The 119,283-nt window shown below is 40.2% G+C and overlaps 9 protein-coding genes across 11 annotated transcripts in view; 2 read left to right on the top strand and 7 right to left on the bottom strand.

Moving 5' to 3' along the window:
- The window catches only part of LOC103356234 (deleted in malignant brain tumors 1 protein-like), a 10,925-nt gene extending 8,747 nt beyond the window's left edge, over positions 1 to 2,178 (bottom strand). The window contains exon 1 of the mRNA XM_008280316.1: positions 2,115 to 2,178. Coding sequence (XP_008278538.1) covers positions 2,115 to 2,178 — 64 coding nt within the window. The remainder of the gene's footprint in view (positions 1 to 2,114) is intronic.
- A 10,959-nt stretch (positions 2,179 to 13,137) lies between these two features.
- On the bottom strand, positions 13,138 to 24,885 carry slc26a11 (solute carrier family 26 member 11). Of its 2 annotated transcripts, XM_008280289.1 has the most exons (15): positions 24,799 to 24,885; positions 23,840 to 24,036; positions 23,513 to 23,740; positions 22,651 to 22,843; positions 22,109 to 22,194; positions 20,857 to 21,082; positions 20,565 to 20,743; positions 20,350 to 20,422; positions 18,249 to 18,360; positions 18,105 to 18,160; positions 16,550 to 16,690; positions 16,339 to 16,466; positions 14,097 to 14,196; positions 13,882 to 14,015; positions 13,138 to 13,785 (listed from the first exon to the last, which is right to left on the bottom strand). In XM_008280289.1, the coding sequence occupies exons 3-15, from the start codon at positions 23,714 to 23,716 to the stop codon at positions 13,678 to 13,680; spliced, it is 1,740 nt and encodes a 579-aa protein (XP_008278511.1). In that variant the 5' UTR covers positions 23,717 to 23,740; positions 23,840 to 24,036; positions 24,799 to 24,885; the 3' UTR covers positions 13,138 to 13,677. The 2 variants fall into 2 exon arrangements, with proteins under 2 accessions (XP_008278511.1, XP_008278510.1); XM_008280288.1 differs by lacking the exon at positions 24,799 to 24,885 and having other exon boundaries at positions 23,840 to 24,676.
- Positions 24,886 to 25,012: 127 nt separating this feature from the next.
- On the top strand, positions 25,013 to 32,312 carry sgsh (N-sulfoglucosamine sulfohydrolase (sulfamidase)). The gene is made up of 9 exons (XM_008280287.1): positions 25,013 to 25,252; positions 27,083 to 27,243; positions 27,323 to 27,428; positions 27,519 to 27,886; positions 28,516 to 28,597; positions 28,684 to 28,887; positions 29,818 to 29,984; positions 30,074 to 30,291; positions 31,973 to 32,312. Exons 1-9 carry the CDS (start codon positions 25,171 to 25,173, stop codon positions 32,154 to 32,156), a joined length of 1,572 nt encoding a protein of 523 aa, XP_008278509.1. The 5' UTR covers positions 25,013 to 25,170; the 3' UTR covers positions 32,157 to 32,312.
- Positions 32,313 to 32,471: 159 nt separating this feature from the next.
- npb (neuropeptide B) lies at positions 32,472 to 35,216 on the top strand. Of its 2 annotated transcripts, none has more exons than XM_008280284.1 (2): positions 32,472 to 33,984; positions 34,628 to 35,216. In XM_008280284.1, exons 1-2 carry the CDS (start codon positions 33,721 to 33,723, stop codon positions 34,754 to 34,756), a joined length of 393 nt encoding a protein of 130 aa, XP_008278506.1. In that variant the 5' UTR covers positions 32,472 to 33,720; the 3' UTR covers positions 34,757 to 35,216. The 2 variants fall into 2 exon arrangements, with proteins under 2 accessions (XP_008278506.1, XP_008278505.1); XM_008280283.1 differs by having other exon boundaries at positions 34,607 to 35,216.
- Positions 35,165 to 74,734, bottom strand: gnav1 (guanine nucleotide binding protein (G protein) alpha v1). Its single transcript, XM_008280285.1, has 9 exons — positions 72,408 to 74,734; positions 72,106 to 72,197; positions 59,862 to 59,954; positions 59,206 to 59,366; positions 56,550 to 56,678; positions 44,494 to 44,623; positions 44,234 to 44,305; positions 40,676 to 40,763; positions 35,165 to 36,702 (listed from the first exon to the last, which is right to left on the bottom strand). Exons 1-9 carry the CDS (start codon positions 72,535 to 72,537, stop codon positions 36,512 to 36,514), a joined length of 1,086 nt encoding a protein of 361 aa, XP_008278507.1. The 5' UTR covers positions 72,538 to 74,734; the 3' UTR covers positions 35,165 to 36,511.
- A 98-nt stretch (positions 74,735 to 74,832) lies between these two features.
- On the bottom strand, positions 74,833 to 83,273 carry pcyt2 (phosphate cytidylyltransferase 2, ethanolamine). Its single transcript, XM_008280286.1, has 12 exons — positions 82,978 to 83,273; positions 80,734 to 80,822; positions 80,156 to 80,317; positions 79,889 to 80,040; positions 79,760 to 79,801; positions 79,484 to 79,622; positions 79,309 to 79,391; positions 78,949 to 79,026; positions 78,457 to 78,522; positions 76,961 to 77,026; positions 76,186 to 76,274; positions 74,833 to 76,108 (listed from the first exon to the last, which is right to left on the bottom strand). Exons 1-12 carry the CDS (start codon positions 83,103 to 83,105, stop codon positions 75,991 to 75,993), a joined length of 1,212 nt encoding a protein of 403 aa, XP_008278508.1. The 5' UTR covers positions 83,106 to 83,273; the 3' UTR covers positions 74,833 to 75,990.
- Positions 83,274 to 85,240: 1,967 nt separating this feature from the next.
- sirt7 (sirtuin 7) lies at positions 85,241 to 93,092 on the bottom strand. Its single transcript, XM_008280282.1, has 10 exons — positions 92,988 to 93,092; positions 92,723 to 92,860; positions 90,628 to 90,732; positions 90,484 to 90,554; positions 90,311 to 90,383; positions 90,124 to 90,222; positions 88,759 to 88,995; positions 88,277 to 88,357; positions 87,896 to 88,002; positions 85,241 to 86,964 (listed from the first exon to the last, which is right to left on the bottom strand). Exons 1-10 carry the CDS (start codon positions 93,090 to 93,092, stop codon positions 86,757 to 86,759), a joined length of 1,224 nt encoding a protein of 407 aa, XP_008278504.1. The 3' UTR covers positions 85,241 to 86,756.
- A 173-nt stretch (positions 93,093 to 93,265) lies between these two features.
- cp110 (centriolar coiled-coil protein 110) lies at positions 93,266 to 107,380 on the bottom strand. The gene is made up of 10 exons (XM_008280280.1): positions 106,942 to 107,380; positions 104,638 to 104,763; positions 101,788 to 104,395; positions 101,336 to 101,463; positions 97,555 to 97,650; positions 96,932 to 97,048; positions 96,711 to 96,812; positions 96,430 to 96,546; positions 95,692 to 95,774; positions 93,266 to 95,465 (listed from the first exon to the last, which is right to left on the bottom strand). The coding sequence occupies exons 1-10, from the start codon at positions 107,077 to 107,079 to the stop codon at positions 95,306 to 95,308; spliced, it is 3,675 nt and encodes a 1,224-aa protein (XP_008278502.1). The 5' UTR covers positions 107,080 to 107,380; the 3' UTR covers positions 93,266 to 95,305.
- A 1,181-nt stretch (positions 107,381 to 108,561) lies between these two features.
- Positions 108,562 to 114,438, bottom strand: mafgb (v-maf avian musculoaponeurotic fibrosarcoma oncogene homolog Gb). Its single transcript, XM_008280279.1, has 3 exons — positions 114,354 to 114,438; positions 114,174 to 114,239; positions 108,562 to 114,087 (listed from the first exon to the last, which is right to left on the bottom strand). Exons 1-3 carry the CDS (start codon positions 114,417 to 114,419, stop codon positions 113,602 to 113,604), a joined length of 618 nt encoding a protein of 205 aa, XP_008278501.1. The 5' UTR covers positions 114,420 to 114,438; the 3' UTR covers positions 108,562 to 113,601.
- Between the last annotated feature and the right edge of the window lie 4,845 nt (positions 114,439 to 119,283).

Genomic DNA, 119,283 nt, shown 5'->3' with positions numbered 1-119,283 from the left:
TCTTTACCTTCACAAACAACACCAGCGTCTTCATTGTGCCCACAGTTGTGAGATCCTAACCCTTGGTGGCGACACTCAGAGAGCCTTGACTCACTGCCTCTGCACATGACATCATCCATCCAGATGGGCCCTGTGCCCTTTCCAAATTGTGCATTTATTGGTGCTGAGAGCGCCCTGCCACAGCCCAGCTGTCTGCACACCACCTGAGCATCAAACAGGTCCCAAAGATCATCACACACCGTCCCCCACCGTCCACTGTGGAAGATCTCCACTCTGCCAGAGCAGGAGCTGTTTCCTCCATTGGCCAGGCGGATCTCCCCTTCAACTGCTGTGCTGATACCTGGTGTAGTTGTGGTAGTTTTGGTGGTGGAGGTCTTTGGTATTTGTGTGGTTGTCCTTGGATAAGTAGTGGTTGAAGAAACTCCGGGGCTTCCTGCGTATGTCTCTGTTTACAATTAGAAAAAAACAAAAAACAAAAAAAAAACAGAATTGCACTCATGCTGAAGCAATTGCAATTTTTTTTGCAAATAAACTGCTGAATTTGAGAGAAAAACTACAATAACAGTAGCTTTACTGACATGAATGCATTAAGTGAAAAACTTTCATTTGCTCTGGAAGCGTAAGATCTTTAAAATGAAACAATACCTGCACAGTATGCCAGGTAGCATGTGGATGGCACCTGAAGTTTGTAGACGTAGTAGTTTCCATGGCAGAGTTTGACCTGGATGCTGTGCGAACTAAATTGGCAGCAATTACTTCGAAAGGAATTACACACAGTGCGATTTACAATTTCTCCAGTCTGTGTGGGATGAGGTTGTGTCAACCATAGAGGAGCATGGGTGCCACATGTGTTTTCACGGACACACCAGTCTGGAATACGAGCACTGCTTTTACCCAGGAACATGCGATACCAGCCTTGCCAGTTAATATTTTGATCACAGTGTAAATTCTCCAACGATGTGTTATTTGTTGAACGCCAGTCATCATTTATTATAGTGTAGTGCACACAGGGATCAGCACATCGGGCAGTCCCATTGGCACTGATGCAGTCCATACCCGTAGGGCAAACTCCACAGCTGACCTTTACAGATTGGTCTTCCACACAGCCCCTGTCTGGTGACCAGTGGTAACCTTGGCGACAGCAAGAGGAATCACTGCAGAGTTTGGTATCGTAGCAGGTAAGACCATCGCCTACCAAGCCTTCTTTGCAGACACAAGAGATGGCCCTGCTGGAGAAAGTGTCGCCTCTTTCTTTTGACTCCAAGCAGGTGGCTTCTTCATGACATGAAGCACAGCTGGTAACATGCGTCCCTATGAAAAGTACAGAAATAGTCTGACAGGTGCTGTTGCAGAATTGTAGTAGTTATGACATACAGGTGATATTAAATTAACATTACTTTTTGGATATAGGATAATGTGTGTTTAGGTAGTTAAGAGTAAATTTACACAGAAAACTGATCAGTACAAAGTGATACCTGTAGAATATTTATATATCTTACAATAAGACCTCAATAAACTTCTGTAATCAGAACTCTTGTACAAAATGTAAAATATTTTCATTCACATCATCCTATCCACGAACTACTGGTTGTTGACCAGTCCTCTTGACAGAATTTATACAGTTAACCTAAAATTGTTGGCATTTACAATTCTGTCATAGAAAATTTTGAGTTACAAGAGTCATTGAAAACTCAAGGCTGTGATGATACACATGGTGTTCACAAGTGTATGTAAACCGTACAGATGTTGTAACAAAAAATTACGAATTTGCCTAAATATATTTTGTCGTATAATTCAACAGAGGAATTTGACGAAATCAAACAGAGCTCATATTTGAGATACTTAGTTAAAATATATATCAAATCAAATACAGTAAATATTTTTTTCATTTACATGGAGAAATATGAAGAAATCTTTTGGAAGATTCAAAGTGCGCAAATTCATATTTGTGAGGGTATCATCTGCATATTAATCCTGGTGAACATTTATTTAGTCTTTGATTTAAAGCCCTTCCATATGTGGCAAATAGAAGAAAGCCATGTAATTTACATTACAGTACAGTTACACAGTGAATCCACATCCAAACAAAGATGAAAAAATGCCAGATGGTTTACCTGAACTGCTTCCTGTAAATATATGCAAAAGTATGAGCAAAAACAACCGCCCAGGAACTCCCATTGTGGACCACTTGCTGGAGAAGAAAAAGGAAATTATTTAAAACCATATATTTTTTAAATGATGCTGTCTTATGCTACAAAATGTTCGTGACTTACCCTGAAGACAGTGTTGGAGAATCCGACAATTATTGAAAAAACTCCGTAAGTGAAAGCATGTTAATTTATAGGGCTGTTTCTGGGCCAGAGGGACAATCCTAGGTGATCATTGATAAAAAAATACATAAATAGGTCAATGAAAGCATTGACTTAAATCACATTAAGAGTTACTTATTAACTGAGGCGGAATGATCCGTGGTCACGTGCATGAAGATGTTTTTCTGACCTTTCACAGTTTTTATAAACAGTGTGACTCAGGTTAAGCAAATCCTGCTGGCATCCAAACTGTTGTAAACAAATGTCCAAGAATAAAAATTTCATCCCCTTATAAATTGATTTCAGCCAAGAGTGTATTCCCCTCATGTTAATTGACATCAGTTTGCAATCAACACACATCAATCACCAATTGAATCTTAGCATTGGTCATCATGCATGAATTAAACTAGCACTGGACATCTTATGTGATTCATTTCACTGCATCGCATGTGCTTGTTGGATCCTGTCTTATGTTTTTAAATTACAGTATGTATTTCTTTGTGGCTTTGTTTGAAAGCAGAAGCCGTTGCATTGAGCAAACATGGAAAACAAGAAGAGAACAGATGACCTTTCTCTTTTTTACCATCCTGATTTATCGGATTTTTATTACATTGGCATGCCATTTCTTATCATTTATTTCCTGGAATCATTTAACCATTACAGTAAATTTCAGTTCCTTTTCGTATTGCAAGATGAATGATTAACTAGGGGCCTTCTTCCATTACAAGAAGAATGCGTTAAGATTTTTAGAACACTTTTTGCTGGTAACTACTTGAACTTTTGAAAGACCATATTAAATGCCACTCTGGCGATACCTGGGACTGTTAAAGAAATCACACAAAAACTAAATTCACAAAGAACAAGTGTCCACTGTCTTGCAGTAAATAATCCTGCAGGACTTATGCCCTTCAAAGACAAGAGGCCAAAGGTATAAAGTCACGGTTCATCTTACAGGACAATACTTCTTGCAGCAGAGGGAGAAGGTGGGGTTGAGCACGTGTTGTTGTTGTTTTTTTTTTTTTAAACTAATCATGGTGCACCAAGGCTTTCACAGAAGTAATTTTGTGGACCTTTAAGAGATAAGATAAGGTTTCCAGTGTACTCCAAGGTCTCAAGATCAAACTTGCCTCCCTAGTATAAACAAGAATAAACAAAAGTCAACCGGTCATACAAGAGAGCACACAGCTCTTGTATTAAATATGTATAAGAATAACATACCTCAAACCAGGCTCAGAGAGGGCAGTCATCTGCCTCGATTGGTTGGGGTGAGGGTAAAGGGGCAACAACATATCAAAGAGCAATAAACAGGGTGGAGGTCAGTCAGGACAGTAGCCGCAATTCACAAACACAGTTTTGCAACCTGCAGAGAGGACAACACGCAGACTACAGAAGAGAAACGACACAAAGTTCCTGACATGCAAAGGGAGCATGTAATTGTATGGAGAGAAAAGAGGAGAGTAGAGGAGGAAGCAGAATTCTAGCTGTAAGAGTCATTCTGCCTCAGTTCACAGAATGCCCCATGCCTGACCATCTTCAAATTTGCTGGTATTTGTTTGAAGTGATGAATATTGATTGAGTTGACCATGTGTAAAATCTGAGGTCACAGGTTACATTCGTTCTTGAGTTTAAAAGAGAGGTGTGGTCATATCGATTTTTCTGTCAATTTTTTCGTCCCAATCTCTGGAGCAATGTTTGAAGTGCCATAGCTTCATAAAAAGTGTAGCTAGAGTGCTGAAATTTTGTAGGCTTATTGATGTCTTCACATGGTCTTCAATGGTACAACCCTGCTTTGATAGAATAATACAAATCACCAAAAGGAACTTTAAAAATTGCTATGTATTGTTTAACATATGGTTAACATTAAGGTTTCAAAGAAAAGGGGCATTTCAGCGTGTTGTTTTGGGTTTTCGTTTGATTTCGATCCGAGAATCTTACCTTACAAATTAAGACGGCTTTGTCTTATTAAAATACTATAGTGTGTGGTTTTGTTTCTGAGCTGATCCTGTGCGCTGCTCTCTTTTTCTCTTTTACTTTGAGTGTGACGAGAACTGTGTGTGGTAGATAGAAAAAATATATAAAAATTAAATGATAAAGTGCGTTTATTCATTTGTGACATAAAACCAAATTATTAGTAAAGTCAAGAGGAGAGTTTGGATCACAAATAGTCTGTATCAGTCCATCTTTATTTAATTTGAGGTGTTTACCTCAGTTTATATTTCATGACTTGTGATTTGCTTCTAAATCTGGACTTAATTGTACCTATGTTGACTATGTTTGACGGTTCTTGTCATATTTGTTTTATCCATTATTGTATGAATAAACTTTTTCCACTTTGATATGAGCCCTTAAGCTTTGTAGACTTTTGATAAGATATTTTTTTGTTGAATTATAGACGTATTGATTTAGACTTTTGATCTTATTGTGCAAAGAAAATAAGTGGCTATAGTGTCAGACAGAGCTCTTTTATTGATGAATAAAAGTAAGTTAATTTTGTTTGTTCATGTTTGTTTAGTGTAAGTGTTAAGTTAGTTGATTAGTGAGACGTATGTGTTTATGTGTTTTTGTAAAAGTCTAAGAGGAAGAAGAGTAGGTGATAGATATGAACAGAAAGGTGAAGGAATGAAATGAAGCTACACTTAGGGAGGGACAGTTTGAATGTAAATGCTGGGTATTGTGTGGGTTTATATGATCTATTTTTGTTTGGAAACACGTGATCATATCAGTTGTTCATTTTATCTCAACTTGTTCCTCCCCTCAGAGGGCGGGCGGGCACACACACACACACACACACACACACACACACACACAGTTAGATGGCATCAAAAAATAAAATGGATCAATGCTGACAAAAAAAATAATAAAATAAAAAACAATAAAATAAAAATATAATAAAAATGCTAAAACAAAATAAATCAAATAAAACACCACAATATAAAATTAACAACTACAAGATTATTAAAAGTGACTTTTGTTACTGTGAGCTCATCTCCAACTCAGTAGAGGATTAGAATGACATGCTAATGTGGCCGACACCTGTAAGTTACATATTAACTGAAGTCAACCTTCTTGTGCATTTATCAGCAGCATATCCACCTACCACTTTCTAGTTAACATTTTTCCTCCTTCTTCTTCTTTTTCTGGAAACCTGACAAGTGTCGCATCACTGTGCTGAAAGTTCACTTTGTTTATCAGGCAACCAGATGGATCAGTAAGCGTCAGCTGGAGGTGGGCCCCACTAGGTAGAGTTGTGGGACACCACTTTCAATGTACTGTATAGGGGCCTGCATAGGTTTAAGGGGGTTCATGGTCGTCACTGCAAAATGTATCAAAGTATAGCTGCTTGGGGGCCCCCTTTGCCAACGGAGTCCCAGGCAGTTGCCTGGTTTGCCTGTCCTGACAGTGTGCCTCTGTTGGTGACCCTTCGCCTGATGGGGTCAGTGATAGACCAGGCGACCTCTTCAACACATCTGCCCAGTAATCGGAGAATTCCCGACCATCAAATTGGAAATTTTGGTCCCCTAAATCAGTGGAAGAAGAATGGTCTAAAAAGGTTGGACCAAAATGATAGGGACTAGGAATGAGTCAGTGTCCAACCATGGCCCACAACAGCTTGATATCAGATCAAAATGGCATCTAGTCACTGAAGAAGAAATGGATAATCAGGATGACGTTAGGGAAGTATTGAAACAGATTCACCAGATCTGCTCATTTAATGTGGAACCGTGGCAACACGGACAACAGGGTCATACAGCAAATGTTATGTCACAGTTTATGTCTCGTCACTGACGAATCGGGTTCTACAACACACCTGTGTGAAAAAAAAAATTGCTGTGTCATTCTTGCTTCATAGGAAACCCTTCAGGAAAAGTTTGATGTCTGTAGTCTACTTCAAAAAATACATTTTAATTAACAGAAAGGCTGGAATTGACTTTTTCTCTGTGTTTGCATGTGATTTTAAGGAATTTGACAAGGATTTAAGGCCCAAGATTTTACTTAGTACTTGATGAGCAGGAAGTCAATCAGCCCATTGATAATGTGACATTTTCATGCTCATGATAAAGAGGAACAAAAAGCATATCATCTTGGTATCAAATTATCAAGTTATATGGTGATCAATCTCACAATGCTTGGGATACAGTTTTTAATGGTGAAGCACAAATGTCAACCTCTTGGTGGCGCCAGAGGAAAAGTCAGCAACTCACTAAGATTGTTAGGATTCAATCTTCATTAATCGTGGACATCTGGTCACCTGTACCACATTACAAACTACAGACACTGGCCCAGAGTTCCTTGATGTCTACACCAAAATTCAATGTCAATTCATGAAATGGTTGTTTATTATCTACTTCACATTCCACCATCAAGGTATAGTGTTTAATTGTATGTTTTATAAATATGGTGCAGACATGTCAGTTGCACAGTTTTACAAAGTAACAGGAAAAAAATCTGTGGTTAGATCTAAAAAGAAATCAATGAAAGCAGAAAATGCATTGTACACTGTTACAAAATAATATGGTTATCCATAATCACACACTAAAAATCAGTGTAAGGAAAGAAAGCAGTGGTACCTTACTTTTTGCGACAACTTCAATATTTTATTTTTGATTGGTATTTGCAAGAGAAGTACAATTGAAGAATGATACAAAGTCCGATGAGATTTAAGCGCACAATGTAGCCAATTTTTTAAACATAGTTTAATAAAACCATTTTAATATTTCATTTCAATAAACACAATTTACTACCAAAGTATGGAGTGACTTCATATTATTCATATTATTAGTACAATTGAAGAAAGAGACAAAGTCTGGTAAGAATTAAATGTACAACTTAATCCAAATTTGATTATTTCATGGAATGTGAATAAGATCAACTTAATATCAAAAATAAGGAATGGATTTATATTATCATTTTAGGTTACCAAGTCACTGAGCTGGTTTGTCCACTGAAGATAAAGGAGAAAAAAAAAAAACACTCGCAGGAGTGTCATCATTTTTACAACTGAATATGGTAAGCGATTTTGCTTATATTTAATAAACGGGTCCTTAAGGCAGGAATAGCCTAATACTCAGTCATATACAGTGAGTTGTTGGTGTCCAGAGGATAAGCGCAGGAGAAGGGAAGAGTCACAGGAATGGTGATGCGTTGATCATATGGGTAGATAAACAAAGCATTGGAGTAGACGGCATGCGTCCTGTTTGTCTGCAAGACAGAGGATTACATTATCAGTCAGTTCAATGACTAAGATAGAATAAGTTAGAATAGATACTAAGATAAGATAGCATTAAGATAACATAAGCCTTATTAATCCCATAGTAGGGAAATTTGCAGTGTTACAGCAGCAAAGGGGATAAATGCATTGATGTTACAATAGGGTGAAGTATAATTGTTATTCTATGTGTGGTCTACTAGGAGCAGTTGTAAATGCTTGTCAGCCTAAAATAAAAAGTTTTGGTTGAACATGATAAATCAAACAAATATAGCATAATTTACATGTAAGTTGAAGCTGTTTCCTTATTTTCTGTCTGCACCTGTCAGTGGGCCATCATTGTACAAGCAAGCACAATAATATCTTAATTCAACTATAGGAAAAAGCCTGATGTTCTCTAGAATGAGGTGGAAAAATTATTTGCATATATCAACACTAAAATCAGGCAAAATTAGTTGGAATACATTAATGCATTGAATATTGGGATTGCATTATGTGTGTATGGCAGTGCAGTTTGTGTATAAGGTCTACAAAAATCAAAAAAANTTTTTTTTTTTTCATTGTGGTCCTATATTATTGAGAAGAAAATGAATTTACTAGAAGCTAAAGAACAATAATTGTGTACATACAACAATGCTAATATTTGGTTGAATGTCCCCTGACCATTTGACCTCAAGGAGGCACATTCGGTGGTCATTCAAAAGCTTCCGGTTGTATCTGTGATCACTCTTGACAGAATTAATACAATTAAACTAAATTTGTTGGCTTTTAAATTTCCATCATAGAAAGTTCAGAGTTATAGAAACCATGGGAAACTCAAGGCTGCCATGATATACATGGTCATTACAAGTGTATGTAAATCGTTGTTCACGATTGTCTGAACAACAGTTGTGCACATAGGTTTATAATTTTTACCTGAAATATATTTGGATTGTTCGTTCAGAATTCAATGTAGGAATTTAAGGAAATTAAAACCTATTCATATTTGAGATATATATTTAAAATATATATCAAATCAAATATAATTTATTTTTCATTTACATAGAGAAATATGAAGAAATCATCCCAAAGATTTAACATGAGCAAATTCATATTTGTGAGGGTGTCATCTGCATATTAATCCTGGTGAACATTTTCATCTGTCTGTTTAATCTGTGGGATGAACATTTATTTAGTCTCAGATTTAGAGCCCCTCCAAATGTGACATAAAGAAGAAGAAAAATAAAACAGTAAAACAGCACAATTACATGGTTAATACATGTCCAAACAAACATGACAAAATGCCAGAGACTTTACCTGAACTGATTCCTGTAAATATATGTAAAAGAATGAGCAAAAACAACTGCCCAGGACCTCCCATCATAGACCACATCCACGACACAAACTTGCTGGAAAAGACAAAGGAGATGATTTGAAATCATAGTTTGAAAAATGATGCTGTCTGAGGCTGCAAAAGTTCATGACTTACCCTGAAGAGAGCGTTTGAGAATCCAGCAGTAAATGAAATGCAAAAAAACTCAGAGTGAATGAGAGCGTGGTAATTTATAGGCTTGTTTCTGGTCACATTAGGTCACATTAAAACAGTTAATTATCAATCACAACTGGACAAAACCATAAAACTGTGACAGAACTGGCACTTAAACAAAGGTTGGGGTCAATATATTTTACGGTCCCATCAAGGACAGGTCAGTGTCGAAACATGTTCAGAAATAACTTGCTTGCTTCAGCATTGATTAAGTTTCTAATGAGTAGCCATTTACAACCAGCTGAGAGAACATATGTGCTGAAGATGCATTCCCGACAATGGAAAAGGACATTTGACCTATTTCAACATTTTTCGTCTCATCTCACAGTTTTTATTAACAGTGTGACTGAGGTTGAGAAAATCCTGCTGGTATCCAAACTACCTATTGTCTTAGAAATGGATTTTTATTGATTTTTAAATTATCCCCTTTATGTCAAACGGCATCAGTTAAATGTCAGCATTGGTCCTCATGCATGAATTAAACTGGCACTGGACATCCCATGTGATTAATTATAATTGTATCATGTTGGCCTCAGTCTAATGTGTAAATTATGTATTTATTTGTTACTTTCTTCGAAAGCAGGACCCGCTGACTGTAAATGTGCACTGCATGGAAAACAGGAAGAGAGCGGCTGACCTTTCCCTCTCTTTTTTTTTTTTTTTAAATCAATTTGATTTATTGGGTTTTTATTAGATTGTTCCACTTGGTATTGCATGATAAATGATTGACTCAGTGTTTTGTTCCATTACAACAGCATTGCGTTTGTTAAGACTTTGACTGCACTTTTTGCCAGTAACTACCTGCATAAAATAGAGCACACACACAACATATTGTCGTGCCACTCTGGAGGTACCTGTGCTGAGACAAATAAATTGTCCTAATAAGGTAGGCTGCAGTAGGCAGTGTTTTTTTTGTTTTTTTTTGGTTTGTTTGTTTTAACTAACACAGCACAACAGGGGTTCCAAAAAATTAATTTGTGAGGACCTTCAAGGGATTAGATAAGGCCTCTGGTATACTCCAAACCCTCAGAATCAAGCTGACCTCATTACAAACAAGGACAGATGAGAGACAAACCTTCATACAACACAGACACAGTTAATATATGACATATGTGGTCTTATATAACAAAACGAAAAACAAAAAATTCAGACATGAGTTGATTGTTACGTGATTCAGTAGCCGCACAGTAATGAATTACATCATAATGTTACACAACTTCTCCCAACTGTATGAGATAAGAAGCACTTTGATTGACCTGTTACCTTTGTTTTCACAGGAGGTTTTCTAGTTCCAGCCAAGTGCCCTTACAAGTGTTACAAAAGAAACCTTGAGCAAAGGGCTAACATCGACTTCTTGGCTAACTTGAGAAAAATTCCAGCAGAAACTCTTGCCATGTTGAAAGCTGTGTACGGGGGAGCAGACGATGTCCCGTACACGTGAACTTGAGTGGTACAAGAGGTTCAGCATGGGGATGAGATGATGTGGAGGACGTCCCAAGAACTGATGCAAACCATCGCAGACTGATGATCAGAATGATATAGGGAGTCGGTAAGGACCATCACATTGGAAGATTTGGGCATTTGGGCTTTCTGTGGTCTGGGTGACACCGGCATCTTCCACTGGAGGCTCTGCTGCTTGGTGTTGGAGTCATACTGGAAAAGCCGGGTGTCATTCCTAGCGATGATATTGTCCAAAAACTCTGGACTGCCGTCTAGCTGCCCCGAAACATCTACACAGAGGATCTTTTGGTACTCAAGGATTCAAGGATTCAAGCCTTTATTGGTCACAAACACAGTTGCACATGGCACGCGCAGTGATTAAAAAAAAAAAAAAGCAAAAAGAAATAATTCAAGTTTTCAAACAGTGCAAAAGGAGATAAAATAAATAAATAAAATAATAATATTATACACATGTATATATACAAGGTGGAAAGTGAATGGCTAGATTGTTATTGAGTCTATTGTTTCAGGTTCGGCAGGCGGACAGCCTGAGGGAAGAAGCTCCTCCTCATCCTCTCTGTGTTTGCCTTCAGGCAGCAGTAACGCCGCCCTGATGGCAGCAGAGAGAACAGTCTGTGGCTGGGGTAGGTGGGCTCACTCACAATCTTCCTGGTCTTCAACCTGCATCGTTTGTGGTAAATGTCCTGCAGGTTGCGGAGGGTGGTTCTGATGGTGCGCTCAGCCGAGCTGACCACCCTCCTCAGAGCGAAGAAGTCCTGCTGGGTGCTGCTGCCCATCCAGGTGGTAATACTCCCACCCAATACACTCTCAATGGTGCAGGTGTAAAAGTTCCTGAGCACCATGACAAGGAGCTTAAAGTCCCAGGTATTTGAAGCTCTCCACTCGCTCCACTTCTGTCCCGCTGATCCTGAGTGGGTGGTATACTCTGAGAACAGTTTGGGCACCAACTTCATGTAGATCTTCTGCATGCCCAAAGCATCCAATAAGAAGGTCCTGATCGATACACTATTCAATCCCATTTGCTCAGCCATCAGTCTGATCATCAGTCTGTGATCACTCCTCACAATTTCCTTCACCTTCTGGATGTTGGTATCAGTTCTTGAGGGATGTCCTGGTTTTAGGTTATCCTCCACATTGCTCCACCTAATTCTGAACTACTGATATTCAGATATACAAGACATTGTTTCCTGTACACATCCTTCGCATGGCAGTGGTTTCTGCTGGAATTTTTCCCAAGTTAGCCAAGAACTCGATGTTAGTCCTTTGCTCAAGGTTCATTCTGTGACAGAGGGCACTTGACTGGAGCTAGAAACCCACCTGTGAAAGGAAGGTTAATGGGTAAATTGAAGTGTTCCTTTCTCATACTGTGTTGAGATGCTGGGGCAACACTATGATTTGCTTCATTACTGTGTGGCTGTTGAAGCATTTGATCAGCAACCTTGATTTTTTTTTTTTTTGTCACACCTCGTATGCATAAGAATAACATACCTAGAATCAGGCTCTGAGAGGGCGGCCATCTGCCTCCACCAGTTGGGATGAGGGTAAAGGGGAGACAGAAAAGGAGAGTTGACAGAAAACAGAAAACATATAAGAGAACGATAAACACTGGGGAGGTTGGGGAGGTCAGTAACTGCAGATCAGAAGTATGTAGCTCCGTAATCTGCAGAGGACAAAACACAAACTACAGAGAGCAAAGACAAAAAGTTAGTCACGTGCAACAATGGCATATAACAGTATGGAGAAATAGGAGCGTAAAAGGGAAAAGTAGTCCCTTGCGATGGACATGAGCCAGCTTTAACCATAAACTTTATCAAACAGAAAAATTTCACGCCTGATCTTAAAAGCAGAGTGGATGTCTGCCTCCTGAATGCAAACTAGAAGCTGCTTCTGCCTCTTATTTTGCTTTTGGAAACTCTTGGAACCACAACAGAGCCTGCACTCTGAGAGCAAAGTGCTCCACTGGGATAATAATGTGCTTTAAGATCTTGAAGTTATTCTTTGTCTTCTGACTTTTTAATTAAACTTTATGTTTGGGATTTTTCTGGTGAAATTGTTTTCCCACAGAAAATCATAGGTTACTGCAAAAACAGAGCACAGTCAATAACCTTGCAATCTGAAAACCCTAATGACAAATTACAAACCATTAATTTACAACAGAGGGTCAATGTGTGACACTGGAGAGTGGAGCTCGACCAACTCTCATCCCCCAAACTGCATTGCAAGTTGCGTAAAGCTACCTTTTGCCAAATGCACATCTCAAAATGAAGTTGTTGATTGTATTTAAATATGTCAAATGCATTCAAGTCACTTTTTCTTCACAGTAACTCAAAACACACACACACACACACACACACACACACACACACACACACTCTCTCTCTCTGCACTTCATCATAAACCCTGTGAGCGGAATCCAAGACTGGACGAGGCAAAGTTCTGTCAAAACAGGTGGAAATTCGTTAGATGAACATACACGGTTTGTACTGGAAAGTTCTGCTTGCAAGGAAATGAATGTGTTTTGACATTTTGTTGCCTGATATATTGATGATATGTTAACGGAAAACGGCGGTGAGCTGTATGACAGTTGCAGTATTGTTGCACGGTCATCCCGGCCTGCATACATAAACACACACGCATTCAAATAAGAACATAAATGTTTTATTCACTAAAAACCTTGTTGGGTTATTTGGGTTATGAATATAATTAACTAAGAATCACATATATGTACAAAATTAGTAAAAATAAAAAAACATTGTCCAAATTTTTTTTTACCTGTGCAGCACTTCTTTGCCAACATAAAAAAAAATTCTATTGTCCTTCACCGGTAATTTCATATACTGTATATTTATATGACATTATTTATATATTATACTGCACATACAAAGCAGTACTTCACCTGTGGTCCGATGGTGTTGTGCAATGGTTTAGTAGTGTTGTCATCTCTTGGAATTCACAATGATTTCCAGAGTCAAGGTTTAGCAGATACAACGTTAAGTGCAACTCTCTGCTTCAATAGGAAAAGGGGGACTTGCCTCAGCCACTGACACATTGGAGGTAGTTTGTAATTTCATAACACCCTAATAATCCCAGATAAAAGACGTCACTGATCAGTGTTGTTGATCCACACTCCTTCTGCCCAGGCTCAAACGCCTCTCTGTGATTGGACAGTTTTGGTGTCAGTCATCGATGAGGTTTCTCGACTCCATCTGTGTCGCTTCCTCCACGCTGTCTCTATACCTAAAGCCCTGCAGATCAGCGGCTAGGAGAACCTTCAGAACCGAGGGCTGAAAAGAAAGAGGAAGAAACAGCCTGAGCAGAAGAGTAATCGCTATAAATACCATCAGTATTCAATAAAAGTCTGTAAGGACTGAAAGGCGTACCCGCAATCCAGAAAAGACCAGTTGCACTTGTCGTAACTTGAACTGCCTCAGCAGGTCGCTAAGCTCGTTGATTACTGTGTAATCTATGATGCTCACATGATGGCAGTCCAGGACCACAGACCGCGGAGGAGACACTAGGGGAGAGACGGGTGAATAAATAACAAATGAATAAGAATAGGTCCCCCCATTAGACAGGCTACCAATCGAATTCTCACCCTGCAGAGCCTGAGTGTGTATGATGTGGCTGAGGTACTCTGTGGCGGGAAAACTGAGGCCACTGCTCAACTCCATCACCAGGACGTTGTGATCAGACACCTGCACACACAGACACACATTGGTAACACAAAAAACAACTTCAGTTATTTGAGATGTGATGGATCTATAATGTTCAACACGTCCCAGCAGGCCTTTGGTCATTTGCATGAAATCCTCACTCATTGTATTCCATGTCAGAAAGTGAACTCCTGGATTTCACAGTGGAAAAGTAAAGTGGAGTATGAAATTGTACCAAGGTGCATCCCTTTAGTCTATTGAAGCTGTTATTGGAGACAATGGTTGAATTCATGCTTTCCATGTCTGAATGCTTTCCGTGTCTGAGTACGCAAACTAATGCCCACACTGAAAGTGGACAGCATATGTGCACACACATCTATTCATACCACGCCCTCAAGTCAAATACACAAGCTTCTTGTGGATGTTTCTGAAAAGCAGTAACTTTATACAAGGTGTAGCAGCTGACTAAAGATTGGCCGGTAGCACCGTGTGAGTTTGATTATTCCTTGGGTGTGTTAAACAGAGAGGACAGACACTGCATACGATATCTGGAGAATTTTGAATTTTCCACTGTGTTTTGAGAACATAGAAATCAAGACACCTCTATTGTTTAACAGTAACTACTTCAAGTACAACTCTTTTATTTATGAATTATAAAGAATTAGAATGAAAACTAGAATAAAACTTTATTAATCCCTTCGGTACAAGACCTCAGGGAACTTGCTAAAAGGTATGGATCTCTTCATATGGTTTCTCTTGTTTCAGCTTCATTTGTTTTCTTGGTGCATATGCAGTTGGCATGTTTGTAGTGTGGAAATTCTGTGTGGTTACTTATTGTAGACTGATCTGGATGGATGACAAATATTCTCGTCACACACATCCTTGCCAGAAAGGACAAATCGGTCTTAAAACTGTATCACCCAGTTTATATGCAGTACTTCCGCAGCAGCTTTTATCTGGGTCAGATGTCATAAAAAAATATTTCTTTTGCAATCATCCTTCTCCCTCTGCATTAATTCAGCTGCCGTGTGCACTGGATTATAAGTAATACAGTTCTTTTTACTAACTGAAATAGCTTTAAATGTCCGTGATTACCACCCCCACATTGTGACTGAGATGTTATTATCGCATCAAAATGACTTGATTTCATTAATGATGGTTACATTTTAAAGATTATAGCCCATAGGATGACTGTGAAAGAGATCATTTGTTTGTTGTATATGTCAAACCTAATCATAAATCATGTTCTTATTTCCAAGTATAACCAAGGATATTAAACACACCAAACGCATACACAGACAAACAATACAATAGCATCGTCTATGATCGTAAATTTTCTCCCTGATTCTGCAATAACCACAAACATTTCTTCAGTAACAATTATGCAATTACAAGACATGTTTAAATTTCCCAGAGACAAATCTTGTGAGGTTTGATACTCTGTAATGCTCTGTAATAATACTGTAATGAATCTAAAAACAAAAACCCCATGTACAAGGCACTAAAGTCTCATAATTAACGTTGATCTTGTAGATACAGGATTGTCCTTCTTTGAATGGGGCTTTGAAGCACCGGCAATATCTCCAAGTCACCATCAAGTAAAAGTGGAAAATATGGCCAAAACATTACATCATGATTTTAGTTAATCCAGTGAAATAAATCATTGAAAAAAAAAAATCCCTCAGGAATTCAGGTAAACATTTACACACATCTAGCACTAACCGATATTAAAGGGACACACACATCTGTATAAAACCGTATGAAGAAAAGCTCTCCTAGGGTTGAAAAATTGCTGCTGTTTGATGGTAAATATGTTTCTATAGCCCTACTCTTCAGTCCATTGATACAGTGGCTGCATTGTCATTTTTTAAAAGAGCATTCTGGCCTCTAAGAATCAGGATTGAGCATAACAAGTTTAGGTTTTAGTTCAAGAAGCAGTTTGTGAAAGTTTGGCTGCTGGGAGCAGGGCCTATCATCACACTCTGGTCTTTGTTTTGGATAATAACAAGAGGACGCAGCATAATATCATGAGTTTAACTCCTTGTTGGATTCTGTTGAGGCTGAACCAGCTGCAATTTGGTGACTAAAACATGAAAATGTATCACAAGAAAACTGCTATTGTGTCTTTACAGAAAAGTTTCAAACACTTGGTTGCTCACAGTCCTGTAAAGAATATCAAAGTACCTTAATCTGTGGTCTGGCCGTGTTGTACAGCAGCAGGGCTCCAGAAACAGCTATGCCTCCTATGATGCCGTACTGCACCTGCCAGAAGCTCATCAGGAACGTCACAACGAAAGGCAGCAGGTCCCACTCTTTGGACAACAGAAACCACATTAGTTAAACAGACACACACATGTGAGACAGATGTAAATAAAAATACTGAGCAGACACCTACTGCGTATCTTCCACATCTTAGCCACAACGTGGAAATCCACCATCGGAGCTACCGCACAGATGATGACAGCAGCGAGGGAAGCTTTGGGGATGTAGTAGAAGGCCGGCATGAGGAAAGCCAAGGAAAGCAGCACTATCACACCTGCAAAAAGACACACACAAAAGTTGTAAACATTCACAACCAAGCAGGACAACAATGTTTGAAAAGTTGTACTAAGGTGAGACACTACAGGCAAAAACTCTGCTTTTTCATGCATTTTTTACTTTTTTGCTTCCATAACAAGTCTTCTTTGATAATAGTGGAAAGAACATGTCCAAATTACACAGTTAGGTGTTCATGTTACAACTCTTTGTCTATGGGGAATACTGGTCATGCAAAACTATATCTTATCTTTTCTCAGTGCAACTTTGCATTCAGAAAACTTGCAATACAAAAAGTTATTGTCTTAAAAAAGTAGTCAGCTGGGAAGGTTTCATGGTGATATCTTTTAGTTGAAATGTACCCAGAAATAATGGTTTCCAATAAAAACGTATCCAACTTTACAAAACATATCTTCTATAATATTTTTTTCCTCATACTCTATTCCAGAAATCTCCTCTTAAGTAGCACTTGCATGCGCCAGACTTTTACAGATTTATTCCCTTTATATTCTGAAAATTGCTACAGAGGGGTTTAGCCTGGTTTATAGAACAGTTTATTCTAAAAACATGGACAAAAATAGATTTTATTCTAGCTTTCGACAGAATTTTCGGATTCACAGAGTGATAAAAGGAGCTATCTAAAATAATTATTGAAAAAAACCTCTGACTCAGGTCAACAAGATGAAACAGGAATTTTGAACTTAACTTTATGAAACGTTCCGATATCTGTTCTGGAAATGTATTTAAATGAGCACATATCTAATTACATAAAATGTTCCTTGCGTATTTAAATTTCAGAAACAAACTTGTAAAACAAAAAACAATTCTCTTAAGTGTAAGTAATCAACTGAGGAAGTTTCATAGACGTTAGTTCTAATTTTTACTCTATTTATCTTAGCAAAATCCCAAAATAAATAAAAAAGCCAGTGTCCTTGTGTGTTACTAGCAATAGATGATTGGTGTTTTAGTTAAAAACCTATTGAAGCTGTTTTGCTTGTGTGATGTTGAACTGAACCAGAAAAGTAAGAATACGAGTGATTTCTACACAGTTTAAACCAAAAAGACGCTTTTTTTTAAACGTTTTTTTCTAAAATCAGTTGCATGGAGACAGGTTGACAGTGAAAAAGGCCAAATTTACAATATGTGTATTTTGTTTTTGAACTAAAAAGTTCATACACTGAACTGTCTTTGATTAAAATTAATGTTTTTGTTGCTTTGTTACTTGTCATAAAGTCTATTCTTGACGTTTCCTGTGACACTTCTTTCATGATCTGCTTTCATGAGAACACTTTCCATCTCAGCAGTGGAGACAGTGAGGGGGAAAAAAGGAACGGGAGGCAGGACGATACGCTGCATGATAACACAGATCACCACAAGAGGGCGGAAGAGGAAAAGTTAAAAGTGTCTCGACTCACTGGTGACGATCCCTCCAGCTGGAGTGCAAACGCCTGTCTGAGAGTTCACTGCTGTCCTGTGTGTGAAGAGGAAACATGACAAGATAAACATCTGACAGCTCAGCTTTCTGTTTCTCTTTCTCTCACGCACTCTTAGACACAAACCTCCCGAAGCTGCCAGTAACAGGGTAAGCCGACACAAAGGAGCCCATGATGTTGGTCACACCAATTGCCAGCAGCTCCTGGTTGGCATCGATCCTGTAGTTGTTCTGACTGGCTGAAGACAAACAAGAGGATAAAATCAGCCAACACACTGTGGAAACACTAGTTTTTAGCTCTGCTCATGACCTAATGCATATACAAAGTGTAGAAAAGTGCTTTTGCGTGCACGTTTTGCAGGTTCACAATGTTAGGTAGACATGTTAACAGTTGCAGTTTATTCTAACACACTCAACACCATCAAACTTGCAAATATACATTTATCAGTGCAACGTTTAAGTGCTAGACATTCATCAGGAAAACAGTGTATCTGTAGTCGTAGTATTTTTGCAAGTTAAACTGTTGTAATCTTTTGGATACACTTGTCTCCTTCCTACACACCTGCCTCATGAAATAGTTGTGTGAATAGTTCCTTTGGTTTAAAATGTGCAAATTAGCAATAAACAAAAACAGCTCAGAATCATAGGAATGTCATTATTTTGCAGGTATGTCTCCAAAAAGTCATGAGGTTTTTTTTTGTTGTTTGTTTATCTGGACAGAAACATTAATATCAGCAGTCAAAGACTCCTGCAGAGCTGCTGAAGTGGACCGTCAGTGGCTCCGGATGCAGAAAAAGGACTCCACCAGGGCTCCACAGTGAATGACTGGTATCAAGGAGGTGAGCAAAAGATGCCAGAATTCACTCTGGAGACGTCGTAGGCCTATCAGTAAATAATTCAGCAAAGAGGACGTCCACTTGATAAGTAAGAAGATGTCGCTACTCACTTGGTCATCCTGCATCTGGTATGGAATTAACAGACACAAATAGCTATCAACAATTACTTCTCTATTGGTGAGGCAAAGGCATAAGAAAGATGTTTTTGATTTTGGTACACAAGCTGCATCTTTGGCACTAACTGTGATGTTTTTTGAAGACCAATATCAGTAGTGAAATGTGTAAAAAGCCTTCCCTAAACCGCTTCTTGAAGTACGTAGTAACCTTGGGCGTACCTGTCCTTAATACAACGCATGTAATATGATTGCATTTGTGACTTCCAAAGAAAAGTCCCCAGGATCTTTATTTAGAAATCTTCATTTTGATGCCAGCACATTCAGATGCCGTTAAGATTAACCGAGAGGAGTGCAGATTTGAAAGAGGCTCATGCTAACTTGTCTACAATGGGTAGACTGTTAAGTTCAATAACCCCAGCTATGTACCCTTCACATTCAGCACACTCCAGCTCCTGAGTCAAGGAGTGTAATTAAGGGATATTAACAGCTAGTCCTTCATTAAAGACCAACTTCAAACCTTGACTCATTCACTTCTTTTGACTGCGATGTGGGGCAAATGGGCAAAGTGAATGAGAAAGACAATTTTTGATTTTGACAAGCAAACTGTGTCTTTAATGTTTTTGCACAAATATTGATGCAAAAATTATTTTAAAAAACAAAAAAAACACTACACACTCAAATAGCAGCGTAATCTAGTGCATTTCTGTCTGTTAAAGTAACTGTATGCAGTTCAGACTTGTGCCGACTCGTTGAGCATGATGCGGAAATGTTACTCGACAAAGCAAGATTACCAGGGAGACTTTTATGAAAAGGTGACCAGGGTGTTCATTCAGACGTGAAGTCGACACATTTAGATGCCATCAAGATTAGTGGAAAAGAATGCGTGTCTGAAATGGGCTTAAGATAATTTGTCTGATGTCAAGGGAGGTAAGTCCAGGGAAGAAACCTTCACATTTAGCAGACTCCACCACTCACTTGGGTATCCTGCAGAGTGTCTCAAGAGGGGAATTATGGAAGATTAACAGGTTGCCCACATACCAGACATGTACCAAATTTCACATGAATCCATCCAATAGTTGTAATGAAATCTCACCTAAAAACAAAAATGTCAACCATGTGGAGGAAAAGTAGGATTCCTCTTCTGGAGACCAAGAATGTCGAGTACAAACTGTCAGTACAGTTACTCCAACAGTTGTGGAGATATTTCCTTTATTTCAAACTAACCTTTAGATGATCGTGCCATAATCAGGGCACTAGCATGAGTTAAACTACTTACCAAAAGCTTTGGCGATAGCAATACTCTCTATCAAGCCCATGAAGGGGATCACAGCGAGCCCTCCTCCAAAGTCCTTTGATAAACACAGAGAGGAAGACCGGTTAGTCAGCAGCTCAGAGTTGGAGAGATTTTGTGAAGTGGAAGTTGAAACTCAGACAATCAGCAAAACATTCAGGCTCTTCGTCCAGTAACCGGCTCCTCTTTCTTCTCCTTACCTTTACAATCTCTCCAAAGGGGACAACAGTGCCGTTGGCTGTGGTGTCTGACGTGGGTGGAGGTCGGAATGGGGGGAGTCCTTTGCTAGTTTGCCCAGTGATTGTGAACACTTTATGACCGTAAGCATCCCAGGAAAATGCTATGAGGGATGCAGCCACAACCACCAGGGCGTTACGCACTGAAACGACAAAGAAAGAGAAAAAATGTTTTTTAAAAAACTGAGTAATCAGGTGTTATGTTATTGTTTGCCAAAGAGAGCAGACACGCAGTCACAACCACACAGGTACTGACTGGTAGCAACAGTCCACACTAGTTTCCTGGCGACTCTGGAGGAGGTGGAGGCATCGTCTGCATCGTTGGACTCGAGACTCGCCTTCATGAACACCAACATGATCAGCAGAAAGAGACAAAGCAGCCCCAGGACCACGTCACCTATTCTGGCCTCTGGGATCTTGTAGAAGGTGTAGTAAACCTCCAGGAAAAACTCCTGAGGAATGCCCCGCAGTCCCAGAATATTCTAGAAAAAGGAACGACAGATAAAATCATTGACCTTACAAACACTTGAGTTTCAGACCCAAATCAATCAAAGTTCTCTTTTAACTACATTTCAGCCTCTGTGTTAGGAACTGTGAGCCTGTAGCAGGATGTTTGTAACTGAAAAATGGTGGATTAAGAAAACCCCAAAATATGTTATTTTTACTGTTTGGTACAAATCATGCACTAGACTGGCTTGTAGTTAAAGACAGAAGTGCTGATCCTACATCAGAAAGTTACAAATGCAAACTTGCAAATATATTTAAGGGCCACAAATAATCATCACAATAAAAATAAATATCGTTATACTTCCCTAAAGCTAAAGGTAGTCCCTTCAAATTTCTTGTTTTGTTTAGAAAATAAAGATATAAAGTTTATAATCATACTGGAAAAGGTGCCAATTTTCACATGTCACAACCTTGAACCTGAAACATTTTAGTAGTGTTGCTTTAATCAGTTATCAGAATACTTTGCAAGATTAAAGTTTTCTGTCCATTTACTAATCAACTCATTGTTTCAGCTCTTATATTTTTTTGGACCAAGAAACTGTCACTGAGCAGAACGTTTTCTAGTTGAAAAATAAAATTAAGTGGCTCTGTGATGGACAAGTTCTGTAATTTTTATCTTAAATCTATAGCATTTCTGCTGTGCTTCTGCTTTTTACTTAGTTACCAGTAAGCTAATATTGGTGCTAAAATACAGACTTTAGACTTAAGACCCTAAGTTTGTTAAAATATCCGCTTATTCCACTGATTTTCTTTTGCTTGTTTTTGTATGTGCACAATTGCTTTCTTGTGTACAATTGAATTTACTTTTGCTTTCTTTTCTATCCGTTTTTACTGTTGAATTATAAAGTTTATTGGATGGAAAGTATATTGGATGTACCGAGACAACATTGTGTTCAAAAAGGGATATTTTGGAAATGCACATATGTTCCTGTTTCTGTGTGTGTGTGTGTGTGTGTGTGTGTGTGTGTGTGTGTGTGTTTGTGCGTGTGTTTAACGCTCACTTTGACCTGGCCAAAGCCAATGGTGACTGCAGCAGCACAAGTGAAACCTTTTATTACAGGGTAAGAGATGAAGTCCAGGAGGAAGCCTGCAGAAGACGAGCAAAACAGCAAATGATTTACAGAGAAAAGACACTTAACCAGAAATAGTCAGCTGAGATCCAGAGATTTCACAAAAACTGAGTTTCTGAGAATTGGATGAAGCTCTGGAGTGACAAACTAAAAAAAATGTTTGGTATTCTGCAGCTCTGTTCCTATACCATTATCTTGACAATCTGTTTCTGTCTAAGAGTTGGTTTTAATGTGGAATTGCCAGTATTTGGGATTTTTGATACAGAGCAGAGGAGGTGATGCTAAACTGTCAGCGTCATCAGGCCTAAATTGTGTCTCAGTATAAACGAAATCCTAATTTGCTAAAAAAAAAAAAAAAAAAATCCTAATTTGCTAAAAAAAAAAAAAAAAGTCATCTACTTGGTTCACAAGCTTAGTCTAAATTTAGAAAGCCAAAACTTTGTGTCACAAGGTTTCCACATGACTTCCCTCACCTAATCTCAGTAATGCCATCACAGCCTGGATGAGTCCACAGAGGAGGCTGAGCAGCACGGCTCGCTGAGGCTGCCCCCCCACCACAGAGGAGCACAGGAGGGACATGATGGCCGTCGGACCCAGTGTCACGTCCTTAGAGGTCCCCAGTAGCATGTAGATGAAGCCCCCCATGAAAGCAGAGTAGAGTCCGTACTGGAAACAGAAAAGCTTTTTAATTAAAGACTGAACAGAGAATTTTACACATTTTCATGAATGTGCAAACCCCACCCCTCTGTTTTTATTTAGATGGTTGAAGTTTACTTCACTGTAATCTCTCAATTTTTGAGAGGAAGTAGATGATGCTTTCAGAATCTTTAATACAGCAACTTCTTAAATGTCTGAAAACTTTTCCAGAAACTTCTTAAATCTTGCTTGTTTTTTTTTTTTATTTGCCCTAACAATTTCCCACAATCCAAGGCGACATCTTTAAATGTCAATCAAAAGTTTAAACCCCAAAGGTATTCAAATAATAAAGACACAAAATAGTAAAAATGAGTAAGAATAACAACAACAACAAAAATTCCTCATTTATAATTATGGGAATAGTTGCAGGATAATATTCTGTTGATTAATTAATCATTTTAGCTCTAATAATTTTTAAAAAATGACAATATTTATGCAAAAAAATTCAAATTTGACAGGATTATGTTATTAATGAGCAAAATCAACTTGCATCTCATGTTTTACATCATCACTCAGCATAACAGATAGTTGTAGTTTGATAAACCTGCTGAGAAATCTGGAGATGGTTGAACCTAAATAAAAGTTGAATAACTTGAGAATCTTGAAATCCAACAGATGATAATCGGAGGTACTACCTACCTGCACAGGAAGCCCAGCTACTTCTGCATAAGCCAGCGCCTGCGGTACGGTTGTGAGCCCAACAGTGAGGCCTGCGAGGACGTCCATCTGCAGCCATTTCAGCTTGTACTTTGGTAGCCAGGACAGGATGGGCAGCCAGGCCTTCAGGGTGCCGTATGAACAGCAGCCCCTCGACGACTCCCCTCTCAGCAAGGGCCGATCCATCACACACTTAGAGAAGAAGGCAACCTGAAGGGGATGAAGAGACAAGTGCACAAAGATGAAATTATATTGCACGTATTCAAATGTGTGCACAAGGAGCATAACTACAGGAAAGACAATACTTACACAAAGTGATTAAATTTCCACCTTTACTTCATCAGCTTAGAAGTGCTGCTTGGTTTCTCGTGCTGTGGTTTGCCTCCTGAGATGTCCAGCATTCAGGAAACTACAACAACGATGCACTGTGTCCCTGCATGTGTCATCTCGCTCATTTGTATTTCTTGAAACCAAGTGAAACCATATCTTTAGGGGCATGCTGCCACCTGCGTGTAATGGAAATTTAAAAAAAAAATTAAAAAACAGTAAAAGTCAACTACAAGCAAGTAAGCAACCAGTTCACACAGAGAATAACCACTTATTACACATCTGTTCACAAGGTCAAGTCAGTATTTTCAGGTCCTCAGTGGAGAGATATGCGTTTGTGTGACCCATGACCTAAGTTATCTTTCCAATCATATGATGATCATAAGACAGGTTGATTCCTTGTATACCTGTATCTGAACAGCATGAACATTTCTCCACTAGCCACAAAAGTCCCTTAACAAGGAAATAGTCTTAGAAATACTCCCCAGTGTAATGTAAGCTGCCAGCGGTCTGATCTTGCATTGCGAGATTTTTCTTAACTCTCACTGTGTTTGATAAAGTGTTAGCCTCTCAAGTCATCCCAGTCATAATAAGAGATTTAGTACAAAGCAACTGGACTTCTCTTTTTGGTTCTTGAAGACCTTTCACCTCTAATCCAAAAGGCTTCTTCAGTTATAACTTTTTACTAGCTTTTTACTGAAACTTTTGCAATTCTCCTTGCTGCATAGGTAGCTTCTGAATATCACAGAACAATAAGATTTTACAAAAACAGTAAGATGTGCAGAATAGTCCAGAATAGAAACATAAAATAATACAGCAGAACATAAAAGAACAGAATGAAATCAAAAATAGAATAGGATGTAATATAATAGCATAGAATAAAGATGTAATAGAATATAATTTAATAGTACAGAAAAGACAGTAAATAAAAATATTCTTGCCAAATCTGATGTCTTCCTCCTGCACATAATTCCGTGGTCCAGCTGTGATTTTTAAACCCGCTATTGCTGCTTCAGTGAAAAACCACTTCTCAAAATTATGACATTTCGCTGATGAAGCGGCGAACAGGAGTTCCTGTTTTGTCTCGTCATGTGACTTCCGTCATGTGACCGCAGGGGGCGGGGCTTATGTTGTTTAAGGAAGACGTTTAAAATGTACTTGTGTTAGTCGTGGAAGGGATGAAACTGTTACATTTCTCAACTTATGTGCTTATTTTAACCACCGAATCTGTTTTCTTTTATTCAGTTTAATAGTTGTGACTCACTTTAGAAGTTTTACGAGGTTTTGAGTCGTCTAGGCGAGATTCTGGCGTCATGCTGCCTGAGTTGCTCGTTCTCATGTTAGCTTCCTGCTGCATCGGCGAGTCAAAGAGGAGAAATGTGCTTCTAATCATTGGTGAGTGAACATTGCTGTCCAGTAACGCCGTCAGAGACTTTAAATCCCTCTTGAACTCATCAAAATGTTGAAATAAACGCTCAGTTGCCAGCTTATTAGGTACACTTAGCAAAACTAACAGGTTTTTACAGAGGTCTTCAGTGAAGTGGCTGACCATCTTAAAGGCTTTGGTGCTGTTGTGTTCTTTTTTTTTTTTCATTGTTCATTTCCATCAGTGAGGGTAGACTCAGTAGCAGAATCACCTCACTGTATGAAACAATACAGCTCAACAGCAACACAACTTAAATTAAAAATAAAGATTAATTAAGCTTTTAGCAAGATGTGCTTAATAAACTGATTGTAAGTGTCTAAAATGCACAACATCTTCGAGTGTGGTACTTCCTGTGATGTTGTATCGCAGCATGAATAGAGATTATACTCAAGAAAGTAGTGTATTACACAATACTCTCTACTTTTTTAAAAACCATATGTAATAAAAATGCAATGCAATGTATTTATTTACTCCCTGTAGAAAACAATTCATTGTTGTACTTGTTGAATTACTTTAGCATCACTTCACAACATCTTCTATGATGCATTTTCACCCAACTGACGTCCATCCATCCATTATCTATACACCGCTTACCCCTCACTAGGGTCTAGGGGGGCTGGAGCTTATCCCAGCCGACTCAGGGCGAAGGCAGGGAACACCCTGGACAGGTCGCCAGTCTATCACAGGGCTACACTTCGAGACAGACAACCAAGCACACTCACATTCACACCTGTGGGCAATTTAGAATCACTAATTAACCTCAACATGTTTTGGGACTGTGAGAGGAAGCCGGAGAACCCGGAGAGAATGTGCAAACTCTACGCAGAAAGATCCCAGGTGTTCTAACCGGGACATGAACTGGGGAACTTCTAGCTGTTTGTCTGTCTATCTATCTATCTATCTATCTATCTATCTATCTATCTATCTATCTATCTATCTATCTATCTATCTATCTATCTATCTATCTCGAGGCCCAACTACCCAACTCACCTTAGTATAGCACAGCATGTGTTAAACAGTCAATTACAGATGTGTTAAAATGGTCAGAAGAATTTCTGAGAGGAGTCAGGCAAAGCTTTTATGTTCTTTATAAGAGACAGATCCTTATGAGGGCAAATGTTTTAAATAACTAGTTTTCAAATCAAATACTAGGTGCATCATAATTCTGTGTAATTGTTTAACATTCTTGTTTGGCCCCCAAATCCACATTCCAAACTAACTTTCAGTAGGTTTTTGTTAAGGATTAAGTTTGCTGTCAGTGGACAAGTGACAGAATGATTTAGAGTGTGTTGTGTTGTTGTTTTCCTAAAATACAATACAAAAATGAAACTTCTTCTCAAGACGGGTTTTGCAAACTAGCTTTTGCAATAAATGATACTTGCATTGAATAGCTGTTTTTACTGTATCTGTGCATGTGCCAGAGCTGTCAGAATCATTCACTGTATAGGGGGTTGAAGCTGTTGCCCCCAGATCAAGGAGATCCAAAAGACTTCATGTCTCTTTTATCCCTAGTTCTGTTGGTATGCTTAATGAAAATCAGCAGTGTGGCTTCCTCTTTGCTCTACTTTGGGACATCTGCACACATGCACATTTATATTTGGTATGTGGTGGTATATTGTTGTTGTCACTTTAGCAGCAGAACAATTTTCCCCAAGTGAGACAGTGAAGGTTGCCTCAAACCTCAGATGTTTGAACACTGTTTGCCGTGCAGCGTAAGAGCTAAGAATTGTAAGTGGATTGATTTGGATGCAGACACCTCACACACATCATGTTGAATTTCTGTCTTTTCCCTCTTCCAGCCGATGATGCAGGTTTTGAGACGGAGGTTTATAACAACTCAGTGGTCCATACGCCCCACCTGCGCTCTCTGGCCCAGCGCAGCGTGGTGTTTAACAACGCCTTCACATCTGTCAGCAGCTGCTCTCCGAGCCGCTCCGCCATCCTGACTGGCCTGCCACAGGTAAGACACACAAATATATGTGCAGCTCTCATTTGTGTTTGACTGCAAAATATTGATTTGTGTTTGTTCTGTGTTTCAGCATCAGAATGGCATGTACGGACTTCACCAAGGGGTTCATCACTTCAACTCTTTTGATGAAGTTCAAAGTCTTCCACTGCTGCTCAAACAGGCCAACGTGCACACAGGTGAACCAGTTTATCTCATGTATACCCTCTTCAATACTCTTGTTTTTAATAACTTTTTCTCACATCTTTTCTCCCATTTTGTTCTCACAGGTATAATTGGAAAGAAGCACGTCGGCCCTGGATCTGTTTACCCTTTTGACTTCGCCTACACAGAAGAAAACAACTCTGTCCTCCAGGTGGGGAGGAACATCACCCGCATCAAACTCCTGGTCCGCAAGTTTTTCCAGACCCATAAAGAAGAAGCCTTCGAACGAAGGCAAGAGAAACAAGGAAACGGAAATGATATCAAAGACGAAGAGAGGCCGTTTTTCCTTTATGTCGCCTTCCACGACACCCACCGATGTGGACATTCACAGCCCCAGTATGGAGCTTTCTGTGAGAAGTTTGGAAATGGTGAAATGGGGATGGGGAGAATTCCTGACTGGACGCCAGAATATTACAAACCAGAGCAAGTAAAGGTCGGTGATTAAAGGTTTAATGTTTTATTATGTAGAAAGAAATCCCAAATAATTATAATAGAAGAGGACTTATTATAAGGAATAAGGTTTATTAGCTTTAAAACATCGAGATAATTTATGTTAAATGACTTTTTTACCTCTGTATCCTGTAATTGTTTGAACAAATAAATTCATATTTTAAGATATTTTTACATAGTTTTTTTTTTTTACATATCTTTGTCGGTGTTGTGCTGTTGCCAGAACAACAATTTCCCTGAGGTACCCTACCAAACGGATCAATAAAGTTCTATCTACATATTTCTTTTATCATAGTACTTAATAACATATTTTGTGTTAATTTTTTTATGTTTATGTATTACAAAACAGAGATATGGACATTTCGGCAATAGAAACTAATATAAGCTTCAGAGCATCTTGTTGTCTCTATTTCAACAATCAGTGTCATCTAATGAGTTATGATTCTCATATATTACATATTTTTCTGTTTAATTCTTGGTGACACTTCCACCAATGCAAATCACAAACCCAAATATTTTATCTTATTGTATGAAAATAAATCTGAAAGGCATACTTACTGAAATAAAGCACAGAGCTCCTGATACATGTTCATCTGGTCTTGTGTACTTCAGGTACCTCCTTTTGTGCCGGACACACCGACAGCAAGAGCCGACTTGTCTGCTCAGTACACCACAGTGAGCAGACTGGATCAGGGTGAGTAACCTGCACACACAAACAAAAAAAGACTGGAGCTGCTGTTGCAGAACATTAAACTGTAATGGTGCGAATTTCCTCTACAGGTATTGGATTAGTTCTTCAGGAGCTCAGAGAAGCCGGTTATGAGAACGACACTCTGATCATCTACAGCTCAGATAACGGGATCCCCTTCCCCAATGGTAGAACCAACCTGTATCAGTCCGGGACGGCAGAGCCCATGCTGGTGTCGTCTCCAGAGCACAGGCAGCGCTGGGGAGACACCAGCCAGTCCTACGTCAGCCTGCTGGGTAAGAAATGGAGGGAGAAACTGAGAGCTCCTGGTGGAGAAGTTCACTTTTTAAAATTAAAAACAGTCTAGCAGCCTCTTACTGTGAGCACAGTGTCAGCTACAGGTTCTAGTTTAATACTTACACCAGCTGTTCCAAAATTATTTTCATTTGTGAATAACAATTATTTCCTTGTTTAAAAACCGTTTAACTAAATATCAATGAAGGAAGGGTTTCAGTGTGTTTATCTGGTGTGCTAAAGTGGCCACAAGAGGGAGACTTAACAATAATGAATCAGCAGCAGACCTCAGAAAAAAAGAGGATACACATGAAACTGAATAGGTGTATATATGGCTGGATTACTCCAATATTACAATTTTCTATTATGGAGCACAGAGTACTTTTACAGTGTTTGAGCAGAGTTGCTTATGTACTCAAGTGGCAGCGGGTGAGAAGAGGTAGATGGACTCCTTAGATCAGCAAATTCTTGAAGAAACAGCAGTGTAGCGTTACATCTAAGCCAGTTTAAGGTAGGAAGGGATTATTTTCATGGGAAAAAAACAAAACAAAAACGTCTAAATACATAAGTCTAATATACAAAGATATTTTTCTAAGGGATCAATCAATGACTACAGAGGGACTTTAAATTGTTGTTTTTTTTTGTTGTGAATTAAGAATTTTCTCAGCCATTAAAAAACATGTAACCCTTGTATTCATCTGAAATATTAAAAATATTAAAAAATACATGGAGATACAGTACTTTAATTGGACAGTGATGTTTAGAAAAGATGTCTCTCTATGAAACAACAGAAGCACTACACTAATTCTAAGTATGTGTACAGTATTTAGCTTTTTTATTGCAACAATAAAGTAAATATAAAAATTACTTTTCACGTGTTACCTCAGATGAGATGCTGGCTGTCTTAATATTTAGTTGTATTTTTTTTGCAGATATCACTCCCACCATTCTGGACTGGTTCTCTGTTTCCTACCCATCCTACATCCTCCCCAGCAGCCCGGCCTCCCCGGTGCACCTCACTGGTCGCTCCTTACTTCCAGCTCTGGTGGCTGAGCCCAGCAGCTGGCACACCGTCTACTCCAGCCAGTCGCTGCACGAGGTCAAGACGCCACCAGCACCCAGATATACCGTCTCATGAAGGAACCCAACACCAGGTCCTTGACTGCTCTACTGTCGTTTTGATTCCAGGTAACCATGTACTACCCAACTCGCTCTGTCCAGCAGGGGCCCTACCACCTTCTCCACAACCTACACTACCGAATGCCCTTCCCCATCGATCAGGATCTGTACGTGTCGCCCACCTTTCAGGACCTGCTGAACCGCACCAGGCTGAGTCAGCCAACGCACTGGTTTAAAAGCCTGGAGCAGTATTACTACAGAGAGCGCTGGGAGCTGTTCGACACCAGGTCTGTTACAGCCGCTAACGCTTACTTTGTTCAGAGTTCAGTCTGATTTTAGCTTCGGGGAGCAAAATCCTCCATGCGATGATTCACAAGTACATATCAGTCAATTAAAAAGACATTTGGTAAATGAGTTAGTAGATCCTCACAGGACAGGTAAGATACAACTCGACCTCAATTGATGGATGACACAAGACACAGTGACTCAAATTAGATAAACCTGCAGCAGTAAAAAGTTTAAGTGAAGGAACTGGTCAGAAAATGTACTAAATCAGAATCACATTTTAATATTCTTGAGAGGAAACAGCTCTTGCTCAAAAAGTGTAGAAATCAATCCCTACAAAGTCTATGATTTCCAAGACCACAGCAGTACTGAGGTCAAAAACATTTAAAAAAATTAATGTGTTACATTTATTTTACTTACTATCAATAGGCAGACAGGTTTTAATATGGTCAGTCCAGATTTATTACTGTCAGAATTTTAAATCCGAAACACTATCATGATTGATTTATGATTTCTATCTTTGTTACTTTATTTTTTCTTGAAGCATAGTAACGAGTTGAAAAGTGAGAAAGCTGCTGGTAATGATTGTTTTCCCCTACAGAACCGATGAGTCTGGTTTTGTCATGACTTAAATTAACTGTCAGTAGAAAGATTGTGAACTAGTCGGGTCAGACATATCAGCAGACCTTTAGCTCCAGTCCTGACGTGTCTCTTTACACTGCCAAATGAATAAAAAGGAAAGCTCAGACTAAACAGAGAGTTCACATTTTATAAACCAAACTAGGAACGGATTCATGAAAAAATACGACAGATTAATTAATAATATAAATGACAATGAAACTTAATCAGATTTGCTTTTTTTCTCTGTAATCGAAACAAAGATGCTAATAGAGGATAGAAACTGATCGCAGATGTTGTATTTAAAGCATAAATTAGCTTAAAGCTTGTAGTTCAACCTGAATTTCAACAACCAGTTATCACGATCACAATCTGGATTTACGATCTGTAATTTAAAAGCATCTGATAAATTACTTTAATAACTATAATGCAGGTTTATACAGTTAAGGAGATTTTTAAGTGATTATTATTGTACACATACACTCGAAAGATGTTTTATAAAAATGTGCAGATATGTTATTATATATATTATCAGGATGCTTCGTATTATTACACCTGTATTTTACTTTATTGTCATTCATTATCTGTTTATAAGCAGCGCTCACTCCTTCCAAAAGGAGGTATTAGAACTTTAAAAATAATAAACATTGAGAAATACTTTATCAGTGCTTACTGCTACATTACACAGTATGTTATGTAGAGATTTTAAAAGCTAAACAAATGAATTAAAGTAAAATGCTGCTGAGTTGGGTATATTTCTGTTTTAGAATTTAGTATTTTTAAACTCAGTATATTCAAGCTTGACTGTTTTCAGACCAACAAATTTTAAAAATGAACATCAGTTACACATCATGTTGGGAAATAAAATGGTAATACTTTATGCTACAAACATAAAGACAAAAGTCTAACAAATTTACCAGAAAAAAATGGTAGAAACAGAAAAATCCAGCTGTCTTAGTTAATTAAACTTATAAATCCTTCTTTTTTCTGCTGTGGTTTGGATACTTCAGTGTCTCTAAAATCTGTTCATATGTATAAGTATTAACAAATGCTTCCTCACCACAGGACAGACCCTCTGGAAACGAAGAACCTGGCGTCGGACCCGTCCTTCGGCTCCGTGCTGGAGAGCCTGAGGCAGCGTCTGCTGAAGTGGCAGTGGGAGACCGGAGACCCCTGGGTCTGCGGACCAGACTACGTCCTGGAGGACAAGCTAGAGCCTCACTGCAGACCTCTCTACAATGGACTGTGATGGACTCTAATGGTACTTTCACTCATCTTGATTGACATGATGTCTGCTTGCATGAGTGCATTTACCTTTAAAAATACATGACATTTGTTTGTAATTTATATTTTTGTACATCAGTGCTGCTTTTAAAGCTCAAGAATAAACACAATTTGAGTTGGATTAGTTTGTGAAATCGTTTTAAGTAAAACATTCTTCTTCCTTATTCTATTGGATAATTTCATCTTTCAAGTCTGTCTTATCTTTTTAGGCATTTTGGGTGCATTTTCCCATCATCCAGACCCCCACGCAACCCTGTATGATAGAAGAGCAACATAATAGACACCATTTAACTGTTTTTGATTATTATTCAGTTGAACAGACGGAGGCTGATCTGCTGATTACACAATCGGTGGACTTGAACAGGGTTTGTATTGACGGAGGCCCGTTTTCCCTCAGAGCTCCTCACTCAAGTACGACTGATTCACTTTAACACCCATTTTAGAAAGCTGTTGAAACTTAACACAATTTGCATCAGTCGATCGCTCACCGTGCTTATTGATCTGCTCATCAGTTCACTCCTAATCTGTCCATTTTGGCTCAGGTTGAAGTCTTTAGAAGCCTTGTGTGCTGAACCTGCTTTGTGTAAGCATCAATGGCTTGTACACCGATTTAGCCACAACATTACAACCACCACCAGATTTTGTGTAAGTCCTATTTTTGTTGCAAAACCAGCTCTGACCAATCGGGGGATGGACTCTGGGGGGGTCCTGTGGCGTTTGTTACCAGGATGTTGGCAGTGGACCCTTCCTGTCCTGTGCTGTTGTGGAATGGAGCCTCAGTGGATCTGGTTTGTTCCAGTGAATCTCATGGATGGGATTTGGAAAGTTTAGAGGTCGGAGCAGCACCTTTGTTGTGTTCCTTGAGCTGTTCCTGTGTAGTTTTTGGGCTGTGTCGGGGTGCACTGTACTGATGGAGGAAGCTGCTGCCAGGTTTCCAGCAGAACATTGTAACAAGATGATCAATGTCATTCACTCCACCTGTCAGTGGTTTTAATGTGTTAGCTGATCAGAGTTACTCTGGAAACAAACCAATCTGCCTGATTTACTTCCAGAAGATACACTGAGACATTCAGAAAATGTTGGATCAATTAGTTTGTCCAATTAGTGAAACACACACAACCTCCCTCCACACTTATTAACTACCAGGACATCTTTGAGTTACGACCTCCTGCGTCAGTGTATGCCCTGATGTTCATCTATTTCACTTTAACCCCTGCAAGCGTCAGAGGCTGGCTGACGTCCCTACGCCTCTCCAGCCCCCTCATACCACACACACGCCTCCCCTGGCGCCACCAAACCATCAAAATCTGATCAATTCCGATTGTTTTTTCTTCTCTCTGAAGACGGATCATCATCAGCCCACCTCAGCTCTGATTTGACGAACCTCCTGGGTCACGACAACGTCACCCATTCAGCCTATATAAGCAGCAGAAACTTTTCGAAACACCCAGCAAAAACAAACGGACCAAGAACAGACGAGAAAAGCGCCGTTTTCCTTTTGCGTAAAAAGTGACAAGACGGTTCCAGACATGGAGAGGTCAGTGCGGTTTGCCGTGGTGTGCGTCGGAGTGTCTCTACTCATCTCCTGCCATCCAGTCGAAGCCTGGTACAAGCAGTCAACCGGGCCCAGTTACTACTCGGTGGGTCGCGCCTCCGGTTTGCTGTCCGGTATCAGGAGGTCACCGTACGTCCGGAGGTCCGAGTCTGAAGAGACGCTGCCAGACAGCGGGGAGACAGCAGGTAACAACGTGATCACAGAGACTAACAGGCAGATCTCCATCCTAAAAAGCATGGTAAGTGCACCTAAGATGCTACAAACTCTATTACTGTCTGAGGAGGCTTTGTGTGTGTGTGTGTGTGTGTGTGTGTGTGTGTGTGTGTGTGTGTGTGAGTGTGTTTTTACACAGATGTAAAATGAAGAAAAAGACGCGCGTAAAGTTTGCTTTCCATTCAAGAGCCACACTTATGTCAATTTTTAAATGTTGAAAGTTAGCAATAGCAAAAGCAAACATACATCATAAATATATTACATTCTAGTTTAGTTTCACAAAGGTAAGAAAACAAATAATGGGGGGAAAAAAAGCCAAGAACTCGTGCGTAAAAATGTTCAAACCAGTGCGCACCGAAGGTCAAAGCGCTGTTTTATGTTCATAAAACAGCTATTTACAAATCTACTACAGAAACTTAGGGTTTTTTTTGAAATTTCTGCCTCAGGAAAACACCTGACTAACGACAACAATTCAGGAAGTTATAAAATAGTTCCACACTAATTCTTAACAGTAAATTAAATACGCACAGTACACATAATTTGAAGTGTTAAAAAAAAAAAAAGTTAAATACAAGCTCTTAAAGGTTGATTTGAAGAACACGGACAGTATTTGGTCCCTATATAAATGACTAGAATCACCTTTTCAGTTTAAATTTCACCTCCTGCAGGCCATCTGCGTGAAGGACATCTCTCCAAACCTAAAGAGCTGCGAGCTGCTGCGGGACGGGACGGGCACCTTCCAGTGCAAGGCGGACGTCTTCCTCACCCTGGACTCGCTGGACTGTCTGTCCGCCTGAGTCCCGGTCGGACCGCGCAGGAGACAGTCCTCATCCTCCACCGAATCAAGCGCAAATCTGGAAGAAAGAAATGAGGGACGGATGAGTGTGGAGGGGGTTTGGAGGGTGATGGCGCAGAGGGAAACCCGATAATTGTCGATAATGGACCGCTGCAGACTCTGAATGTTCTCTCTTATTTAAAACAAAAAAACACATTCACAAGCATTGATCAGTTTTGCTTTGGTTGCATAAACAGGAGTGTAAAAGAAAAACAAGACAAAAAAACAAAACAAAAAAACAATGTGAGAGAAACGTTAGTTGAAACCGTTTTCTTTCCAGGTGACTTTTCATCTTTACTGTTGAACCCCCTGACATGTACCTGTGTTACCACAATGCATTAAATGTCCAGAAAGTTGACTGCAGAGCAGATTTCCTGGAAAGTACTTTTATTTATTTTATCTATTAAAATGAACAAACACTGGTTACCTGCTGTGTGGTTTAAATTTGTCTTCAAGTCTTTTAACATAACATATCCAGCATGAGATACATTTATCCATTCACATGACCAACCTCAAGGAAAATAAAAAATTACAGCCTCTCATATGTATTTTGTACTGCAATGCCAGTGCAGTACAAACCATAAAATAACAGTTTGCGAACATAACACCTAAAAGAGTCGAGATACAGAATGAAACATGATTCTGGAGGTGGAAAGAGAAGGGAAAATACACATTTCACACACGTATGAATCATCTAAATAACGGGAAAAGAGTAAAACCACTTCATCATAAGGCACTTGGGGGTGTTTTCCCCCTTTCTTTCAGTTTCCATATCAGGCTACATCAGCCATTTCCATATCTTGTTTATTACTGGAGTCAGAGTAGCTGTTGACAGCAGAGTCAGTTGCTCAGGGGAGCCCTCAAAACAAACTCCAACAGAGTTTACGACACACAAATCACAAACAGGAGACATCATCCTGCTTGAAAAACATAAAAATAAAAATCAGGGTTTATGTGTGTCAGATTCTGCAACAATAACCATCACAGGTGAAAGGAAGGAAATCAAACACAAGTCAGACCCTTCGGGAATTTTTTTTTTCTTTTTTTCCCCAACACACGCTTTCTAATATTCGGTTTTCTCAGCATCATCGCTGATTGAACTGAGTCCGGGGAGCGAGTGAAGGCTCAGATTAAAATGCACGCCGTGTGGGTGATTTCAGCTCAAGTAAACACAAACTGATGCTGCTTTTACAGTGATCAGCGCCTCATTAGGAGGGTGTGACGCACAGCATCTGCACAGCGGAGACACAGTGATGGATGAGCGGAAAACACATGATGGTATGCATGAGTGAGCCGAGGAAGTTAACGAACAAACAGTAAATCCTCATCCGCCTCCCTGTTCTTGCCTCCACACAAGGCACAAATAAACGTATGTATATATCAAGTCTTCAGAAAAAAAAGCAACTGTTCATGGTTTGATTTTATAGTACAGTACATATTAATGCCCATTACTTTGAACATAAAGTTTCAAAAGTCAGCATTTTATAGGGCTCAACCCAAAAAACAAAAGATTGGCCAAGAGGTCCTTCACCTTCATGTGTTTTAAAAGCTGTAAAGGAAGAAACGCAACATCATCAACCTCCTAATGGAGGAAGAAGATAGCAGGCGACATGTTCGGATGAGATGATCTTCGCACCCTTCTTCTGATCATTTCGGTCTTTTAAAACGAGACATCCAAAGTCTAGTGGGGTCTCGTCTTCCTATCATTTCTGCAGTTTCACAGGAGCGACACCGCCTCCAGGTTCTCCTTGATGATCGTGTCCATGACCACCTGGAAGACGACCTGGATGTTGGAGGTGTCAGTCGCCGTGGTGAAGTGGTGGTAGATGAGCTTGCTGGGCGCGGCGTTGAGCGAGACGAAGGTGGCGGCGATGAAGCGGGCGGCCGAGTCCACGTCACAATCGGCACCTGGAGGAGATACGAGAGTTTACAGTAAAACATCTGGCTGAGGGTTAGACTATACCAAGCAGATGTACTTGTACAAGTATGTAGGTCACTTTTTTTTCATTCAAAATTAAATTTAGATATTTGTGTTTTGGATTTAAATAAACAGAAATAGGATTATAAAATAAAAACTTTGAACAACCACAACAAGCAGCAAACTACTTGCTCCAATAGCTAAACCAAGTCATGCCATTGACTAAGCAGTAGAAGAAATATTGAAATCCTTCCCTTAAGTAAATGTACCAATACGTCAATGTAAATACACTCCATTACACGTGAAAGTCCATGTACTGCAGCGAAATGGGCTCCTGTGGTTGATACACATTACTACATTTAAGGTAATTCCATCTCAAATCATCTGAATTTTAGAACAATTTCTGTTAAAAAAGCTCAAATTCTGCAGAGTCCTGCAGCCTTGGGGAGATGACGATGATGTTTATGTCACATGGACTCTTGTGTACTTGCATAACATTTAAGGCCTTAATCATACTCCCTCGCAGACATCATCAGCTGCTGTTATTAGACCAGTGTAATACTTCCCATGTCTGTGAGCCCACTAGAGTACAATTACAATTTCATTTAGCAGACGTGTTTATCCAAAGCGACTTACATCTGAGAGTTGATCACATTCATACACCAATGGCGACAGAGCTGCCGTGCAAGGTTCCTGCCTGCCATTGGGAGCAACTTCAGGTCTTGCCCAAGGACACTTCGACTGTGGAGCGGTGGGGGATTGAACCTCCAACCTTGCGATAAAAGGTTAACTTGCTCTACCACCTGAGCCACAGCCGCCAACGAATGATGTAGAAGTATAAAGTCCATAGGAGTCTGCACGGACGTCTATGCAGGTGTCCACATGCAGCCCAAAGTTTCATCTGTGCAGCTGTTACTCTGCAAGCATGGAATATGGAGATGCCGACCTACTGCACGAAGAGTCTGTGCGGGCTGTCGAGGACTCAGGTAGTTGATAAAGTTTACATCACACAGACCATTGTGTGCTTGCAGATGCAGAAGTTAGAACACTAGTCTTTAGGGGTCAGAAATGTTTAAAGGGTCACAAACACACCAGAGAGGTCTCGAGTTAAATAATAGGGGCAGAGATGAAAAAGCAAATTGTGCGAAACAAATCTGTCATTTTTCAGCCTCTATCACTAGTCTTTGATTTTTTTATTGCTTTATTATCATAAGTTAAATGAAATCATGGATCCCAATTAGAAACAAAGCAACAAAGGGGAGATCTACTGTCTTCACCTGGAACAGAGATGTTAATAATCTCATCAAAATAAATACAGTACTTGAGTAAATGTAGTGTGGCTGCAACAAATGATTAATAATAAATGAAGGTTTTTGTGTAACAAATTAATTTGAATGAGCACATTTAGTAGACGGGTTCGTGCTCATCTGATGGAGCTGGGCGTCACGATATTAAGCCTCGTCATCATATCTGAGGTCGTGGATGTTTGCTCTGCCGGCTGACCCCAATCCGAAGCGTTTCCGCATTTTTATTGACATTTGCATGAGAGCAGAAGGGACGCAGTCGAGCTCGCTGAGATGAAAATAAAAATGCTGAGCAGGTACAAAAATCTCCCCAAAATAACACTATAAAAAATATCAGCCTGTCTGTGAGTTTAAAGACCCGAAACTAAACTGAGCACACTGATCCTCCCTTAGATGAAGGAAATGTACTTTCCAAGATATTTTTGCACAACAACATTCCTGGATGTCACAGGAATTTGCATATTAATAAGTTTAGAAGGGACATTTTAAGGACTTTACTGGATTGATGAAGTTTTGTCATAAACAGCCTACAGCTGTATTCATGATTCTCAGTGCAACTCCTTCCTCCTGTATCCAGAAAGACAGTCTGCTGACGTTTCAAAGCTATTAACATCATGTCACAGTGTAGAGGCTTGTGTGAGGCAGATTTGAACCAGAAGTCAAAGATCAGTTATGTTCTGGTGCAGCAGCTGTAGAAACAGGAAGGTTTAATAGCGTCCATTAAATGATGATCTAAAGGCGACACCATTTGACTTGTTTTGTGTTCAAGAAAGGGACATTTTTTTATGCCACAAATTCGTTATTTATGAACATAATAAAGTTCAGTTTTTGGTAAAACTGAGAGACGTGTTAGTTTAAGTGGACTTCTCACTAGGGTCATAGCTGCACTACAAAAACAGCAGATTTAACTGAGCCTAATAATCTTTTATATACTAGTCTTAATGGGTTATTCTGGGCTTTCTAAGAAATTCAAGTAAATGTCACTTGCCTTGTGTTGATGAGCAACTTCATTAGATTTATTTTTTTAACTTATCTATCAATGGGCTTCTTTTGCATTTACTAGGCTTAACTAGATTGCTTGAAATTAGTGTTATTCTAAGATTTTGTGGGCGATAATGACAATCTGACAGATGTAAAATTCACCTACTGCACTAGTCATCAGTTTTCTTGTTTTGAGTGTAAGTATTCTTATATCTAGAAAGTTTGGCCTTAAATCAGAAAGCGTGTTTTGTGGTGGTGGTGTTGTTGTTGTAGTGGACTGCATTATATTCAAGCGCAATATTCTTCTTCTTCAACAATAAAACACAGACTATAGTTAAATTAAAATCTCTAAAAATCAAGCATCATCTTTGGAAAGATGTGGTTTCTTAAGTATGTATATATCAATCTGTTTTTTCTGCAGTTCTGTTACATGATATGAACCTGACAGCTGACACAAGACATGTCTTGTTTACATTTTTATATTTTTTAAGGGTACTATGAAGTGCAATTATATATATATATATATATATACACTACTCTGCATGTAACTCAACAGCTTGCGCCACAGTAGTTCACTAAAGTTAACTCATATTTTTAAGAAACACCTAAACATTGGTGTATAAAATGATATTTGATTTGATCATAATTGTATCCTCTGTATTGATATTTAAACCTTTTCCACTCTTCTCCTGTTTCGGAGCAAAAAAAAAAACAAACTAAAATGCCAAACCCAGATTAAAACGGCTGTAGCTTCTGATGCACTCAAAATTGGAGTTTTTGTCAGAACAAAAAAAGTTTCATAAAGGCTTCTTGTGAAAGTATCAGAAAACCCAGAGGTAAGTCAGAAATGAAGCAGTGAAGGGCCTGCGAAGTCAGTTAAAGATTTTTGTCAACCTAAAATAAAAAACAATATTTTCCAGTATCCATAGTTTATATACTATTTGTAATTCAGTAAAATGCTGCAAAACTTGACTTACAGTGGTCAGGTCTCGCACTGATTTTGAACACTGTGTTTGTCTAGGCTGATTTTGTGCAAAATAGAAAAGCAAATAAAAGAAAATTTATTCTATTTTTTTCAAAGAAAAGGACTTTGTGAATTCTTCAATACCAAATACTTCCATGTTTACTGACATAGTGGCAAAATGTAGGATGGGGAAGGGACTGCAGATGTGGGTGTCAACAGGGAAAAAACATGCAAAAGGATAGGGAAAGAAATAATTATATAGATCAAAATATAGTTTTATAGATGGATTGAGTGGAATTAGGATAATAGAAGGTTTAAATGGACGTTTGAATTTTATTTGAAGGTTTTCGACAAAGGCATACCACACAATTTTTTTCTCTTTTTACATTATTTATACTATTTAGTTTCGTATTTTATTCATAGCAGCTACGTTAATGTACATTTTCTTACATTTATAATGTGTATGTGATTATTACTTCACTTGAGTTCATATGTAATGTTTCCTTCTTAATTAATGTAAACAGGAAAAAAGCTAAATTTATAAAATATTTGGTCACCAATAAAAGGCTTTTGTCTTGGACTACACAGTTGTATCTAATAAAGTGGCCACTGAGTGTAAATTTGTTTGTGTTTGACTGATGTTTCCCCACTGTAGTGATATTTCTGGAGTCTTACACCGTCCATTTGAGCATCAATAATTAATATCATTCCTACCTTTAAAATGCGGCAGGTATAACCGCAGATGTCGTCCAGAGTGTAAAATCTTGTCTTGAAAAAGATCTATCTTGTTCATGAATAAAATCTGCAATAAAAAACAAACAAAAACAACAATCAACTGAGAGCTCAACAAGCTCATCAAAGCCACATCCTCTCCAGCAGAAATAAGAAAAATCAATCCGAAAGATCATGAGAAAAGGAAAGCGTTTGATTTGATTTGGTGACTCCCATCTACAGCAGTGCAATAACTACCCAAACCATGAAACCAATAACAGCCACATTTATTGTCAATTACAGATATTTACGCAAAATGCAAAAAAAAAGTAAATCAATGACTGTGATGATACAAGCACGGGGGTGATGACAGTGGATCAATGACTTCGCTCCACGCATCAGTGTGCAATCGATGCCTCACGTGGTCTCCGGTGTAAAAAGAGCTCAACAGGCTCAGCGGCTGCTGCTTTCATAAATCTCTGTCCTTCTGCTGTTTGTGCTTCAACTTGTGCTCAGCTGGTGCCACGCTGCACGAGCACTTTTGGCTTTGTAGTTAACCAATTAAAACTACAGCTAAGTTCTGTTTTTTCCGGCCTGTCTGATCGCAAAAGCAAACATGCACAAAAAGCCCCTGATAATAACGAGGTGGGGGGATGAGGTAGAGCAGATTTTCAATGAAGAGGATACGGAGCAAAACCTAGGTGTGTAATTACCACTGACCAGCCACACTGAAGAGTTAATTGAGGTGGAGGTTACAAATTCTCCTCCTACGTAAAAAAAAAAAAGGGCATCATTAAACACTTTTGTTTAATGAGCCTGTTAGCCGTGTTAACGTGCAGGCCCACACACAACCCTGCACATAAACACATCACACACAGACATTTAATTGCCCATTTGGCTCTAATGAAGCCTCAAATAAGTTTTTTTATGTTTAAAAAAAAAAAAAAAAAAAAAGGATAACCTACTAAAANAAAAAAAAAAAAAAAGGATAACCTACTAAAAGAGACGCTTTGGTGCAACACTTAAAACTTTTATGCAAAGACATTTCCTGCAAAAGTACGTCTTTGTTTAAAAAAAAAAAAAAAAAAAAAAAAGGATAACCTACTAAAAGAGACGCTTTGGTGCAACACTTAAAACTTTTATGCAAAGACATTTCCTGCAAAAGTACGTCTTTTTTTATAATCAAACAACATGAAGGCACTGAGTTTTGATCTATATACTGAAAAACATGAATTTGTTTGCTCAGAAAACGTTGTTTTCGTCTGCACTGGGTAATCAGAGGGGATAAAACCAGTGTTCACCGAAAAAAGGCTTTCGCAAAAGTGCAAGAAAACACTGCAAAGTTCAAACAGTTGACGCTTGCATCAGCGTGTATTTTAAGTGGGCTTGAAATACGAGTTAAGTGGAACAAATTGAACAGGCTCGTTACATGGTTGTTTTTAATGTGATCATTTACCGGAAATGGGGACGGAAAAACAGAGACGAGGGAAAATGTCACCTCGTCAGCGCTCACCCTAATTACAACTCGCCGTTTAATTGCAAGTGACAGAGGACTCTGAGACAAAGGGCCGAGGCTGCAATCTGTGTGTGGAAACAGCATTTATCAAACACATTAGTGTTATTCTTGTCTCACTGTGTCATAGAGAACAAATGGAGAGTTACAAAGAGATTTAGCTCATTTCTCCTCCACTCATCCATGTGCTCCACCCACCAGGACTGAACTGTCAAACTGAACAGAGGAAGCCGCCCTCTTCGGGAAGAACTCGTCGTCTCGATGTTTTTGTCTCGTGACTTTTAAAACAAAGCTTTGGCTGTTTGCATGATTGTCATTTCATAGAATAACCTTAGATATGGAGATGTTTTCACGTAGTACATATTGCAATTGTAACCTTTAAATTGTAAAACAGTGGTGTCCAATATGGGATTCAGGGCAAAGGTGGAGTCACAAGATGAAAAATATAACAGGAAGTGTGGCAACACAGTAGCATAAACATTCTGTGTAGACTGTCAGTCATCCATTCTATGAAATGTATGTGATTTAGAACATAACCTGGCTGTCAATCAACCTGGACACTGCAATCTCACCCTAATCTTCTTTGAAACAACTTGCGCTCTGTCAGGTCGCATGGATCATGAGTGAACAGCCCTTTTAATGTTCAGCCACAAATTCTCTATTGCCTGAGGTCTGGATCTGACTCAGCTTGTTGCCTTTGTACCACTTCTGTGAGGCTTAGGCTGAATGTTTTGGGCCATTCTCATGCCAACTGCATCCAGTTGTCCTCCAGGATTTCCATATACTTTACTATATAAATACTAAATACTATACTGCATTCACTTTAGCCTCTACCTTTACAAGCCTGCTGTTGAGAAGCATCCTGACATCATGACGCTGCCACCACCAAGCTTCACAGTGGGGATGGTGTGTCTGTGATGATGTGCAGTGATTGGTGTCCACCAAACATAGCATTAAGTCTGATGACCAAAAGAGTCGATTTTGGTCTCAGACCAAAGAACCTTCTTCCAGTTAGCTGCAGATTCTCCCACATGCCTTCTGGTGAATTCTAGTTGAGATTTCATATGAGATTTTTTAACGGTGTCTTTCTCTTTGCTACTCTCTTATAAACCTTTGACTGGTGAAGAACCCAGCAACAGCTGTTTAATGCACAGTTTCTCCAATCTCAGCAGCAGAAGCTTGTAACTCCTTCAGAGGAGTCATGAGTGTCTTGGTGGCCTCCCTTACTAGACTACCTTATCCATTCAGTTTTTGAGTTTGGCCTGCTGTAGGCAGATTATACATGTGCCGTATTCCTTCCATTTCTTAATGATAGATTTAACTGTATTCCAAGGAATATTCAGTGACTTGGAACTTTTCTAGTATTCATTCCCTGACTTGTGTTTTTCAAAAACCTTTTCATTAAGCTGTTTGGCGTGTTCTTTTGTCTTCATGGTGCAATTACATCCAGGAGTACTCATTCACCAAACACTGGATCTCCCAGATCAGGTGTCTTTACACCACAATCACTTGAGACACTTTCACTGCACTCAGATGACCTATATTTAACTAATTGTTTGACGTCTAGCACTAGTTGACTGCACATTTGTTGAATAAGGTGCATCATTTTGAAGGGAGTGAATCCTTATGCAATCACTTATTTTACATTTTATATTTTTAATTACATGACATTACATTTTTCTACATTTTGTAGAAATCTGTTCTCACTTTGACATAAAACTGTCTTTTTTTTGTAAATTATTGTCAAAAAAGCCAAAATATATTGACCATGATTCAATGTTTAAAAGCAATAAAAAGGGAAAACTTCCAAGTAGGGGTTACTACTCTTTAAAAGCACTGTATTTCTGATTTTGCTACAAACCAGGCCTCTGAATAAAACATATTCAACAATCTCTCTTTCCTATGATGGTGCTCTGTGGATTTTTATACAATCAGTTACTTGCAAACATTTTTCTGCAAATTACCAAGAGGAAAACTCTCCAAGCTTTCAATATACTCTAAATTCAAATCTTGAGTTTGAGGAAGCGGGAGAGTGATGAATTTCTCACCATGGATGTGCTGCGGAAGAAGACATTATTGCAGATGGAAGAGAAGAGCTTCATGCTTTCCTGAAGACGATTCTGCAGCGAAAAGACAATAACACAATCAAACAGCCGCAGAGGGAAGCTGAGAGAAGACACTTCATTTTAAAACTCCGTCTTTGAGGACAGAACACTTTCTGACTGACTGAGACTTAACAAGTGGTTTCTAGTTTGTTGCAGTGGAGAGTGTGAACATTTGTGGGCTAGTGATTTAGTGCAGTTTGTACCATGGAGGGGTCTTCCACCAGGGTCATGTCGTATCCGCTGAGCGACACCACGAACAGAACCGCTCTGACGTCCTCGAAGCAACCGATCCACTTCCTGCGCTCAGTCCTCTGACCTCCAACGTCGTACATCCTGCACACAGACAGAACAAGACAGTTTGAACACAGATGCAAGATACACAGTCAAAAGAGGAACCAAAAATTAACAAATCACATAAGTTAAGAAAATGAATAACATCTAAAACAGCATTTAGCTTTCACATTACTTCTATATTTATGAAGTGTGGCAGCACAGCAACATTCTGTGAAGATTCTCAGTCATGTTGTATGAAAAGTAAGTGATCTGGAACACAACCTAGATCTCAGTCAGCCTGGACGCTGCAATTTTTTTTACCCCATTCTTCTTTGCAAAACTGCTCAAACTCTGTCTGATTACACAGGGATTATAAGTGAACAGCCCTTTTCAAGTCCAGCCACAAATTGGATTGTTGTATTGAGGTCTGGGCTTTGACTCAACCGCTCCACAACATTCAGCCTGTTGTCTTTCTGTGTGGCTTTGGTTGTATGCTTCGGCTCATTGTCTTGCTGGACAACAAACCTCCTCCCAAGTCACAAGTCTCTTGCAGACTGCATCAGGTTATCTTTTAGGATTTCCGTATGTATGCATTCACTTTACCCTCTACCTTTACAAGCCTTCCAGGCCCTGTTCCAAGAAACATCCCCACACCAAGATGCTGCCACCACCATGCTTCACAGTGGGAATGGTGTGTTTGTGATCATGGGCAGTGCACAGCACCTAGAGTCTGATCACCACTTGGTCACTTGGGGGCAGTGAAACATGGTTATAAACTTGACATTTAATGAATTTCTTTTCTATTTTGACATTTGTCTTGTTGTAAAGCACTTTGTAACTTTGCTTTCAAAAAGTGCTATATAAATAAAGTTACTACTATTATAATTATTATTACGATTAGCAACAGCAGATCATTGGTGGAGCCTCCAAATGCTTGATTAGACTGAGATCTGAGGAGTTCATTGGTTGTCTTCCTACGCCACAAGATCTGCCATTTTGGAGGTGCTCCGACTCAGCCATCACAATTTGGCCTCAGATTCTTATGCTGCCCATTTTTCCTGCATCCAACACTTCAACTTCAGAACTGACTGTTCACTTGCTGCCTAATATCTCCCACTCCTTGACAGATGCCAGTGTAACAAGATAACTGTTACTCACTTCACCTCTCAGTGGTGTTAATAACGATAGTTGCTTATTTACACGTCCAGAAGATATGAAACATGATTCATTTTGAGTTTTGCATTTGGTCACCTAAGGTCGATTATTTGCTCTGTTTTTTGCTTTGTTTTGGTTTTAAAAGCTGAGGAAAATATGTGGGTCTTTAACTGATAAATGCTCATTAATGTTCACCAGTCTGCCATTTGGTACTGAGCAGGTAATGTACAGGGTTTTTTTCTTTCTCCCAAGAACTGTATCACTGACAACAACTGACTGCTGCAGCTGAAATCAACTCTAAACCAAAACAACAAGCTGAAAGAGACTAAAAGAGTCCAATAGAACTGATGGGAACTGCAGAGCTCGTAACTATAATTATAATGATTACTGCAACATTTTTTCCACAACAGCCATTTAAACCAGTGTGAGCGTGAGAATATTTTTGTTAAAACATGCCAAAATCTTTACTTGTCATGCCAATAGTGCCAAGAAGACGAACCAAATTTTAAATAATATTACAGAATCTAAATCAGACACAAAACCACAGGGACATGTGCAAAATGTGTTTTCAGGTGTGGAAATGGAAACTAAAGCTAAACAGTAGCAAAAGCTGCACATGTGTAGAGGAATAAGAGATCCACATTGTTGCACAGGACGCAGGTGGCTCTGATTTAGCAGATCAACACACTCAATGTAGGAACATTGAAGAGAGTGCAGAGACAGAGTGCAAACACACAAACGCAGTAATTCACCCCAGCATTACATTAATAAACTGAACATTATTTTAATCCAGAAGCAAAAGATATGATCCCCTCCGTGTGATTACACTAATGAGGATAGACAGTCTGTTCATGGATCATTCATCAAGACGACCGTGGAGGCAGTGCTGTGTGTATGTGTGTGTGTGTGTGTCTGCTGGTAAGTATGTGAAATGACATCTCATTGTGACTGACATGTCCTTTATCAGGATTCAATTTCCAGTAGAACAGCGTGAGGCTGGTGTGTTCATGACCGTCCATACAGATGGTGTCGCCTACTGTAGCACTGCAGGGGGAAACTCTAATCAATGGCAGATTGTATTGGTTTTGGATAAGGTCAGATATTTCTCAAATATGCGATTTACGCTCACACACGAAGAGGCAGTGTGCCCCCCTTTTTGTCAATTTCCACCAAGACAATCACAACATTCCCCCCCTCCTCCCTGAAACAATCACAACACGGCAGTGCAAAGAGCGTAAAGGTCAATGTTCTCCACAAGGATGAGAGAAAACAAAAAAAAGACACACAACAGGAATAAAAGCAGAAAGAGCCGCAGATCAGTTCATCCCACGTTTTAAAAGTCAGATGTGTCGTCTCCCACATTCAGTCTGAGCGTCCATCGAGTTAATGCAGCTCTTTATTGAGAGGGGAAATGAACATGTGGAAACACAGACAGGGGGAAACAAACAGGAGAAGCAGAGTGACGTAAAGATGATACGATTTATGCTGAAAACTTTCCGTGGAAATTGAAGCCCAGGCGCAGCGGGCCTGTCGGCGACGCTTCATTACACACATCTACTCACGAGTACAACACCCCGATGACACTCCCTACTAACAGGTGTGCTCCAAGCTTTGAAACTGCACACACAATGACTAAGCTCGACATCGTTTTCAATCAAGTCGGCATCAAGCGAGCCACGATCAGAAGCAATCAAATCTAGAAGAATCTCAAAGTGAACATTTTTGCTCTTCAGTAAAGTCAACAAGACAAGAATTTATGCTCACAGATCTGCAAAGCTGTAGATAAGAATAAATTAAACGTTATTATCACTACACAGAATACAAGTAGTAAGACAACGAAATGCAGAATCCAAAAGTTCCTGTCGACCATATGAGATGTTTGCAAGATTGTTCTGAGCGAACTTTGCATAATGTGGAGAGACGCTGAGCCTTGTGTTGTTCATGCACCACCATCTTGGTCATGGACATGTATACTGCAGGCTTTCTCAATTTTTGTACATAAATAATCAAAAAAATTCAACTTTAGATTTAGATCCAAAAACTGCTTGGGATTCAAGGGGTTAACTTTCTTTCACAAACTACCATTTTCAGCACAAACTCTAGTACAGATGTGCTTCAAAGCTCGGGGAAAGCCTGGTCCTTCAGCTGCCTAATTTGATGCTGCAGTCTTAAGGGAAAAGGGGAAGCACTTCCTGCCATATTGGTGAAAAGCTCTTCGGGCAATCTGTGTTTCTAATATTCTCAAAATGAAAACTGATTAAGCTACCTGCACGCTACTCTGGATAAAGGTTTGGTTCTACACAACATGTCGGGTTGCGTCATTCCGGCCTCCTCTCTCGCCCCTCCTGCTCCGGCTCTTCCTGCCCCGTGATAATTCACCCTCATCTGCGGTGTTGTAATTGGAATTACCAGAGCCGTTGATGTTAATGATGCAGGAAAGGACTCAGATTCCTATTACACTGAGAGGTCACAGGTCAAACAGGACCTCTGTATGCTAAATAGGCCGTGTCTGGGTGGGACATCATAGCGCCAATACACACAAATACGCACACAGAAGACACGAGATGATGAAAGTTCGTCATCCGCTGCAGTGTTGATTAAGTGTCTGAATAATGACATAATAAGATGTGGAGTCTGTTTTGTTTTTTTAAATCAGTGTTTCAGAGTGGGAGGTTTTTGTCTGTTTGGAGCACATAATCTCTGAAAACCTCAAACTATTCCATTCAAACATTTGCTCTTTAATGAAGAACACCAGAAGCCTGCACCTACAACAGCTTAACTAACTGTGTGTTATCTCCTGTTGGATGCGATTTGTCACATATTAAAAACAATGCAGATGAATTCACCTTGATTCACCTTTGGTGTTTTCAGAAGCGTAACCTTTTCTGTGACCTCAATTTTCACCGCAGTATGAAGTCCTGCACCTCTGTGGAAATGGCACAACCATGGCTGGAAGTTGGGAAAATTCAAAAATGTCTTCTGTGCAGTGTGACACCGTTTTTATTGCCATAAATCACAAAAAAGAAAAAACTAAAGTTGAACATCTTTGAATATTTGTTTTGTAGAAATTGTAAAAAGCTGGACTAACATGTACAACATTTCTCCAGGTGCCAAGACGTGTTACTGACACTGGAAAAAAATGCTGGCACTACATACTATAGATATTTGACTACTCTAGTTTCAATTTCTTTGCATACACGTCTGCTGTCTACTCTGAATTTTTGTCACTTGACTGTTGGTTGCACTTAAGTCACTATAGAGGCATTCTCGTTTTTTTTTACATAATCTGGTTTGAGCAGGGGCTGCAAGGTGACGCAGTTGGTTAACACTGTTGCCTCGCAGCAAGAAGGTTGCCAGTTCGCATCCCAGTGGGGGCACCGGGATCTTTCTGCGTGGAGTTTGCATGTTCTCCCAGCGTGGGTTCTCTAGCTTCCTTCCACATAGTCCAAAAACATTTTGAGATTAATTGGTGATTCTAAATTATCCGTAAGTGTGAATGTGAGTGTGCTTGGTTGTCTTTCTCTAAGTGTAGCCCTGTGATAGACTGGTGACCTGTCCAGGGTGTCCCCTGCCTTCACCCTGAGTCAGCTGGGCCTCCAGCCTCCCCGCGACCCTAATGTGGATTAAGCGGTGTATAGATATTGGACGGATGGATGGATGGTTTGAGCAAATGGTACTTTTATATGAGACATGCAGAATAAACTGAATTTAATTAAATATAACACATTTGAAGTGACAGATTTGTACGTCACAGATGAGCAGTTCAAGGACCTTCAGAAAGCTGAAACAATTCTTTCTGTTCGTTCTGTTTCTGGCTCTGATAAATGGTGCAGTTCAGTATTTTTATTTTTTGGCATTTTTGCCTTACTTCGATAGTGCAGTCAAGAGAGATACAGGAAAGTGGGGAGAAGAACGTGGGAAGGACCTGCAAAAAGGGCCATGAGCGGGATCTGAATTCATGACCTCCGCGTCAAGAGATTACAGCCCCTGTACATGGGTCACCAGCTCAACCAGGTGACCTATAGCGGCGCCCCACAGTGTAGTATTTTTGTTTTTGTATTTTTTAAAGACAACAGGCTTTTCTAAACTGCCGGTAGGTTTTAGGGTTCAGGGGGTTAATTAATTAAATGGAATTTGGGGAAACCAGCTGACTAGCCTGGCTGTTACCTCCTGAGTCACAGTAGCTGGCAGAGCAATAACTGGACGTATGCGTTTGGATGTTTTTTGTAGGATTACCTTTGTTGAAACCAAGCAACTGTCTTTTTTTGTGCAGCAGAATCAAGGCAGACAAAATTCAAGACTCACACAAGCACACCATTGTACTGCTTGTCCATGGAGGGAATTTTATATTATATTATATTATATTATATTATATTATATTATATTATATTATATTAGTATCTTCAACACACACACAGAATTTAAATTTCATGTTGAATATCGGGGAAGTCTTCTGCATTGTTAGTGTTTGAATATGTGTTTATTTCTACATGACAGATTCCTCACGGTGGCGTTTGTTTCCAGTAAATATCTTGTAGCAGAAGACGCTGCAAAGAAGACGAGAAAACACAACTGATCAAATAAGAACAGGAAACATTTCTAAAAGGGGTCCTCTCTGGTAAATAACACTGTTTCTACAAAGCATTTTCCTGCATCTGTTTGCAATGATGCAATGTAATAAGCTTTTCTCTGTCTATATATATACACACAGCCAGAGCCAAGCACCTTTATGATTGGAGAAAATTTCCTTGCCTCATTGTTTCCTAGAAATGTAATTTTGTTGGTTCATAATTTCTGATAGCTGCCTGGAAAACAACTACATGTTTGGCCTAAATGAAAATAAATCCTCTAAATATTGATTCATTATCATTTTTATGTTGGAACTTTTATTCTCCATTTATGCTCAATTGGATGCTTGCTTATAGACACATCTCTTCTTTCTCCGTGTTCCCCTAACTGGCTGCACACTGAAAAAAAACCCACTGTTGCTGTACTTTAAGTAAATAACTGAAAATGTACCAACTGAATACTGTCTTTAAGGAGCCTATAATTAAATAAATCATTATTTTAATCTTCGAAACCCAAAAACCTGCATGTTGTCCTCACAAAATCACCAAAACTGCACCATTTATCACAGCCAATAAATGTAACTAGAGGGAGAATCATCGGGTTTGGTGGTCCTCAAAACAACCGTGAAGCCACTAGTGACTCAACTGTGAACAATGGTGGCAGTAGGAAGCTGTAAGTTGGAAAATATCTACAGTATGCAGAACCACTACTTTTTCCAGTATTGGTAACACCTGTGGATAAATAAAAAAATATGTTTCTTCCAGGTCGTTCTGATTTGTAACATAAATAAGCAAAGAAATTAAACTTTTTTTTCTACTTATTTTTTTTATGGCATTGTAACTTTGTAATGCTGCACAGATGACATGTTTGAGTTCTTCCTACTTCTAGTCATGGTTGTGTTGTTTCCACGGAGGGGCAGGACTTTCTATTGCAGTGAAAAATGAGCCCACACTGAGTATAAAATTCCCAGGAGCAAATAAAAGACACTGCTTGGGGTTCAGAGGGTTCATGTGTGAGAAAAATCTGCAGAATTATCTGCAAAAAAAAAAAGCAAACACCTCCTGAAACATGATTGAAAGAACTGCATTAATTTAAAACAGTCACAGTTGATAGCACTCACAGTGAGACGTAAAGCAATTCTTAAATAATAAAAGTGGGAGTGCGGGGCGCAGATGCTGCCACAGATGAGAAGCCTTAAGTGTGAACCAACAAGAGAGAGACAGTCATTAAACCGAGGGAGACAGTTTCACATTGGGTTCGCTACGAAGCCTCAAGAAGCCTCAAGATTTACAAAATGAGACAAAGACGGAGGAGAAAACTCCACTCCCACAATAACTCCGCTGTCTCCTCTTCTTTCTAAAACCTCAGCTGAATTACAACTAATACAAATGCTCAAAAATAAGACTACCAAAACATTAAATCCAGCGTCTCTTCAAAATCAAGAACAATCATTCTCTAATTCAGATGTCATTAAAACTACATACTTAATAAATCTGAATAGAAAACCTCTCTTTCAAACGAACCACCTCCTTCCCCAAATCCCTTTAAAGATCCATTTCTTGGCCAAGTTTGAAATAATTACATTAACTTATGCTAAGCTCTTCGTCAACCCCGAGCGTTTAATCTTTTCAAGTCATAGATTGAAACCTCGAGACGCACACACACACACACACACACACACACACACAAAGATTGATGCGCACCCTCTCACGGCGCTGCGTGTCAATTAACTAAACCCAATTATTTATCTCCTCAAGAATTCAGGCAGATAAGAGCGAGGGTTGCTGTGAAGGCTGAGCTCCGTCCTGCAGCACCACCTGGGACTCAGTGACATCACCATCACAGAAAAAAGAAATTACAATCAATAAAAACAGCGACCGGCTCTCGAGTGACGCAGCAGTGACGCAATCAGCAAGACTTCGAGGAAAAAGTAGCATTTATCTGCATGGAACAACGTGTTCGATTACGATCAAAGCGTTTCCAAAACTTTTTCCTGAAGTGAAACAATTCTGTCAAATCCGGTCAAACGTGACACGAGTCAGCAGAAGCCAGAGACGCATTCAGATGTCAAACAAATGCCTCAGACAGAAGTCGTGTGCTGACAAACCGGCTCTCTTTACAATGTTTATATGCTAAACAAAGACGGATGGGAAGCTGCGGTAATGTGTTTTATTATTTTAATTCCACACGAGATGCAACGTCGAGGAGGGATGACGGACGGGTTTATAACGTGGTGTGATGAAGCAGGAGTTGCTCCTCAGGTAGATATTACTAAGAAAGAGGGATGAAGTAATTTGATTTGGTTGAATGTGATGACAGATAAACTGTTGCCACACACCAACAGACACACAAAGAAAAAAGTTGCCCTCCAAGTGAAGCTGCAATAAAAAATGAAAATGTAAAACCAACACACTCAAATCGAACTCATTGATTTTAATAAATAACTAGTCTGGAGAAAATCCTAGTTAATGTGAATCTGAATAATTCTTAACAGTCCTACATTGTGTAAATCCATGTTTATTGTGTTTTCTGTGCATTATAAACTTAAAGCTGTGAACTAAAAGTTATGAAAATATGAAGCTGTTTACTGCAACACCTCCATTTTCTGTACAACTGGATAGCATCCCAGGTTTACAAGCCGGTACAAATTGAATTGACAGAAACCATTCAGGAGGAGCCGCTGCTTTACATTCGGTCACAACAGATGTTCTGCAGTTGGCTACAAGAGTGAACGCAAACGTCTTCCTGTACTTCCATCATCTGAGGAACTAAAGGCCCAGTGCATTACTTACGAGGTGTGTAAAAAGTTCCAGGACTGGTGTCACAAAAGATATATTTCAAATCCAAACTTTTCCCCTTCGAAGTAATCCCCCTGGAGTCTAACACACTTCCCCAGCCTTCTCTGCCACGTCGCCATGCACTCCTGGAAGGATTCTTCCAGGATCCTGTGCAGCACCATCGTCACAGCCATCTTGAAGTTGTCCACGTCTTCAAAATGAGTCCCCTTGATGACTCCCTTGAACTTGGGAAAGAGGAAAAAATCCCATGGAGCCAGGTGGGGTGAGTAGGGAGGTTGCTCCAGCACGGCGATGTTCTTCTCAACCAGGAACTGTTGGATGCTCAGGACATTGTGAGGAGGTGTGTTGTCATGATGACCTGCCACAACTCTCGCCTCTTCTCGCGCACTGAACAAAGCAAACACCACAGGGTCTCTTTGGCGACGTGCTGGTTGATTGTCTGAAGGGGAAAACTGGTAGTGTGTAGTTTGGGTTTGAAATATATCTTTTGTGACACCAGTCCTGGAACTTTTCTAACACGCCTCATATATTTTTGACGGCAGTGTCACCACAACAATAGGAAAATTGTGAATGGTTAGCACGTTGCACTGCTAATGTGGCTAACGACACCATAAGCTTTAATAATATACCCATAGGTCAGAGCTCCATGGAAACCTTAAGAACAAGTTGAAATTAATAAACAAGGAATGGGGGGGGTTTCAGTATTTCATGTTGCCTATTGTGCTTCAGTGAAACCTGAAGTCAGCCAGTGTTTGCTTCTCTCCTGCTCTCTGTGCTCACATATATTTTATTTTAATACAGTCGAATTTCCAGTGAGGATGTTCTCATTTACATAATTTTATGTTTTTGTTGTCAGGCAAAGGAACTTTAAAATATTGACTGACACTAAACCATTTAAGACTACAAGCTACCCAGGAGTCAGAGCCGTTTACAAGCTGCGGCTCTACACTGCTCACTACAGTCGTGACTTGATAATTCGTCCCTTAACAATCTGAAAACCTTGCTATCTGACTGGTTTTTCGGAAAAACAAACAGAACCCAGTAAAAATTGTCTGAACATACTGACAACCTTGGATTCCGACTCCAACATGACATTTTATGTCACAATAAGGATAACGGTGTATGATCTGACTTAACAATCCTACAGATTGGCTACGTTCAGACTGCAGGACTTAATGCTAAATTCAGATTTTTTTGTGAAATCCGATTTTTTTGCGAGTTTGTTCACATTTCCAATTAAATGCGATTTGTATGTGATCTGCTGTGTGAACTTCATACGACCCAAAAGTGTCCCACATGCGCAGAAGAGGACAGTGTTCAGTGTTTACGGAAGTAAACATGGATGGTAATGATGAAGCGTATCTGCCACTCCCCCGCCGCCGATGGTGGAAACAGAACTGTGACCGCTAGCTCAACTGGCATCAGCAGCCTGGTACTGCCTGTGTGTTCCAGCCACTTCCACCCCGTCGGAGCGTTCCACCGGGATGGAAAAAATGGGACAGAGTGTTTGCTCTGGAACCATCTACTACAGGAAAACAAGTCTTTACGTCTCTTCATAAAACATTTTTATCCGACTGCCTTTCCTGATTTGATTGAGGTCTATTTTCTTTGAGCTATTGTTGTTATTGTTGTTGTTGTTTTTAACTTTTCCAACACTTAAATTGGTTTTATACACCAAAATATGCTTTTGTCATTTAAAATCCAACGTCACACGAGTCATAAAGACTTGTCTTGCTGCCCTTGAGAAGCAAATTATGTAACTTGAATTTTGAATTAGTGCTCTATAAATAAAGATTAGAATTAATACAGGATGCTAATACGACAGCAATTACTTTTAAAATCAAAATAAACAAGTAAACCGTCAGTAATTATGTTTACTGTGAGTTTTATTGTGAGATTTTTCTTTGATGTTAGTTCGTTGTTAGCGTGCATCATTCACAAGTTCATTAGTCCTCATCATCCTGCTATGGCCATCAGAGGCTTCAGGAAATGAGTTCAGCCAAAGGAAGATGATAAAGAAGGAGGTATTATGTGACACCGGCTCATCGATTACAGATGAATACAGTCATCTGACATGAGCCTCCTGAGCTCCGATACCTGCCCTCTGCTGCTCCGCTGATAAGGCCGAGCCACTGGTGCTCTCCAATGTGTGTGTGCGGTCACTAGATGAGCGTAAAGCCAACTGATAGGTGCTGTATTGACATATTGGATGAAGCCGCACATCTTCGTCTCACATCTCGGCCTATCACAGGGCTGCGGACGCAGATAAGAGCGTCACAGCTAAAGAAGTGAAGTGAGTTGGTCCGAGTGCCGACGTGGCAGCAGCAACTCTGAGAGCAGCTACATTCGTGTTAGAAAAATCTTAACGGCACTATTTATCAGAGCCAGAAATGGTAAAAAACAGAAAAAAATCATCAGATTATTAACTTTTCAGTGGTCCTTGAACTACTTATTCGTGAGGTGCTGTTCTGTTGGGAAAAATAAAACAGATTTGAGCTTTAAATCCATCCATTATCTATACACCGCCAAATCCTTACTAAGGTTGTGGGGGGGCTGGAGTCTATCCCAGCTGACTCACGGTGAAGGCAGGGGACACCCTGGACAGGTCGCCAGTCTATCACAGGGCTACACTTAGAGACAGACAACCAAGCACACTCACATTCACACCTACGGACAATTTAGAATCACCAATTAACCTCAACATGTTTTTGGACTGTGGGAGGAAGCCAGAGAACCGGAGAGAATCCACGCTGCACGGGGAGAACATGCAAACTCTTTCAGAAAGATCCCGGGTTTCCTCACTGGGACGCGAACTGGAGACCTTCGTGCTGTGAGGCAGCGGTGCTAACCACTGCTCCACCTTACAGCCTGAGCTAAAAATCAAGATATTTCATTCAAATTTTATTAAGAATTCACTTAAACCAAGCAGATTGTGTAAAAACTAAAAATTATACTGTCCTCATCGCAGCCATGAAGCCTTTAATGATTAAGCTGCAACCAACAGTCACTTCACAAAAATTCACAGAATTTTCAGATGAACTGGGCTGAACTGCAGGCTGTGTTTATACTGGGCCAACTGAAGATAAGCACAAAAGCAAATTACAAATGTAATTAGTAAAATATCTATAGTATGTAGGATCCCAAATTGTTTTTCTATGATTGGTGACACCTGTGGGCACTTGGCAAAATGTGGTACATGTTGATTCAAGGTTGTTTCAATTTTTGCAAAAATAAATAATGAAGGAAATTCCCGTTTTGCCTTTTTATGATTTATAGCATTATATCGGTGCACTACTGCATTAAAGACATATTTTTCTTCTTGCCATGGTTGTGTGGTTTCCGTGGAGCTGCAGGACTTTATATTGCAGTCAGAAAATCAGCTCACACTGAGTAAAAATGTGACAGGAGCAAAGAAACACTCAAAGAATGGTTAAATAAAAAGCAGAGTGGCAGATGTTTTCTACCTGAAAATGAGGTGGTTGACTTTGAACTGGGTCTCTATGACACCCGTCGTCCTCAACCGTACTCGCAGGACATCTGTCTCTGTTGGCACGAAGTCTGGAGACGTGATGCGGGTCATGTTCTCGAAGAAACTAGGAGAGGAGGAGGAGGAGGAGGAAGGAAGGTTGCAGAAAGGTTAAAGACAGGGGAGACACAAGGGGAAGAAGATAGAGAGCAGTGGCAAAATTAATAACTTGAGCAGACAAACTTGAGATCAAAAGAGAAATCAGGTATCGGTTACGGGGGCGTAGGCTCGTGCATTGTGGGAGTCGCGGCTGCGTCGGCTGCCAGGTGGAGGGCAGGGTGAGCAGTGATAAGGCTGCAGCCACAGGGGGCACATCGGTTCATCAGCATGAATATTCACACCGCGGTTTACCATAATAACACACTGAGGCTAAGCTTCCAAACACAGATTAGCTATTAACACAGCAGCCAGTGTAATCAACTGTATCCTGACTGTGTGCGCGTGCACTCACACAAACACACGCACACACAAAAAGCGGCATCTCCACCTATTTGAACTGACTGTGACATTCTCAACTCGTCATCCTGAATTAGTTTCTTGGGCAGCGACACACATCCTGCTGCATAAAAAAAAACACACACACAAAAAAAAACACACACATACAACATGTGAGTCTGGTTTGTACTTCTGTAGTTGTGAGGACCAGTGTGAGCTTTAGACAGATTGGTCATTTTTCAAAGAGAATACATTTTCTCCAGTCAAAATGCTGTGTTAGTTGATATTTTGGAACACTTCGGGGCGGCTGAACAAACTGAACACGTCACATTATCAACAGCTATTTACAGAGTTACAGAGTTAGTGCTGTTTCTGCAAATTCACGTTGCTTTCTTCTCCGTTTTTCTTTTTGGTTGGAATATGTATTTCATATCTTAGTTTAGATTTTGTGCATGATTCTGTTTTGGAGATTTACACTGAAGTGACTGAAATAAATAATTGTTAAATTAAGAACATGCAGTTGATTAACATAAATTCAGAGCTGTCTGATGAATACTGTGATTCTCTCTCCTTGTTCTGGTCTCCACCGACTCCTGAGGCTCACTCTTAAAACTTTGTCAGTGCAATTTTAAAGCTTTTTTGGGCTGAAAGCAGCCATTTGTTGCTAATGGAAACAAGATTGGTTTATTGATCCTGCCACAGTTTTACTCACTGTGGACTCATTTTTCACTGTAATATAAAGTCCTGCACCTTCATGGAAACAACACAACCCCGACTAGAAGCAGGGAGAATTCAAAAAGGTCTTCTGTGCAGTACAACACAGTTATAATTTAATTAATCACTTTAAAAATAATAATGAAATGTAATTTAAATTTCTTTGATCATTTGTTGACAAAAATGTGGAAAAAAAACTGGACTCAACGTGAACATTTTTACAAATACACACAGGTATTACAAACATTAGGAAAAAAACATGACTCTTTATACCATTCTGAGTTCTGAGTATTAGATAATGTCAAATAAACGAATGAGTTTTAGCGCTCTGGAGTTAGAGATTAATGATTATCTGTGGGTTTTCACACTAAAGTCACTTTCATATGAAATATATTCATTGCAGATCATAGCAGCTTTCAGGGTTTAGCCTTGGTTGTAGGTTTAAGGACAGAATCCGGTTCACTTTACTTGGACATTATACTTGCAGCAACATTGCATTTGCCAACAAGGAAAGTTCAGACGTTTAACAGGTTGTGCACAAATGAGCAGTTTAGTCTGACGATCTTAACCACCTTGTTTTGCAAAAAATACAAAAGTGAGCAGAACTATATGTAATTACAACTAAAATAATGGTATTTTCCCCTACAGAAAGCTGAAAGATGTTGGGGTTTGGTCATCCACTTGTGTTTCTTGTTAAAGTCTGACCTTTTTTAACAAAGTCAGCAACTACAAATACAAACTTAGCACTGCTAAAAGAGAGGAATGATCAGTTTTAACTAGAAAAAAAAATCCCAATTGAAAGATGAGTTTAGAGTATGCATTGTGTCAATAAGGGTCCTCACAAGTATCGTATCAGTATAATGTGTGTGTGTGTACGCATGGCGAGCAGAAGGTGACGGTGATGAACGATGGTTCTCAGTAGGAACCGGGGGCCTGTCGGTGTAGATAACCCCAGAGCAGAGGCCTCTCACTGGGGCAGAGGATGAGAACAGACGGCCTCCTGGTGGGTCTCAGCTCTGACACACACACACACACACACACACACACCAAACACGCACACAGACACAAACACACAGACCCACACGCACAAACTTCATCATCTTCACTTTTTAACTGCTGTGCCTACACTTGTGTGGCATTTATTTAAATTCTCCTAATCTCTTTCATTGCCCTCTCCAGCATTGCCTTTCCCCTCCACTCACTCATCTACACATCTCTGTATTTCATAGATGTTAAATAAACACATATAACAGCCGTTGAAGTGCACATATTTACAGTCTAGTGCAATCTGCCTCCCTCAACCTTCCCTCTCCGGTTTCCAGACGTTGACTCCCACTGACAGTGAGCACACGGCTGAGCATCAGCCGCTAAGTCCAGCTAATTAGACCCCTGCATCTCCTCAGCTCAGCGTGAGCGTGTGTTTGTGCTGGACGAGTATTACTCACTACAGCGCCGAGTCATTGAGCTCGTACTCGTATCCCCGGGCGGCCGCGGCCCTCACCCCCTGGTCGGCCCACAGACAGGACAGGGCATGGCTCAGGAAAGGAAACAGCACCTGCTCTTCGTCAAAACACCGCCCACACGACAGGACAGAATGGGCGTGGACCTGCACAGAAGAGACAGAAATGTGGATGAATGACCAGGGAGGAGGCCAGATGGAACAAAAAGTAAACGACAGGAAAGTTTACGAGCCTGCCTCTGCTCTCCAGGCTTATTAATCAGTAAGGGATGGACGGATAAATGCATGTGCACACAGACAAACACATGCGACAAACACATGCACATCCTGGTGACATTTAATAGAGGAAACACTTTGGTCATCATCTCCCAGTATGATGTGCCGAGTGGGCGGATAACGTACCAGCTCTAATAACGTTGACAATGAAGTTCAAATCGAATCAAACCTCACATTAAAACCACCCACCTATCAGAGAACTTTTTGCTCTCTTTTAATGCAAACAAACTATTGCTTTGTGTGTGTTTGTGTGCTGCCAGGTGTTACAGCTGCGGTGCTGAGATGCTGCTCTCTCGCGCCGATCTGGGTGCAGTGCAGAAATCTACGAGGAGCTGAATGAGAAGAGAAAACGAATCTGTGACTAACCTTGTTTCTGCTGTTTGCCAAGTTGATGCGGAGGACGCCCATCCCATGCAGGACGAACTTCATGGAGGTCAGGAGGTTATCGAGCACTGCAGGCTGAAAACATCAAAAGTTCAGAGGTCAGGTTTAAGACTGGCCCCTGGGCTGCAGCATAACTCATGAATACTGGTTTAAAAACCATAAACAACAGTCAAATATTACTTAAATTCACCCAAAACTATCAAATAGTGGTATTTATCAAAAATAAGTGCTTCAGCTCACACAAGGTATTGTTTAGGTTTTTCCTGCTTTATACAACAACCTTTTGTTAACCTCAGAAATCTTTAAAAACTTGCAATAAAGAGACTTAATGCATTCAAAATGTTTTGAGCTGCTTGTAATTTTAAACTTGCAAATAAATTTATGAAAACTTATGTCTGTTTAGAAGGTTTGGTATAGGTTTGGCCATATGAGAGCAGGAGAACAAGCTGTAAACACAACACTGACAGAACATCATCTTCTAAAGGTATAAAAGTAAAGCAAATTGTTCCTTATTTAATAATTAGAAATAAAAAAAATCAACAACAATGAGCTGACAGAGACTAAAATGCGTCACAAAACTGAAGGAAACTGCTGCTCATCACACCAAGCTTTCACATCACAGAGTTATTAGCTATATTGTGAAGATAAATATATTGATTACTGCAGCACAACTCTGAGATGTTTCTGGGTGTCTTTTTTGCTCCTGTCACATTTTAACTGCAATATACAGTCCTGCACCTTTCTGTAGCCACAGATGGAGGTAGAGTGGACTCCAAAAATGACAAAGTGATAATGCCATAAATCATCCATCCATCCATCCATTGTCTATACACCGCTTAATCCTCACTAGGGTCGCGCGGGGGCTGGAGCCTATCTCAGCCGACTTAGGGCGAAGGCAGGGGACACCCTGGACAGGTCACCAGTCTATCACAGGGCTATACTTAGAGACAGACAACCAAGCACATTCACACCTACGGACAATTTAGAATCACCAATTAACCTCAACATGTTTTTGGACTGTGTGGGAGGAAGCCGGAGAACCCGGAGAGAACCCACGCTGCACGGGGAGAACATGCAAACTCCACGCAGAAAGATTCCGGTGTCCTCACCGGGACGCCAAATGGCGACCTTCTTGCTGCGAGGCAACAGTGCTAACCACTATAAACATATAAAAGAAAATAAATAAAGTTGAATATATTCTTTGAATATCTATTTTTAAAATTGAATCAACAAATATAATATTTTTTGGAAGTGCCCACCAGTGTTATTTACATACTGAAAACATGGTCCATATTTGAGATATTTTATCACATACTACCTGCTCTGCTTGAACACAGCTCGCAATTTAGCCAAAAAGTCCCTCATTTTTTTGTTATGTGACTGTTGTTCACAGCTGAGTCATTAGTAGCTTCACAGTTATGCTGAGGAGTACAGAATTTTTCCTTTTTTACAGACTCTGCTTTATATTTAGCTAATTTGTAAACAAGACATGTAGAATAAAGCGATTTTGATTAAATATCATAACTTTAAGTTTACATTTGGTACATTTTCCTGACTATACTGAACATCATGCATGGATTAATGAAAGGATCACTGACAAGTTTAGATCTGATTTTTTTTCTGTTTCCATAATTTCTTGCTGTTAACTGGTGCAATTTTTATTTCAACTTCATAGTCACTTTTGTGGTTCAGAGGGTTGATGAAAGGCAGGCTGGGCACAGGAAGAGCATTGCTGCCTCCTGCTGATAGAAAAACAACAACACAGTCTTTACATGTGGAAATTATCCCCGTGTTTACCTACAATCCGAGCAGGGGAGTAATCACTAAAAACCCATTTTACTGTCACTGTGAAGTGATGCACTTATTGGATCAACCACAAGACATGTTAGTGTAAAGAAAATGTAAAGAAAAGAAGAATGAAATTAGATGCAGATGATTCCAGTGTTGCATGTGAATCAAGTTAGAAAAGCAAGTTGGTCTAGAATAAACCAGCAGCACATGGCCAATATGTCTGAATATACAAATGTTCTGAGCTTGTGTGTGTGTGTGTTTGCATCCAGCTGCAGTTGAGCTAAATGAGTGTGAAAGAGTGAAACTACAGCGTAACTCACATCAGTCTAGAAGAGCAGTCATGTAGGGGCTTCCCCTGCCAAGGCTTGTATCTTAACGTCTTGGGTTTGAGGAAAGTTTTCTGGATCAAAATGTTTTAAATTCTTATCTTGCCTGTGTACCACCTCCCTGCCAGGTTTCCTGAAACTCGGCTTTGTGGGTTTTTTTTTTTTTTTGCATTACTGTGCTGACACACACAAACTGTACCACAACAGAGAAATAATCGAATTTCAGAAGTTAGTTTTAGCACTCAGACACCTGGAAACTTAAGCAACTGAGCAGAGTGACTCCTGCAGAGGTGTGTGTGTGTGTGTGTGTGTGTTACTTATTCTCTCCATCACTCTGCTGCCAGCTAAAGATAAGCTTCACATTCCATAACGATTCTATCACAGTCTGGTCGCTCTCCTTTGTGTGTGTGTGTGTGTGTGTGTGTGTGTGTGTGTGTGTGTGTGTGTGTGTGTGCGTGTCAGTGAAATGTGTGAGGTGAGATAAGTGCGTGCGAGATGACGGGGCTTCATCTTTCGAGGAGAGTTGGTCTGTATTGATTTGTGTCAGAAATAAGCCGCTTTGTGCTTTTGTCTCCGTCTGCCTCACCGTCACTGTCATCTAGAGATACACAACTTTATATTACAATAAATTAGTTGTATAGCAATAATAACAACACACTCTTTGTCTTAAAAACAATAACATCTGATCTTTATGGCATAGTTTCTTTGTTTAATGACTATAAACAACACAAACCAAAAAAAAAAAACAGGAACTTTGATAGCGCGGTGGAAGCAGGGTTTAGGTTTGAGAAGTGCAATAAATTATGAAGTCAGTGGAAAAACTAATCTAAACTAGGCTGTAACTGACTTTTGATAAAGACAATAAACCTGCAACTGCGCTGATTAGGTTGGATGGCTCAGTGATAAATGGAGTATAGGTAAGTCACTATGAAGTCAGTAAAGGTCAAAGTAGTTTATTCTGCTACAAAACCTCAATAAACCAAAGCACACTGTGTTAATAATGTCTCACTTCTAACTAGTGGTTCTCATTTACAGAGCAGCACTCAGTCTGTTGCTTTGCCAGTTTGTGGATACGAATGGCTTCACATGATAAATGGATTTTTGACCACAAGGAAAACAAAATTCACACCTTGAAAAGAAGTTTTAGAACAATAGTGGTGCTATGAAGCAATGTTTTGATGAGTGGATTCTCATTTTATTAGTGTCTCATAAATTCATGGGAATCCTGCACATGTACAAATGTGTCGACAGCGGTTTCCTAATGTTTAACTAAACAACAGCTGTTTCCTGAGAGATGTATCAAATATATTGAAACATCAGATGTAAGACAGGGTGGAAGGGGAGCGATATGTGGTGTAAATGTGAGTGTAAATTATCCACATTTTATATCATTCAATAAAATGGCTGTCGCAGAGTTTTATGAGGAAGGAATTTCATCCGATGGAACTGCTGATGGGACAGTTCGGGACTGTGGGAAACATGTTTGTTTGTTTTCTTGCTGGTAAAATAACACCACAAATATGTAATGCAGTCAGAATGCCACCATGAACCACTATGACCTCAATAATAAAGGAGAATTATGGACAATGTCAGCAAAAATTGAAAATGTAGAAGCTATCGTAATGGCAGAATTTATGGCAGAGCTGTTGTTTGGATTGCATTAGATTTGACATGTGTCCAGTGAATGTATCATATTTGCAAATAAATTAAGTAAAACAAAAGGTAAAATCAATCTCTACTTTTGACTTGTGGAAAAAAGTGGGAAAAAAAATGTTTTTTTTTCTTCATTTCGCATACTTTTGTATTTAGCTAAAGCTAGCAGCCAGCTAGCTTAGCTTAGCATAACAGCTAACAAGGCTCTGTCCCACGAAAAACAAACACAAGCACATCTAAAACTCACAAATTTAGTTTGTTTGCTTAATACATTCTAAAAAATTAAGTAAGGTCTCCATTTTTTATGCTACACCTCGTTCTCTCCATAATGAAACCTACCAGCCAGTTTACAGCTCACAGTTGTTGTTTTTACACTTTAGTTTCTGTCAGATTTAATTAATATATATATATAATATATAGACATAGATATAAGGCATTCCTTGGTGAACACACACGGGTGTTTTTAATCTGGCCTTTGGTCAGGTTGAAGTTACACCTCATATGATGATGTAAAACTCTACAAAGCAATAAAAACACCATGAGGCAGATCATCTCTCCTCGACAGGTATGTTCGGTCTGATCAGGCACCAGTGTGGGTGGATCATGGGTGTGTTGAGCCTTTAAGGACAAAAGCAATTCCACATACTTCATTTGTACAAAAGGTCACAGGAGCAATACTTGCACTTACTTTCAACACATCTCAAAGAGGATTAAAACATTGAATTTCACTAAATTTGTAAAGGCTGTGGATGCATCCAGGTTTATTCAGATTTAAGTCAGATATGAAAGAGATTATTAGCTCAAAAGCAAAGGAATCTTGAATGTGGATGTCATAACTTTAATCTCCATTAACCTCTCTACATGAGCCCAGCCTGATAAAACCAGATCAAACTCTTCTTATGCTGGGTCAATCTGTCAGTGGCTCACAGTATATCTGCTCCAACTGACCCCTAATCTTACTTTAAAAGTGTTTATGTACAAATAAAAGTTATGAAAAAATCCTGCTCAGTGAAGTAATCTGAAAGGGACCCTGCAGAGGTTATGCCCACCGGTGGCACCGAGCATCAATGGTTTTATGAGCAGGTCCGTGTTTTGTTTATCATGCAGGTACATGCCAGCACAAATGCTCATGTGCAGAGTAATCCATATTTTTATGCTGATTTCAGTACAAACAAATGCAGCAAAGTGCCCACAAAGTGAGGATTGCTGGCAAGTCAACAGGTAAATAATACAGAATTCAAAATAATCGAGATATCTGTCTTGGAAATGGGTTACAAGTTAAAGAAACTCCACTGGGTGCCTTTATAGTCAAGATAATACAATATTACATGTTGAATCATATATTATTTGCCAACCAAACAGACGCTGTACAGGTGTTTCAAAGGACCATTTACTGCACGTTTGTTGTCACCTCTGGACTTAAAACAAATGAACCTACTGCTCCTGTCGCAACACTGATCCACCTTTGTGTCTGTCTTCACTTACTTCATTCCTTTCCTTCCCTCCCTCCACCTCTGTCTTTCTTATCAATTGTTTCTCAGTCGCTCCCCGTCTGACTCAAAGCTTACATCAGTGTTGTATTGACGAGGGGAGAAGGGAGGAGCTGAATGGACCGCCCACAGCATCAGACACTTTCTGTGTGCAGGACAAGTCTTTGTAGCTGGATCCCTGAGTAACAAGCTGAATGATTGGGAAATTTAACAATGGTTGTGGTGCACGACACACAAGCCACTGGTTTGAATCCCCGCCAATTTGCTGCCTGTCATTTTCCTGCTGTTTTTGCTGAATCCATCGTATTTTCTGTCTGTCTTCACTTTGTCTGTCAATACAGGGACAAAAACGGCCAACATATAATACATTACAATAAATAGAGACGAATCCTCTGAACCAAGAAACCCACACAAAAGTTTTAAAAGGCATGTTATCTTTAAATAATAATAATAATAGGGTGAGGGATACTGATTATTAAAATTGTCAATATAATTTGGGTTTTTTATTCAACAAGAATTTACTTTTTTTTTTAAAAAAAGACTCTTTCATGTCAAAGTGAAAACTGATATCTACAAAAGGCATAAAACTAAAAGTATACCATTTATCAGAGCCATTAATTACAAAAAACAGAAAGGATAATCAGATTTTCAACATCCTGGCAGCATTCATACTAATCATCTGTGAAATGCTGCTCTTTCAGAAAACTTAACCAAATCTAAGTTAATATTGTGATATTTCATCAAAATTACTTTATTCTAAATTTCTACAAAGTCCCCAGAAATAAAAGACTTTCAGTAACTACATTCTATTTAAAAAAAAAAAAAAAAAAAAAAAAGTCTGCGTTCTTCAACACAACTGTGAAGCCATGACTGACTCAGATGCAACAAAGAACACTGTGACACAAATTCAGGGACTTTTTTGGCTGAACTGCAGGCGGTGTTCACACATACAGAGCAGATAGAAGACAAGGAAGGAAACAAATTAAAAATGTGAGTAGTAAAACAGCTACAGTATGTGGAGTCCTAATTTTTTCCCCCAAGTGTTGGTAACAGCTGTGTGCACTTGTGTTGTGCTACTGTTGTACTTTTAAGATTTATGGGATTTTAACTGCATTATTTTGCACAGGAGACATTTTTGAGCTCTCTTTAGTTCCAGTCATGGTTGTGCTGTTTCTAAAGAAGTGCAGAACTTTATATTACAGTGAAAAATGAGCCCACAGTGAGTACAATTGTCACAGGAGCAAAAAAAAAACTCCCAGAAACTGCTTGGGGGTTTAGAAGCTTAAAACAGAGTTGCAGCAGTTGCAGTGGACATGTAGAGCCCGAGGCCCTCAGGTGTCATTGTATGGTAATCTTAATCCATTACGAGATATACATCACCTCTCTGGAAAAGTATGGAGTAAACTGACACCATGTTTTCACCAGTTTGTGTGAGAGACAGTCGGCGTGAGGGGAAGTCAATCAGACAGAAATCCAGAGAGTCTCTTACACCTTTTTTAACCTTTGTTTCCTGCTGCCGGCGGCCGCAGTTTAAAGTATTGTGGGAATTTTGTGCGTCAGCGGAGATATTACGAGTCTCATTGCAACAGTGTAATCTCTAAATCCATCCAGACACACTGAACTATTGTTCTGGTCCACATCGGCTCCCTGACTTCAGAAAACCACCAGTGGTTTTGTGTCGGAGCAAAATGCAACAACAAGGAATGTGGCTGAACTGGCAGCGGCCCGATACTTAATCATTAACCACGGACTGTTTCGCTAACAATGTGTAACTAAGTGCGTTTGTGTGTTTTCAGCTCTATTCACCTCACAGCGGCTCGGTTTTGGTGTTTTAAAGAATGGCATCCTTCACACAAACACCTGAATCAACAGAGATTCCAGGCTGAAAAATACTAATTCAGTTCATAACCTCTGATATGACAACAGCGCACACACACACGCACGCACACACGCACACGCGCACGCACACAGCAATGTGTGTGCTGGAAGAGAATGAAGGGAAAAATCCATCAGCCTGTCCAAAGTAAAAACAACACCATGGCCTCAGGCTGCAAATAAAAGAGGGATGAGACAAAGAGGAGCCCACGTCCTACCTTTCTCCCCCTTATTCCTCTAAAACTGGCTGTCCTATCACAGCCTTAATGCAACACAAACCTGGCAGGCAGCCACGCAGAGCCACATAGAGAAATAAAGAGATGGGGGTTTTCTAGCTGTCGCTTCAGGGGAAATCTGAGAGAATGGACCGCGAGGAGCAGGGATATCCTGTTCAGTTCAAGGCAGGGCTGAGGTGTTTACTGCTGCACCGCACACAAACACTTGTTGTAGACAGCAGGTAGGGGTTAAACACGACAACACAAATGTGGAACAATGTCCACAAAAGGGCCGATAACAACGATGAGCTCATACAGCGTGTGTTTGTGGTTGTGTGTGTGGAGAGGAGGGTGTGTTGGTGTTTGCTGTGGGAGACGGGAAGGACGCTTTTCCATAAGGGCGTCACCTGAGAACAAAGGCGAACTCAACTGACACCAGAGACAACAAAAGAGACGTGCTACTGGAAGTGAAAATGCGTCGATGCATGTGTGCAGGCTTGCACAGGTTTGAATCCTGCTGATGTAGTTGGTATTAAAGATACACAGAGAGGGCATGGAATCTAAAGATTGAAATGCCCAGTTCTGCTCCTGAGAGGCATCTAAAAATCTATGGTTTTTTTTTGCAATGTCAGTTTTTTTGCAAGGTGAGCTTGCATGTTCTTGCTGTGCTTGCATGAAATTTTTTCCTCCCACAGAGCAAAAACATGCACGGCACATTAAATGGTGTGCATAACGTCTCTTTTCGTATGATGGATTATTGACCTGTCTGTGGTGTCAGCTTGGATCAACTCCAGCCTCCCTACAACTTTCTATGGATAGAGCAGGTACAGCTGATGGACATATGTATCTGCAAGTGTTGTAGGAAATAAACTGCATCAGTATCTGTTTTTTCTTCAGCATGTTTCTAAACAAAAATAAGTAGTAATTTAAATTTAAAGCTGGGTAACAGTTTAAACTAGCAGTTTAGCTGTGAGGTGGGAATGTGGGTGTGTTTCAGTCAGTCCACTGTTTTGGTACAGAAAGACCTAAACAGAATATATGATGAAATAGTGTAAAATAAATGGTCTGAGAAATATTGTGCAGTGCTTCTTGACTTTTTATCTACAGAATTTCCCCATGGGGATCAAAAAGGTATTTCTTTTGTATTCTAATGCTACAACAGGATCACATGTGCAGTTCTGAATTAAAGACCCCGACCAGTGAAAATTAGGTTTTTTACCTTGCTGACATGCTGTTTCTTTACATGGTGGAATCATGAGCAAAATAAGCAGTCAACACCATGTCTGAGCATTTCCAGCTTGAAACTGTGATGTCCAGATAAATGTGTCAAAAACGCAGATTCAGACAGCAATTAAGATGTTTAATTCCTGACTGGAGAGATACTTGGTGTCTCCACAGCTTTGTCGAGACCTCAGGAAACAAACTAAAAAGTTGCCGAGAGGCTGACACCAGGCCCGATTTATCTTATACGTAAAATAAGTTTCCATCCATCCATCCATTGTCTATACACCGCTTAATCCTCACTAGGGTCGCAGGGGGCTGGAGGCTATCACAGCTGGCTTAGGGCGAAGGCAGGAGACACCCTGGACAGGTCGCCAGTCTATCACAGGACTACACTTAGAGACAGACAACCAAGCACACTCACGGATAATTTAGAATCACCAATTGTGTGGAAGGAAGCCGGAGAACCCAGAGAGAACCCACACTGCATGGGGAGAACATGCAAACTCCACGCAGAAAGATCCCGGTGTCCTCACTGGGACTCGAACCGGCAACTTTCTTGCTGCGAGGCAACGGTGCTAACCACCGAGCCACCTTGCAACCTGTAAAATAAGTTCGATTGATGAAATAGAATCAACTTATTTGCATAAATTACCTGACGATAAAGGAAATGGCACGGTGGTCAACAAGAAAAGCGGCTCACAAATGTGGCCGATGACTTGTCCTATGAGTGTCACCGACCCTTTGCATGTGAGCTCACACTCTCAATCACTACCACAAACACAGTAATAAACAAAAGCACGAACATTAATAATATCCAAGTACAAACCACCACAAATCTAATTAGTCTTAGCACATTTCATTACTCGCTAAATCACTACAAACTGCCATGAGATTTAATTTGCACATTCCTGTCCCCATTTTAGAAATTGTTGTTATTTTAACATTATTTTAACAAAATTTTAATTTGTCCAGTTCTAAGTACAGACCAAGCTACTGACATTCCAATCTGCCTCCACTGTTGTTGACAAGTGCTTATTAGTTGGCACGCTCAACTATGTGTTGGAAATATTGCATCATTGCGTTGCTTTATAAGAGTGTCGACGTTGACATTTAGGATGTACCGAGGAGAAAATGCACATCGGACTCAAAGCTGGAACCTGCTCACTAGCATGAAAAATCAGTTCACCAGGAGCATTAAGCAGGTGAGCTTCCAGGTTCACTTCTGCACACGTGCACATAGGTGTGTGCCCTGCTGACTCACTTTTTCTCAGTGCCAGAGATTCTACAAGATTCATCACAGAAAGAGGAAAAACAATCTTGTTTGCAGCTCAGTGTGTCCTGTCAGCAGTTTTTAGATTGGTGGACTGTGGGAAAAAATGCTTTTTGGGCCGCTGGGGATTTTTTTTTTTCATTGCCACAAGTGACTGCTGGGACAAACTGGCAGCAGGGTTGACTGAGTGGCAGCAGCGTATCCAGCTTTCTTACCAAACCTCTGGGAACAGCGCTGGGTGGTGCAGTGATTTTGGTGCTTGTGGATCATACTGGGCCTGTTGCACAGAATTTTGACGTCTGGTTTGACACTAGTCTAAGTTTCACACCACAGAGTTTTTTTTAATCTTAGAAACAGTTTTAAAAATGCAACATATCTTAACTTTTAAAGACACCGAGACCATTTTTATTACTAAAACAGCCTTTTTACCTGCCTGAAACAAAGAAAAAAATCCCCTGATTGACTCCAGGTTGCACAGAACTGCCAGGATTTTAACCAGAACCATGAGATGGGATCACATCACTCCTGTTTTAGCCTCTTTCCACTGACTCTCAGTAGATTTTAATATTCTACTGATTGCTTTTAAGGCCCTTTATGGTCCCTTGGAGATCCTCGGATCTTTTGTCTGTTTCAGGGTCCTGACTAAAGCTAAAGGGGGAACAGAGTGTTTGCACTTGGGGCCCTGAAAACCCATCTGCTCGGGGAAATAATGTTTGTTGAGTCAGTGATGTTATTCAAGTCCCTTCCTTAAACACACTTTTATCAGAGGGGACTTCCTGATTTTAATCGACTTTTAACGACCTTTGAACTGTCTTCCACTTCTTTAAAAAACGTTGTTACCTACACTGCAGGGTTTTTTTTTAATACACCAAAATCTGTTTTTATGTCTTTTACAACCTGATAACTTTACAACCTCTGTTTTTGCTGGTCTGAGAAACATTTTGTGGCTTACATTTTGAAAAGGGTTAAACTTTAACAAACGTTTTGTTATTTTCTACCCATAAGTAGCTGGACGATACTTCTTCCTCAAGATGGTCTATAATTAGCAAAATTCTGATCAAAGACAAAGTCACTATGAATCAGACCAGACATCCAAAGCCAACACTAGTTACTTGGACAATTTTTTAGACTTTTTACAGACATGTTTCATTGGACACCTGAGCTCTACAGTCAGCCTCACTCAAACAGGTAATAAATTGACCTTCCGGAGGTTATTTTTCTTTCAGCAGCAGTGCAATAATGTTGACAGCAGTGAACTACAGACAAGGTGACTGCTACAGGACTTGGAAGGCAGCAGAGGGAGATGGGAGATTGGAGGAGATGAGTCTTTAATATCAAGGAATGCATTCAAACATCCCACACAGTTGTCTGAGCAAACAGCTGGGACCTTCATGTGTCACACAGCATCAACGTGTGATAGAATAATCCTGGCCAATGAGCAGCTGCATAACTTTCTACACACTTTCACAATGTTTTGCATATTTCCAGTCAACAGATATTAACTGTTCCACACAAGACAATCCTACACACAGTGAAACTTTGTATACAAACGCAGCTCTTTTCTATGGAAGTCATTATTGGTTCAATGCAAACTCCAGAAGCTTAACTCTGCAGCCTGTTTGCAGCTTTATGGTCCGTTTCACAAACTGAAAAGAGGTTTTGCCTTGTCAGTCTTTTCCATTGATAGAACAGTTATTGCAGGGAGACAGAGGAGCTACCTCCATGAGAAAGACCCTTCCTGTCGCCACATACTAATTAATATTTTTATTATTATTATGCATAACAGAAAACAGGAGGAGGCAGAGAGATAGAGATGAGAATAGCAAAGTGGGAAAGAGGAGAGAAAAAGATGTGGTTTAAAGAAGAGGGAATGTGGAAGGAGATAAATCCTCAGTAAAAACAAGTTAACGGGTAGTGAAAGTGGTGTGTGCTGAAGCGTTTCCATTCTCTCCACCCTGTCCAAACACAGGAATTTGGCTTTCAGTCACTCTCACACACAGAAGGAGAAGCAGATGTGAGCCAAACCGCTGCAACTTGGATGTGACCCCGAGTATCATGAGAAATCTCAGGAAGCTTCTCCTCGTTTTTCACCTCATCTCCTGTTCACCTCCGTCACCGCCTCCCCCCCCCCAACATACTTCTTGATTTCATTGTATGATGCATCTCTGTGCCTGAAACATGAACTCACCTCCTCATTTTTTTTTTTACCACTGGAGCCACCTGGAAAGACTCTCAACCTGAATCTATCTAAGTTGTGTATTTGTTTTGTAGGACTTTGCTTTGCAACATATCAGAGAGATTTGACTGCTCCTCTGGAAACACCAGCCCTACTACTGTATGCAAATAGACCATTATCAGTGTGTGTGAGTGTGTGTTTCCAACCTTAAAGCTGCTCAGCTCCTGCTTGGTGAAGCCATTACTGTGGATAATCTTCATCTGTTTGACCAAAGTGCTTTTTCCGCTCTCAGCTGCACCTGCAGAAGGTCGTGAGATGGTTAGAATGGGGTTTTTATGAACATGTAATCATGTGTGGTCAGGTTTCATCCATGAATCTGTAAGATAAAAATAAAACTGTGGCTCCAAAGTAGGATTTATGAGTCAAAATTGAAAGTTTGCATGAGGCCTTGGAGCTATTTCGAGGTCAAATTGGATGATATGAGCTCATATTATGTTGTCAGTCTCACCTAACAGCAGAACTTTAACCACATTCATCTCCCGCTTTGCGCTTTCGTACAGGTCTCGGTCTATCTTGGCACTGTGAATCCTCGCCTTCTTCTCCTCCTCTGTAACTTCGGTACCGAGGCACAGTCCCATCCTGAGCGCTCATCTCCCCCCAGGCCGGAGAGGAAAACACGCAAAAAGCAAACAGGATATGTGTCCAAACTGCAGTCAATCCGAGTGTGTTCCTGCTGCTGCTGCTGCTCCTAAACCTGCAGGCTTTAGAGAAGAAGACGCAGGAGAAAGAAAAAGTTCAGGCCATCTCCGAAACATCCTCCAAACTCAGCAGCAGTCGTTGTTGTTGTTGTTGGTTAAAAAATCTTCCGAGCAAATCTGGTTTTACGCATCGCTCCGTGCGCGTTTTTCCTCCCTGTCAGCGGCTGATTATTGCGAGTGTTCACAGAAAACAAAAGTGCAGCAGTTCAAACTGTGTCCTGCCGCCTTGGCAGAGACCCCACATATTCCTCTGGCTGCCTCCTCCCACTGCAGCCTGCTGCCCAGATGGAAAACTTTTGGACTTCCTGGGAAGTGACGCGCAGAGTTGCTGCTGGTTTTACATCCGCGTGTTTCACCTGTGCATGCCAACAACAAACAGCTTTCACTTTCATGTTACAGAGGTAGGGAAATCATTAACTTAATTATTGTGAACTTCAGCTATAAAGGACTTACTTTGATCATACAGAGAAAACATTTACAGCTTGTATTTCGCAGAAAATCCTGCCCAACCGGTGCCAATGTCAATTTCAAATTAAGTGTTTTTATCTCTTGTCTTTGGTTCTTCCTGGAGCTGCTCTACACTGTAAATCATTATAAATTCATTCAGCTTAGAAACTGAGTTACCTGCACTTTAGTTGATTAGTTAGTTCCAAGTAATCTTCTGAGTTGTGAAAGTGTAGCTCAATTAACTGAACTTGAGAAAACAGCTTGAGTGAACTTAAAATATTAAGTGGAATCAATTAGTCACATAAGTAATGATTACAGAAAGAATCGTTTTGCTTTGCTTTTTCTAAGTTTCTTCTTATTTTAACATTGAAAACTTCAACTGTTAAAGTCATTTATGTATGTATTTTTATACCTGTGTTTGCACCATTTCTCTGTGTGTACTGCTGCTGACAACAATGTGAATTTCTCCACCGTGAGAGAAATAAAGGCATATCTTATCTTATTTTTGTTGAAGATAACCTTTGAGGCTGCCAACAGGTGCAGTGAGATAAATAATAAATCTCAAGGTGCAGCGACTGATTTTATTACTAACCTTTGTCATCAATGTTTGAACATCAATAGCTTAATTTAACATGTTTTAAAGACACCAAGAGTCTTTGGGGAGTTTTAACTCTCTAATGATGCATCCTGGTGAGTCTGGCTATTATAAAAGGAAACAATCATAACAGACATGTTCAATATATATGTCATATATCATCAATCCCTAAGAAATATTTTGAAAACAGTTAGTTTTAATTGCCTGTTTGTTCTTAAGGGCCCTCCTAGAGTTTGTTTTAGAAGTAAAGCTGAGATGGGATTTGTTGCAATGTGAAGTCTCACCACTAGAGGGCATTAAATCACACACAGAGGCCCTTTAAGGCTGTTTGTGCAAACAGTGTGTTTATTTAATTAAACATTTATTTAGATTTGTCCTCTTTCTGAATCAAACTGTCCAGTGTACACATTTAAATACATTGTGAAGGGCTTGTTACTCCTCTGACTTATAGTTTTCTTATTTCTTTATTGTTTATGTGCTATTTTATTGCTCCTGAACTCCACTTTACGGCACCAGCTGCTAGAAAACAGTTTCTAAATTCCATCAGATTCCTGTTTTTCACTGCTCTGCTGTTGCTCCCCGTTAAAACAAACAACAAAAAACAAACAAACAAAAAAAAAAACTGCTTATTTTATCCTGTAGAGGTGAAAATATTTTTTCAAACCATTTACAGTATGTATACTTAATTTGTTAATGAAGCTGCTTTAGGCCCTTGAGAGGCTCCTGTCTCATCTCACATTGCAGTGTAAAAATACACAATATGCTTTAATAAATGGTCTCAGTTTCTACATGCAGAGCAGAGTCCATGTGGTTTCACACCTCCAGTTTCTGTGCAGGGGTCTTGATCATAAAACAAACTGTTTTCATGTCTGTTCTGTGCTGACTGATGAGCTCTTTAATGCAGAAAGTCCTCAGAGACACTCGGGTCGCGGATTAAAGACACTTTGTGTTCACGATGAAGTGATGGTTTGCTGTTTTTGTTCAAATCTGCGACTGGAAGTGGACCAGCAGCCGTGGCCTCATTTCACTGCCTCAGTGAACCGTGACTATGTGCTGATCAAACAAGAGATCCGAGGCGTCGGGCTGCACACATTATGCTGCTGCAGTAAAACAGGCATCACGCGACTCTTTTGCCATGTTACCTATTTATTTAATAAAGCGAAAATTACACAGTATAGTGATTGAAAGGTTGTGAAAATTTTCCACTGTCTTAATATTAAAAACTTCTTGAATCCTCACTCTACCAACGTCCTGGCTCCCGACCCACAAACACACTGTCACACACCAACAATAATTCACCGACCAATACGACTCATTTAAAGACAGGAAAAACAGTAACTCATCAATGACAGTGAAACTGGGCATCAGATTTTTCACTTCTTGGATTGTCTTGTGAAAAAGGAGGGGGAAAAAAAAGACATTCTCATTTTCTCAAAACACATTCCTTGAAAAAAGAAGGACTCAACAGCTCAACTCAACAACTGCAGAGAAGCTCCAGTATATTTACTGAGCAGAACCAGAAGTTTATACAGTACACAGCCCTTAAACAGGTTATAGCTTTAGGAATGAGGCACTACTGTCATTTACAGCGCAAACACTCACTCACCAACCTCACTCAACATTCACACGCACACTCGGTTCAAATTCAGGTAGTTAAAATCCACAGTTAAAATTATTAGACTATTTCACAGATCATTTAACATAGTAATAATGTTTGTTTTTTTTAGGATGGACAAAAACAAAGTGATCTTAAACAAATTAAAATAAATGAAAATGGGTTAAAAACAGACCACATTTAATTTTAGTGAGTACACCTCTAAGACTGATGATTAACACTAATATGGTTAAAAATCTAAAAACATACCTGACAATGATATTTGTCAATAAGTTATGGGTAGATACAAACTTAACATACCACACCTACACCTATACATGGACAAGTAGTGTGTGAATTCATGGACAAAAACAGAACATGACAAGAGGTAAATAGAATTCTCTGAGGGGGAAGAGACCAGTAAAGGGATTTTGCAGGTTAAAACTTAGCAAGTATTTGGACTCCTTGTATTCTTGTCTCAGTTAGATCTACTATTAACCTTTTCAGTCTGGAGTCCAAGCAGACAGAAGCATAATGCCTCACTGAAGATGATTTTGCACCCAGTGGACGAGTAGAGAGACCGACTGGCCGGGCTCAGTGGAGGACGACATGGACTCTCCATCTGAGTCTGCTGAGTCCAACCTCTTAAAGCTGAGTGTTCCGGGACGAGTAAAACAGACTCAGGTTTAAAGTCTCACTAGTGAGCGGCTTCAGCTGCAGCTTCACTCTGATCCTGCTGCTCTCTCCTCTTCATCGCCTCGATCACCGCCATCTCCTTGGCCTCCTTCTTCTGGTTCCTGGCCTCAAACTGCAGCCTGCAAACAAGAAAAGAGACGTCAATAAACACAGGATAAAGACAAACAACAATCAGTGGATTAAACGAGTCCCTGACCTGTTTTCAATGATCCTCTGGACGATGTCATCAGTGGTGAGGTTGTTTCCACTGTCGATGGTCCTGAAGATTCCCCTCTTCCTGGGTTCCTGGGGGAAGAACACACAACATCAAACCAAGGAAAGACAAAGTAAATCTGTCATCTGCTGTGAACACTAAGGTCCCACCTGCAGTATATGAGAGCAACTTTAAAAAGCCTGAATCAGGGCAGTCATCAAAACTTAAACGTGCAAATGGAACACTATAATGCCACCTTTAGGACAGACAGGGTAATGGTGTAAATCCAAAGTGAAGCACACTTGATTCTTAAAATCTAACAGATGCTGCAGAACCTCTTGATCTGGTCTTTAGCAAGCAGCAAAATGTTTCTGAAAGTGACTGTGACCAGGATTCCCATTTCTAAAACACATGTATTTTATAATGCTCATCTTTAGATGTAAGTAAATTGACTTGTCTGTATTATATCTCTTCTGTTCATTGCTGTGTGTTTGTGTGCAGGCTACAGAATCTGATTCCTACTGCAAGTGACAATAATACACAATGTGCAAATTAAAGACAAAGGTGGAGGCTTCATAGAGTGTCTGCACAGGGCCACAGCAGTAACCAAAACCACTTCACTGTTTGTCTGCTGACACCAGACCACCTTAAAAAGAGGCTTAACCAGATCACCAGTGTGTCCTTAAGTATGTATAGTGTGAAACAGTTTACAGTTTTGCTACACTGATAAGTTACTTATTCAAGTTGAACAGTGTTTGTTAACAAACAATGTACTCACAGCGTAGGGGTCTGATCCATCCTTGTCTGGAAACACCTCCGTCTTGCCATGACACACCAGGTCCACCTGCACAGTTATACAAACAAACATGGTTAAACCAACAAGCAAGTATAGCCAGAAGTTCATTCTTATGATATGTAACCAGTTCCATGTGGCTCTCAGTATAAACAAATCTATCTACCCCCAATGTTCCAGTTTTTAGTTGTATTTTTTATAATCACACATTACTATAATGTCAGCGAGTGTGTCCATGTAGAGTTTTCTTTGGCAGAAAAGACCTGAAATGATACTGCAGACGACTTCATCCTAATGCTTCTTTAAAAAAAGCGCAGGATGAGGTGTGTGGGGTTTGTTTCTATAACATCAATATCTTGACAACTCCCATTGTACTGTATACGAGCCTCACACCGACGCACACAGCTCAGGACAGATGACATGACCAGTACAAGCTCCAGTTTTCAGGGTCACCAGAGTGATAAGTGCCGCTCATATGGTTAGCATCCTGACAAGGAGCAACGGTGACAACACCGGTGCCTTTTTGAAAAGTTCTGAGCTTTTCAGCTAAAAGGGATTAAAACAGCTGCAAAATAGGTGAAGAAAGCGTTGCAGTACATTTCCACTAATTTAACAGAAACTCACTATCACAAGAGAGGCCATGAGAGTAAACTGACCTGCAATACTGTAAACTGATATGCGAACTTCCAACAGTTTGTTTGACAGAACTACTTATTTGATATGATGGCCTCTCGTCCTTCTATTTAAAATTCCCAAGAGGGGGCGCCAAAAGGTTCCACACTGATCCGTGTTTTTTTTCCATGGCACACAAATGAAGTACTCTTACAAGTGCAGCAACCAACAGCGATCCCTTCTTTTAGAACACAGTGTCAAATCAAACGAAACTACCTGGCTAGAAGTCCTTGTTAGTTTTAGGAAATATAACCAGTTACCAGTTCTTTATTACTTTGCATGTAAAGTATCCAGGGTGTTAACATTTCATTCCTAACAGTATAGCAACTTGTGCAGTAATTTCAAAAATTGTAAAAATATTCAGTTAAATACTGGATTCTAGCTAAAAGAATAAATCCCTCTTCACATCTGAGGCCAGAGGAACTTTTGTAGCTGTCATTTCTTCCTTTATATCCTTTGTGATATTTACATAATTACAAAGTACAGACTGCACTCCAAGGACTGCCTGCTTTTCTGAACATTAAAAGTATGTACAGAGTTTGACAAAAGACTTCTGATGTGGGAAACTACATCTGTTAATAACTGTTAAAAAAATATAAAATTATAGACACCTGTCATCCCAACTAAACACAAAATTAAGAACAGTTTAAGAAATAAAATGGAACAGCGGAATTGTTTGAAGGTATACCTTCAGTGTGTGTCAAATAATTATGGTGCTATTTTGGCCAAGACCCTTTGAGTTTCACACTGAAGGGACCATCTTGGTTAAACAAACTTATCTGACTTAAAGCCATTCAAAGGCATCTCACCTTAAAATGATCCAGCAGGTCCTTGCCCACTGCATAGGGAGCACCAATCACCACCTCGGACACATACTACAGACACAGAGGACCATAATGAGAGAAAAGGACAGGTTTAAAGATACGTTTCAAATGATTAAACATTTCTAGTCAGTCTCACACCAGTCAGTACTTTCCTGCTAGCATGTTAGAGTTTAACTGGAAAGCATCTTTTAAATACAGGAGATCTCAAAGTTGCTCAAATTCTGCTCCATGTCATGAGCCATTGAGTAAAACTGACAGCAGAGCATGTTGATTTAGTGGTCTTCGTCTTGTGTAACATCCTCATAAGTAACACAAACATTCAATGCAGATGGGTCACAGAGGCTCATTGTTCTAGACTGATAGCTGACCAGCAGGAATGGAGGGTGCAGAGCCAAGTTCAGCTGCAGCGCTGTGAGTACGCGGGGAAGAAATGCATCCCACTGTGCTGAACATTCAGCCGCCTGTGTGTGAACTCACCCGACAGGCCAGGACACTCAGAGTTCTCTCATGGATGTTCATGATCGGGTAGTTCTTTCCTTTGTAGCGGTTCACTTCCTAAAAGAATGAAGAGATCATCGACTACATTAACATTCTCAGCTTTTCGATGTTTACCTGTTTACATAAAAAGGGGGCATGCAGTAAGTTAAAGAGTGGTTGACACTCCTAAAGTACACAATTCATTCAGAGAGCTCTCATTCTGTCTATCCATGAAGTGTAAGCTGCTCTCGCTTTAACTTGTTCCAAATGTTTCTCCAGAAAGCTGCTGACGCTGCAGGGAGGGGAGGATTTCTTATCCTTCTGTGAATGTGTTGGCTGGTTGAGTGCATTTAGGTGTACCTGGTCAAAGTGCAGACCTACGATGACGTAGGGCCTCTCCGCCTGTTTGTAGACCATCTCTAAGAAGTCAACATGGCCAATGTCTGCAGAGAATTTGAAGTCAAGGCAACAACAAAAACACATACACCACAGAAATCCTAACCCAGATCTGGTGATTTTCACATGATGAGGATACGAAAGAGGTCAAACGCTCCGGCTACATAGATGATGGTGTCTCCAGGTTGAGGCTCCTTTCCAGAGGCGAACTGGATGATCTTCTGGGACGTCTGCAGGAACTGAGACACTCCTGTCCACGGACTGTGGCCTTTAGGGCCCTTGAAGACAACAGAATGTACATTACTGAACCCCATTAGCACACTCTTGTTATAGAGAAAATGTGGCAAAGGCCGTACATAACAAATATATTTCAAGACATGACAGGATTGTAGAAACATAAAGTCACGAAAAGTACCTTTCCAAAGTTGTCTGTGTGCTGCTGGTAATCTGGGTTATCCTGCAGAGAAGAACAGATTGATTAGACCAACAAAATATGAAATAAACAGTCACTGTCCAACTTCAAAAGACAGACACATAAACTCACCAGGTTACTGTGGTGGGCTTTAGTCATGAGAAGCATACGTCCCACCAGGTCGGTGGTGGAGACACCTTGTGTCCGCTTACATTCCCGGTAGCGTCCTTCTCGCTTCACCTCCGCGTACGTGTCTTTGCCGTCTACTGTCAGCGTGATGTCATCTGGTAAACAAAAACCATCATCTCATCACATCACATCATGTGCATCACTAAGTACGACTACTCAGTGATTCAAGTTGTGAAACAGAAGTCAAAGAGCAGATTTCAGCTGGTGTACCTCCATGCACACAGAAGTCACAGTTGTATTTGTCCAGAGTCTCCAGGGTGGTCACATAAGGTGCTCCTTCGACTATCTCATCCACCCACTTGATTGCCCGCACCATCTTGTAGCGCTCTTCCTGAGTGAAGACCGGAGGACCCTTGTGCTTGGAAATCTCGGCTTTGAAAAGAGAGTTTGGACAGAATTGCTTTTTAATGGCACGTCAGTGGTGTAGGTAATGAATAATGTAGCTGATGGTCACTTAAAGGTGAATGCTCTGGCCACATGGATGATGGTACATCACTCTCTGTGCCGTAAAACATCTCTCACTGTCGCCCTACAAATACAGTGCAACTACAATCAAACTGCACATTATTCAAAATGTAAACTGAAATGATTACAGTTACTTAGCTCAGCTTTTGTCAGCATTAACCATGGATTAACATCTCTATGGACTTAAGCTGTATTGATTTTGAACAGAAATAAACAATTACTGGCATTGATTGTGTTTGATATCAGTATTTTTACTGAAGCAAAGGACACAAATACTTCCTTTATCATTGTAAATATTCATATCAGAGTGCGTGCATTCTTACCATCAGTGTGCACTCCGGCGATGAGGTAATCTCCCATGGCTTTGGCCTGACGCAGCTGGTTGGAGTGACCATAATGCACCATGTCATAGCTGTGGAGACAAAATCAATAAATCAATAAATAACAACGTCATCAACACGGAAAATAATAACCAATGTGCGCACTCAGACAAAACATAACAGAGAGAAACAAACAGATTAACTCATAACAATAAGGGGTGTGTACTTGACAATTAGCAGCCTGAAGCTGCAGGTTTTTCAACTGAAGCTTTTCAGGCTCACGGCATCATTTTCTATTCAGTTCAATTCAATTTTATTTGTATAGCGCATATTTACAACAACACGTCATCTCATAGCGCTTCACAAAGGCAGAGACAGAAACACCCAACAATCCAAAACATTTGGATTCCCTATAAGCTTCAGCAGTCCATTCAGTCTTTAAAACACAAACTTATAAGATTGTTTTGATTGTCAAAATCTTATCTTATGTTTTTCTCTTTCCACGGTGCACTTGTACTGTGAAGGACACTTTCTGGCTAATCTAAATCAAGCTGTTTGAATCTCAAAAAGTCAATTGATGGATTGTCATGGTGAGGGAAAATGAAAAAGGTTACTGGGGGAAAGGTAATGGTCACAGGCACGACATCTACTATGTGTCGGTGTTTATTTGCTTTCTGCCATTCAGTAACTTTTACTGGTAAAATTGTGTTTGCTTGCATTTTGAAAGAGAAGGAAATGTGAGTGCTCCTCCCTCATTGCAACATATTTGAAGTCTTAGCTGGTCTTAACCTAAATAATGAGAAACTACGTCATTTTCAGTAGTATTTATTTATCTGTAGGCACTTGAAGATTGGGATGTTGCTCAATTCCTCAGTCAAGTCTATTTAGGTTTTGTTCAGCACCTTAAAGCTTCAGATTCCTACAGTTGCAAAACACTGAGCTCAGGAATATCCAGTCCAACCACAGAGTGAGCAGCTGCTGGTTAAGAGGCTACATAAAAAATGAAAAGAAAATTAAGAATTAGGTAATTTGCTATTATGTATTAGTTCACAGTACCATTTATATTGTGCTATTGTAACATATCTAAAATTCTTCCTGGTCACACATCCTTCACCTGTTATTACACATGCATATATAAAACTTTTTTCTTGTTCCTCTTTTCGACCCTCCCTTAAAGAGGGAGCCCCTGCCCACGACACCAGCATGCCACTTCTGCAATCAACTGAAAAAACATATTCACTACGTTAGATATTTATAACCACCACACAAGATGGATCATGTCAAAGTAGCTATCACCAAGCCAGTATCCAGGAATGATTTTAAGTGTTGCAACTGAGAAGCCAGTTGTCCACTCTGCTGCAAATAAATCATGTGATTCATTCATTGGCAGAGCATAAAATAACAACAACAGTGATATGCCTGAGTTGGCTCCTAGCTGCACAAACTCAAGTGTTACTGACAATCTGACACGTGGACAGAGTAAGTAAAAACCTATAAGCATTCTGAGTGTAATTTAAAGAACTCATCATTATTATATGTACACACAACAATATTAGAGGTACTAATGGCAGGATTCACATGAGATCAGATGCACATAAAATGGATGAAGATAAAGGTTGTCAGACCTGACAATCTCAGTTTTAAGTAATCTCAACCAGCATCTCTAACATCTGTGCAGGGTTCAAAGGTTTTCATTTGTAGATGCTTCTTATTTTATATTTTACCATGCTTTTAGTGTTATCTGAGTACAATTCGCACACACATACAAACACACACTTCAACAGGTCATTCATAAGCTCAGCAGGAATGTGAGGGTATGAAGCTGTGGACAGGAGGGATCTTGTCCCCAAATAACCTAATGCCATTGTGTCATAAAATCTGATAAGAGAGCAACAAGTTTACATTTACAACTTCTGAATGGAGTCCAAGTCAAAACACACACACGCCTTCATAACCGGTGCACTGCTACACATACACTACGGCGTGTTTTGTATCCATCTAAATAAGTACAAACGGGCGGTTTTGAGAGTACAGTTAGCAGTAACTAGCGTGCTATGTAAACCAATAACGCTGGTAACCTTTAAACTCCTTTTGCTAAGTTATCAACCGCTAAGCGGCTAGCCAGCTAGCATTAGCATGCTAGTCGAGTGAGTGTTCCTGGCGTGTGTTACATAATGTTCGTGTACAGGAGAGCAAACTGGGGACAATAAACTGACATTTTAGTCAGCTGCGGGTACACAAACTCACCAGCCGTCACACCACAACCGGACAACCCGCTTCCTCTTCTCCGGACTGCACGCTGAGACACCCGGCTTACTGTAGCCGGCTTCGTCCCGCTGATCGCTGCCGGTGGCGTGGTGTCCGTTTTTGATCATTTCGACTGGTTCGGAGAGCGAACTTAGCGGCAGTGCGATTAAAAACAAGAGGTAGAGTACGCTTTCAAGTATTTAAACAGTCAAATCAAAGTTTCCCGCAGTTAGAAGCCTATTTTAAAGGACGTCCCGTCGTCCGTCAGACAGAATGACAGTGAAGCGGCCAACGCCTCCAACCCTACGTCACATCGAACGAACCCTCTGACGCTGAGATAGCGATTGCATAATCACGCAGGTCACGTGATACTATGCAGCCTATAAAAACAACCTGGTGGAGTTTCTCCTAAAAATACTTTATACAAGTACTTACACAAAACTTGTGCTGTGTACTTTTACTTTTCCTTATTCCACTGTAAGTGCACTGAAAAACAACATAAACGCAGCATGCAAATAGTCTTGTTTTTTGATCTGTAGAGAAAACTTAAAAAATAAAAATAATAAAAATAAAAAGTCTTTTGTTTCTGTCAGAAAAGCAGTTTGTGCACAAAACGTTTTTAAGCTGTACATCTGGTGGCACGTTCTCAACCACTGAGTTAATGCTTTCAAGGACAATGATCAGATAGTGTAACCAGCTCACAGACACTCCTTTGACAAGTGATCATAAAAGTCCACCTTATAATGCAGCTTTATTCAAATGACACAATGCCACAGATAACAAGAAAAAGATGACAGACAGAGAGACGACAATCTGCCACATGACACACTGGATGTCCAACAACAATTCAGCAATTTCTCTGAGGTTTCCATCAAAGGGATCAATAAAGTTCTGTTCTATTCTATTCTATTCTATTCTATTCTATTCAACATGATCCTGTCACCCAAAAGTTCACTGACTTTGCCAAGTCTTTCAGAGTGGGACAACATTTTCCAAACCAGCATCGAATACCTCATTGACTCTTTGTAATATAAAAGTGTAACTAGTTACTAACCTGTGATTTCTGGTTATTCATCTGCCCGTATCATTTCCAATACGGTGTATACTTGCTTGAAATGAAATGAAATAAAAAATACTTTATTTATCCCAGAAGGGAAATTCAATAAATATGCTTGTTTCATTACAGGAAATGATACAAATACTTTTACCCCCATGTTAAAAAGAACAGACAGAATTTATTATTTAAGAATTATTTAATTTAACTGTGTTGCATTTATTTTTTTAGCAGATTTTGTTGAGTTCATTTGCAAGTTTGCATAATTTGTGTAGAGTTTGCATGTTCTCTGATTCCCCCCACAGTGCAAAAACATGTAGGTTATATGAGGTTCATTGGCGAGACGGACTGATAAACTGAGTGAGCATGAATAGTTGTCAGTTTATATCCAGGGTGCAACTTGACAGTTGCCCAATATCACCTGGAACAGGGGCCATGTATAAATTAATTAAAATGAATGAACTCATCAGAGACATGAATAGGCAGCATATGCACACTTTAAACAACAGAAAAGAAGTCAATCAAGCTTACATGTGTGCATTGAATAGGGAGGGACATCATTAAATAAGAAAAGTTGATGGACAGAACCAAAACAAAAGAATGCTTGAGAGTCTTGCTGCAATATATTTTGAACTGGTGTTTGAATTTTGTTTTCTTGTTTTATAAATAAAGACATTTTCACCAGAATTTGGTGCAGAAATGCTACACATTTGTGCATAGAAATTAAACAGGAAATAAATTGTCAAAACTTCCTGCGGGAGTGGTATGAGAGACAAACCTACCTATAAGATGGAGTCTGACTTTCCATATTTTGCTCTTGCCTCAGGAAGGCTCAAATCCTGTATGCAAAGGCAAGTAATTTTTGTAATGAATATATGTTGACATTTTACTTTTTCGTGTCCACAATTGTTTTCACATTTTGGAATTCACTTAGCATTAGAATACTTCTTCCATAGTTGAAAAAATACTGCTATAAAGTTGATTATTTGTCAGAGTTACACCAGGATGCTTTGGGAAACATGAATACAAATCCAACGACAGCAGTTAAATCCAAAACACATAGGCACAATATTTAAGTAAACTATGTCCTAAAAACTTCGGTAAGTTTGGTGTCTCACATTAACCAATGAACGCAGTAAAATAAACCTTGAACAATAAAATACCAGGTAAAGCTACAGTGCTAATATTACTTCACCAGTCAAAGCAAAGGGCAGTGTAATGATTTATTGTGTCACAAATATATCAGTTCTTTTGCAAAATACATGAAAAAACAAGACGTTTTCACATTCAGTTTTAGCACTGGTCTGAGTTTTAGGAATGCTGAACACTAGCTTATCATGACTAGTCTGTCATTTTAAAACGTCTGACACTTTATGGTACATGAAGTGATTATTAATACTACGAGACAATACCTGAGACAAATTAATAAACAATTAATGTGGTTGCTTCCAATCACTTCAGTAAACAGTAACTTAAGATATAATCTTTCAAATACTTTCAATCTTTTGAAACATGAGTCATAACGCAAAACTCTGCTTTTCTTCCTGCACTGCTGTAAACAAAAGGCAATAAAAATGTAAACATAAAACAAATTCCATAACTTCAGTAAACCAAAGATACAGTAGTGGCTGTTCTACAGAGTCTGCAGACCTGAGGATGGATTACAGCAGAGCGAAGGTCAACTGTGAGTTCAGAAAATAATTTATGAAAACCAAAATACCTTTAAAAACACAAAAAAAACACAAAAGAAACAAGCTGTGTTTCAAAAAGGTACATTCAAAAATTGAAGTTCTGAAAAAAAATAGCCACTACAAAAATATATTTTCCTCTACGCAATATATGTAGAAAATGTTGGTAGAGTAGAAGCACAAAAGTTTTTTAAAAATTGGCAAATTCTGTGCTGCTGTTGTAGCTGCTGCTGTTGTAGCAGCATTTACCCATGTTTCAGTGAAGGATACCCATGGGTATAAATATATTAACTTAAGCCTTTAGACACCAGTATTATAATGAGCATTTCCATCCAGCTGATGATTGTAACCAGCAGAATGTTGTACATTAAATTAGTTACTGTAATGCACCTGTTACCAGTTTGGTAAGTGACACTCCACAGAAAATCTGACCTTATGAGCATGACTTGCCACCAGCAAAACGTGGCTGTAAAAGGTTGTACTGTGTTGAGATATACTGAGCATACAAAGAGACAGAAGCGACATTTATAATGCTGCAGGAGTGTTTCCAAAATGTGTCACTTCTACTGTCTTTTCTGATGGGACTCAAGCATATTGGAGTTGTGCTATAACAAATAAATTCCCTTTCTCTGCCACTGTTTAAGATTTTCAGTGCTGGAATCTTGAGGAGTTTGTAATGCTATGCTAGCTACACTAGGCTAAAACGAGGCTCTGACTAACCCAGCTAGTTCAGATAAATACAAAAAAAAGTTGGATTACAAAAGCCACTTTCAAACCCTGCTGTAACTTAAGCTTGTATTTTGTATAAAATGAAAAAAAAAAATCATGGTGCAAAGTGCTATTTTCAAATGGCCAGTCGTAGCTTTTCCTTCACACACACACACACATGCACACTGCATTCAGACAGACATGTCAGCATATAGATCAACAGCACCCTAACGCTGACAGTCTAACATGTCCTCATTATGGGACTGAAGTTTGAATACCTCATCGGCAGCGAATGACCAGAATGTAAAGAGTCCATAAAGGTCCTGCAATTATGCAGCTTTTTTCTTCTTCTTCCTTCCTTTGCCATAACCTCGTCCGAACCAGCCACCCTGCACAGACGTGACTTCGTCTGCCTGCTCATCAGGGTCATCCGAGCCATCCTCCTGACCTTTAGGGGGCGCTATGACCTCACGAGTGTGGCTTTTCACCTCCTCTGGCTGCAGAAGTGTAGCCAGACTGAAGATGGGGTCCTCCATCCTGATGAAACAACAAGAAGGAAACTCAAGGCAAAGGTATACAGTTCTGTCTAATCTTTTTCTTCGTGTGTGTGTGTGTACATGTAAGTAAGAGAAATCCAGGTACTGCATCTGACAAAGTTTGAGTAATTTAAAGATATATGATATCAGCTTTTTGAGGATTTCTGACATTTTCCAATTCATTTTGGCTAATTGCTAACATTGAAATTTCCACCTAAGTGCAGAGAACAGAAAATCTCTCCTGTAGTGAAGAGATGATTAACGATTACATGATTAACTATCAAATTCATTGCCAGCTATTTTGATTAGTGATTAATAGGTTTAATTAATTTTTTAAGAAAAAAAAGGTCTAAATTCTCTGATACTGCATCTGAACTTTGAATGTTTTCAGGTTTCTTTCCTCCTCTGTGGCAGAAAACTAAATACCTTTGGGTTGTGAACACAGCAAGACATCCTTTAGTCTTTAGAAAACATTGGTCAACATTTTTCACAATTTTATGACATTTTTTAGATCTATTAATGGACCAATCAAGAAAATAACCAAGACATTAATGAAAGTCCTACTGGAGTGACATTACCATTTAACTGCTCTTACAGTGATTTTCTACTGGCAGGTGCATACAAATATACACAGTACTTTTCAAATGTACACATTCATGAGACAAAATAAGAAAACTACTTCGAATTACATGTAAACACACCACTGAACATGACATTGCTTTTGTCTAACTTCTAGGCGACTTCATCATATCCACACGTCAATGTTTCATTTTAACCTTTTACTGGTATCTATGCTAGAAACAGGATACACACATATTTGTATCTACTGTTAAAAGAATGGCCAATTTAAATTACAGATTGTATATTAATAAGACCAATATATTTGACATTATGTGAGTATACTGGGTATTACTGCTTCATACGATTCTTACCTGTCATATGCAGGAATCTGAATGTTCAGCTCCTCCATGAGGAGCCTCATGACATCATCACACTTTCCATTAATTTTTAGCAAAGCCAGGTCATCTTTTGGTGTCCACTAAAACACAAAAAACAAAAGCACATCCACATAAATCAGTCGGCAGGGCATCCAGAACTTCATTGCATCTCATTTGATTTATTTGGTAAGGTACAGTTAACACAGCTGAGGAGAAGTCAATAAAAAGTAGCTGTACATAACTGTTTACTCCCTCCAGATGTCCCAGGACCATGTCTGCCTGACCTGCTGGCAATTTGTCACGGGTCTAGTTCACCCTGAGTTTCCCCCCCACAATCTCCTCTTTCATGATTTTCTCAAAAAACAACCAAATTACCTGGAGGTTGACGATATAAAGTTTGGGCCTTTTGCTGGCTGGTCTGTTCATGGACCACAGACAAGCGTATTTCTTTAGCACCTAGAAAAGCGACAGACAGAACACACAGAAATAGAAGCCATTACATAGAAATCATATGTAATGACTTTGTTTTTGTGACAACGTATTAATGAATTAAGATAATTGTCCTAAACGCAATGGCACTATTATTTTGTTGACTAACACATTATTTACATTTAGACTGTACAGTATTACGATCTGAAAAGGTGTGTTGTAACTTATTCAGTGAGCTTTATCTATGGCACAAAAACTACAATATGAGTGACCAGCTCTGTTAGCAGTCCATGTAAACGGACCAATGAAAGGACTCTCATCTTCGGAATCAGTTCATTCAGGTCATCATTATGATCCATAAACATTGTGATCGTCTGTCCAGAGTGTTCAAACACTAAACAACATGTACTGTGTTTTATCAAACCTGCCTTCAGACTGGAGCCCAAGCAGAGGATAACATCTGCCATCTTGGCGGCCTCTGCAGCTCCTTTCCAGTTGAGAGGTTGTTCCAGAGTCCCACGTTCCCCAAAGTGCACTATGGTGTCTCTCAGTTCGCCGCCACAGTGGCTGCACCTGCGTCCCGTGGCGTGGCGATGCAGCGACGTCCTCTCCGTCACGTCAAATAAGCGCACGTACTCCCTGACCGGGGAGCAGGACGTACACACCTGGGGACAGAAAGCAAAAGCAGCAGGTCATGTCAGTGTTTCCCAGGACTGTTTACAATCTGAAGAAACAATGTCAGAAATGTAAAGTGTTAATAATTTTTTAAAAATAAATAATCCAGCAGCACAGAGTGACTTCTGCAGTCAGGACCTCAGGTCATAACGTCACTGCACCTCTATAGTGCATTCAAGCCAACCCTGCTGTCAGTCTCACTATCTGTCTCTTCAACGCATCACATCTCGAAGCTTTGGTTTGTTTGACATTTGTGCTACTTTCAACCCTCTCACCCCCACATTGCTCACTCATCCGTACACATCTTACACTGCTGATGCAACTCACCCCCACATACCTCATTTGTTTATTAAATTATTCATGTCAAAGAGCTTTATTCACCCTCAGTGGGGCAATTTACAAGTATAGGCAGCAGAGCAGACACTGCACAAACCCAGAGGGTGGAATAAAGCGATAAATAGTTAAATACAAAAAACAATTGGAGAGCAATTTCCACTGAAACTTGGCTCTTCTCCACAGACAAGTGATGAAGTCGTAAGACCTGGAGTTAAAAGGCAAATGTTCAACCTGCAACATTTCAAAGATGTGAAGCACCTGAGAGATGAAATAAACACAAACATGCCTGAATCTGTGAGGAACAGTATTAAATCCTAATGAAGATCCTCTACTTTACCTATTGTTTTTTAAGGTCTTGTTGTTATTATAGTGTTTTATTTATGTTTTCTCATTTTAATAAATTTTTGTCTTGTTTTTTTTTTAATTACATTTTTATCACTTTCTTTCATGTTGTTCTCCCTTTAATCTATTTTACCTGGCTTGTTTTTTTTTTTTAAATGTAGTTTTATTTCATTCCTTTATGGTCCAAACTTGTTTTGTCTTATTATTGTTTGATCAGTCATCTGTGAAATACTTTGAACAGCACTAAGGCTGTTGAAAGGTGCTATTCAAGTAACATTTGTTTGATTAACTGAGATGCTACTACTTAAGACTGAACTGTAAATTCTGTGCATAAATATCTTGACTTTGCTGGAAGCTGGATTCTTCTAAGTTCAGAGCGTCTGGAAACTATGTGCAAATCAGTCCCAGACAACTTACGACGAAGGATGCATGCGTCTCACCTCAATAAACATGTTTCCATGCAGCTCAGACAGGGCGTGTCTAGGTAGGCCACTACGCAAGTGAAGTCCATCGCAGTTTTGAGACACGACGTGCTTCACCTTTATCGACAAACACACACATTACATGTAAACGTCGATGGAACATGGTGCACTACAACTATACGAGATCTATCAAGGTGTCGCATACCAGCGTTTCCTTATGAAGCATCCTAATGCACATGTGCGTGAGAGTCGGGGCTGCTTTACTCAGGTCTGATGAGCTGTTTGTAAAGAGAAACAAACAAAAGAGGACACAGGTGGGGAGTTTAATCGACTTCAGAAAAATTATGCAGCCAATTTCCCATTACAGTCAACTCTCACCTAATGGTTCGTCCCTTCTGTAGCTGCGTCCACACACCGTTAGGGCCCCTGTAGTCTGGGATAGAAGCTGCCTGAAATGAAAAACATCATCAGTCCTGTGAAAGTTTAAAAAGGAGAAGCACAAAGGAAGTAGAGTTGGCATACCGTGCTGATACCAGCTCCAGTGTAAACCACCAGGTGATTTGCCTGCTTGACCGCCACAGCAAGCTGCCGGACTTTACTTTTCAGCTCTTCAGCATCGTCAAAAACCTGTGAACGGTACAAGAAAATAAATGTGTTTTAGGTTTACAACCAAAAACATTCCTTGTATCAAGTAACAACCAGAGCAAGTTTTTATAATCAGGATTTGTAAAGCAACCCCAAACGCTGGGGTTTTTGGAGACTCCATTTAGCATCAAACAATCTGCTCTTGGGCTGAATTTACTGCCTGACCTGAACTAACTGGCAGTCATTTGAAGTCTCCACCACTTGGTGATGATTTATAGTTACATTTTTTTAGTGGAATGGAGATCCCCTTGGAGAGCTCTGTAGATCTTGGCATGGTGACAACACATTTCAAAAGCAAAGCGAGCACCAGACTCCAGATGTCCATCCATCCATTTTCTATACACCGCTTAATCCTCACTAGGGTCGCGGGGGGGCTGGAGTCTATCCCAGCTGACTTAGGGCGAAGGCAGGGGACACCCTGGACAGGTCACCAGTCTATCACAGGGCTACACTTAAAGACAAACAACCAAGCACACTCACAATCACACCTATGGACAATTTAGAATCACCAATTAACCTCAACATGTTTTTGGACTGTGGGAGGAAGCCGGAGAACCCAGAAAGAACCCACGCTGCACGGGGAGAACATGCAAACTCCACACAGAAAGATCCTGGTGTCCACATTGGAACACAAACCGGCGACCTTCTTGCTGCAGGGCAACGGTACTAACCACCAAGCCACCTTGCAGCTCAGACTCCAGATGTGAAAAGCGAAAATGAGACAAATTCACTTTATAAGGAGATTCTAATAGACGACACCTAATCTGGAACCCATGATTCTACTTTTATGGATATGAGAATGTGATAAATGTAGAAGTGAACTTCCCATGTAACTGATCCCAGTGTTATTCTCTCAAAGAGACACATTGTAAAGGAAAATCACCAGTGCCAAAATGACAATAATAATGATAATAGATTAATTTTGGCTTCATTTACATAACAAACATTTTTGTTCATTAATTGTCAAAAACATCAGGAAAATAAATATATTTTTGTCAAATAAAATAACAGACTCATTGCTTTTACTCTATGCAGTCTATTCATGCCTAAGATTGTGCAGTCACACCACTAAAAGTCATTCTGAGCAACAAAAAAAAAAGAAAAAAAGGAACTCAACCTTTTTTTTATTAAGATTATGACAGAAAATGTTGAGGAGTCCTTAATTTTTTGATAATGTTCTGTTACTTATCTCAAATACATGACTTTCACTTGCAATAGAGTACAATGTACACTGTGGTCTTTGTATTTAGGTATTACATTATATCCTCTCCATGCCAGTCACAGAGAAATCACTAAAATAACAGGACTGGTGTCACCATTCAGCTTAAAACAGTCTTGTTTATCTCACTGATCTGACTGCAAGTCAAGTCCCACCTACCAGGTGTTGTGCTAGAAGCTGATTTGCATTAGTTTGCCTACTCTGTGCCCTCCATCATAAAATTTAAAAACCCTGTTAACTCATAAAAGGCAGTTTTGCATCTGTCCATAAAGCGGTGGCCCCTAAATTGTGACAAATTTGGTATTAACTGATTAGAATGACTTGATCTCATTCTTGAGTGTTATATTATAGCCCATAGAAAATTTGCAAACGAGATCAGTCTTTAATTTATTTTTACTATATGACAACCATCTGTAAATCATGTTAATTGCAGTCGTTTCTAAATATAAAAAGATGTCAGGCATACCAAACACATACAACTTAAGTAACAGAGATAATATAGTACTGTCTATAATCTCTGAATGTCAGATTACACTATAAAACACAAACATTTCTAATTCTTCTACAAGAAACATGAACATTTCACAAAGACATTGTTTTCTATCACCACAGACTAAACAAAAAGTGTTTTTTTTACGTTAAGACAGTTTCACCTAGATAAAAGCAGCTGTAGTTGGATATAAATTGGACGATAATTAGTTTTTTTGGCACAACAGCCGGTTAGCCTCCCAGCTCTCTGGGCCTCAGTCTCACCTCCTCCTGCTTCCTCTTCAGCACATTCCTGCGGACTTGTCTCTTGCTGAGTTCTTCCACAGTGTCTCTGTGCAGCAGCAGGACGCCGGCCTCCTCCTCCGACCGCTCGGCCTCCGGTTTCTTCAAGAGCCGTCCGACCTACGGGAGGAAAGAAGAGGAGAACCGGGTCGGTCTCAGTGGCTCAGAACCGCCGCTACTATTACCTGCTATGTTAGCCTGCTAGCTTGTTGCTAGCTGCTCTAAATATGTTTTTTTCTCGTCTTACCAGTCGGAAGATTTTCCTCTCACTCTCTCGTTGCAGTATTTTGGCCTTTTCCAAAGCTTTCCTCTCCGTCCGTGAGGAGACGGCGGCGTCCGGCTCCTCCGCCATCCCGTTTTTTAACTCAGCTGAGATGCAGTTTTGTATTCAAAACAAAGCTCATAGCACCAGCGACCAACAGCAGCCGGGCCGGATATTGTCCGTGTGGGAGGAGACAGGAGGCTGCGAGCAGCGCCCCCTGCTGCTAGGAGGCCGTCAGTGCTCCACAAACCGCACGGCAACAATTCAGCGTCAAGAAACATTTATTATCAACCACATACAAATAAATAAAATACAAAATATCCAACAATAATAATAATAAAAAAAATACAAATGTTTACACTTGTTTTGGCTGATATGTAATCCTGCTACAAATATTTCAGGCAACACTAAGGGATCACACTGTTCAAGTATTCGCCTCCACACCAAAATCTGGAGCTGGATTTTAACAGTTGCGTGAGGACAAAAACACTGTTAATGTCACACTAAAGGGGCTTAATGTGTGCTAATACAGCTGGAGAGTCTGTTTTTGATGACAGGCACATAAACGTGAAGGAACTGGGTAATTCAGGCACTGAGTTCAGCCTCGAGAGCAGAGGTTTAACACTAGACAGTGGGAAAAACACTTGAATGTACTGAAAAAACTAAAATAACTGCTCACTCTACTTCACAGCAGACATTTTGCATGCCTCAGTAGTTTAAGCACAGGTATACTAATGACTAATAATAATTACTACAGGCATTGTTATGTGTTCCTCATACAGATTCACATTTTGACTTGCCATTGCGGGCAAGTGTCACACTGAGCCACAACAGTGAACTAGACTGCAAAGGATGGAAGCTAAAAGGCATGCAGCTGTTTTTAATGTTGCAAATTACAGCTGTGCTTTTCCTGCTGTGGCTAAATCCAAATGTCTCCTGTCAAAAAGGTCTAGCATTTCTATTTAGGTTCCTTCTTAAAAACAAAGCAATGTCCACATACAGACCTGGCTGTGAACAATCAGCTCAGAGGGATTTTTCTTAAATACAAATATCTGCTGAAAAAGTCAGAGCCAAGTCTGAGCAAAAAAAAACACAATTTTTGTTGTGTTGCACGCATATTTTTTTGTCATGTTTACCATCTACTTTAGGAAGGGCGCTTCTGGCTCACTTGAATACCCAAAAAGGAACTGAGCGCTTCCTGCTATGACATGTCAAAATGTTCTTGTAAGCCCACACACCTTTCATGTGCAGAAAACAAAGCTTTAACCCTCTGAACCCCAAAACCTCTGTGTGCTTAAAAGGCGTGTGATCTTATAAAAATATCACAATGTTTTTTACCTAAAACTGTAGCATTTCATCAAAATCACTTTACAGTTTTTATTTAAAAATTTGCCAATAATAATAATAAAAAACACATTTTCTGTGCTCCTTAGCATAACCAGTGAGCTATAAGTGACTCATATGTCACCAACAGAAGTGTGACAAAAATGAAGGGACTTTACGGTTTAACTGGGCTGAACTGTAAGCAGTGCTTATATAAAGCAGAGCGGAGAGAAGCATGAAAACAAATTTAAAATGTAAGTAGTAAAATATCTATAGAATGTAGAGTCACAGTTGTTTTCTATTGCAGGTAACACCTGTGAGCATTTGTAGACTTGTTGATTATAGGTTGTTTCACTTTTTTGTAAAATAAATAATCTAAGAAAATCAACCTTTTCTCTTCTTTTTAAAAAAAATCATTTATGGCATCATGACTTTGTTAGTCTGCATAAAGGACATGTATTATTTCTCTCATGGTTGTGCTGTTTTCATAGAGGTGTAAGGCTTTATATTGCAGTAAAAAAAATGAGGCCACAAAGAGTAAAAATGCGAAGCAAAAAACACCTAGCAGCTTGGGGTTCAGTGGGTTAAAATGCTGCCAAAAGATGATGTTTTTTCCATCAACTCAACATTTTCCTGTAAACATCTTCTATTTGAGTACACTGCTGATGGTGAAAAATACAAGCAGGAGACCAGGTAAGGAATTAGTGTTACTGGCAGAGCAGATGTGTAATTACTGACTGTAGCTGAGCTGTATCCGCACAGTGAGCTCTAGTCATTCTAATATTATACCCTTTGAGAGTGTATAAGAAAATCCCCAGTATGCCAGATATGAAAAACAGTAATATATTAGTCAGCAACAGGCATCAATTTGTGTCAAATTTGGATTTTGGATTTGGAAGCTCTCAGGATTAGTTATACACTATTCATGTGATCGCTGGAGGCCTTGTTAGGCGTCCTCACTGGGACCAATTAGGGAAGTGTCATCGGGGTCTGGAGGAGAAAGTGCTCTTGGGGACCCTCTGAGGATTTGCTCTGAACTGTCCTCGTTTGGTTTCCAGCGGCTGTTCGGGAGAGACTCCAGACTTCTGTCCGGTCCTCGTCTCAGCCCCCCTGCGCCTTTCTGCAGCCTTTTTCTGGATTCTGGAGGGAAGAGAAGACCGATTTTTTTAGCAGATGGCAAAGGTACCATCTATAAAAAACACAGAGCTTTTCTTAATCTCTGATGCAAGAGTTTCAAATCATTACAAAATTAAGCTGAATGCTATTAATCTGGCTGGGACTCGAAAGTCACTCCTCTAAGAAATATCCGAAAGACTTGGATAAATGAGTCTACCACCTGTAATGACCAGGTTCTCTGAAAACTCACATCATGCCACTCTTCCTCTCAAGTGATTTCTGTGTTGCAGCTGACAGACAGCTCTTTCCTCTGGGTTGGCCAGTGTGTCCACGCTGCACGAGCAGATAAAACACGTTAGTCTGCAGAAGTAATATGCATCAGAGAAACAGATACATACAAAATATTTTAAGCAGTGTTTTCCATGTTGAAAACTCAGTACTCATAAATCAAGGAGTAATTCTGAGGTATCACCTGATGATCTGGTAGTAGCGTAATATATAAATGACACAGGTCGGCCACAACATTAAAACTATAGATTGGTGAAATTAATAAAATTGATCATCTTGTTACAATGCAATGTTCTGCCAAGAAACCTTGGATCCTGGCATTCATGTGGATGTACCACCTCTCAAAACATTCCCAATCTGATCGAGCATCTTTGGGTTTTGCTGGAAAAAGCCCGATCTACGGAGCCCTACCTACAACCCACAAGACCCAAAGGATCCTCCATCAAGGTCCAGGGGTTAAACACTACAGGACGCCTCTAGAGGTTCATATCCTGTTGGGTCAGAGCTGTTGAGGCTCACGGGGGATCTACACAACATAAAGCAGGTGGTTTTAATGTTGTGGCATAATGGTGTATTTCCATACCCTGGTAAGCACCTGGTTGTCCTACGACAGGACCTTACTCATGCTTGAGAAATCAAGACTCGTTCAACGTCTGGTCTAGACTTCATTCAGCAACACCGGAGCTTCTGAAAAGGTTACCTGTCGTCTGAGCTCTCGCTCTCTGGCCAGCTCTCTGTCCCAGCTGATCAGCTGCATCCGCTCTATGGCTGACAGGCTGAAGAATATGTCGTAGACCTCATAACGTGCAGCGCGCAGCTGGAGGAACAAACAATTACAGAGCAGATGATGGCTTGAATGAATGCGTGTAATCACAGTACCTGTTGTGGTAACAGCTAATGGAGCGAATAATTGTTGGCAGCGTAGAAGAGAAGAGGAGAGAGGTTAACGGATTTGTTTACAACATGTGTTTGCCTTCATACCTGCAGAGTGACTCTCTCCTGCAATAAGAGGTCCTGTCTGCTACAGAGCTCCCCCCTGCCAGGGCTCTGCTGTTGGAAGGCCTGCAGAAACTGTTGTGTGTCCTACAAGTGCAAAAAACCCCAAAAAACCACACAGCTGTAATCTGCACGCAAGCAGTGTTTGTTCATTTCACCACAATAAAAGAATGTGCTGCTAGAGACAGACTGCTGTCTCCACTCACCCTGATGGTGCGCACCAGCTGCGCCACTCTCACCGTCTTCAGCAGCCGGCGAGTTAGGAAACCCTTCACGGCCGCAGACAGCAGAGGGCGGTAGCGCCCCGAAAGTGGGCTGGAGGGCTGAGGAAGAGGAGGAAGAGGGGAGAACGGGTGATGAGAGAGGTGAATAATGAATACCAGAGGGGAAGAGAGAGGAGAATGCTAATTCCATCAATGACAACCAATTAATTTCCCACACAGCTTCTCAAGGTCTTCTGGTTGGCATCTGTTTAGAGCATCAATGCAAGTGGACTCACAGCTCATTATTATAATAGGGAATAATAAGCAGAATAATAAGCAGCTGATGTGCTGTCACTCACTTGTTGATTCAAGAGCTGTTGCATTAAACGGACATGTTTGTTAAACAAATGTAGTCTAGCTGAGCTGTCGTGCTGGGAGATACATTAGAGCACAATAACAGATAATAGCGGTTACTGATTAGGATTAAGACATAGCAGTGGGGGGGATCAGTTGCACATGAGCGTGTCAGCCAACTGGCGATGATTAAAAATCCTGCAGATAAAAGGGTGAGCAGGACAAGCTTTTTGTGTATCACTGACATTAGTGAACAAATATGATAGTAATACCTGAGAGAGAAAGGTCGACGTGTCCCCAAGACGTGAGCTTGACATGGAGCAAGGGAAGGACACGCTCTGGAGGAGACGGTAACGTACTGCCAACGCCTGAGAGAGAGACAGGCAGACAGGAGAAAGATGTAAAGGGTGGAGGGAAGGAATAAGAGGGAACGTGCATGCGTGCGTGCAGGCACACATGCACGCATTTGGGAGCAGGCAAGGTTGGAAAATATTGAATTGGAAAGGACAGCAAATGAGGCAGGAGGAAGAAATTAATTGAGGGTAGAGAGAGAGAGACAGAAGGGGAGTGATGGGGCACAGAGGCAGGAGGGATGAGATGAGACGGAGCGGAGGAGGAGAGGGATGACCGGGATGATGAGACAGGAGAGACGGAGAAAATTAATACAGCCAGAGAGTAAAAACAATGTTGGAGGAGGTATGAGACAAAACAAAGAGAGGGATGAGAGGAGAGGAGGGGGGGGGAAGAGGAGAAAGAGAAGGGACCATTAGCGGTGGCACTCAGCGGGACGATCTGGCACTTAACCACAGACGCTCATGAATTAAACAAATTATCCTTTCCTTTTCTGTGTCAATTCCCTCGGTCCCCTCCTCCCTCTACCAGAGAGTCCAGCCAGCTCGCTCTCATCACATCACAAATGATGGAAGGACAGAGGGGAGTCAAAAAGAAGTCTTTTTATTAAACAGCTTATGTTAATTATATTGTTGTTAAGGATACATAAATTAAACAGAGCCTGTGATTAACAGGGCAAGGACACCGGCCAAGAACAAATACAGACACAAGCTGAAGAGACAAGAACTGGTTGCCAGAGAACAGCAGGCGTCCTTGAAGTCTTGCATGTGCGCACACACACACACACACACACTCAAAGAAATAGGCGACCATGCCAGCTCGCCTCTTAGGGATGTAATGAAACATTTATGGTAGAATCCGTGTTTTTTTTTTTTTACTGGGGAGAGTCTGAAGGTCTCTTGTAATGAGCAGATGTCTTTAGTCTGCCCACGACCCAGGTCTCCAAAAGCACCCTCTAACAGGTAGGGCGACAACATGCATGTGTGTGCGGAGGTGGAAGAGTGCCAGAGCCTTTCAGATGTCGGCTTCTAGCTTCAAAACAAACATTTAGGGTCAATGTTACATCATAGCTCGGCGAATCGGTTAGAAACTCTCAAAGCCTACTCTCATTTTAAAAAGACGGAAACACTGGGCCGGACATGAATTTTTAATTCCTCATAGGTGACTTTGGGTGAAGTCAGAAACCTTGGTGGAGTGAATTATGGTTGATGTGCTGGAGTTACGTAGTGCTAGGTCTGTACGGCAATACGTGATGCAATCTAATGCAAGAAGCGGGCCAATGGGATGGAGGAATTATCAATGAGTGTGTTTTTACCATATTTAGAGTTGGAATAAATGCCTGCTTGTTTTAGGGTTTCACAAACATGTAATTTCAGATTTTCCTCAATTTTTTCGGTGTAATTTTGTCATTTTGACACTCAAAGCAAAATCACAATAAACTTGTAATTTGCAGATCAAAGTTAAAGTCTTGAAGATAAGGCTGGCAATGTAATATATATTTTTTATGTTTAAATAAATCCCATAACTCCACCAAAATCCCTTACCAGTCTGTGGTGCAATCATTTAAAAACTGATCACACATGCTTATTTAATTTTAAAAAGGATGGAGCACAGTAGCTTTTTTTTTTTTTTTTATATATTTTTTTGGGCTTTTGCCTTTATTTAGAGCAGTGGAGAGAGACAGGAAAGGGGGGAGAAGAATGAGGGAGAGACCTGCAGCAAAGGGTCATGAGCGGGATTCGAACTCACAACCGCTGCGTCGGGGACTGTAGCCCCTGTTCATGGGTCACCCGCTCAACCAGGTGAGCTATACGGGCACCCGAGCACAGTAGCTTTTAACATTACTCAGACACAAATAGATGGTGTATTTCCTTGACTCTCCTCACTTGCTAATTTGGTGCACAAATGAATGCTTTTGGCAGCAGGATTGACTCACAATAAACGACAGGACCTACGTTCACTGTAATAAAGCACATGGAAATCAGTGACAGTTTGACATCAACTACATGTGTATCAGGCTTCGGGACAGAGGATAAATTCATCATTGCTTTTGGTCTTTTTATTAATGACAATATAAAAAGTATCACCACTTACATATCCTTTAACAACAATGAAAATGTAAGTGAAACTAAATTTAGAAAGTTTTTTTTAGCTCTGTTTAGAAAAATATTTGTGAGACGCAGAGTAAAAATACCACTAATAAGATGAGCGTATTCTTGCAGCACTGCAAAAACCCAGGTTGACGTGTTTCAGCCACTTAGGCATCATAATCTAATGTCCTTCAGCGAGACAGTTTTTCAGGCTATTCTGATAACAACCATTACTTTTTGTAGTAGTTAATAAATGTTCATTGTTCTAAAGATGTTGCTTATTTGGTATCATTGGTGTATTTTAACCGCAGATTTAGGTGTTACTAGAAATCTAGAAAAAAGAAAAGATGATTTTCTTTATTTATTTACAAAAAAAAATTAAAAACTGGAATGAAAATGGAGAGAAAGTGTCCTACTGCTGTTACCAATAGGGGAAAATGGTGATTCTAAGTACTATTAATATTTTACTACTTATATTTGTATTTTTTCCACACTTGTGTCCCATCTGCTCTCTGTAAACACAGTCTGCAGTCCACCCGTGAAGTCCCTGAATTTTTGTTGACTGCTGGTGGCAGCTGAGAGGTGCACATTTTTTTGTTTTTCTACAGAATCTGGTTTGAGCAAAAATGGTTGATTTTTGGCAAATTTATAAATGAGACACGTAGAAAAAAGTGAAGAAAGTAATTTTGATGAAACAACACAATTTAAAGCTTTGATTTGTTCATGATCTTCTGCAGAAAATGCATGTCACAGATGATTGGTTCCAGGACTGTCAGAAAGTTGAAGATCTGATTATTCTTTGAGTTTTTACAGCTTCTAGCTCCGGTAAATAGTGTAACTTGGAAAATAACATGCCTTTGGGTTAAAGGGCTCAGAGGGTTAAATTGAGTCAGGCTGCATATCGACCGTTTATACAACTTCAACATTAGACACAACCATGATCAGTAACAAATATTTTCAATGTAACAATATTAAATTTACATTTAATTAAAAATGTAATTAAAAGAAAAAAAGGTGCCTTGAGCATACCACTAAATCTGAATCTACCAAGTCATTTTCCAAGGTACTAGACCAAATCTAGTCAGATGTTCCCTGTAGTGAGACGAGAAAGACGTCTTTGAAAATATCTTTTCTTTCCAATACAACAGTATGCAACTGTCATCAGCTCTTTCTGTTCCTTAAAACAAAATGAGCTAGATATTTCCAGCCTTTAAACATTACTCCACATTTCGTAATTAAGGCCAGATTGACCCACAACCTCTTTCCTTTATTAAAAAAGATATTGTCTGGTAACAGGCTCAGACTACATTATCCTGGAGATTTTGTCAACTGTAGTTGAAGCAATTGATTAGGAAGAGCAATAACAATCTCCCCTAGGTGCTCATGTATTTCATAGAAACTGTAGTTAATTGTAAATGTGGTCCATTTGAGAGGACATTCCCCACGACCCAGTTTGGAAAAAAGAAACCTGAAATGTATAAAATTCATTTGCACACAGCCTAAAGCCAGTATGATCACCGCTGCACTCTCATTAGATACCGCTACCTATTTTCTTGGCTTCCTGTATCTGTTTTATTCAATAACATTTAATTATCCATCCCCCCTGTCTCACCTGTAGTAGTTCTTCCTGCTGCTTCCTGTGCTCCTCTTGCAGAGCTCTGACCTGAGCAGCATGGACCTTCTTTAGCTGTTCTTGCTTGTCCATCTGACTGCCAAGGCCTTCGTTGAAACAAACAGCAGCTGAAAACCATAAATATAAAAATATGTGGTCACACATGAAAACAATCTGTTGGAGTCATACTCCGGGTGTCTAAAACAGGGCTTTAAAAGCCTCAGTCACCAAGGGCAGCGCTTATGCAGGTTTCGTCTCCTTCAGCACATTTGCACTTGTGATAAAGTGTCTGATCTGCACTTTTTTTCTATGTGTTTAATTAGTTCTTCCTACATGACACAGATATGCAAGAATCCCCTGTTGTACTATTTAACTTGAGTGAAACCTTGCATATCTTCTGCCCTCTGAGGCTCAGGTTTTGACAGCCCTGCCCTTCCGTGTCCTGGTCTTACCTCTAGGAGTGCTGGAGTTGGGTCTGACCACAGAGCCTGGTCCTCCGCTGGTATCTGCACTCCTTCCCTGGACCTCCTCTGTCATGTGCATGAGCAGCCTCCGTTTGACCTTGGACACCCCTCCCTGACCTTCACCTTCACTCTCTGGAGTCAGGTGTTTCTCCTGGACAAGACGACCTTGTGAGCCCGAGGCAGACCCCGACCCTTCGAGAAACCACAGGCCAGATGGTCTGTCCACATCGTACGACTGATTGAGAGATGGCGAGTGGATGGAGTTGTGACCTTCAACTGTCATCTCATTCCTCCTTTCCACAAGATGGTTACTGGCATCTGAGAGCACCAAGGCCTCACATGGATCCGTGGTTTCAGGTGGAACATTTCTGAACACATCAGGGATGCGCATCCGCTGTGCTACAGAGAAGATGCACTTTGCAGGTGGCTGCTGCTTTCTACAGCCGCCATGTTGCGCGTAACTTTTTGTTAGTCCGCCTTTACCTTCCCTGCTTCTCTTTTCTCTCTCTCTAGCTGTGGTCTTGATCAGTCTGAGCTCACCAACATTAACTGTCTCAGCTCCTTTCTCTTGGACTGTGATAGGAGCATCATCTGTGTCACTCGCACTTGGCTCAGGTCCTGAATTTGAATCTTCATGCATGTTTTTGCAGTTGCTGAATGACTGTCTTCTCTGCAACTCTCCACCCATTATCTCATCATCATCCTCATCCCTCTGCCTGTCCTCCCAATAGTCACCATCATTTTGACCAAGCTGCTTATGTTGATAATGTTTAATTTGCTCAGAGAGGTTGATGCCTTTAAAACTTAACACGCTTGGTGTGTTGCTCTCAGTCTGGCTGTGATTGTCCAAGTTTTCTTTCATTGTCGACTCCAGATCTGAGATCAGGACCTTTAGACTGGACAGGTTGGACTCAAGCAGATCTATGTGCTGTGAACTTTTAGCTAAAACGCTGGTTACGTCCCCTTCAACAGTGGAAAGAACTGCTGTGTGACTGTTTTGACGTCCAAGGTTAGCTTCTTCAACCTTCTGGTTTTGATTGAAGCTGGTGCTGAACACAAATTTCCCCTCTGAGGTCTCCGCCCCATCAACAGCTTGTCCATCTTTGAGACTACCTTTACTTTTACAGTGAACAGGACTCCTACAAAAGGTAGGTGCTGGGACAGTGTGATATTTCTCTACTCCTTTATAAAAAGCTGTAGGACAGGTGGTCACATGAAAGGCATCTTGAAGAGGGGAGGTCCATGTTGACGTTGGCTGTTGCTGGGTAAAGGCGCTGATAGGTTTAGGCTTCGTTATGACCTCCTGTGAACTGTTCAGCTTATTATTTTTGAGGGTTGTTTCTTCTTCAACACTAGTCAGTCCCTTAGTGTTTCCATCTCCTGGTAAATGTACGCTTTCAGATTTAACATTCGTCTTTTTTCCAGTGAACTCATTCTCAATCATGTCACTCTCCCAGGATTTCTTTGGTGATGTTTCCACAGATTGAATAAAAGTGCCTTTCCTCTCTTTAGTTTTCTTCCCCTCTGCGGTCACAGTGCCCTTGTAAGGGAACTCGTCATTCTCCTTATCAGAGAGGCTCTGCTCCTCCGCCCTTGCTCTTGGCTGTTCTTGGGTTCTCTCCTGGATTTTAGTGTTTTTGGCTTGGTTCCTAAGCATCCGCTGGCGCCGTCGATACTCCTGAGATTTCTTCAGCAAGGCCTGGAGGCTCAGACGATAAGGCTCCTCGGGTGGCTGTGAGTCTGCTTCGTCTACCTGGGTGTCTACTGGTTCGGCTTCACTGGAATCGTGCTGAGTAAGCAGTTCTGCTGTTAGACAGTGATGAGTGCTTAATGTCTGTAATGGATTGTCTGAAAAGCCACTGTTTTCTAACAAAGGGACTGATTCCTCATTTCTGTCCACACTTTCATCTTTGTCAGAGTCAAGTATTGCAGTAAAGGGAATGTTATCTTCATGCTCTACACTGTCCAGGTGACTACTTTCAGGTTTTTCTGTCGATAAATGGTCATAAGTGACCAAATCCTCCTGAAATGAGGTGCAACTAATGTCTCTTACTTCTACTAAGTTATGACAAAAGGATGACTCCAGTCCACTCCTCTCTAGTTCCTCTCCATCAATGGGAGGGTGGCTGATAATATCTGGCATTTTAGCGATTGTATTTGAGGTGTTGTGAAGGAAAAATCCACCTGTGTCATAAACTCCCTCCGAGGTGTCAATCCTTCCAGAGACAGTTGTGTTATTTCCTACATTCTCATAGGTCACGTAACCTGAGGACAGTGAGTGGTGGCTTGCTCCATTAAAGGAACTTGGCTGCGATCCTTGTTGGCTGTCAAGTTGGTCAATAAGGCATCCATCATGGTAACTTTGCTGAGGTGTCACATTTGAAGCGAAAAAGGCACTATACGTCGTTGATGTCAGCGGAGGGAGAGAATCACCATCTTTTGCTTTCGTTAAAGTTGGTGGCGAAAGACTATCCTTTGTTCCAGCAAAAGAATTACTCTGAGACACTGATCCACTGCTGGTGTTGTAGGATAATGACGGTTGTGTGTTATTCTCTGACTCTTGAAGCAACTCCTCTAGTGTTGGTGTCGTCCTCAGCTGCAAAATATTAGCATAAACAATTAAAACTGCAATAAACTCAGTGAAAATGTGTTTTTAATTGGATCAAAACCATGTAAGACATCAGCACAAGACTATTTGTTTAAATAATGTATTTTGTGCTTTATTCGTAATTAGCCCTCTTTCATTCTTTATCAAAACTGCTCTCATACAAGGAACACAAATACATGCACATTTCAAGCTTGCAAAGATGGCAGCTGAACAGATAGAACTTAAAATACCTGGACGCTGTGCAAAATAGTTTGCACGTAGGCCATTCTCGGATCATCTTTTAACTTTCTTTGGACGGCAGCTTTCTGTGCTTCATCTCTGTGTTGCTGCATCTCGTCTCTCTGGTGGCCTGAGAGCTGTTACCATCAAAAAACACACACAAATTGTCGAGACATACTTCAAAACGAGGCTGAAAGTAATGATGGTTACATTATCAATTATTGTTAAACTTTGTTATTATCTCTGCTGTCTGGAGGAGGAGCTGCCTGAGAACAAGGAGGGAGTAGGACCCTGGCCTCATCCGATCTTAAATATACAGGATTAAGTTCAGGTGTGAGGCCTTTTGCTAAAGTTATTAGAACTAGAATGACAATGGTTGCTTTGTGTTAAACCTTACCAGTAACAGGGTAGCCACAGTTATTTGCTCACGGTGAGACAATGTATGGCACATATTATTCCCTTTAGACATAAAACCAGCATCGATTGGTACTAGCCTCCACTGCCCTGCAACAGGTTTATGTCTACAATAAACCACAGTTGAAACAGATACTCCCGGTGTTTCATTGTTCCTGACTGCACACCCATAGTGTTCAGTACACCGCCTGGAAACCAGCACACACCCTACTACGGTTTAGTTTGTATAGTTCTTGGTTTTTGATTCGTTGATGTCATAGCACCACTGATGCTTGGTTCAGATCCTGAATCTTCAAGCACATTTTCGCAGTCGTTGAATGACTGACTTCTCTGTTCCTACCTGTATCTCCCATCATGACCACCATCCTCCCTCTACTTGTCCTCCCAGAATTTACAATCATTTCAACCCAGCTGCATATGCTGATTTTTTTAATTTACTTTTTGCAAACTTGATGCACTTTTCTCCCAGTTTGTTTGTGACTGTCCAAGTTTTCTCTGACTGTCGATTCCAGATCTGAGCTCAGAAACTTTAGACTTGACAGGTTTGACTCAAGCTGATCTCTGTGCTGTGAACTCTGGGCTAAAACATTTGTTACATCCCTTTCAACCATAAATTTTACAGCAGAAGGAAGTGCTGTGTGACTGTTTTGATGTTCCACATTAGCTTTGTCAAGCTTCTGATCTTCATTTAAACGACTGCCTTTGCTTTTGAAGAAAACAGGGGTCTTGCTCATCGTCATTTCAGCTTAAACAACTCAAGCAGCAAGGTACTGCAAATAAATGTACAATGAAAAGAAGAAACCCACATTTTCACTCAAACAAACAACGAGTACTGAGTCCAGGGTTCTGCTGCAGGTAAGTGAAAGGAGCTAACGTCCAAACTCAATCCTATATACACGCATTTTGTTGAATTCTATCCATTCTTTTTCACATAAGTGAATAGGGCTTTGTTGTTTCAACACATGACATGTTTACAAAAGAGTGGACATCATAAAACAACCAAGTATGCACGATATTGGGCAGATTGAGAATGGGTTCATAGACCACGACTCTCAAGTCAGTGTGTCCACAATTGGCCTTGCAGGGCAACATTCGTTAGAGTTAATGAGATGGTCTTTTGTCCCTCTCTACTTAATGGGCTTGGTGAAGCTGGTGGATACTTTGGTGGACAGGATCACACTGTTGGACACGTCCATCTTTAGCATCATGTGACAGATTGTCTGCCGTTCCATACTGTCTGAAATAATTTTTTTGGCCACAAATGGAGGAGTTGTGGACATTCAAGCGCCTGGCTACGGTCCCAACTGATATGCCAGCATCCAACACGCCAACAGCCGGTTCTCGACTTTCTCTTTTCACCTGTAGCATCGTGTCATTTGAATAGAGCTGCACGTTAAGTAGCCTTTTATAGTCACTGGTCAAAAGAGTGTCTGCATACTGGTCACACTATCTGATCATTGCCATTTAAAGCCACAGCGGACCAGGACGTGGACAGACACCAGATGAACAGTTCAAAAGCTTTTAGACTAAATACAAACCGTTTCTAACCAGACCAATAGAAATGAGATTTCTAACTTGTTCCCAAAGTAAGAAAAGAAGGCTATTTACATGAAGTTTTTGGTGTATATCAGCTCTGATCAAGGCAAAAAGCATAATTTATATTGATGTGTAGCAGGGCAAAGCAGAAAACTTCACATCTGAGCAGCTGGAAGAATATGCAGCATCTCCCATGAATAATCAAACTGCTAATTTCCTGTTAACTAACTACTTGTCACAACATTATTTCACCAACACTGTCAGCACTGTACATCTACCAACAAATAGCCACCGCCTTAAACAATGTTTAAGTACTTCTGCTAACATCATCAGACATATTTACGGTCATAAAACTTATCTAGTACCAGTGGAGGAAGGATGGGTCGTCCATAGAAGCGGATGAGAGAGGATGCAGATGAAGGACTGCGGTCTTTTTCCTCTTCCTCTTCATTTTTCCTCAGCTGGGAAAGACGACGCTGTACAAACTTGTCGTAGTCCTCCATCACGCCGCATCGGGACACGGTAGGATAGTTTAACGGCGAACTAACATCAGTAAGTTAAAGTCAGCAGCTGAATGTAACAACAGCTAGCTAACTTAGCTAGCATAAGGTCTGTTGTTTGCTTCGCGTTTAAACTGCTGAGCTCAAAAGGCATTAACGAGTAAAAGGCAGCCAAACCGAAGCAGCTCTACAGTGACACTGTTATTTTAGAGAAGCAACACAGTGAAGTTCAGCTAGCTACCAAACAAAAAGTTTCCGGCAGGATGGGTCGGTGTTTACATTTTTACCCGCCTCTGCTCCCGGAGCGACGGACGGTGACAGTTGGAGACGCTCGGAAAACCCGGAGTGGATTTAGAGACGGACTTCACGAAAATACACCAAAAACTCAGTAACATACAACATTAACTAAATAAATAGAGCAACCCGTCTTTAGCAACAGCATTACCGTGAAGCTTGTATAGTTAAAAGCTAAACTACCAAGGCGCTACTTGTTTTTATTGTCTGAGAGGAAGGAGCTGAAGATGACGTGATAGTGCCACCTGCAGGCCTGACTGGCTGAACTAAGACACAAACAAAGGTTCCGTAGAGTTTGACCTTCTGGCACAGCATAAAAAAGACAGCATTAGTAAAGACGGTAAAACATTAAAAACAATAATAAAACTATAGAAAAGGCATAGAATATTTTACAAACGCCTGTCTGTAAATCTAGAGTTTTACATAATATTAGTCATATACACATTTGAATATGTAATTTCCACTCAATTATAGCTCTATTATTTTCAGATATTTGGTGATTAAACACCCTCTGACTCCCAAAATTGCCCCAGCATCCACCTTTTCAAAGCTACACGGTAATCTACATTTAAAATGACAAATCACCCTGCTTGAAACAAAAGCTTCAAGTAAAAGTTTTGACTTGTTAAAGCAGTAAAAACACGTGTTGATTAGCAGTGATTACTGTGTGCTGTTTGTTAAACATTTTTATGGTGTACATGCTTACATGTACAATGCATATCATAAGTAAATATCCAAAATAAAAATTAGTTTTCCTTTTTTCCCCCCATTTTTTATTTTGAGTTGAGGAAAAACAGGTTTGTATCTTGCAGCAAAAAAAAAAAAGTTTCAGTGGTTAATTCTTTATATTTACATACTGAAATAATTAACACCTCATTTAAAGTGCAAATTTGAATTGCGACAAATTCAGTAATGCAACAACTTCTATGAAGATATATAGAAGTTAGTTTCAGCTGATTAAACTCTGTGCTGACCTTTTTCACAAAACAATATTATAACAAAATTAAAAATATAAAATTCTCAAGATAAACATATTCAATGTGCAAATACTGTTTATTCACTAAACGATTTCATTTTAATTTCAGTTTTTTTTATTAATGGAGACAGGTACTATTAATAGTATTTATTATAAAGTAAAAATAATAAAACTTACACGAGTATATTCTTTAATTACACAATACACACAAGCTGTTCCATTTTAAAACATGTTTATTGGTCATATACAAAATAAAGTAAGCTGTTTATCAACAAACGTACAGTATATACATCAATAAATTAAAAGATGCATCGGACCGATGATGAAACAGTTAATTTCATGATTACCAATACCTTGTCATCATCACTATCTACAAATTGCAAAAAAAAAGAAAGAAAAAAAAAAAAAGAACAATAATTTAGTTGAAGATAAATACTTACAAAGACTGTCACATTTTAAGTATTTTCCCATAGAAAGTACTGTCGTAGAATAATTTATTACACCCCATACAGAAATATTACAAAACACAGAATTTCCTATTACAAGGGCTTTTCTGAATAGGTTACGCCATATTCACACAAACTCACTACTTTTCTATAGCTTTAAACTGACCATTATATACTTTGAGAAACACAAAGAAAGAAATCCCAGCTCTCATGAGCAACCTGGCTGAATGCTCACCAGTAGACAAGGTGGTTTGACAAAAAATAATGTCATCAAGAGTAAAATGAAAGAGGGAGACTGTCACAACAACAACAAAAAAAATCAGCTTAAGTGATGTGATACCTGAACTCTGTGTGAGCTTTTTTATCATTAGACGTCGTACAGCAGATGCGGGGGGGGGGGCAGAGGCAGCAGCAGATGGGGTAACTTGGGAGGCAAAACTAACATTATTATTGATGAAAACACCAAACAAACGATCAAAGGAATTCTCGGTTCATTTACTCTCATCGATCTGGATCAGTGGCGGGTGAAAGGGCTTTTAGAGTCCAGTGGCGTGATTCACTAGACAGGAAAACAGCTGAACTGCTGCATACCGATTGGCCAAGCAGCAAGATAAGGAGTTAATGATTTGCATCTTCTAGAAGGTGTTGTGAGGACGGGCCTGGTAGGCTGCTGAATTAACTCACAGACCATTTGTAAAAAGCGATAGGACAAGTTAAGTGGGTTTTATCCGACGTGTCTCCACCACTCCTTCTGCCTCTGTAAAATATTTATGGACGCGGTTTAAGTGGTTGCTCGGGTTTGTGATGAAATGCCTTATCATATGGAGGGTATGACCCCTGTACAGGCTGCGGAAAATAAGGTCAGCGTGTCTTAAAGCTCGTAAAGTGTGTTATGGAAAGCCACCGAGCTGCCCTGTCTGATCATCACTGAAGGTCAGCGCTGTCAGCTGATCCGTGTCTGCTGAGTGAAAATCAGGATTAAACTTCTGTAATATTTAGCCTCATTTGTTTACACGCCACTTCACACCGCGAAAAAAGTCTGGAAGACAAAAATCACAATTCTTCCGCTCGACTGGAGGCCTTACGTGACAGCTACATTGCATTTTGCATTCAGTCAGAAATGGATGAAACTAAAAATAGTGGATGATGTCACGTTTTCACAGTTGACTGTTGAGTGAAACTGGGTAAGCCACAACACATAAGCCAAATTTAAACAGAGGCAAACTGGCACTGGCATTTACAACCGAGCGTAAAATGCTAAACACACTGTATATTAGCTCTGTAACCTTGTCACATCACATTGTACCTGCAATTATAAAACAGACAACTTGACAAAACGACTACAATAGCATCACTGCTCCTGTGCGGCAGGAGTTCTAATTTTGCCCTACACAGTTTGCATAATTAGATATGTCTATTTAACAGCAGCCACCATGTTGACACATTTACGTTTACACAGTATGCATCCCTTTTTTTTTTTTCTTTTAAAGTAGAGGAGCATAAAAAATACAGAGTAGGATTAAACATATTGTTCGACAGTGGCACAAACAGTCGTACAGTTTGACACAACCTAGCCTCAACACAAGTCGTGTTTCTTCCTATTTTATATCTACGCAACCACACAGGACCTGCCAGTGAACAACAGAAAAAACATCTTTCAACGAGGAAACAGACAGGAAGCAACAGAGTGACAGAGAGAAAGAATAGATTTAAAAAAAAAACAAAAAAAAAAAACAACAGATAATCAAATAATGGCATTCAGCCTGTACAAAACAGGGCATGTTTTTGTTTTTTTTTTAAATATGGAGAAAACACATAAATATACTGGGTGTAATATTTAAATTTGCTTGTAGCTGAATACCTCTGAATATATTCCTGTGATAAGTCATGTGAAGTTCTCTGGTTTGACTAAACAATTACCAATTTAAAGATTACAGACAAACAATAGTTTTAATTCTCAAACCCACTTATCTACCCATGCTTGTTCAAATTCTATTTTATATCAATGTTCTGTAGAGATGACAACACCTTACTAATTGTAGAAACTGCACAGCAGTAGGCTAGCTAACCCATTTTTCTTCACAGTGGAGAAGTAGCGGTTCAGGTAAAAGGCTGCATGTACGCAATGCTTTTATTATGCAAATTGCTTCTATTTCAGTAAATGATTAGCTTTAAATCAGGTTAAAAAATGTTTGAGGCAATTGTACTCCTAGGTAAACCTCCCTCTGACAGACAGACAGACAGACAGACAGACCGTTAAATAACAGAATAGATTTTTTTTTCACTTCATAAAACACCATATACAAATGTTATTTCACTTCCCTGACACTTCCAGAAGAGCTTAAAAACAAATACAACATGAACAACATTAAATATACACAGCAAAAAACAAAATATCTTTATCACACACTACAAAAATAAGTTATGGGAGTGGGTGTGATGAAGCCATGAAGGCCTGTGGTTGAGTTTCCCATCTCTGGTCACCTTGCCGGATGACCTGAAAACACAAAACGACGACGCCTGTGACATTAACCGAAACGCTTCCTCATCGCATCGGTCATTTTCTCTGCAACAACGAGCCGTGAACAACGCAAGGGCCGAAATAAAGACACAAAGGCCTGTTCAGAAGCATGTAAAATGGGTCAGCCGAAGTGAACTTCTTCAAATACATAACTCATAAGTGCAGTTTAACAAACGATCTAACACGTCTGCCGCGCTGGAGCTGAGTGATGGGGCCGGGAGGACAAAGATTTTATGATTAGAGAAAGAGTGCAGTTACCAACTGTGTCATCACCCGCTTCGGCCTGAAATCAAACGCGGATCAAAGTCATATCCATGAAATAGTGAACGTTATATTACCTCGTCACATACCTACACAGCACACCACACGCTAGTTCACGGTTACACACACGTGCCTAGTCACTAGAGAAAAACAAAGCTATTCAGTAGTTAAGCCACTTTTGGTACAATTGCAAAATAGAGAGATACTGTATATCAAACAGATTTCGTTATACCTTTTTTTACATGTCGTTACAAACAATGCAAAGATAATTGTCTTTATAAAATTCCAGACTCCACCATACATAGACAAAGATTCTTTGAGTACAGAACACCACACAAGACTACTTTTATGGTAAAGCCCGCGTGAAATGACAGCCCATTTGTGTGACTGGAAATTCAGAGAAATATCTTTGTTGAACACACTGTCAGTGATCACATCTTGTGATTAAAAGCAAAAGGAATGCAACATGAACTGCTCTGATTTGAACTGTAGGCGTAATAACCTACATTTTTTGAGTCAGCAGCCAATCAAATTGGTTACATGTGAACCACACAGTTAACATCAAACAGACATATGGACTTTTTTTTTTCTCATAACTGAACATCAACTTTCCATGTCTGCACATACAAATGAGAATAAATAGATGCTCCTATTTTGCACATCCTTTTGTTTTTTTAAGTAAGTGAACTGCCAAGTCACATAAATGAGTGTTATCGATACTATTAATCCTGATGGCGACTACACAGCTCATACAACAACGCACAGCGAGAGTTAAATGCTGCTACGAACGGGTTCCTGGTGGGTCAGTGTTTGCGATGAAGCACAGGTAAACACCTGCACCGAATCTCCACCATCCTTCCACAATTCCTCATGTCCTCTTGACTTCTTCTTGGTGCATATAATTAGGAGACCAAGGCACTTGCCCTTCCAAATTTTTATGAATAAACTTTTGAGCAGAACTCAAACAGACAGAAGACAACGTTTATCTTCATACAGCTCTGGTGTTCAAACGACCATTTCCCTGAAAATTCTCACACACTAAACTAAGGTCAGTAACTTGAATAACTTTGTCTCTTTTTTCCCATAATATGCTGCATGGTTGTTTTTTTTTGGTAATTATCAATTGCCTTTTCCCCGTCTCTCTGTAAAGTCCAGGAAGTACAGTATGTAATAAAGGAAGCCAGTTGGAATTGAAAAAAATGGAAGGACAGAGAAAGGATAAGGTTAAGAGAAAGCGAGACATCGAAAGTGAAGAGACCGTAGAAAAAAATACAGCTAACTAAATATAGCGATACAAAAACGAACACGCGCCACAGAATTTCACAGAATTCCTGATATATAACAATTCACACACAGAGAATACACCTTGGACCTCATGTGAATGACAACACAGTACAAAACAGTAGAAATACAGTTACCACCATTGTATAATATATATTTTTCTATAGTACTTTTCTGAAAAAGTTCTTGGCGAGGTGGAACAAGATGGAGCTTCTCTGCAGCCACTGAACCCAGCAGGTCAAATCTTGTGTGAATCAAATCCAATAACTTCTATATAACTAATCTTTAATCCACATGAAGTACATGTATTACAGTTTATGCACCTAATTTTAATGCCCAAACTTGGGCAAACAACCAGCAGTAAAATTCAACACAGGAAATTTGGCTCATTTAAACGAAAACTAAACAAAGATTTTTTCAGACGAATTTTGTGCATTTTTCTAGATTTGTTTTGTGACGTTTCTCAAATTCTTTGATGTTTCCTGGCTTTCAGTGACAATAGGAACCCTGTGTAACCTTGACCAAGGGCTCGCCTGTTTATAGACTCAATAATCCTCCTCTGCTTCCATTTTTTTCCTTCATCTGCACTGCTGTGAGACGGGTGACAGGAACATGCTGAGGCGATGTAGTGAGACTGCCCAGCTGTCTGAAGTCAGCGCAGGTGGAGGAGAGGGAGGCCAGCAGAGAAGAATTAGTCTGGTGCAGCTCAGCTCCATCCTGATACACCTCATCTATCTTCCCTTCCCTCAAGACCGTGCATCTGTTTTTGACTTCACTATTGTAATCACGCTCGTTGCCGTCGCCACCTTCCCCGGTATGAGTGGGCCGATGACCGATGATGCCACCCCGCCTCCCCCTCCTCCCCCTCCAGCCCTGACCCCGACCCCGACAGTGGGGCTCCGTGCCACAGTCCTGGCGAAGGTCTGCAACGCCTCGTACTTAGACCTCAGAGCGTCCAGCTCTACGCGCATCGACGCATTCTCATTGGCCAGTTTGTCCACCTCCTGCTGCAACTGGGCCTTCTGCTTCTCCAGCTCCTCCTTCTGGGTGACTCTCTTCACCCGGCAGCTGGCGGCGTAGCCCCGGTTCTTCAGGGTGCGCCTCCGCTGTTTCAGTTGCAGGATCTCTTCTTTGGAGAGCCCTCGCAGGTGCTGGTTCAGCTCCCGCACCGACATGGTCACCAGCTCCTCGTCTGTGAGGCTGGTGCCATTCTCGCCCGGCTCGCGCTTCACCTGGACAAAACAGGAGGAAGGAGGGGAGTGAGAAGGACATGGAGCAGCGCTTTGAATCCAGAGAATTCAGTGAGAGACTCGCTTACCTTCAAGGCTTTATTTCCTTTGTTAGTCGTCGTCATGCCACAAGAGCCTCGCTCTTCTGAACAGACCTGTGGATACACAGGAAAGCAACAAACGTAAGCAAAGAAACATCAAACAGCATTACTAAAAACCCCTGTTCCCTGCTATCAGCAAAAATATATTAATTGCAGATCAATACCTACCAAGAACAGTGGAGACATACTGAATCTAAATCCACTACTGTGAGAGCATATCACGCTATTACACATCTGTATCAGACTGTATGAGTGAAAGTGACACAAACTTTTCTTAGAATCTCCCTGGCTTCCTGTTCCCTTGCGGTTACACAGTGCCCACTACCTTTGTGTTGGTAGGTTCTTATTGGCTGGCTTTAGGCCAATAGGAATGAAATGAGTGTGAATGAAGAGGAAGTGGTAAAATTTGTGGGAAGGACTCCAGGGGAAAACCAACTGTCAGAGCCCTCACACACACACACACACACACACTTTACCTAAGTAGAAAAACAGAAATAGACCTGTAACTACTGAGGACAAATGTGAAATCAAACCAAATGCAATGCAGTAAAGTGGAAACAAGAGACAAAAGGATGGAGACACAACAGTGTGAGTCAACAAAGAGCCAGCGTGGAAGTGCAAAAGATGAGATCAGACCTTAGAGCGCACCGCTCCACGGATGAGCATCTCCACTAGCTCTCAATGAGATGCTTTGTGTGGTGTGCTGTTGGTCTTGCTCTCATCTCTCAGACCTGTGTGTGCGTGCATGCGTGTGTGTGTGTGTGTGTGTGCGTGTGTGTGTGTGTGCTCGATAAAGGGCGGCTATTGTTGCTGCTGCTGAGCGATCATCATGAGACCAGTCATGATGACTCAGCAGATTCCTGATCTCTCGCGCTCTCTCTCTCTCTCTCTCCTCTCTCACTTTTTTTTTTTAACTCCTCTCTCCTCCCTCTCTATCTCCAAACCCCCAGCTCCCTCCCTAAAATGTGAGGATTTGCCCAAAATATAGCCGCAGGCTTCAGTGAAGCCTAGAGGGCACAATGGGGGGTCAACAGGAGAACAAGCTCGCGTGTGATTGGCTGTTTAACAGATAGTGAAATGCAGTTGTCCTCAAAGCATAAAAAAAACCTGCTCCTCCAGCCAAACCGCTGCACCTGATACTGCTGAATCAGAATTTTACTTAAACCAATTTGCTGATTAAAGACAGCCTGTTCTCTCGCCGTATATATTTACACTCTCCTATGTATTTCACACCAGGGAAAGTTTAAAAAAGTAAGAAGTATATTTGGAAATGCCTCATATTTCATTCATTCACAAGTTCAGTAATTTAAAAAGCTGCTTCTTTGGGGAAGTGATGACATTTAAGAGACACGAGGCAACGCGTCCCGTTTCATCTTCATTCTTTTCTATCAAAAGGCACGGCACTGAGCGCGCCAGTGAGCTTCCCCCACAATGCACCTCTGTCTGTCTCTCTGTCTGTCTGTCTGTCTGTCTGTCTGCCTGTGAGGATGCGTGAGTGTTTGTGCGTACGCTGCCACAAATCCTACAGTTATAAATAGCTGTACATCAAAGAAAAACATAGCAGCAAGCACATACAAGTAATTATGCATGCACACACTACATGTCAACTTAAAAATTCTGTTTAAAATTCGACGCAATGATGGAGAACATGGGAAAAGAGCGATGCTACACTTTTCCTCACATGTGAGGGTTCAATCCAACAGAGCAAAGGCGCTGCTTCATTCAAAGCATTTGACTTCAGTACTTCAAACTCTCCTTAATGGGTTGGGATCAGTCAATTATATAAGTTCTTTCTTTTAACTGTGCATTTAAAAAGCTTCATCTCAAACGTCTGCATTACTGCACCCTTGTATTTTGTTGGGATGCAGCTTCCCAGAGCTGGAGAAGCATCCTCACACAAAAGATGGATGGAGGAGATGGAGGCTGAGGGTGGCTGCTGGGGATGGGGGTGGTGAAAAGAGGAAAGTAAAGGGGGGGTGGGAGTGAAAACAGAGGGGGCAAATAGGAGGCTGTTTCCCTGGCAGGCACTGGCTTATTTCCCCTGTGCCCAAACCCCCCACTCTCCATCTACATACAAACAAAAAAGCACGCTCACATACACATCACCCTGCCGCCATGCCAGCGGGGCACAATAAAACACACATGTAAAACGGCTGACTGCGAGTACGTGTAAACGTGGGTGTTTAACGAGCTAAACAATGCTCGATACGTGTGGAAACTGGAGATTTGTTGTGCACAGCGTAGAGGTTTGATGCCATATTTAATTTAAACATAATTAAAATCACTTTAGATGTTTAGACGCAAGACCATCGGAGAGGCGTCTGATTGATGCTAAATTAATTCTGCAGCTTCTCAACAACCCCAAACATACAGTCAGTCATAAAGAAGTATCTTCATTGACAAGAACAAACAGATGGCATGGCTCCCACAGAGTACTGATCCCAGCATCATGGAGTCATTACATGACGAGACAGATGACAGCATGAAATCCCCAGAAGATCTGTGGCAAGTTCTGCAAAATGCCTGGAACAACCTCCTTGTCAAGCACCTTGATCGATCTGATTATCGTTTAATGCACTTTGTGTGACATTAACAGATATGTAAAACTATTCATGGCATTAGTTTTCAAAGCAGTCTCACTTTTCTTACCTTAAACATTTGTTCAGGACTGCACATCCACACTGATACAGTTCGTTTATAAGCATTTCTGTTATCTGCAATTGTCTCATTTCGGATATTCTTCCAGTAAAAAATCACCAATCACTGCTTGTGGGTTGAAAAAATGTGTTCAGTAAAGATGAGAAAAATTCTGATTACAAGATGTGCCAATTTTGGCTGTGAACAAAATAAACAGCAACTAAATCTGATCATGAGCAGATCCAACTAAGTCACAGCTGAGAAAAAGATGGTACTGGTGCTATGGTGACAACAAATCATTATTTTAATTATAGATTAATCTGCCAAGTAGCAGCACGTCCTTGTAGCAGAATGGTTAAACCTTAACCAAGAACACCATACAATTGTGACATCCCACATGTGATTCTGGATGTTTGGTTCATGTCATACTCCTTTCTCCCTTTGTTTCTTGTCAGTACTACACTGCATTATCACTTCTCTAACAGAAGAAAGCTCCTTCTCAAAAATTACCACTTAATCCTTTTTTCTATGGCCTGAAAATTGTGAAAAATGCCCATCACAGGTCCACACAGTCCAAGGTATCGTCTTCAGATTGGTAGTTTTGTCCAATAGTCCTGCATTAATTGATCAATTAGTAGTCAGCTTAATCGATTAAGTGGTCAAGTATTCTCTAAGAAAATAATTCCAGCTACCTAAATATATAATAATAGTTAAAAATTCTATGATATTCAATGTTTTTAAATACTATTTTCTGGTTTCTTTACTTCTCCATGGCAGTAAACAAGACACGACTTTGGCATTTTACAAGCACAAAATAATCCTGTCCTGCCTTATAATAACATAGATGCAACTCTGCACCATTGCTTCCTGTAGAATACAAGGTTCTATAAAGTCACTGCCTCTCTTCATGCATCACTCTCCACTTCCCGAGCACACCAGCTCACCTGCGACTCTATTCAGACACTGTAAAACTGCTCTATGCTACAAAATGCCAAGTTATAAAATTGGAGTAATTTAGCCACAAAGCTGTCAAAGCTGGAAACTGATTCTAAAGAAAAATAATGATACAACAAGTCCCATCCTGCAGGATTAGTTTCTTATTATTGTTATGTATGAAACTCAAAAGTCTGAACCAATGTTTTTGAAACAGTCATTGGTACACTGCAACTTTGAGTTAGAGATGCTCAGCATCAGCAGCCAGTAGCATTGGCTACTTATTTCGCTCATTATATGTCTTCTGCTATAGAAAAAAACACCATATGGACCGTGATAACAAGTTGAAAAAAAACTTGATTATCACCAAACTATCTGAGATGATTATTTTTGCTCCAAAAAAGTAACTCAGTCAATTAACTGACTATCACAAAAGACCTCTAGTTGTGCTATGAAGCCATTTTTTAATGAGTGTTTGTCTCTGGACACAGTGTACAGTCCTGCAGATGGTTTTACATTATGCTTCTGATAGACAGGTTGCAGAAACAAACCAAGAAACACAGCAATGCACCAATAACAGGAAGATGTATACAAGCTAGCAGACAAACAAAAGCCTAAATAAAAGCCCCCCAAAAAATAACCATAAATACATAAATCACTGACTTTGCAAGTGTTTTACAGAGGGAAATACTCACACATTTTAGTTAGAAACACTGAATACAAACAGAACTTATTTGTCTCATCTGTAGCTGTAAGGCTACACTTGGAGACCAGGACAGTAGATCAAGTTTGGGTCCTTTATCATCAAGGTCAGACAACAACAAAAAAAACCTGACCTACACCACGGCACAAAACTGCAACCAACTAGTGTGTGTGTTTTGTCGGAGAGCTTGGCCCATTTGTAAGTCACTCAGGTTAAGGATCATCTGCTGAGCAAAGGCATCGCCATTCATCTTGGGCGCACACTCAGACACACACACACACACACACACACACACACACGCACACACGCACACACACAAAAAGGGCCAGAGGTGTCCTTCCCATAATGCTTGTGGGGTGATCGCTGCGGTGTGGTCAATGCCACAGCCACTGTTGCTACAACAGACAGCTTTTTTTGCTGTGGCTGGCTGTATTTTTTTATGGAGCAAGTGAAAGAACGCTGACGTCTCCAGAGCAGAGCAGAGCTGCTTACGGTTACAGTGGAGAGACAACACACAAACACACACGCACAAACACTGAGGACGGGACACGAGAATGGAGGGAGAGGTGAGAGGTGGTGGAGATGAGTAAAATACAGCGAGAAGACAAGAAAAGAGCCAGGAGAAGAAGAAGAAGAAGAAGAAGAAAAAAAAGAGGAACTGGTAAGATAGCAAGGTGAAGACAGAGTAGGTAAAGAAAGGAGGATGGAGGAGGAGGAAGAGGAGGAAGGGTGGTGGTGGTGGTGAAGGAGGACTGAAAGAATGCTGACGTCTCCAGAGCTGATTAGCGTTACACAGAGACATCACACCCACAGCCGAGAAAAATG

This window comes from Stegastes partitus, unplaced genomic scaffold (assembly GCF_000690725.1).
Source record: "Stegastes partitus isolate 25-593 unplaced genomic scaffold, Stegastes_partitus-1.0.2 Scaffold189, whole genome shotgun sequence".
Lineage (NCBI taxonomy): Eukaryota > Metazoa > Chordata > Actinopteri > Pomacentridae > Stegastes > Stegastes partitus.
Note: the sequence above shows the minus strand (reverse complement) of the source record. Positions and strands in the feature narration are given on the sequence as shown.

Coding starts and splice junctions, on each gene's coding strand:
- mafgb (XM_008280279.1), bottom strand. CDS start 114,419: ATGTGTAATAGCGTGATATGCTCTCACAGTAGTGGATTTAGATTCAGT. Junction 114,240..114,353: donor GTATGTCTCCACTGTTCTTG/GTAGGTATTGAT, acceptor GTGTATCCACAG/GTCTGTTCAGAAGAGCGAGG. Junction 114,088..114,173: donor AAGGAAATAAAGCCTTGAAG/GTAAGCGAGTCT, acceptor TGTTTTGTCCAG/GTGAAGCGCGAGCCGGGCGA.
- npb (XM_008280283.1), top strand. CDS start 33,721: ATGGAGAGGTCAGTGCGGTTTGCCGTGGTGTGCGTCGGAGTGTCTCTA. Junction 33,985..34,606: donor TCTCCATCCTAAAAAGCATG/GTAAGTGCACCT, acceptor TCACCTTTTCAG/TTTAAATTTCACCTCCTGCA.
- pcyt2 (XM_008280286.1), bottom strand. CDS start 83,105: ATGATCAAAAACGGACACCACGCCACCGGCAGCGATCAGCGGGACGAA. Junction 79,027..79,308: donor TAGGTCTGCACTTTGACCAG/GTACACCTAAAT, acceptor TCATTCTTTTAG/GAAGTGAACCGCTACAAAGG. Junction 77,027..78,456: donor ACCTGCTGGATCATTTTAAG/GTGAGATGCCTT, acceptor ATAACTGTGCAG/GTGGACCTGGTGTGTCATGG.
- slc26a11 (XM_008280289.1), bottom strand. CDS start 23,716: ATGGATCGGCCCTTGCTGAGAGGGGAGTCGTCGAGGGGCTGCTGTTCA. Junction 18,361..20,349: donor TGCTATCGCCAAAGCTTTTG/GTAAGTAGTTTA, acceptor GTTTGTCTTCAG/CCAGTCAGAACAACTACAGG. Junction 13,786..13,881: donor TGGTCTTTTCTGGATTGCGG/GTACGCCTTTCA, acceptor CTTTCTTTTCAG/CCCTCGGTTCTGAAGGTTCT.
- sirt7 (XM_008280282.1), bottom strand. CDS start 93,092: ATGGCGGAGGAGCCGGACGCCGCCGTCTCCTCACGGACGGAGAGGAAA. Junction 92,861..92,987: donor AGAGGAAAATCTTCCGACTG/GTAAGACGAGAA, acceptor TTCCTCCCGTAG/GTCGGACGGCTCTTGAAGAA. Junction 88,358..88,758: donor GCTTGGGCTCCAGTCTGAAG/GCAGGTTTGATA, acceptor TCGCTTTTCTAG/GTGCTAAAGAAATACGCTTG.
- cp110 (XM_008280280.1), bottom strand. CDS start 107,079: ATGGAGGACTACGACAAGTTTGTACAGCGTCGTCTTTCCCAGCTGAGG. Junction 97,049..97,554: donor CGTCGACCTTTCTCTCTCAG/GTATTACTATCA, acceptor CCTCTTCCTCAG/CCCTCCAGCCCACTTTCGGG. Junction 96,813..96,931: donor AGCTGGTGCGCACCATCAGG/GTGAGTGGAGAC, acceptor TTGCACTTGTAG/GACACACAACAGTTTCTGCA.
- gnav1 (XM_008280285.1), bottom strand. CDS start 72,537: ATGGGACTGTGCCTCGGTACCGAAGTTACAGAGGAGGAGAAGAAGGCG. Junction 72,198..72,407: donor GGTTAAAGTTCTGCTGTTAG/GTGAGACTGACA, acceptor GACCTTCTGCAG/GTGCAGCTGAGAGCGGAAAA. Junction 44,624..56,549: donor GTCAACCACCTCATTTTCAG/GTAGAAAACATC, acceptor GTCTGTGTGCAG/GATGTACGACGTTGGAGGTC.
- sgsh (XM_008280287.1), top strand. CDS start 25,171: ATGCTGCCTGAGTTGCTCGTTCTCATGTTAGCTTCCTGCTGCATCGGC. Junction 28,888..29,817: donor GTCCTACGTCAGCCTGCTGG/GTAAGAAATGGA, acceptor TTTTTTTTGCAG/ATATCACTCCCACCATTCTG. Junction 29,985..30,073: donor CCAGCCAGTCGCTGCACGAG/GTCAAGACGCCA, acceptor TTTTGATTCCAG/GTAACCATGTACTACCCAAC.